A 144,179-nucleotide genomic window follows, 5' to 3' on the forward strand; every position below is an offset into this window, starting at 1 on the left:
TTGGGTATAAATAAAGCAAACATACATTTCCTCGGTCTGACTACGTAGTCACAGAATGCTTAACCATAAATCAACATGGGCCACTTTAATTTCGTTCCTTGCCTACATAATCAAAACATGAAGCTCTCTTTCTTTTAACACATAATTCTCCTCAATCATTACATAAATTGCCATATTTCTTTATAACAAAGTAAATGCCTGGGTTCAGCTATGATTTACAGATTGTGTAAATTATTAGCCATATGGTTGTTATATGCCATTCTGCTTATAAAATATGTATTTTAAGTAAATACATCTATGACTACAGGAGAGAGAGTTATTCATTACTATTTAGATGTTTTAAATATCTTCTCTATCATAAGGGCAAGCACTTCCAGCTGGGTTATATTATTTATCCCAAATACATTTTTTTGTTATGGTTTTATCATTACAAAAATGATGAAAGTGGATAAGGGTAGGTCTTCATAAGGATAGCTTCCTACCATCGCTATGGTTTACTATGAAAGAATCTAACTGGTTTTTTTTGTTGCCACTTCTCACTTTCAGTAAAGTGTCATTTGACTGAATTATTCATTTGTTATACTTCTTGGGTGCTAAGATGCCTTTGATTATTTGATGCACCACCAATAATCCTCCTCCTCCTCCTCATCATCATAATCTTTATTAATAATAATCTTCATGAGGGTTAAGAAGGGATTGACTTCAAAAGAGTAATGTTGATTGGTAATGAAATGGCAAATACATTCTTAAAGTGATGAGCTGGCACCAGAATTTTTCTGAGGGATAGAGATGTCTTGTTTGGTAAACTGCTTTGTTGAAGACTTTGAATTGTTGCTCAACAATCCAGTTTATATGGGTCTTAGAAGGCACCAAACCTTCAGGAGTGGACTCTGTGTGTGTGTGTGCGTGTGTGTGTGTGTGTGTGTGTGTGTTGGGGGTTGGGCATGGGGGCTGATGAAGCTCTAAAAAAAGAAAAAAAAAAAAAAAAAAAGAACTTGGAGCTTGGGGTGGGATAGTCCTGGGAACAGCAAAGAAGCAGGAAAAGATGAATATCAGATGGGAATAGGCCAAGGGCTCCTGGTTTGACTCCTTCATATGTCCCCAAAATCTTCAGCAAATTCTTCATGCTCTCAAAAATCCCAGTGGGAGGAATTCTTTTTGTGTGTGGAAATTGGCAGAGAGGCCAAAGAGAGTTTTATGGTCATCGATAGACATGGGGTACAACTGAATAGGGCCTAGAGATGCATTATATTATTTTATTATATTATTATATATAATATATATATTATTTTATTTTATTTTATTATTATATATATATAAAGGAAATAATCCATTCATTGCATGAATACACCAATCAGTTTGCTTAGCCATGCCCCTCTGAAGAGAGCTCAGGCTTGCCAGTATTTCTCCAGTATAATCAGTGCTGCAAAGGACACCTATACATGTCTTCTTGACCACACAGAGCTTCTCTAAAGAATGTACCTAGAAGGGCCAGTTTGGGTTCTTGGGTGATTTATGAGATATTCTCAAATTGCCCTCCAAAAGTAGCAGAATATGGTGTGTTCCAACACACAGTATAAATGTATGTTTTTGATTTTTAGTGTATGGAAGGTTTCCTTTACCCTCCTTTTTGTGAATAAATGACATTATCACTTTGATTGGGTATGGAATGCTACCTTATTGTTCTATGTATGCATTTATTTATTTTTATTTTTTTATTTTTTTGCTGATTACTGGTGAGATTGGGCAACCTTTAAAAAATGCATTGGTCATTAAATTTTCTCTTCTGTGTATTGCCTCAGTTGTTCTTTGGCAAGCACTATTAATCATCTCCTTCCTATCCATTTTCACTTCTTTACCAATAGACTCTGATTGAGATTTCAACATATCCAGTTAAGCTTATTTTTTTATTTTCCTGTGAGGCTGGAGATGGTCATGTTACCTAACTTTGGCCAATGAGAAGTAAATGAAAGTCAGTGAGCCTTCCAGACAAACTTTTTTAAAGATGTATCTTTTACATTTTGTCCCTGGAACTTCCCTTCTGTGTTTGTCTGGAACACAGGTTATGTCTGGAGAAGGGGAAGTAGCCTGTGATATGTGAGAAGTAAGTCTATTGAACAATAAAGGAGCTGAGTCCTTGACGATTTCTTCAGGTGGCTGTGCCCTCCCAGCTGACATCCTTCTTGACCTCTGGTTTTGTGAGGAAAGCCAGAGTATATTGGCTTAAACCTCTCTAAATTTCTACAGTAAGTAGCAGAATTCCATCTCATTAAAATAATTTTCCCTATTTTTAATTAGTTTTTTTCTCATTGATTTCCAAGAGTTTTTTTTTTTTTCTTTCATATATTCTAGATAAAAATCCATCATCAGTTATATCTGCCAAAAATACCTTCTCCCAAAGATAGTGATTTTGTTCTGGCTCTTTCTTTAACTTTATTGTGGGTTCTAGAAAAATCACTTTCCCTTTCTAGGTTATGGGGACATCTTCTGTAAAATGAAAACTTGAGAGTATCTAAGGATTTGCCTAGCCCTGATGATCTGAGCCCACGAATATGTGCCTAAGAGACACCTCTCTGTACAGCATGGCAGAGCAGTGTGGTCTGCCACAGTCCCACAGTCTTTCATCTTGATAAAGCATTTGTGTCCTGCCAGATAGATCACACAGTCCAGACTGATTACTTCAGAAAACTTTCTGGTTAGCTTTAGAATGATCTATTTTTTTTGAGCATGTATAGAAATACTTTTATATACTTAGAGTTGAAAATTTTCTTATGCTACCCATGGAAAAAATGGGAAAACAAAAAGAACTCAATATCATAATATGTCAGCATATCTCCTGTTAAATTAAATAAACATATGCTGTCAACAGAACTTGAAAATAGCATATTCCATTGATAAGTAATAAAAGAAAGTGGTGAGTAATTTTTTATGTATTTCAGCAATACTCATTAAGCTATTATAAAGGGGAAATTTATTGAAGTGATGGTTTGCTAACTGTCAAGTTTGGATTTTATTTAAAAACATATTGTCTGTGGAGAAATCTTGAGAGACAAATAAAACAACAACAACAAAATAGCAAAACACAGCAAGTAGATAGATCATATTGAATGTTCTTTCAAGATGGCCTATTTTCCATGATTATCATAAAGACAAAATGTTGATTTTTAAGCTGTGGAATACTTCCCCCTAAATTTCATTTTTTTTTTTTTCTATGTGCTTGCATAAAAGCTGAGGCAGAAAGGATCATGAAAGGATCTCACTGACGTGAGAATTTGGTCTGTCAAAGTGCTTTACACCACTCATTCCTCAGGACTGTGTTGTGGAAGGGGGAGGATCTTGCCAGGCTGTCTAGAGCTACAACTCTAAGGTTTATAATATTTATGTGAGAACCTACCACATAAATCTACTAACCTGATTCAAGCAAATGACATGTGTGACTAATGAAGTCTTGAATTCACTAAGGGAGGAAAAATGACAACAAGAAAACTAAGCTTGTTAATTATTTCTGTCCTTCCTTTACAACTCTGCCTATGAAAAATCTTCTAAGAAGCGCCTGCTTTATCTCATCCTTCATCCCTGGAGTCATTACTTTTCTTTTTTGTAAAACAGAGTTCCTCTGGACTCTAAAGTTTTTTGGAGCTTATATTGTTGCTAACTGAGCTGGAGGAGCAGCTCTTGATTTTCGAATGGTAAGACTTGGGCCTTCCTCTTTCCCTTGCCTCCCTGTGAAGTATAAAGGCCTCTTCCTTAGGAGACTGCAGACCCTGCCCCCTGCCTTCTCCCTAGTTGTGGCAATGCTGTACCTCAAGGCACTTACAAACTTGGCCCCGCCCCTCCAGTGCCACCCAGGAACCGCAGCAACACGACTGAGACACCTCTCAGCGTATCTTATCTCTCCACTGTGGCCACTTGAGTCTGGATTTCATACACTTACAATTCTCTCCTGCTGCTAGGAAAATGGCTTTTCTTATCTAGGCCTCACTTCTTTGTTTTGATGAGAGGCAGCAGTAGGTTGAAGAGACCTGATGTTTATTTGTGTCTCTGATAATGCAGTTAAATGCACATCCCCTTCTTCCATTGGGCTATCGGGGGAGTAGGTGGACTGAGAGCTGGAGCAACCTTCCTTCCCTTCAAGGTCTTAGGCCCTAGTGCTACTCTGGCCCTCAATCCAGGCTCCTTCCTCACTGATGAAAAGGACTGTCTCTGTACCCTTCTACCCACTGCATTCTTCCAGAAATCTTTCATCCTCTCCCCTTTCTTCCTGTTGTCTATCAAATATGCATGTATTTATCTGAACTACAGTTTTGGCCAGGGCTCAATGATTTCTTCTTCTTTGTGTGTTTTTGTCTAGTAAAGTAGTAATGATTTCCATACTGGTTCATAAGAGGTCTTTCAATGAGTTTTTAAAGATAATTTTCCTTTTTCTCTGGAAATGGTGCAACAGACAACACTGATGCCCTGCCCTATATTCTTGAACCACCTGAATTTACAAGGAGTGCTGGTGGATTGTTCTCAGTCCACTAGAAATTTTTTTTTGATATAAGTTCTAAGATGACATCTCACTTGATAAAAACCAAAGCAACACACAAAAAATTAAAAAAAAAAAGAAAAAAACCAAAATCATCAAAATAAAAAATAAGCTAGGGGCCAAGGAAAAATAAAACACAAAAATCAGAAAAAAATATGAAAAAAAAAAACAAAACTGTTTTGTCAACTTTGTTGGAATAATTTGTTGAGTAATTAATCCTTTCATTCCTTCTCCATAAATTAACAACTTATAGATGTCAGATTGGTTTCCACGTTATCCTGTTCACTTATGGAAAAAAACCCGAAAAACAAAAACCTTGAAGTGCCTCCTATTTGAACAAAACAAGACAAATGGAGTTTTTTGTCCACCTGGGAAGTATGTTATCTTCCCTTTGTCCATCATTCAGATTGTGCACCAAAAGAACATGTTTCCATCATAATATTTTTATTGTCAGTTTTTATATCTGGTAAGATGTTCAAATTCTTAGTTTTTATTGAAATGATCCTAAATATCCTTACCTGTTGATTTTTAAATATACATTTAGAATAGTTTTGCTTTCAGAACCATCACAACAAGCTATTACTGAGAACTAAGTTGAACCCATTGTATTAGAAAGAGTGATCACTTATAAAGTTTCATCTTTTCTTTCTGGTACATGTAGGTATTTGTCTTCATTTATTCAAGTGTCTTATAAAATATATTAGTCAGAGTTCTCCAGAGAAACAGAATCAATAGGATGTGTATATATGTAGAAAGAGATTTATTATAAGGAATTGGCTCACAAGATTATGGAGGCTAGCAAGTCCAAATCTGCAGTGTCAGCCAGCAGGAGGGTGAGGGAGGGGGCTATGGTGCAGATAAAGTCTGAAGGCAGTCTGTAGGAGAATTCTCTCTTACTGGGGAAGACCAGTCTTTTTGTCTTAGTCAAGATTTCTTTTGATAGGTTGAGGCCCACAGACATAATGAAGGACAATCTTCTTACTCAAAGTTCACCAATTTCAATGTTAATCTCACCCAAATACATCCTCTAAACTGACACATAAAATTAAGCACCACAGGAAAGTTTTTCTAGTTTTCTTCAAATCTTGTGCATGATTTTAAAATTCATTTCTTTGTTTTATATTTTTGTCTGCTATTATAAATTGGGATTCCTTTCTCACATTATGTTTTTAAATACAACATTCTGGCTTAAATAATGTATATAAAACTTGTAGCAGAATGCTTGGCACATGGGAAGTGCTTAATGAAACCTCCTGGTAAGTACATTTATTTTGCATTTGGCACCTAAATACCTCACGCACTAGTTTTAAAAATGTTCTTTTGTAAATCTTTTCTTTTACATTCATAAATATTACAATCTACAAATAATTTTACTTTTCACTCATCCTTTCAATAAACACATGATTTCCAAGTCTGTTGCTTTGGCTGGATGCTCAAAAGCAAATTTCAATAATATTAATTAGGGAAGCCATCTTAGTCTTATTCCCAAGAGTAAAAGAAATCTCACATTGTCAAAATTTTCTTTTCCCCCATATTATGCTTTTTAAGGACATATGCTTTTTAAGGACAGTTTTTCTTTTTGTTTATCTTTGCCTTTTTTACATTCATATCTTTCCTATTGTCAGGTAATCCTTAGTTGTCTATTTTTAGGAATCTGGCAATAAAAAGCTCCTTGGCAACTTTTGTAAATAGGTGAGGCTTTTTGATTGATGGCCTTTATTGTAGAGTGATTAGGATGAGAAATTTTCATGATGGGATCCTTGAATGTCAGAAATTAGGGCCTTTCAATTTATCCAGCCTTCTGTTCTTTTTGATCACTTTGTTTAGAAACATTGGCCAGCCTTCTAGGAGTTTTGTATAAAGGGTACATATGGAATTAACTATGCAAATTTTTGATTCTTCCCTCTTGCTGTCAGTTTCATGTCTTGTTCCCTCCATTATACTTAGTGTTTCTGTGTCTCAAATCTTTCTGAGATTCTGGAGGGTAGAATGACAGTTTCTCACTGTATCTTCCTAATTTAAGTATTTTCAGCTTTACATCCCTTTGCCTTGCTTCTTAGAGGCTGTTTCTCCATCTCCATGATTTCATTCTTCTAGAAATACTAATTTCTAGAAAAGCCTCTTTTGCATTTAAAAATTGCATTTAAAAATTGGTTTCATTTCAATATGGTCTCAGGAGGTAAGGCAATAAATCATATGGAACCAGAGCTATCATATTAATTGCTTTTTTTTAATTGAGCATTGTTAGTTGCCTATTTAAGAGAGAATTGTTTAAGATGTGACAACGTTCTTTTGTTCCTAATTTTCTAAAAGTTTTTAAAATTAGAAATGTCAACATCTTTTGGAAAATCTTTTGGAATATCCTTTTTTATTATTTTTCATACTAATGTGATATACCAAATCATTAGATTTCCTTCCTCATTTTCTTAAACTCTTCAGATCTAATTGAGTATTTGCTATGCTCTAGGTACTTCTTAGGGAATACAAAAATAAGTAGAAGACATCCAAGACTATCATAAAGCTCCTAATATAATTGAGAACCTGTTTAAACAACAAAGTTATAATGAAACAAGTGGAAAATAGATGTACAGGGAAAGTGGGATCACAAGAAGAAACAATTAATTAAAACTGAGAATAATATGGCTTTTACAGAGCTGTTGCCATTGGAGTTAGAATTGGGAGGTTGAAAATGCATTTTCCATGCTAGTAATAGAGAGCAATGATGGACTTGCAGTGGTGTTCTTGGTTAAAGGAACAGAAAACAAAAAACAGAAGTGTGAAAAAAAGTAGGATCCATGGAAAATAGCAAATAACCTTCTCTAGTTGTTTTCTAAGATGTAAGGAAGAGGAGATGTATTACAAAGTTGAATTGGAGTCAGACAATGAAAGCCTTGAAAGATTTTTGTCTTTATACCATGGGCACAGACATTTAGACTTGTCAAGTAGTTTAAAAAATAGTAACATGATCAAAACTCTCGTTTACAAAGATAAACCTGGGGAAGTGTAAAGGATGGGTTGACAAAGTGACAGATCAGAGGCAGGGGCCTGTTAAAAATCATTGCAAGAGTTCAGAAAGAGATCAAAAGAGTCCAAACTAAGGCATCAGATGTAGTAATTGGAGGAAAGGAATAGAAGAGTTACTTTGAATGTACAATTGATAGAAATCATAAACTGATTGGATATAAGGATTGAGAAAAATGTAGAAATGAGGAATACATCAAATTTTCTTCCACAGTAACTTGGAGAGGGCTGTAGAGTTATTCCCTGGGAAAGCAAACACAAGAAGTGAACAGAAGGTAATACAGGAAAGATAATAGGGTGCTTATGGCAAATATAATGTCAGGAAGTTCTACTGAAAGCTTCTGTGCTCACAGGAGGGGAAACCTTTCCTATTCTTTGAAATAGTCAAAAATTTCCCATGTGAAGTAGAGTTCTAGCTTCATTATATTGGTGCTCTGCCTAGGAGTTTCTAGAATTTGATGTAGAATAGCGGTGAGATTGACCGAGGCTATAGTGAGAAACCGTATCGTAGACACATGAATAATAAATGTGATCAGAAACAGTGGCTCTCCAGGAAAGACAGTGAAGCCTGAAGATAAGATCTGTGCACGAGCACGCGCACATACACACACACACACACACACGCACATGCACACATGTGTAGTGTGCATGTGTGGTAGGAAAACCCTCCCTGGCTTAACCTGGTCAGTAGAACAGAGAAACTCCTCAAGAAATATCAGGCTGCCCTGTTTAATCAATAGCTTGTTCTTCCTAGAGGCATTGGTGCCTGGTAAAATGACGGCAAGTGAGGCTCCTCTTGTGACTGGAATTTCTGTAGAAGTTAAGCTTTGCCCCTCTGATTCCTAAAAATTCTACTTCCTGAGGGCTGTAATGTGGCTCCTAGAGAAAATAAACAAGAGCAGGAATGCATTCTTTCCAGAAAGAATTTCTCTCTGTACCACTTTAAGTATCTGTTTTCACCAAATGATCCATTCACCCTATCTAGATTGAGCTAACATAACTGCAGCCATAATTTGCTAATTTCCCTTTATTGAATTCCTGACCAGAGTGACCATCCCCCTTTCCCTAAAAACCTTCAAGCCACATGTTGTTCTTTAGAAATATCAACTTTCCTTTCTTCTGCCTTCCTTCTACTACTCTTCTTGAAATTTTCAATCTCTAATTAGATTAATTAGTGAAGAATTTCCTTGATGTTAATTTTATAACCACACTGTAACTTTGTTAAAACATTTTTGTGCAATATAATTCCCTTTGGGTTCTACAGTGGCCTGGAGAAGACCTGGAATAAAGAGATTCTGAGTGAGGATAACAGAATTTTGCCAGTCAGTCCAAAGACTTATGGGTGAGAAGCTTCAGGAAATATTTGTGGTTACCCCTGTCATGTTAAGCAAAACCTGTGTTCTCCAGAGCTCTGTGATCTTTATGTGGTGACTATTAGGGCTGGACAGATGTTATACAGCCACTTGGTGTTGAAGCCAGGGTTTTGAATGAGGCTCATCCCTCACTTAAGTCCTTGACAGACTTTAGATTAAGGCTTAGAGTACTAGTGTCCTAGTTGGTATGGCACCATGAGAAAATAATATGCTAGTTGTGTGACAGATCACAGAGTTACTTTAATGATATCCAATTTAATTTTTACCAGAGAGTAGTTTATATACTGGGAGAATTAGTCACTGTAATCTTTTATAATCCTTCACTTTTGCATATTACTTTTCAGTTCATAAATCTTGGCACACAGCTGATCTCATTTAATCCTCCTATGACCCTAGGCTTTATTAACCTCACTTTGCAGATGTAGAGGCTCAGAACCATGGATATTAAAGCAATCTCCTCAGGTCTTTTTCTTCTCAAGTACTTCATCCATTCAGCCACAACTGCCATGTGATCAAGGACCTACAGAGTGGGTACAAGCCTCAAGTCTGGCTTCAAAAACAAAAACAAACAAAAACACCTCGTTATTAGACTGAGGAGCTCGTAGTGTTTCCTTAGAACTGGGCTGTATGTTCCTTGGTCATGATATACCTACATCGTGCATACACATTCTTTCCCTCCTTGCCTTAGTTAGAAACTACTCACCCCTCCAGGTACAGCTGGGTTGTTGGTACCTCTCAAAAGATTTCTCTGACTTTACTGATAACACCTCAATCTACACTCTCCAATTGTGATGGATTTCTTTTCTGTGTGGTTATATGTTTAATGTGTATATCCCTTTGGAAGCCCCTGTATATCCATTGAGCAAGGGAAATGTGTTTTTACTCACTGTTATGTCCCAGTGCCCAGCACTTTTGAGCCCATAGTAAGTGCTCAATATATACTTGTTGAATGGATGAATTAATAATTAAGTCTTACCTGAATAAGTTGACTTACTTGTGATAAAAGCACTAATTTTATAATCCAGAGCTAAAAATGTCTTTAAAGACATTTTCCCCTACCAAGCAAATTTTCTTATTGTGAAACAGACCATGAATCCAATTCCCCTGGTACTTACACTATTCCATGGAAGTAAATGGAGTTACATAAAATTAGTTAAGTCAAGTAGAGGAGTATTTAAGATGTTTCTGTTTGAGCACATAAAACCAGTTTCATCCAGAATGAATTAATGAATCTATCAAACATGTCAAGTTTTTTTTTTTTTTCTTCAAGAAGGTTAGCCAGAGAAAGAATCTCATACAAGGATCAAATTCATTTCCAAGTATACATTTCACCTCAAGTTAAGGGTAAATGTATCTCAGCTGGCCCAAAACATAAATGTCAACTTGTGAGGCATTTATATGACATGCATAAACTTCTCTCATGAGGATGCTAAATTATGACCTGACAACCTGATTTTTCAGTTTTGTCTTTGAGGCTAATGCTTTAACAGAAATGCACACATATATTGTTATTTACATTATCTGTCATAAAGTAGTTTGAGTGGTGAGACTGAATTTCTTATCGTGGTCCATTCTTTTGATAATGCTAACAGATCATTCAAAGAGAGTCAGTTCTAGTCCCACTCTGCAGACAGAATGAATGAAGCAGAGAACATTGATGAATTGGATGAGCTCAAAAAATATTTCTTGTGAAATGACTTTCTTGCATTGACCTGTGATAGGCTTTTCTGTGAAATTCTGTCCTCATGAAAAGGTGGATTTGCAGTGACAGATTCCTTGTGGGATCAGAGAAGAGCTATAGGACGCGGCACAGAGATTGCTGCATGTGAGCCCCATGGCTCTAGCATAGGCAGCCTCACAGGCAGGGGAGAACTAGAATTTAGGAGAGCTGGATTCCAGTTCTGGTTTGCAACAGATTTCTGCCTGAGCATTCGAAAATTACTTTACTACTCTCAGTCTCAGTTTTTACATCTGTAAAATGAGAAGAATAAATTCTGAGTGATTCCAAATGTGAATTTGTGGCTGGGTTGCGTCAGGATGATCTGGGACTCCAAAATGCAAGTTCCTGGATCTTATCCAAGACTTAACAAATCAGAACCTTTGGGAGAGGAGTCAGAACCTGGGAATCCATATTTTTAATAGCACCATAGATGATTCTTAGAAATTAATGAAATACAGATGGAATACTTTCAGCCACAATTATAAGCTTTGGCTCCCACATTCAGCAACCTAATCACAATCCATGTCCCCAGGGCAGCAACAGGGATGGCTGGAGGTATCTCTGGGTTTGATACAACACAACTCCTCATCAGGATGTACTGCCTGGATTTTCTAGGCAATGTATGATTTGAAGGATACTGAAATACACCATTATTAGTCTCTTCAAGGTTCATAAATTCCACAAAGTGGAGATGGGACATAATTCTGCCAATAAGAGTAACCCATAAAAAGCTTCTGAGGAGAGGGCCACCACAAGTAACTTGAACTTTAGGAGGTTATCTATTGCAGCAGGCTGGTGGACCAGTTGGAGGAAAGAGGAACTAGAGGCTGTTGCTACTGTCCAGGTTAACACCAGAACCAGGGCAGGGACCTACTACGTTAACTGAGCCAGGGTCTGTTAAACAAAAACCATTGCTATTAGAATGAATGTTCATGCTTCAGAGGCACCATTTGTTTTTCTACATATCTTTATATTCTTCTATACCACTGGGTTTCTCATTTATACATTTAAGAACATAGGTGCTCTCTTAATATACCTAGATGTGGTGTGTTCCTGTACATGTATTTAAACAGTTTTAGTTGTGTTTTGGGAAGAAGAATCCAGAACTGCTAGGAATTCTAATGGGGATTTAGGATTGGAAAAGTGATACTTCGAAGACTTGTATTTCTTCCATTTAAAGGACAGATTCATGGTTAAGGCATACTTTTCAACATACTATGTATAATTAGCTTTGTTTCCTCTGACAAGCTTTAAATATAGAACCAAGATAATGCTTTTTAGTTAATACCTTTAGGCACAGCATTTAAGAAATCAAAATAATTTTCAATTTAAAATCTTTAAAATTACAAAGCTTCAAGAAGCTAGAACTTTAAAAAGCCAATTAGTGTTTGGATATTTAGCTCAATGTGGCTTTTTTCTCTTTGTACCCCTAATTGATAGCTTCTAATTAAAAAAATAGATATATGGGCTGATGTTAATCTGCATATTTTTATCTCAATTTATTCTCCCAAAATCATGTTTTAAAAAATCTGTGAGTAGTGGAAATCTCTGTAAGATGGCTTTAGTCCAACATACTTGGTCACCAAGATGCTAGTTCAAGAACTGATGACAGTTGGTATTTATGATTATACTTTTTGCAGGCAATAGAATCCCAGCTATGGTTCCTTAAAGGTTTTCCAAAGGGTAGCCTTTTAGGGAGTATTGCTCACTCTGTTAGAATGTCAATCAGAGAAGCTTCTGCTTTACTCTTTGGTTCTGTGGCCATTTATTGAGATACCATTGTGAACTCACTTCTATACCCAGTGCTTTCAGACAAAGATCTATTAGCTGCTTGGAAACACAAAGCCAAGAGCAGGCTTCATTTGAAATTTCCTAGTTGAAACATGTGGTATATTAAAGTTCACCTTGCAGGTCGTGAGCATTTGGATCGCCAGCACTGTGACCTCGCTGTGTGGAAGAGAGCTGCTACAGGAAGCAAGCTGACAAATGAGCAGCATGGATCCCACATTCGCTGAAATCAAATAGGACCTTTTGCCTTTGTTGGATGCCTTAAAACATGAGAAATAAGCCAGCAGGATGCACACGTCTGAGTTACTCATCCATTTCACCCCACTCAAAGAGAACCAGTTCTCATCACTTTTATTCAACAAGAAAAATTTCACCACGAGGCAGCTCATTTTTTCAAGAGGAAGTAAAATCTTACATAACTTATGAGACTAAAAAGTAAAGTTTTTATGCATTTTAATGAAGGATTTCTCTTTAAAAACCTTTGCTTTTTGTCAGAAGATGTCCCAGTATAGGAGAAATAATATGGACCATGGCATCAAACAGACCTCAGTTTTAATCCCTAATCTACCACTTATTGCTTTTGACTTTGCACATTATTTATGTTCTGACCTTCAATTTCCTCATTTATGAAATAGAAATAATAATGGTACCTCACAGGGTTGTTCTGAAGATTAAATGAAGAAGCAACCATGCTTAGGTTGTGTAAGCCTGTGAGTACCCCTAACAGATCCCCAAATTCTCTCAGAAACAGGTGTGTGTGTGTGTGTGCATGCATGAACTTTTTGTAGTAGGGAAGTACGGGCTGGGCAGTTGAAGACCTGGTTTTATGCTGTCTCCACCTCTTTCTCTTCAGATGACTTTCAGCAGAATTTTTACATTCATCTCTTTTTCTCTGAGTCAGTTTCCTTATTAAAATGGACATAATACCTCCTACCCCAAGTGGATGCTATGGTGACTTGTTGAGATAATCTATGTAGAGTACCTGGAACATGACAGCTACTCTGAGAAGCTAGTTTCCTTCCTCTTTGAATAGAGAGAGAAAGGAAGACTAGAAGTTTAAATGTAGTATGTCTCTTGCTTGCAAAATTATTCCCTGATCATACCAATGATGATTATATTGAACACCTATTGATTATTTGGTGTGCATAGTTCAAAGCACTTAGATGTATTATCTCGTGTAATCCTCGCTGCATCCCTTTTTGAGAGATACTGTTATTATCCCCATTTGAGAGATAGAGAGGCCCAGAGATTAGGTTACCCACCTAAGATCAAACATGGCTCTCCTGGGTTCCAAAATCAATGTGTTCAATCATTTGCCTTTCTAATTCCCTAACATCATGAGTGCCTTTGGTTTTTGTTTTTTTTGTTTGTTTTTTTCATTTTTATCAATCTCTGGATTTAGATCAGGAGGAATACTAACTTATAAAATATAGACAGAGTTAACCTAAGTTGCCTTTAGACTTGCTCTAGTCAAGGAGGTATCATTTTTCAGCCCGAGTATTTGATTGTTGCTTATGTAAGTACATAATTGAGATGCACTTAGGAAAAAAAAAAGACAGAATTGCACCCTCATTTGCTTTGCAGCAAAGGTATATGGTGTGAAGAAGCCTTACCCTTAAATGATTAGACAGCTCGTGTGACTAATAAGAATATTGTCCCTTAAGAAGAGTAGAAGATCTTATGAATACAAGAGCACTCAATTAGAGTTTTAAATTAGAATGGAATTATGGGTTTGGGTTTTCTTCTTTCTTTCTTTCTTTCTCTTTAGGAAGAAAAAGAGAGAGATCTTAATATTTTAGGTGGTCTCATTTTGGTGAAAAGACAGTTTAGGAAGTGCTTAAATTTTTTTTTTTTAAAGATTTTATTTATTTATTTGAGAGAGAGAATGAGAGAGAGCACATGAGAGGGGGGAGGGTCAGAGGGAGAAGACTCCCCGCCAAGCAGGGACCCCGATGCGGGACCCGATCCAGGGACTCCAGGATCATGACCTGAGCCGAAGGCAGTCGCTTAACCAACTGAGCCACCCAGGTGCTCAGGAAGTGCTTAAATTTAAGAAGCTGCTCTGCATCTGGCTTAATTTTGGAACTAGTCCAATCCCTGAAGGACTAAGAGAAGATAAGTTTGTTTATACCTGGCTTTTTAAACAACTGCATTTTATAATTCAAAACAGGGATGAGCTGTTGATATGGATTATTGCACTCAGTAAAATGAAATTGTCAATATGCTTAGATATGCAAGGCATGTAATCAGGCATGTCAGGAAATAGCCCATTCAACCTCTGAAACAAAGGATTTGCCTTTGAGACCATGACGGTAGAAAAACAACCATGCTCTTTATTTAGAAAATAAACTGGAATATGGATAGTGGTCTTAACCTGGAACCAAGGGTACCCTTTGTCTCCAAACACTCTCTTTTATAGAGAAGAAACAATGTCATAAAGACATTTAGTGACATAAAGAACAATATGGATGGTACAGAGCAATGGGGCTATCTGTCAGTGCATTTGTTTTGAAGTTTTCTCCTTCTACCACTTGGAATTGGCAAGAAAACAACTACTTGGAGTCAGATCTTGTGAACAGTGATGCAAGTCTTAGCATATTTCAACAACAATTTAGTCTGAAGAGGACTTGAATAGCCATTTGTTCAACTTGGACCAGTTGTCTCCTTTTGGTAAGTTTCTTTTCCCATGACAGGGGTTATTTGTTGGCTCTATTCTATCATTTGACTTCAGATGCTTTCTGATAAGAACACTAGTAAAAACTAGCAGTTGGATTCTGCAATGTTCTGGGTATGGTTGCAAATACTTTAAGTTGTTTCAATCTAATGCTGTCAGTATTATGAGGGTAGGTACTGTTTCTCCATAGTATGGATGACTGAGGAGTTAAAGTGACTTTTGACCCCATAGCTGTTATGTGGTAGAAGAGGGATTGACCCACCTGTACTCTTGATCACACGTGTATTCACTCATTAAGAAAGGTGGAGCCTCGCAGACTCTGCCAGACTTCCTTGCAGTCAGAGGTTTTCTCTAGCTGAGGTTTTCTAAAGCTAGTCACGCCAGCATATATTTGGTTAGGCTTAAGTTTCCTAGGTTCCTAAAAATTCAGTTTGAAAAAATGTTAGGGGACTCACCCAATAGCCAATTCTCTACATGTACTTGTAAGAAATGGAGGACCAGGAAGGCAACAAACAAACAAATATACCACCACCACCAATTATAAAAACTTTGCCTAGATTGACTCAGAGAGTTAGCAGCAGAACTTAAATGCTCACTCCTTCCTGAGGTCTTTGAAACACTCTGCCTCCATATTCTTAGTGATATATTCACATCTTACTGGTTTCTAAGGACACATCACAGAATTTTCCAGATAAGGAAAGAGAAATCACATTTTTCAAAGGCTGGTTTTTTTTTTTTTTCTTTAAAAACTACATAGGGATTTAAAAAATCCTTGTTGAGAAAATAATTATAGATGAAAACACAAATAACTGGGATGCTATTTAGAGACATCTGAAACCATAGTAGGAGGCTGAAAGTAACAGAATAAACAAGTCACTAAATACAGGAGCTAAAAATGGTATTTAAAATCATACTGTTCAATGTTTTCTAAGAAATGACAAACAAAATGCTCAGGTAGTGCAATGATTAGGGGATAAATGTGATGGTTTTTAGTGACATAAACACAATTTTAATATTTATTTCAATGGTGTTAGTATATATATGCATATGTATATATCCAAGTATGTATATTCATATGTATGTATTTTTTGAGCTCTTATTGTGTGTCAGGTACTGTCCTGGGAAATATGAGTGAACAGAAAGGACACAGATTCCTGCCCTCAGGGAGCTGACATTGGACTGTAAGGATGGTCCATACAGCTTAGAGGCTGTTTTAAGTTTGAAATCGTCTGGTCCTAGAACACACTGGCTCTTCTCACTGTTACCTTTAACTGTAAAAGCCAGACTCTCTCTACAGACGTAAGTGGCTACAGCCCTTAGCTAGGAAGAGAGAAAAAGCCTTTCAGCATAGCCCAGGTTCTATCACAATAGATGGGCCTCATTAGCCATTCTTAGCTTCATAGATAATGCAGTCGTGGATGGCATCATTTGGTCTAGTGAAGAATTGCCCAAGAGATTGTGTTGACATCTGAGATTTATTTTAATCCTTTTTTGCAGATTTTATAATGAGCATTGTAACAAAGTACACCAAAGAATCATTACATGTCTTATAAAATCTTAATAATACGAAAATTAGAAATGTTTTTCATGCACATGTTCAATTTGTTCAGAATCCACAGATTTCACTTGGTTGATTAGCACATAGTGCCCTATGAGGGGACATTGCGTTTAAGAGATCACAATTCCTGAATTGCTATGCATATTTGTGTTATGAATATTGCTTATGTTTATAGGCTGTTACTGTCAAATTTGGACACAGTTAGGACAAAGGAGATATAGAATGTACATATACCTGTGCACAAATGGTTCTTTTATTCTCATGTATTCATTAATGTTTATTGATTGACTTTCTCAAGAATAGTATTAAATATTAAATATAAAGAAGGAAAAAAAAGGCCTTAAAAATGAAGAGGCTTTCCTGATAACACGAACCAAAAAAAATTTTTGAAAATATCCTAGAATCTCCCAAAATTCTTATTATGATTATGTCAAGACTTCATTATATTAATAGATACTGTTCTTATTGTACTTTTAGCCCCACCCTTCTCCATCCATTCCAGGGGGGTAATCAGGCTTTTGGCTGATGGGTTTCTCTTGTAAAATTTGCCTGGAAACCCTGTCCACCATCCACTATGATGCACCCCTTCAGATATTCAGGATTTTGTTTCCTAACATTAAGGTCACTAAACATTTATATTGAGGGGAAGTGAGAGAGGCAAGTGCCTTAGGAACATGCCAGGTATAATGGGAGCACAATGAATGAGAAGAAAAAGTGGTAGAACTGCACTGTCCAATATGGCAGCCCCGGCCACATGTGGCTATTAAACACTTGGAGTGTGGCTAGTCTGAATTGAGATGAATTATAAGCATTAAATAGACACTGGGTTTCACAACCTGCATGAAAAAAAGGAATGTAAAATATCTCATACATAATTTTTTATTGATTACCTGTATAACAGTAAGTATTTTGGATATATTGTATCAAATAAAATCGATTATTAAAATTAATTTTATTTGCTTCTTTTAACTTTTTCCAGAAAATTTTAAATTGCAGTTGTGGCTTTCATGTGGCTCAATTATATTCTGTTGGAAACGCTGCTATAGAAGATGAGATACGAAAAGGGATAGAAGGCCCGTTTTTTAATGCTTTGTAGACCATTGTAAGGATGTTTGCATTTGCTCTAAGTGAGAGGGAAGCCATTAAAGGGTTTGAGCAGAAAACGGGCATACTCTGCCATTTTTTAAAAATATTTTATTTATTTATTTGGCAGAGAGAGACGAAGCAAGAGAAGGAACACAAGCAGGGGGAATGGGAGAGGGAGAAGCAGGCTTCCCGCTGAGCAGGGAGCCTGATGCAGGGCTCCACCCCAGGACCCTGAGATCATGACCTGAGCCTAAGGCAGACGCTTAACGACTGAGCCACTCGGGCGCCCCACTCTGCCATTTTTATAACAGGATCACTCTGGCTACTCTTTTATAGGCTGTAGGAGAACAAGGGCGAAATCAAGGAGATCCCCTGAGTGGCATTATAATAATCCAGGAGAGATGTTCCTGGCTTGGGTAGCAGCATAAAAGGTGAAAAGTGGTCAGATACAGAGGATTTTCTGATATATTCAAAGTGGAATGTGAGAGAAACTGAGAATTAGTCCTCAGAGTGTTTGTCCTGAGAACCTGTTAGGATTCAGTTGTCATTCACTGAGATGGAGAAGATGGGAGAAAGTGGATTTGGACAGAAGCTCAAGCATTTAGTTTGGACATGTCAAGTTTGAGATGTGTGTGGGTATCCAAGTGGAAGATTAACGGGGCAGTTTGATATAAGAGTCAGGGAGAGGTCTTGGCAATAGATAAACTTTGGAGAATCTTCAATATAAAATTGTTATTGGTACCATGAGATTGGATGGTATTGCCAAGGGGTTGAGTAGAGATAAAGAAGAGAAGAGGCTGGAGGACTGAGCCTGAGGGCACTCAGAGGTCATGAACAGAATCATTGATACAACTGCTCTGCAGCGTACTCTCTAGAAGTCCCATCTGTGGTGCTCACTGGCGTAGTCTTATCCAGAAGGAGAGACACCATTATAAATTTTACAACTCCTGTTTATTTTGGGCCGGATAGCTATAGCAAGAAGTGTGTTAATCAGTGTGAGGAAGTCATATTTAAAGTGTATTCCTCCATATGCAGCTATGAGTTATCATTAAATAGACGAATTGCATTGCAATTAACTTCTAAGGATGTTCTAATTTTAATAAATAATTTGAAATTCCAGTGATCCCAAAACCATAGTATGCCATCAGTTATCTCAAAAGTTACCCTACTCTAATTTCTTAGTAAGATTTTTGATTTTATATCACTTTACTTTTTTTTAATGTTGCACAGTGCTCTGAGATTTGAATAAAATGATAGGGTCTTACAACTCTAAAATAGTGGGAATCACTGTGACATAGACTTTCTGAACACACATTATAAAGACATTTTCAGGAACTCTAGTTTTCTAGAACATTAACTTTATATATTTCCTCTTGCTGCTGCATTTTGAATCATCACTTCTGAGGTTTCTGAGTTTCTTTCTCACTTCGAACCTGATCAACATGTCTGTTTTTTAAAAGTGAAGATTCCACAAAGGGATAGGAAGTAGAAGCTAAGTAAAAACAGAACAATATTATCCTACTGCAGAATACCCAGAATGTAATGTGGAAAACTAGCTTCCTCTCCTAAACATAGAAGCTGTGTGTTTTTATTTTTCTCTATTCATCTAGCTAGAGAGTGGATAGAGTGTGGGGAGGCTAAGAATCTAGGCTCTGGAGCTATACTGCTTGAGTTCAAATCGGGTTCTTCTATTCAAAAGCCATGTGAATGTGGGCAAAATTTTAATCTTCTCTGCACTTTAGATTTCTCATATACACAATGGGAATAATATTAGTTCCTATATCATAGGGTTGTTGAAAAGATTAAATGAGTTAATATTTGTTAAACAGTAATAATGCCCAGCTAAGAACTCTATAAATGTCAACTATTTTTATCTATCATCTAACTATCTATCTATCATCTATCTATATCATGCTTCATACTCTAAAAGTGCTATCATCAAGAAGCCTTTGTTCGTACTTTGCACAAAGAAACCTATTTTTATTTATTTATTTATTTATTTTTAAAGATTTATTTATTTATTTGAGAGAGAGAGAGTGGGGGGAGGGCAGAAGAAGAGAGAGAATCCTGAAGCAGCCTCCCTACTGAATGGGGAGCCCGAGATCCCAGGCCTCTGAGGTCATGACCTGTGCTGAAATCAAGAGTCAGCAGCTTAACCAACTGAGCCACCCAGGTACCCCAAGAAACCTATTTAGACTGTAAGCCCCATCCTTCTAGAATTCCTGAAAATTTGATGTCCTTAAATCCCAGATTTTGTAGTTTTTCCTACTCCTTAGACTTCTCAGGCCGTTAGTCATACATCTATATGACTTTAATTCAAAGCCACCCTTTATCACAGTCCTTTTGATTTCTTTACGTCCCCAACTTCTGCTGCTCTTGTGCTGTGTACCACACTGTCCTTCCCTCTAGGGACTTCCATGACCTCTCGGTACCATGAAACACATAATTTGATAGCTCAAGATAGAGTAACCAAGATCACGTTCACTTTCCCTGCCTGAAACAACAGCAAAAAGATGGATAAAATATATAAAACAACACTTTGTGGGACACTGGACATGAGGCAATGAAGTTCAGTGGTCCCTGAGAGGAAACAATGTGAGTCCTATGATTACTCCAGCTTACTGTCAGGAGAGAGGTTCCAGTCCACAGCATAGGGAAGGAGGATCCAGGCAGAGCCTGGTGTACTCCCTGAGCTGAGGAGATAGATCTGAGAGTCTGGGGAAACCAAAGCAGATAGAGTTTGCAGGACAGAACTCTGAAAAGGAGAGAACTTCACAGAAAAAAATTCCAGAGAACTGTAGATGGTTCTCCTCTAGAATTTAACTGAATATTGATATGCACATGGATATAAGGAACTGTCCAAAGCTATGAAAAGAACCACCTGAAAGGATTAGACATAACAGTGCTCAGCAGTCAAGCACGGCTGGACTAGTGCTTGTTCCTATCAGCCATACTAGAAAACCTCAAGATTCATAGGTGACAGGTAGAGTACTTAGTGAGATCTTGCCTTAGCAGTGGGAAAAAATAGTCCTAGACTGAACGTTGCTCTGATCTCATATAAGCTCATATAAGAAATTTCTTTTTTCTTTTTTTTTTTTAAGATTTTTATTTATTTGAGAGAGAGAGAATGAGAGACAGCGTGAGAGAGAGGAGGGTCAGAGGGAGAAGCAGACTCCCTGCTGAGCAGGGAGCCCGATGTGGGACTCGATCACGGGACTCCAGGATCATGACCTGAGCCGAAGGCAGTCGCTTAACCAACTGAGCCACCCAGGTGCCCCGAGCATATAAGAAATTTCAAATGCAAGACATAAAGGCCCAAACTACTTCCAGATACCTTAATTGCATTCTGAAACAAAGCTCCAGAATATTTTTTAAAATACAGAATTATCTAGCACCAACAACATAACACACACAATATTTGGCATTCAATTAAAAAGTTAGTAATTATGAAAAAAGCAGGAATATTAATCAATCAATCAAAACCAACTCAGTACTGACATAGGTGGTAGAATTAGCAGATTAGAACATAAATAGAATTATTATATCTGTATTCCATATATGCAAAAAGTTAACACAAGAAGAGTATAAGAAAGAGCAAAATAAAACTTTTGCTGTTTGAAATCTATAATGTCTGAGATGAAAAATATACTGGATGGTATTAATGGCAGATTAGACATTGTAAAAGAAAGATGAATGAACTTGAAAGCATAACAATAAGAATAATTCAAATGAAACAAAGAAAGAAGAAGAAAAAAGAACATTTGTAAGCTATGTCGCAATTTCCAGTGGTTCAATGTATACATAATTGGAGTCTCTGAAGGAGTGAGGTGCAGAAAATACATTTGAAGAAATAATGATTGAAAAAATTTCCAAATTTGGTAAAAACTATAAGCCTACAAATCTAAGTTTGGTGAATCCCAATCACAAGATACGTGAAGAAAGCTACATTAAGGTATATAACAGTCAAATGGTTCAAAACCAGTGATAAAGAGAAAAATCTTATAAGTAAACAGAGGGGGAAAAATGACAAAAATGTACAGAGGAACAAAGGATTATAGAAGATTTATTATTGGAAAGAGTGAAAGCGAGAAGATTATAGAACAACATTTTTTAAAGTACTAAAAGAAAAAAACACTGTCAATTGAGAATTCAAGACAGAGTGAAAATATCTTTAAAAACAACATTGAAATAAAGATTTATATATATAAATGGTTGTGAAACCTCAATCACCAGCAGATCTGCAGTATAAACAACGTTAAAAGAAATCCTTAGAAAAGAAAGTTTTACCAGATGTAAATATGGATCTATGCAAAGAAATGGAAAGAACCAAAACCAGTAATTTCATAGGAAAAAATATCATAAAAGTTTCTTATTTAAATCTCTTTAAAGATAACTAATGCTTTAAACAGTAATAACAAAAGTGTAACGTCAGTTGTATAGCATATGTGAAACTAAAAATATGATAATAATAGCATAAAGGTCAGAAGGGAGAAATGGATGTTATTGTAAGGTTCTTATATAAGATGTGAAGTGGTATATAACACATGAAGGTAGACTGTGACAAGTTAAAATACATACTATAAACTCTAAAGTGACCACTAATTAATTAATTATTTATTTATTATTACACAGTTTTTAAAGTTATGTATGTATGTATGTATGTATGTAATCTCTACACCCAACATAGGGCTTGAACTTACTACCCCGAGACCGAGTCACATGCTCTTCTGACTGACCCAGCCAGGTGCCCTGCAACCACTAATTTAAAGTGATAAGTTATAGCTAGCAAGCCAACAAAAGGGATAAAACAGAATCATCAAGAAAAGTGTACTGTCTAATGTATATTTTGCTTTAAATAAAAATCATAGGATTTTATGTTAGACTTCTGGAGATGCATTCCTTTATGAACAAAAGAATTAATTTTGAAGAGAAAATGTAAAAGCACTTGGAAAAACTTGAACTTACGCTGGTCTCAGGGTATGTCAATCATCTTTGTACCGCAAGTAACCTGAAAACACGATACTTATCTCAACTGTTGTAGGAATTCGTTGGAATTTCAACAGGAAGTACAAGACTTGAATCAGGAAGCAACCCATTTCCTTCACTGCATATGGCAGATTGCAGACTTAAGTGTTGGGGCTCATTTCCAACATTCAGCGCCTACGTGAAAGCCCATTTATCCTGCAAGAAGTTGGCTTACAGAAGGAGGTTATACCTAAAGCAGAACTGGTCTTAATGCATAGCCTGTGTTCATTAAAATAAATATAAGTTTTATAAAAACGGTATAATCATAAAAACAAAAAAAGTAGATACTATCTACCTACAGATTTCAACCAGTTCTTAGAAGATAAAACACAGGTGGAAGAATATTACATGAGAAACAAAGTGTAAGAACATCATTAGAACATCAACACTGAGACTGCTGTGGTCAGGACAGGAAATGCACCTGCCTATGAGAAAACCAGGACCAGCAGATAACTGAGAAGTAGGTAAAAAATCAGAGGTATTAAAAATACGTCTCCTTATGGAATGGCTGATTGCCCTCTTTCCTACACCTGTGTAAAAAATACCTGACTGCTAAATGTTTATTCCCCAGTCAAAACAACAACAAATGATATACAGATTTTGGTTTTTGTTTATTTTCCTGTAGAAGTGGAAGGTATTATTCGAAGAAAATAATGTAAATAGTGTGAATGCCAATGACCTAGAGAAAAACACTTCACAATCTAGCGTCTAAGGGAGGGTGCCTCCACTGTAATGGTGAACCCAGACCTATTTATGCTAAATTAAAGCATCTGATAAATAAACTACACCCAAGCCTACAGAGTCCTCAGTAAGCCTTTCTCTTGCCTAGATTTTAAGTATAAAACAATAACAAAGGATCATCAGGCCTTTGAGGAAATAATCCACACAAATAGAAAAACTTATCAAAAGGGAAATAAGGGTGATTTAGGAACAGAGAACATAAAACAGTCTAATCAATATTTATAAAACTTGAAAGAAATTTTATACTTATAAAGTAAAACACACTACTTTTTATTTACTGTTTTAATATGCTATTAAAAAGGAGTCATTGGAAAACAAGAAGGTGCTCTTGGATTTTTAAAATATATTTGTCAAAACAGAAAAAAGTCAACACAAAAGTTGGAAGAAAATGTTTAAAAATGTGTGGCTGTCCAGTTTTCCCAGCACCATTTATTGAAGAGACTGTCTTTTTTCCATTGCATGTTTTTTCCTGCTTTGTCAAAGATTATTTGACCATGCAGTTGAGGGTCCATATCTGGGCTCTCTCTTCTGTTCCATTGGTCTATATGTCTGTTTTTGTTCCAGTACCATGCTGTCTTGGTGATCACAGCTTTGTAATATAGCTTGAAATCGGGCAACGTGATGCCCCCAGCTTTGTTTTTCTTTTTCAACATCTCCTTGGCGATTCGGGGTCTTTTCTGATTCCAAACAAATTTTAGGATTGTTTGTTCCAGCACTTTGAAAAATGTCATTGGAATTTTGATCGGGATGGCATTGAAGGTATAGATTGCTCTGGGTAGCATAGACATTTTAACAATGTTTATTCTTCTGATCCATGAGCATGGAATATTTTTCCATCTTTTTGTGTCTTCCTCAATTTCTTTCATGAGTGTTCTGTAGTTCCTAGAGTATAGAACCTTTACCTCTTTGGTTAGGTTTATTCTGAGGTATCTTACGGTTTTTGGTGCTATTGTAAATGGAATCGTTTCTCTAATTTCTCTTTCTACAGTTGCGTTGTTAGTGCATAAGAAGGAAGCTGATTTCTGTGCATTGATTTTGTATCCTGCCACATTACTGAATTGCTGTATGAGTTCTAGTAATTTGGGGGTGGGGTCTTTTGGGTTTTCCACATAAAGTATCATGTCGTCTGCGAAAAGAGAGAGTTTGACTTCACAAACAAAAATCCCAAAATGTAGAACATAGAGTCAGAAAATATGAGAAAAAGTGAGCCCTAAATTGAAGACTAGTTACATTGTTTCAGAAGAAGATAATGAAGAGAAAGGAATAGGAGAAACTGTCCATGTGTTTGGAGGTGTCCATCAACATCTGAAAAATGGGAAAATGGGCGAATCTCAACTATTTAGGAGCAATGTGAGCTTGGGCAAGTTGCTTGTTCTGTATATTTTACAAATGCTTTTGCATTTATTATAAGTGCCCTTTTAAATTCAAGGATGGTTATAAAATAGGACATAGTATAGTATAAAATATTATCATTGTTATAGTGATTAGTATTAATTTTTAAAACAGTAGGCCACTCATACAAATTCTCTTCTACCCATCATAAATGCAAGCAGATGGTCCTAAGGCTTATTGAAGGGAATGTGCTTTCTAATTTAAAAAAATATTCCATGAAAAGGGCACTCTACAAGTACATAAAATTATGAAGAGTTGATATATGGTTGAAATTCTCTTTTCTTGTCAATCATTCTCTTCTTTGGCTACTTCACCTCTGGGCTCAGTTAGAAACAAATGAGATGTACTGTATTACAAACTACTGAACTTAGGTAACTTTGATGAGCAGGCAATATAATTCATCTAAAATGATAAAATCATAAGTTCAGATAGATGATTTCATAATGTTGATCTCTGCATTTTGTTTTTTCCAACTTTAATAGAAGCGGATTGAAGGCAAGATCAAATAATTGCATCCAACTAGCTTTTCCCAGAAGCATATATTTTTCAGAGCTAGGAGAGATTTAGGGATCATATAATGTAATTCAACATCTTCATTTTTGAGATCAGGGTATTAATTAAGGCATTCATTGATGACATTTATTCTTAATGGCAGAGCTAACTCTTCTAAACACCTGCAAGGGTGTTCTTTCTGATATATTTTTTTTCTTAATTGTTGAGTGTCCTATATATTCTAAAAGGAAACAAAACATAAATTTATAACAAATGCAGGTATTTCAAGAGAAATACAGTCTCAGGGGGTGAACTGATGTGTACGTAAGGTGTCGAGCACCAGAAGAGCAATTAATGAAACTGAAATGTATTGTTTAGTTACTTAAATCAAGTGACTGAGGGGGCACCTGGGTGGCTCAGTCAGTTAAGTGTCTGCCTTTAGCTCAGGGCAAGATCACAGGGTCTGGAATGGAGCCCCTCATTGGGCTCCCTGCTCAGTGAAGAGTCTGCTTCTCACTCTCCCACTGACCCTCCCTCCCACTCCCACTCTCTCTCTCTCAAATGAATAAATCAAATCTTAAAAAAGAGTAAAATAAATAAATCAAGTGAGTGAGGAAGTATGTTCTTACATGATATCATGAAGCCATTCTCTTTGCTCATCTTGCTATAGCATCACCAAAGGATATTTCATTTTATTTCTTTCTACTTTTCTTGGTTTAATAATCCCTTTAAAGGAAAAAAATCTTGCTAAAATTGAAGTGAATACATTTAATGCAGCATAATCAGCTTCTAAATCTACTTAACTGGAGCCCCATCATGCATTTAGTACATTGAATGAATGGCACAAATGGGAAATGTATTATAATGAGGACCGGGTGAATTTTGTGAGACTAAACTTCACTTTCCTGAAATGTTCTTAAGCATCTGATTTTGTAGTCAAGTATAGCTCAATTTGCATACTTCTTTATTTGCATTTGACCTAGACACCTGCATTACTTTTTGGAGAATTCTACTTTTATGGTGCTTTTGAACACTTCACCGCCACCCCACTATGACAAAATGCATTCTGCTTGCTGTGGCTTGTTGAGGGGTGCCCAGCAGGATTATTTCTAACCTTTTACTTGTTTTCATTTAAGTTAGAACAAGTTGTTTACTATATTACAAGGGTATTTTGCTTTTCAGAGGTTTGCTTTCTTATCTAGTTTTTAAAAACTATATGCAGTTTTAGGGACATGGACATATCCTGAAAACAGAATGTAAATAATACCTATTGATATCATAATTGTTCATGTGGACATCAATGGCTCCCCACTTTTGCAGTACTAATACTAGATCACATTTTTCTGTCTTCACCGATCTGGAGGAAATAAACATCCAACACTCATATGTCCCAAATAGAACTTACTAACTTCCCACTTTACTTTTCTGCCAAACAATGCACTGCTTTAAATCCCTCTGTTGCTCCCCTTTCAGTCCAAGTTGAAAACCTGCCAGTTGCTCTTGATTCTTGTCTTTCTCACTCTCCTGTATCACATCAATCACAAAGTTTGTTTAAGTCTACCACCTTCAGATGTGTTGGGTCTAATGCCATTCCCAAAGCCATTGCCTTAATTAGACTCCCACCATCTCTTAGCCAGACCATTTTAACACCCGTACTCCTCTACTTCCTGAATCCAGTTTTCTTCCTTTCCTATGTAGCAACTTCTCCAAATTTAAAATTTAAATATCACATTGCCTTGCTCAGAATGCAAAATGCAAAATATCCCAATTGCCCATAGGGTAAAACTTAAACACCTTTCATGCCATACATCTCATCTGCAAAATCTGGCTCCTGATCATCCCTTCAGTACCCTACTTCCCAGTGACTCCTCCTCAGATTTAACTTGTTAGCCATATGGAATTTCTTCTTCTTGCACTGGGCTTTCATGTACTTCTGAACTCATGCATGTACTGTGCCTAGAATTCCCATTTCCTGACTGCATGGCTGGTGGGGTATGTCAAGAAGATTAATGGATTTCCAAGTACAGGCAGCAACACAGGGTCTTCATTGCAGTGTTCCCACCTGTTAGCCTTGGGACCTTGGCCACATTACTTAGTTTCCTCAAGTCTCAGTTTTCTCATCTGTAAAAAGGTAAGAGTAATACTATCTGCTTCATTGGATTCTTGTGAGGTTTATGTGTGCAAACAGTGAAGTATGGTGTTTGGCACATGGTGATCAATGAATGCCAGCTATTATCATTGCTAATAATTAGGAATAATTATGCCATTATCATCAAAGGAAACAAAGCTATTAAGGACATCATGTTGCATCTCATATGAACTGCCTAAAGCTATACTTGATAGCTATGGCAAGAAGGAAAAAAAAAAAAAGCTATGCCTTTTCTCTACTATGCTTTAAATAATCATCTAATTTGTAAGTCAAATCTGTGTGATTATAAATACCATAGTTCATTTTCTATGTATGTCCATGGACAGGACTGAGAAATTGCAGTCACCAAGAAAATATCGGCTGCTAGATATTGCATATTTGATTAATAAGTTGTAAACTTCTGAGACTCACTGTCTTCTTTTGCAGAAGGACAGTTTCTGCAAAGGTGGGTTTCACAGAGAGCATCTCCTGAGAGGTAGAAGGTGCAATCACAGCTTTAGTCTAGAAAACTCTGGTTCCACCTCTTCCTTTTGTACCCTGGCTAGTTTTTTCTGTTATTCTTACTTTGCTTCTGGGTTCAGACCTCAGAGCCTGCCTGGAGGGGAGTGGGGGTTGCCAAGAGGTGCCCCTGATTTTACAAGTTCCTTAAACCCTTCCTCCGGGGCTTGACCAAAGGGCTGCATGGCTTCATTCCACTCCTTCTCTCTCTAACAACCTGACAGCTCATGTTTTCACTTTCTTTGTAGTCAGAGATACCTCTGCTATTGAAGTGACCCTTTTGCCCCCCACTCCCAGAACAGCCATCAGCACCTTCTCTTCGCCAGGCCAGAGGGCATGTGAAGATCTCCATTCCACTATTGTTTGGAATAAGTAATTATTATAGTTCCTAGAAGTGGATGGTCAAAATGTAAGTCAAGCAGGAGGCTGCACTGGGCAACACCAAGGTTCCTCTGATCTAGGAACTTATGATTCTAGGTTTAGAGGTATTTTACTTTAAAATCTCCCATTCACAAAAAATAATAATGAAATTAAAATTAATGGCACATATAGTCTATCTCTTGTTTATAGCAGTGAGCAGGCTGTCTGACATAGTGAGAAGCAATAGTTAGACTCTAGTCCTTCGACATGGCCCCTGGAATCTTCCTGGTGCAGCCCAGTCCCCAGACTCTGCATCTTCTTTTCCCCAGAGTTGGCTGCTCTGTTGGAGACCCACCTCAAAAAACAATCATGATTTCAAGAAGGGAGCAAGATTAAGGAGCTCTCACCATATGCCCTAAAACAGTTCCTGAGAGTCCTGGGATCCTACTAAGATGCCTTAGTGGCCAGAAAACATTAGTGTGGAAGGAGGAAAGAAGGCTGACTCTTAGGCATGGAAGCTTCCATCAGAGCTCCACATTTATCATTCATTCATTTAACAAATGTTTGCTGAGCCCCTCCATGTGCCAGGACTGTGCTAAATGCTGGTGGTGCTGGAGGTGACAGGCATGGTCTCTACCCTTTTGGATGGGGGCTGGGGAGCACAGGTGGAGGGTGCTGGTAGGTGAAATAATTAGCAAGACAATTTTAGTAAGTGGCAATTCTGTGAGAATATTAATAAAGCACTTGTAAACAGTTATGGTGCTACACTGGGGAGGGGCAGTGTAGATCTGCTAGAAAGATCAAGAAGAGAGTTTTCCAGGTAGATAGTAGACCACTACCATTTGACCACTGTATTGGGCTAAGCCAGAAAGGAAACTTAGCATATTCAGGAACCATAGGAAAGGAAGTGTGTGTTGGATGGGAAGGTGGGATCGAGGTCATATGGACTTTGTAGATTACAATACAGAGTTTGAGTGTTATTCTAACATACTGAGTTTCAGGTCAAATTTCATACGGAAAAGGGGCTGTAGCAGAATGGGTCCAGTCAGGAGAGAGAAACCCTACAGTAGTTTGAACAGAAGAAGTTTAATATAAAGAGTTGTTAACTATGATCTAAGAGTAACTGTAAAATCTCAGAGGATCTGTTGCTGGGCCAGGTTCTACTGGATGTTCTTCCATCTCTCTGCCACACCTTCCAGCCAGCACCATAAGCCGCAGGAAGCCTCTTCCTCTTGGGCATCTGTCCGGCACCATTTACTAAGTAAGATTAACGTCATGCTCACTTAAAAGCCCTATTTAAAAGAATTTCACTATTTATCTCAGAGCATATATCAAAGGGCGCATTTGGAGTTGAGAGGTAATACACTGACAACTAACACAGAGGCTCAGTGGCTGAAAGTAAAATAAAATAAAAACCCTACATGGTGGTATCCAGTTAGCTTGCTAATATTCTTGCTAATATTCTGGGCTCTCAGTTCTGACATCTGTGCTTATCAGATTTGTTGCCCCCTGCTCTTGTATCTTGCTGTTATCCCTGGATTTCTGTATGGTTCCCTGGGTCTCAGTGCCTATTTTAACTTTCTTCCTAGTCCTGTTGGGATTAGGGTCATGTTCTGTTGTTTTTGCATTCTTCTCTTCACCTGAGCTCCAGCTCAACATCTGACATCTCACCCTCACCGATTGACTTCTGGGAGCTAGACCTCCTCCTGCTGCCAGCCTGGGTTCCTGAGAATCACTGCCCTGGCTTTTTCTGCATATTAAACCACTGCAGGAGGACCACCTTCTTAGTAGTGCCTGCCCCAGGGCGGTAGAAGCTACCATGTTCCAGAGGAAAGAACTTGGGCTTGGGCATTAGCCTTGATTGTTCCCTTGCAAAGTTATTGTGAGGAATACATGGAAAAACAATTTAAAATTCAAAACATAAAGTACTTAGCACAATGCCACCCATAGCAAGAACTCATGTTAGTTTCCTTCTGTCCTAAGGGGTAGCTCCCAATTCTGCTCTGAGCCTTTCCTAGCTCATGCCATCCTTTGGTAGTTACCCAGATCCTGGCCAGTGTTTCCAAAAATAAGCATAACAACTACAGCAATGGTTGTTGTTTATTGAGCCCTTATTATTTTCCAAGGGTTTATAAGCATTAACTCATTCCAACCTTAAAACAGTGTTTAAGGGAAATGCATCAACACCTTTGAATCAATGAAGAAATTGGATCTCAGAGAAGTTAAGTAACTCATCCAAGGTCACCTACCTAATAAGAGTAAAACTGGTACTCCAGGTCCTATGTTACCTATTCTGCTGTTTGTGCTCTTAGCTAGAGTGGCCTCCTAAGATATAATATCGAGAGGTGATTGGCAATCCTGTCTCTGAGGAAATACTCAGATCTCACATTGAGCATCTTTTGTGAAAGGCCCTAAATCCTGGTATTTCAAAATCTTATTTGTGGATAATGATACTTATCACTTTTAACACAATATCTAAAGAGTAATTAGTAGATGTTGTTAAAGAAATGTTTAAGAGGAGTGACTTAAGCATAATTACAAGCCATGCTTCTCATTGATCTTTAGCATCCTTTTTATTTGGCATTGACCCTACATTATTGACCAGCTTCGTGGCTGTTAATCCGGCTGGCTCAGGTTTTACCATTTCCAAATACATTTCTGCAAATTGGTGGTATAAGTTATTTTTATCATAATGCATCTATGCTTCCAACTCTCATTTTAACTGAGAATTTGAAAGGTTAAATTGATTCAACCTTCAATGACACTTTTTTCATACTTTTATGATAGCCATTAATACATGGTATCATGATTTATTGCATATGTGTCCTCCTAGGTTTCTCCATTTGAACTCTTCAGAGCAAGGATTATAATTTTTTCATTATCTCCAAATGAAATGGCTCTGGTAGGTGCCAAACATGATATATAACATCTACATGAGCTAAACATCAGTGGAATGTAAAAGTGTTTCATGTACTCTGGATAGACTGTTGATATTTCATTTTGAGGGAGACGCTTAAAAAACATGAGAAGCAATCTTGAGTTTTTAGGAGTTAAATACCTGATTTCACTTCTCTTTCCACCTGTTAGACACTCTACTAGTTCCGCAGCTATCATGGCGGTCTTTTCAATTACTTCAATTCTCATATCTCTGCTTCATGTTAGTCTCTGTATAGCCATAGCACAAGACAAGACTTCTGAAAGAGCTGTTCTTTCCTTTTAGGAGAGAAGAAGTGATATGAGGGGTCTCGTACACGTAGTGTGCATACTCATACTTGACACAGAACTCTGCAGGGGCGCCTGGGTGGCTCAGTTAGTTAAGCGACTGCCTTCGGCTCAGGTCATGATCCTGGAGTCCCTGGATCGAGTCCCGCATCGGGCTCCCTGCTCGGCGGGAAGTCTGCTTCTCCCTCTGACCCTCCCCCCTCTCGTGTGCTCTCTCTCTCTCATTCTCGCTCTCTCAAAGAAAGAAAGAAAGAAAGGAAGAAAGGAAGAAAGAAAGAAACTCTGCAGAGCAGTTATGGGGAAGGTATTAATACCCCAGCATTGCAAGTGAGGCAACTACAGCTCACAAAGATTGAGTACCTTTCCTAGGTCACGTGGCTGGTAAATAGAAGGTCCTGGATTTGAAACCAGGTTTTGACTAGCTCCAACTCTGTTGGTTTCAGCCAAAACACAACTCCTTCCACGGTTGGTAATCAATCATCCTTTCCCCCTCCCTTTCTCATCAGAAAAAAATGTTCCAGTAAACGTTTAATTGATACTACAAATATTGGGATCCTTTAAGTAACAGTACCATTTAATTGCATTTCATTTTATAGCTTTGTCATCAACCAATATTGAGCAGGTGGAGGACTGCTGTATTGGTGCTGGGAGCAACTCCTAATGTGCATCAGACTGAATAAAACTGGGTGACAGTATGGGAAGCAGATGCTGAATGGGACGAACATGGTAGACACATCTACATGTTCAAGGAAGATGATAAGAAAGAACTGGGTCGGGGCACCTGGGTGGCTCAGTCTGTTAAGCAACTGCTTTCAGCTTGGGTCATGATCTCAGGGTCCTGGGATAGAGCCCTGCATCGGGCTCCCTGCTCTGCAGGAAGCCTGCTTCTCCCTCCCCCACTCCCCCTGCTTGTGTTCCCTCTCTCGCTGTCTCTCTCTCTGTCAAATAAATAAATAAAATCTTAAAAAAAAAAAAAAAGAAAGAACTGGGTTAATCCCAAAAAAATTCACAGAGGAGCTAGTACTTAGCTCACATTTTAGAGAAAGATACATGGCTTCTCCTTCTTGTATAGTGGGGCTGTTGAAATGAAGCCCTGGAAACCAACTTTGCAGTAAATATAGTATAACATGAGAAGCCACATCCCTACAGTGACAGCAGAGAAGAGAATGTGAGAATTTTCCTGTAAATGTGATCACTTTGTCTTGTACTTGGGAGCTTGTGGTCTTCTGGGAAAAACCTGCTCATCTTTCTCCTTCCCTTTTTCTTTCTTTCACTGCCTTTCACCCCTTTCACTCCTTTCATTCCACCATTCTTTCTTGCTTACAAGTGCCTATGAGGGAAGCAGAATCGCAGAATATGCAATCTTTAGGGCCCTCAGAGATGCGAGGAGTCCAACCCATGATTCATCAGGTGAGGCGACTGAGGAACTTTGAGTTGCTGAAGATCACACGTTCAGTGTTGGGGCAATTAATTCACCATTCAATTTGTCCATTCCTCATGTATTTTTAAGTACCTATGACATACCAACAACTGCATTATGTATAAGGAATGAATGAATGAATGAATGAATGAAGTATTGAGCAAACCAGATTCAGTCTTGTCCTCCAGGAGTTTATACTTCAGTGGAAAGGAAAAGTGAAGATTTGAGCTCCTGGCCATCTCCTGCCCCCCACCCCCTACCTTGCTTACATTAACCAGGACTTGAAACCAGTCTCACATCATCTCTGGGTAGATGCCTCTGGACTTACATCTTCCCATAAAAGCTCAAAAGCTCAGAGACTTTCTACTTTCTTGGTTAAGATTTCAAAGTTGAGAGAGATAATAATGTTACTTCCCAGTGGGAAGGACTTACGGGGAAAGTATTTCTGTAGTAGCATGAATCTCCTGGTCCCCATCTGCCCTGCAGCACTTCACTGGAGATGTGTTCAGCAGGAGCAGCCCATCACTCCCCGAAAGAATCCTGAACCTCTTGGGCCAGCCCTGCTTTCTTCTTGTCTCATTGCTGGTGCCTATTTTTTAGATCTGTAAATGTGGCTGATTAAGCTATAGTGAGTCATTATTCCAATGGACCAGGGAGAATTTTTGTTGCTTCCTATTATGATCTCATATCACTGGCCCAACTTTATTAAAACTTATATTTTTAAATTTTTTTTTTTAGATTTTTATTTATTTTTTGAGAGAGAGAGAGAGACAGAGATAGTGAGAGAGAGAGCACAAGTGGGTAGGAGAGGGAGAAGCAGACTCCCCACAGAACAGGGAGCCTGATGCGAGACTCGATCCCAGGACCCTGGGATCATGACCTGAGCTGAAAGCAGACGCTTAACTGACTGAGCCACCCAGGCACCCAAAACTTATAAGATATTTAAAAAAAATATATATATATCAGTAATGCTATGTAAAAAGAGACATCAACTCATGGACAAATTTCTTCCGTGTTCATGCGGGTGTGTCAAAGATAAATGTGAAAAATGTCCTCTCCTCAAACTTAAAAAAAAAAAAAAGCATACATTTTATGATCTATCCTCAGAATTATAAATTCTTCAGAGGTTCTAAGATGAAAGCCTCTCCCCTCCATAAAAGGGAAGTCACAATTGGGTAAGGGAAGAAAGAGTGAATGGAACTAGAGAAATCTTGGCTCTCTAGTTCCAAAATGATCTTGAAGAAGTTAACACTATTTCGGCATCTTTTTATGTTGCCAATTCAAGAAAATGCAAACATGAATGGGGCTGATATGCTTTATACCTCCTTCGATTTACAGCAGTTTAAATTGTCCTAAGTGATGCCATCGTGTCTCGGGCTCTAAAAAGACAATCCAAACTGATGATAGTACCAAAATTATTTGGAATAAAGATTTACTTGAAACCACTGCCAACCAGCTTAAATAACATAGATATTACTTTTCTCTATTTTATTTTTCATGACTTGAACTGTTACAAGTGTACCCCATCCAGCTCCATAATTGCCGAGCAGATTGTAAAAGGGTGGTTTTAGATTGGCGCAGATGGTGCCACCTACAGCCAGTTCCTCAGTCCTTGTTTACTCTGCCAGTGGCCTTGGTCATGATCTTCTAATAGCTCATTTAGAAGAGAAGAGGGAACCATGGAGCCTTTCTGTTCACAGTTCACTCACATTCAGCAGCCAATGTTATATTGCCATGGATACAATAGTGCAAAGGGGTGGGCAACTCCTGATTATGCCAACCCCATTTCCAAATTATGACTCAGACTATATTGTGAAGAGTGGAAATATCCTGTATATGTGGCAAAAAATAAAGTACTAAAATGATCGCGGCAAATACCTGTGTATCAAATATTCAAGGCTGCAATCATTATTGACGTATAGCCTAGCTTAATACTATAGAAAAACCTGTTAAGATAATGTCAAAGCTGAATTCAACTGAAATGTGTAAAAGTGATTGTTATGTTTCTAGGCTATTGTTATACCCATATGTGCTATGAATGAGTTATCAGCTCTTCTGTCACTTTTCCTTTACCCTTTTATATAACATGTAAGTCTCAAACATTTCTTGGAGGGTCCATGGGGTACTCTGCTTGAAAGCCCTTTAAATATAATCAAGATATATTCAAATACTCTTTATCTTAATGATCATAATTGTTCTCCTCGTCCTCCTCCTCTACCTCCTTGTCTTCTTTCTCCTCCTCCCCTTCTTTCTCCTCCTCCTCTGCTGGAGACAATAAGAACATATTTTGGAAGAACCATGTGGAAACAGTAGCAAAAAACCACTATCTTTTGCAACCTCCTTTCCAAAAAAAAAAAAAAGTGTTTGACATTTTAGAGAAAAAACAAATAAATGTTTGAATGTTTAGATACTAAGTATAACCAGTGTCAGTCTCTATCAAATTGTAGGTTGTACCCTTTGCATGTGTACCATTTGCAATGTAGCAGACATTTTATACAACTGCTCAGATGATTCAAGCCTCTGTCTGATTTTTCCAGATAATTGGAGAAAATACACACATAGAATATGGCATAATTACTGGCTAATTATGGATGCTTTCACACATCATTTCGTCACAAGAGAACAATCCTGGCTTATATTTTCAACTATGAACTCTGTTAGATAGTTCTAAAATTATTGAGAAAAAGTGAGAGAGTGAGATTAAGACAGAGAGAGAGAGAGGAAAGAGGAGAGAAGCAGAAAGAAAGAGGGAGGGAGAAAAGAAGGAGAGAGAGGGAAAGGAAGAGAGACACCCAGGAACATGTTATAAAGAACAATAAAAAAAAATGCATTGCCATTTTTGATTCCCCTTTAAGAAATCACCAGAGGAACCACAGGGATTTGGCACAGTGTTTTAGTGATGTTATTATCAGGAATATACTCCTTATGAAAGCTTTGCTTGTGACAAATGAGCACCTAGGAAACTCATTAGCCACCTAGAATTTAGTCTCTCTTTGGAAGCTAACATAGGGGAGAAAACACAGAAGGATTTCAAAAAGAGGAAGACAGAGATAACTAAAGTTAAAATATTTTGAATATGTTAGATATTCTATGTAAGATGTAATAAGTTTGCAGTTAAGTCTTTAAGAATTGCTTGGTACAGAAAATCAAATAAATATCTAAAAATGATAATAAATGTGACACCTAGAATAAAAATCTTAGAGAAAACATCTTTATTAAAATCACCTTCAAGGATGTATTAAAATGATCATATATAATAGAGAAATCCTATGATACAGAGAAATTTAGATTCTTTTTTTAAATGACACAGTTCAAATCCTAAAGCAGTTCTGGCACTTGTGACTGACAAATCATTAAAGTTCATCAGAGAAATAAAATTAAGCCAAAATTTTGTCTATCAAACACAGTATCTTTGACATTTTAACATATGACCATGAAGCTGGCCAAGTTTGAATTTTTCTTTTCATATTTTTTTTTCTTGTTTTGCAGGATGTTTCTGGAACTTTCTCCAAGTTTTTTGTTTGTTTGTTTGTTTTTAATAGTAGTTATTTGGAGAAAAAGAAAATAAAAACTATTTTATGTTTAAAGCATAAAAATTGATCAACCTCAGATAATTTTTAAGATTGAAAGAGAAAAAAAGGAATAATGGTCTACATTCTCCTTAAAAAATTTTTTTTCCATGTGACATGCGTTTTATATATACCTTTTCTGCCCAAGGTAAAGTGAGAGAAATGACAATGACAACTTTAGGTCATGATAAGAAGGTCAATTGCTTGTCTAGACACTGTCTTTGATAACAATAAGCATTTTCAGATAGCCAGGGAAAGCATATCCCTTTCCAAAAGGTAACTGGATAGGTAATATGTTCTTATATTACCAATAATTGACCCTAGAATTAAAAGTAGACATTTTTTCCTCTTCCCTAACTGGCTTAGGCATCAAACCAGATATCAGCTGTTCTTTCATAAATGAAATTCAGGGAAAGGAGAATAATTCTGGCTTAAATCAAGGTGATGCATTGTTGTGGACCATATGAATATGCTCCATAGTCATTATCATGTTAAATAGTATGTGAATTTTTATAATGACCTCTTATAATCCATTATACGAATCTATATGGACTAAACAGGATTCACACTCAATTTTGTCTCCTGTTCCTTAACATCGTTTTTTCCTTCTTGGTTATTTATGATTTCTTATGGGATATGCTGTCATTTATTTGTTTCTACCCACACTTTTATAATCAAGAATTTATATGATAGATAGATAGATGATAGATGATAGATAGATAGATAGTTGATAGTTAGATAGAAAGAAAGATAGACAGATAGATGCTAAGCATTTCTCTCCTGTTCAGTTTCTCCTTATTGCAAAGGTAAGCCTTGCTGGTACTGAGAGTAGAATTTAGCCTGCAAAAGCATGCTGGAGCTAGCTGAATTTAAACTTCATCAGGTTACAATGAAAAAATATCATGACAAAAGAGTGTGTTTCATCTTGTCTTTTGATGAGCACAGCACAAAGTAGAAAATGTTCCCTTTTAACATTGACTGCCAAATTTCTAAACTGGCGCCCTAATTACACCCTTGCAACGTGAAGGCTTGTCCATTTGCACATCAGTGGAGAGCAAATACTGAAGCACTCTGAAGGGTTGGTGCTGTCAAATGAACTAGGAGAGTGGGGAAATGACTCTTTTCCTTTTAATGTCTTTTTTCCATTTTATTATGAAAATCTCCAAATATATACCAAAGTTTGAATTTTTCAGTGAGCACCTGAATACCTTCCACCTAGGTTCTACTATTAACATTTTACTACATTTTCTTTTTCACATGTCTATCCCTCTATGTATTCTTCTATCTGTACATCAATCCATCTTATTTTTGTGATGCATTTCAAAGTGAATTGCAGTACCGTTCCCTAAATACTCCAGCCTGCTATAATGGTTTTGATGAAGAAAATGAATGCATTTCTCTCGACCAACTTTGAAAGAGCAATTTTAGAGAGGCGAATAAAGGTAGAGGAAATTATTTTCCAGGAACAAAGATATGAAGAGAAATAAGTTTTGAGACACCACACAGGGTCATTTTATAGACCACTGTTCTAGTCCTGCTGGAATTTAAATCAATATGCCTTTTTTCTTCCCCTCTCAGTAGCAAGAGAGAATTGTTCACCATCAGATTGATGTGACACTCTCTAGAATCAGCAACACATTGGTATTAACTTGGTACCAGTCATGCTTAAAATATGAGAATTGCTAGTGGATTTTGTTTTTATACCACCAAGCAGATGTAGGACAATTTTGTTCATATATACCTTTGAAACCAAATAGTATAGGCAAAATGACCTGAGTTTAGAATGAGATAAAAGTTATCTTTTCATTAGATCACAGGTTTGCTAAAATGAAGAGCATTAAATATGGAACAAAGTAATTGAGACACTCACTCCTCTCTGCAAATTACTTTATTGCTCTTCAGTGTATAATGACGTAAGCCTAATTGGTAGAAGATAGTTGACTAAGGTACAAGCAATGTTGGGGTGTGAAAAAGGAGTGAAACAAGGAGTTTCACACGGCGGAAGATGCTAGAATCACCCACTGGACAAGAATTCTTGAAATGGAAACAAAGATAAATTATATAGAGCAGTTCTCAGTCTGCCATATGCATGGAATGAAAGATGATTTAACTCAAGGATGCTCCCTGTTTCAGTAATTCAGGGATTGATACCATGGGACAGGACAGCGCAGAATGTAAAATGATTATAATGTGCAGCTTGTGTGCCAAAAAAAGCAGACTCGAGCCTAGTGCCTGGGGGCAGAGGATGATTAGAGGTGGAAAACAACCATGGAAGCATCAGATTAGTGGATGGGGCTAGACCCAAGGCTGAGTTGAAGGAGAAAGACTTGAAAGTCCACCAGGTTTAAATAAAACAGGAGAGGATTTCAGAGGGTGGTAAAGGAGAGAAAACTGATGTGATAGTTCAAAGGAGGGAGGGGGAAATGCTGAGAAGAGGAGACAGAAAGACAGAGATAATCCATGTCTTTTCTAAGAAGCACTATGGGATGTGATCTCCACTAGCCTCCGGAGCTGGGGGCTCTCCTCCTTTTGTTTGCCCAGAAACTGCTACACATATTTATTGTTGAGTAGATCAGATCTCATATCCTCTGGACAATGTGTTCCTTAGTTCCTCTGTTCATATAGACCTGTGTCTTGAGCTATACCACATCCACCAGGGGACGCTCACACAGAGGGGCATCTGGAAAGAAGAGAAATGTCATATACAGAGAAATATGTAATGAGAGATCTGGACAAATGCCAGTCTTCTAATTTATAGAAAGAGTCAGTGATTCACCTAAGTTAACAGAGCAAGTTAATTGAAAGCACTGGACTTGGTCTTGACTTCTAGTCCAACACTGTTCAGGGGAAATGAGACAAGGACAGAAAGGGAATGAAGAGTGTTGGGAGGGTGGGTGGGGGGTGGGGAAGAAAGAGAGGAAGGAAGGGAAAGAGAGAAGAAAAAAAATTTTTAAAAGGTAAAACATTTCATAGTCCCCCAAAATATTTGTGTTCGTTCTTATAATTTTAAATATAAATTAAAGGGGTGCCTGGGTGGCTCAATTGGTCCATCTGCCTTCAGCTCAGGTTATGATCCTGGGGTTCTGGGATCGAGCCCCACATCCCCACATCCAGCTCCCTGCTCAACAGCCTGCTTCTCCCTCTCCCTCTGCCTGCTTGTGCTCTCTCTATCTCTCTTTCCCTCTCAGATAAATAAATAAAATCTTTAAAAAATACAAATTAAATAAAAATAAATATAAATAAATTAAAAACAATTTATTTTGAAATATATCTATATGCACTAAATATTCCTCCTTATGGACAAACTCTATTACATGCAAGGCACTCTAATTTTCTCAGGCTAACCAAATGACTTGATTTATAATTTCTGTAGATGTCCTTGATTTCACCAATATTCTCATTAAAAAGAAAAAAAAATACAAGATTTCAAAATGTCCATAAATCCTAATATTGTATCTTTATTCTCTTTATTCTCCCCCATCTAGTTTCAGTTTCAGACATTCCACCGTCCTCCAGACTAAGAGCCATGGCAGAGGATGAGCATGCTCATCTCACGGAGGTTGGAAGCTATCCATGGCAATTTGCAGAGAGTGGTACCAGACAAATATGTCCATTGCCTTCCTCCCTACTCTCTCTCCTACTCTCTCTCTTCTTCCCTATATCCATTTAATATAATATATATACATTTTAATAAGGAAAACATCAATCACCAGGGAACTAGCATTTAGGTAATTTTCTTCACAATTTTTGTTGGAGGGAAAAGAGACTGTCACATGAAATTTTCTGGAAGATTCCTCAGGGATCTGTAACATAATAGCTCTGCTTTGCCACTCAAAGACCATCCCCCCACCAGCCCCTGAGTCTCCCTCCTTTTTTACCCTCCCTTGATACCCATTGCAACTCCTTGCTCTCCGAGTGTTCTCTACTTTTTAGAAATGGTTTTAAATTTATTATATGAGAATGCATTTCTTCTCCTTTTTTTTTTTTTCCCAAACTGGAAGTCAATGGTAATCTATTTTATACTTCCCTTTGCTGGAACCAATCTATTGTCTACTTGATAATGGAAGAAATTTGAATTTTAGCAAAGACATAGTTTAGAATAGGTACAATCAATAAACAGTAAATATATAGCCCCTAGAGATTTTGAGAATAAAAAATATTTCCTACATTATTCATGTTAAAAGAAAAAAAAAAGTCTCCTTTTAATACCCAGAGAGAGATTAATGAGGTAACTTAGATTTAGAAGTTTTTTATTGGATCGTTGCACTCTTCATTTTCACATTACATATGAAACTTTCCTATCTATGTCAACAGGGGTTGCAGGATTGTGTAAAAGGTAGAGGGACCATAAGGTTAATTATGGGATGCATTTTTAGAAATAATAAATGATTGACAAATACAGATTTTTTTTCTTTGCATCTTCCCTAGTTTTCGTATAATTCATTCATCTATCTCTCCATCTATCAGTCCATCTATCAACTCATTTGGCTGATATATAAGATATCTGAAGCATGTGCTAGGGTTACAAAGAAGAATGAAACATTTCCTGCCCTGAGTGAGTTCAGTGTAATAAAATGCCCTGTCTCTCAATTTAGGGTTCACTCCCATAGGCTCATGTAGGACAGGCCCCCAAACCAGAAGGTAAACATGGCACCTTTCTGGGGCTTTATTTTCATTCTAAGGCTAAACTCTTGGGAAAATTAATGTATAGTTTAAACATTTTTGTGGATAAAAAAAAGTACAGATATTTTATGGAATGGAGACAAAATTTGTGTGGATTTCAAAATGTCTTAAGAATCAAGAAAGAACCTGAATGACATTCTATCACTCTGGAGAAGGTTGTGGGGAATGACATTGCCCTGGGCAGGTGAAGCCAACCTGGGAAGGGTCTTGAATGCTCTGCAGATGAAACTGGACTTGATCCCAGAGGCTCCAGGAAGTCACCGATAGTGAATCAACGCAGTGAAACTCCCAGAATGGTTTCACTCTTCTTTGTAAGCTGATAGCAGGCATTGTTTAAAGCTCGCTGAGGCAGCAAAATAAATTGGAAGACCTTCTTTCTGGTTCCATTAACCACTGACTACGTGAGTGAATTTGTGCAAGTGCCCTGGCCTGCCTGAGACTCTCTACCCTACTGGAGAGGGGGAAAACCATCTGCCCTTTTGACCCCATGAGGACATTTTGTGTCCCAAGGGGGACCGTGCCCATGAAAGCCCTGGATGAATAAATGGTGAAGCACCGAACAATACATAAGATGCTTATCAATGAGTCACTTCAACTGGGGAATAAAAGCAGTCAATAAATATTTTCATAATTTTTTATAAGTGAGTTTACAAATCCTGCTTTTTTTTTAAAACTCACTTAGCAGCCCTTAGTTGGAGGATTAAGGCTTCATGTCCCGTCAAGGTTGTTTTTCTGTGTTTTTACAGCATCTAAGCACAGCCTCCAGTGAAGTAATTCAGTAAGAGCTCAATAAACGCTTCAGGTATCTCTGTTCCTGTGGCCACGTGTCCTCTATCTATTCCTGTTTATCTCCCGCCCGAACAAGTACAACCCCCTTCTCTCCCTTTTTCTTTTATTTCTCAACTCCATATCCAAAAATGATACTTCGATCCTGCACAATATCCACTCTTTGGATTGGAGACTATTTCAATGTCTAGATGTTTCCACAGAGCCACTCATCTTGAGGGTTCCTGACTACTATTCTCTTAGTATTTTTTCATCCCATTCCCTTATCTCTCAACAGCCAAGTTGACCCAGGTTTCTTTCGTTTTATCATTGGTCATTCTTTTGTTCATACCCCAAGCATTCAATGTGTCCTTCCACTTCAGCATTAGACTCTGGGAAAATAATAGAGAAATTAAAACTTTTTGTCCTTGACTTAAATGACCTGCTGAAAGGGTGGGATAAACAAACCTGTAGGAGCTTATTTGTAAAGTGACTAGATTAAGGGTATGAACAAAGAGTTCTGGAAATTTGGAGCACGCACTGCGTAACTCTGCCTGGAAGCATCTGGGCAGGTTTCATAGAAGGGGTGGCATTAAAGAATAATTGTTTGTTTATTTATTCATCTAGTCATTTGTACTCCAAGTCGTTCCAAAAAAATGATTTCAGATGGATATCAAAATTACAGCAATCCATATAAAAGTAAGTGAGAAAATCAGGGTATTGAGAAAATGGAAGAAGAAAATAAAATGAAGGCGGGGTGAGATTGGTCCACTGCAGGAATGGAGTGAGGTCCTGACTCTTACCAGAGGTGGGTCACATATCTGAGCTCAAGCAAAGCAAAGAAACATCTGAAATGAATCGGAGTATGCTTAAGATAAACACAAACCAGCTCTCAGAAGACCTCAACCAGTCCTGGTTCTAAGGGACATCTCCTTGGTGCCCTCATAAAGAGAACACTTGGAAAACATGACAAACAATACTTTTGAACAACATCTCTCCAGTCCACAGAACTGCAAGTTTCTCAGGTTTATTGTCGCAAAAGCCCTTCATGGGAGCTGAAGGCATGAGGTCCAGGCCAAGTTCAATAAAAGCAATTCTATGTTGTCATGCATACAACGGAGAACAATGGATGCAATTTTGCCAGGTAGGGCTGGCATTTGGAACTGAAGAAACAAGATAAACAATAGCACAAAGTTGTGAGAGTACATGCAGTGGCTGTGGAGAACCTTGCAGAGCTTGGCAGGGCGGTGGCATAGGGTGTGTCAGGAGCTCTGTTGTCTATAGAATGATAATCCAAATTCCTTAGCATGACAAACAAGGTCCTTGATGAGCTGGTTGCCTGTCTACATTTCTTGCCACACCTCATCTCTACCCTGGAACCGTAAGATTCCATCTTTCTGAACTTGCATTTTTTTTATTTTCTAGATATTCCATGATCTTTCATGCCCACATACCTTTGTGCAGTCAGTTTCCTCAGCCTGGAACGCTGTAACCCACCACCCAGCTAATCCCATCGACCAAGTCGATTTCTGTTTCTCTGTCAAAGCTGACTTTTCCTGTCAGCTCTGCAAGGAACCTCTCAGGCTGAGTCTAACACTCCTCCTTTGGAATACATGATGCTTTTTGTCTCTCTCCTTTTGCCCCTATGCCCCTCATTCCCTTTGTAATTCTATGTGGATATCTTTGCTTCTTCTCTGGTCTGCAACAGAAGGTTAAGATTCTTTCTCATTCATTCTTGTTATTTTTAAAGGTTTATTTATTTATTTGAGAGAGAGAGAAGCGGGGAAGTGTAGAGAGAGAGTGTCCCAAGCAGACTCTGTACCAAGCATGGAGCCTGACGAGGGGCTCGATCCCATGACCCTGAGATCACGATCTGAATTGGACACTTAACCAACTGTGCCACCCAGGCGCCATATCATTTTTATTTCTCCGCCACCTGGCAGAGTGTCTTACCTAAGTAGGCATTTAACAAATATTTCTGGAAGGAAGGAAGGAAGGAAGGTGAATGGGTGATAGGCAGGAGATGATACTGGCGAGGTTGGCTGGGAAAATATTACAGAAGACCCTGTGTCCATGCTAATGATCATGGACTTGTTTTATAGGAAATGGAGAACCATTGAAGCTGCAAGTCAGGATAACTGGCAGCATTGTGTGGGTAGACTGGGGAACAGACAGACCAGTTTGTTGATGCTCATTGCAGTTGCCCTGGTATGAATTAGTTCAACCCAGAGCTGGCACAGGACAATGAGCACGAGGAACCACTGGAGGTTAAATTATTGAGACTTTTGATCAGTTTTTTTTTTTTTTTTTTTCTTCTGAATCTGCTTTAAAGACACTGCCTGACATATACTTCAGTATTTGGCCAAATTCTTTCCCACCCATTATTTATTTATTTATTTATTTATTTTTAAGATTTTATTTATTTGACAGAGAGAGACACAGCAAGAGAGGGAACACAAACGGGGGAGTGGGAGAGGGAGAAGCAGGCCTCCCGCGGAGCAGGAAGCCTGATGCGGGGCTCGATCCCAGGACCCTGGGATCATGACCTGAGCCGAAGGCAGACACTTAATGACTGAGCCACCCAGGCACCCCCAATCATTTATTATTTTTAAGTTGTGATACAACATACATAAAGGGCATGGATCTTAAATACACAACTCAATGAATGTTATATATTTACACAGCTGTAACTACTACTCTGATCATGAAAGAGTGCATTTCTAACACATCAGAGGACTCCTCATGTCCCCTCCTAGTCAATATCACTCCCCAAAGTTAGCTGGTATTCTGACTTTTATCACTATCAAGTAATTTTGCCTGTTCTTTAACTTTATGTAAATGAAAATGCAAGGTATTTACTCCTTTGTTGTCTGTCCTCCATGTTGTTGCATGTGATTATAGTTCATTTATTTTCATTGATGCATAATATTCCATTTTGTGAATACATAAAAAAATTTTAATCTATCCTGTTGATGGATATTTGGGTTGTTTCCAGTTTGGGACTATTATGAATGAAATTTCATTATTTTAATACCTTAAATTGTTCCATGAGACCTACTTTGGCTATAAAAGGCAGTTATATTGCAAAAAAGTCTTGGAGTCGAGCCTTGGCTCTCACAGTTATTAGCTTTATAACATTGGCAATTTACTTCACAACTCTGTCTCAATTTTATTTTCTGTAAAATTGGGCTAACTCTCTGAATTCACCTGGTTTTAAAAACCAAGCTGGGCCAGACTTAGTAAGGGGGATGGCTGTGTGCATGAGATATCAGGAGGTGAATCTGATTCACTCACTATTTTGTCTGCTGAGGCTGGCATGCATTAAACGCCCCCGATTATTGAATAAGTAAATGAAAGTTAATAATATTTGGCAAATTCACCTTTAATCTTCCCTGTCTAAACAAAAAGGCTCTCCTGTAGACTTTTGAGTCATACAGCAAGCCATTATAAGACTCATGGGTAAGTGATTAAAACATTCATAACACACAAACCTGTTTTAGAGGCTTCTACATTTATTTTAGCTGAAATTTGCAATGTGGCCGTTGCCCCCCATTTTTACTGTTTTTTTCGGTCATTGCTTCCTTAACGTGACATTCTGCAAATAGAGGAACTGTTGACAGGCTTTGTGCCCTGTGGAGCATGGCTCACCGCTGACTCATGATTGAGAGCAGATGTTCCTTCTCCGTTTCTTTGCCTTTAAGGACTTGTTCAATCTCCATTCGGCCAAATGCACTTAGCTCTTCTTATTCACTGGAAATACCTGTAATATTTACCTAACATAGGAGTTGATTTAATATCAGCCACTTCGTGATCATGTCCTTCAGAGATACACTGTTACTGTTATCTTTGCTTAGAAGCGTTTGGGTAGGGACTCTGTTATTGGTCATGTACACAGTGCCAAACAAATTATTGACTGAGTGAACAATTCAATCAACCTGTTGTTTTGGCTATATGGTACCAAAGTAATTGGTTTGGCTCCTGTCGAAATATTGACAGTTTTTTTGTTTGTTTGTCTTAGGAGGGAGCTCACTCTGAATGCAACTAATATTTATACATGTGTTAACTAAAGGAGGGAGATTTAGGATGACAAACAATGAAAATTTTTAAAATTTGGATACCCTTTCCTACATCTCTTAATTTGGGGCTCCAATCTGACTTCTAAGAAATACAGTCTAAGGAACTGTGAGGCTAATGAATGGTTAGAGGGACATTCCACTCTCTCTACTAAGCACTAGCCTCTTTTCTCCAGATTCCAGTGGGGCATCTCCCCTTTGGATATGCCGTAGGACATAAAAATTCAACCCATCCAAAAGAAGCTCTTGTTCATTTTTCCAAACTTGTTCCGTCCATTTTCCCCTTCTTGGTGACTGCCAAGTCAGTTATACAAACTTGAGAGTCCTCTCTCCGATACCTCCCCCAATTGTACCCCTGGGAGCCCTATTGAAATCAGTTCTTTGGCCCCAACCTCTTTACCCCTCTTATCTGCTCCCTTGTCTCTAGCTCCCTTTCCACTATAGTAACTCAGGCCCTCAGCAATATTCTCCTGGATTTTTGAAGTTTGGTTTCTCTACTTCCAACATCAACTCCCTCCTGCTCTTCCCATGTTTTTTTCTAAGTGGTTTTACTAAAAAATCACATTAAGTAATGCCACTTCCTCTTTAAAATCTGTCACTGTCTTTTTGATGCCTTCAGAGACAATTTAGAGACTCCTTTGCTGGCATGTAAGGTCTGTTTGCATGAGGTGGCCCTGGCTTGGTGTTTCAGGCTCAGCCCCACACCTCCCTGGTAGAGGTTTGTCACTCAAGTAATAACAAACTTCCTCAAGCATGTCATGCAGTTGCTGTTTGTGTGATTGTGTTTTATTTTTCCTTTTGATACTTACACAACTTATATATGAATGCATTGTCATCATACAAGATCCAAGCATCCTAAACTATACAAAGCACAATATACGAAATCTTATACCTCTCTACTGCACTGCCTTCACCACACCTCTGCATCTACACATACTCTCCTCTTTCTCTCTGAGGCTGTCCTTCCATATCTTCTTGAAGATTCCATCCCATCCTTCCATACTCAAGTAAACCACTGGCTGCTCTGAGAAGCCCCTCTCTAAAATAAGTGTGCCTCTCCAGACTTGCATTTTTGACCTGTACAATCCTGATTAGTAGCGTTTACACTTGTCCTGTAATTATTGATCCCCTTGTCTTTCTCCCCAGCTAGAAGGTAGCTCCTCAAAGGAAGGGAAAGTTGTTTTACTTGACTTTGTGCCCCAGACTCATGCTCAGTCAATGTTTGTTGAAAGAATGAATGAGCAAAATGTTTAACTTGTCATAGGGTGCTTTTGAAGTATGAGGCAGGAAATAGCCACAGAGAAAAGGACTTTTGAGTAATGGAAAACAACCTTCTCTGCACTGATAAGCTCAGAACACTTTCTTTCTAACTTGAAGTCATAGAGATATAAAAACCTTTTCCATAGCTGAAGTGCAGAACAGAAGACATTTATAGGGATTTAAAGGATGTCAGGCAGTAGTGGATATTCTGTGTGGATTAATGAACTAGCAATTCAGGAAAAGAATTAGAAACAACAACTTCTTGAATTATATGTATGATAGCTACTATGTAGCTTATATATCAAAGCTTAAACTCTGAGGCTTGCATATGGAGAGTCTGAGATCTCTCTACAATGAGAATATCATATGAAATGCCAGATGTAGTCAGGCTGACTTGGACTGGCCTGGGACACTGGGGATCAGACACATCAAGAAAGGAAGGCCTAGGGTGCCTGGGTGGCTCAGTTGGTTAAGCGACTGCCTTCGGCTCAGGTCATGATCCTGGAGTCCCGGGATCGAGTCCCACATCAGGCTCCCTGCTCAGCAGGGAGTCTGCTTCTCCCTCTGACCCTCCTCCCTCTCATGCTTTCTGTCTCTCATTCTTTCTCTCGCAAATAAATAAAATCTTAAAAAAAAAAAAAAAAAAAGAAAGGAAGGAAGGAAGGTCTAGGGGCAGCCCTGGAAAGCACCACAAGCATTTCTGCCTGTGGGTTTTCACAACAACCTTAAATCACTATGGTTAAACAGTGCGGTCAGGACATTCTCACTTGTGAATATTCTTCGTAAGCTGCTGAACCCATTTATGTTTAAGTTGGCTTAGTGATACGTGTACAGCTTATTCCATAGTGTGAAGCTATAATACTTTGGTTTTTCTGATAAAGTTTCAAGTTCATGAAATCCAAAATTATTACCAGAATGGAATCTGAAGCAAGTAGGTGTAAATCATATTGTCTTGCTCTGCTGGTAACCTGATTGGGTAAGGGCAACTGACTAGTCCCAACAAGGGCCCATGTCATGCCTCCATAGTGCATGGTGAAAAATGAAAACTTACAATAAAATGCTGTCTGTTTCTACATGTCGACATGTAAATGGTTTTTTATTTTCGAGATATATTATTTTTCCTAACTGACCTAAATAAGCCGATTATATATAATGTACTAGTATACTATAATGTCCTCGGTGGGGGGGCGGGGAGAGTGCAGACACAGGAAGTCCTGGGAAGAAGTGATCCATAGGCTGGGATAGATTGTTATGTGGATTGTATTAAAATTAGGGCCAGGGGGGCACCTGTGTGGCTCAGTCGATTAAGCGTCCGTCTCTTGATTTCAGCTCAGGTCATGATCTCAGGGTCCTGAGATCAAGCCCCATGTCTGGATCCATGCTGAACGTGGAACCTGCTTAATATTCTCTCTTTCTCCCTCTCCTTCTGCCCCTCCTCACTCTCCTATATGTGCACTCACTCTCTCTCTCTAAAAAAGAAAGAAAGAAAGAAAGAAAAAAGAAAGAAAGAAAGAAAGAAAAAGAAAAAGGATCTCCTCTTTATCTCCCTGTCAGTATTTTAGCTCAGAACTGCATTTTCTCTCACCTTCACTAATTTCTGCAGGTCACTCAGAATCACTGCCTCTTTATTTTCCTATCTTCTGTCTCTCCCATTCTCCGTTCATCCTTCACATCTTGTCCACAGTAATTCTGCAGAAATGCAATCAGGATCACATCACTCCCCACATTTAAATGTTTAAGTTGTCCCCAATCACTCTGTAGGTTAAAATCCAAACCACTAAGCTGGATGAAAACAAACAATAACTGTGCACCTCTAACTTCCCCAAACCCCCTTACAACACACATTACCACCTCCCGCCCCTCCTCACCCACTGTAACAGCACATTTCTTGTCCTGTACATCTCCCTCTGTCATGTTGCTTTTCCACCCATTCTCTGCCTGGTGAACTCTTCTTCTCCCTCTAAAATACAACTCCAGCACTTCCTCCTCTAAATAACTTTCATGTGGGTAACTCTTATCTTGACTGTCTCATGATCTTGTGCACATTCTCCCATCATAGCACTTACCAGACAGACAGCGTTGTGACCATCTGTTCACCCACCCATTTTTCCCATTAGGCAGAGATCTTACCATTTTTTCAGATGTGACACATTTCACAGATGACATTCAATAGTGCAACACATTTCCACCGGTATTCCCCACAACGTGGCTATAACTCCACCATTTTTTTCCCCCCTCTCCCAGTCAGGAAAGTGTATTATAATAGGAGTGAGAGTAACAGATGATAATGACCTTGGATCTGTCCGTGCACACATACATATGAATTTATTTATATTTCAAAAGTCATTTAGAGCTCTCATTCTGGAGTCAGACTGCCTAGGTTTAAAATCCTGGTTTCTTTCCTTATTGCCCAAAACCCAAAATGAATTATTTAACCTTAATAAGCCCCAGTTTCTTTCTCTGTTAGGCAAGAATTATAATAGTATGAAGGACTGGAGTAGATAAAAAAAGAAAAAAAGAAGTTTAAATGAACTAATTCACATATGGTAGTGGGTATGTGAGTGTTCCCAGTAAATTTTAGCTATTATTATTATTATTATTACTACCATTTGATAAGAGCTGATCGGTTGTTCCTCCAGCGGATCTTAGTAACTTTTATTTTCCTTGTCCAGAATCTGACTTCACGTGAGTGTTTTTGGGAAGAGACAGAAACAGTTCTCCCTGAGACTTCTCTGAACCTCAGTTACTCATGAAATTGGAAAAATTATGCCCACGACATTAGGCAATATAGAAAAATAGCACCCCTTGGGACATCAAATACATATCGTTCATACAGTAGGCACTCCACTGCTCCTTCCCTTCCCCTGGTCAAACCTGCCAGCCAGGGGTCAAGGAGAGGGCAGAGCTCTTCAGATTTCCCGAGGCAGAACTGTGTGTGGAGGCGATGATGAAATCAGCTTTGTTCAGTTTCACAAAGAGAAAACTAGGTCACCAGGAGAAGGTCCATCAACTTGAACACTGAAGAGAAAGAAACATGCCTGATGATTGGAAAGGAAATTCTTTAAGTGTGAATTGCTCCGAGTACAATATAAACCTTGTCAGTTATGGGATTCCAGCTGTTGTTTTATTGCCTTTAATTTCCCATTAGTGGTTCAATGTCTGGGAAAGGTATCCGGCCTCCAGGAGAGGAACTGAAGTCGGAACTGTTGTTCCTGTCTCTGCCAACATTTTGAATAGTGTTTAAATGAAACCATTCAAAAGATCATCTTATGCCTAACTCTTATAAGGACTAAAATAAGCTCTTTTAGTGCCCTCTTTCCCTCTCTAATCTCTCTTCCTCCATTTACCTCCTACCCTCACCACCAGGAGAAGAGAAGCTGAGATAATACGACAGAGTCATTACAAGGGAGGACCAGGCATGTAGGTGTTCCTTACCCCGGGGCAGGGCTTGGAGTGTTTGGGTAGTAGAGGGGAGGCTTGATCATCTGATTCTATCTGTTCTGCTCCACGGATTAAGTGCCTTGTAAGGGCCGTGCATGCTGCCAAAAAGGAGAGTGTTCCATTTGGGTTGTGCACCCTGATTCTACCACTTACCCTACAGATTACTGGGTATCTTGTTGGTGGAATTCAGTTATGTTTATTAATCATTATGAAGCCAACGGGGGTCTGGACTTCATCTTAGCTGTAGAGTGGAGAATGATGAAAACTAGCATTTAAACTGATGATAGATAGATGATAGATATTTTTGGACCCATAGTTAAACATTTTTAATTTATGTCATCACATAAATTCTCACAGTACCAAAGTGGGGCACATCACTACTTGCATTTGAGATCAGGATTCAAAGATTCTGAGAAGTGGAACACATATAAGCTGTAAGTGGAAGGGATAGAACTTGAACCCACATTTAATTAAGTCAATTTTTTTTTTAAATTGTACTTTTCTATCTATTCAACTTTTCTTTTAGAAAGAGGAAGGTAGAGTTTCTTTCCTTCTAAACCTAAGAATTTGTGCTGCTGAGGAATCTGAGGTAGTAACAGGAAGAGCTATACCCTGCTCCTGACCTTGATGGCGCTGGGTCCTCAAATCTGAATTTACCACTACTGAGTGTGTGTGTCCACAGGCAGTCATTTATGGAGCATTATAGGACTGAGCAAGGATTCCTTATTATTTATACCCTCCATCAAAGGCATTAAGATTTCTGTAGAAAGGATCCGAAGACTCTCTGTCTTCCTCATGTGCCTGATTTTCAACTCTTACTGTGGGGTTTCTGAGGGTCAAGTAATGAAATACAGGTACATTCCTCTGACGACAAGAACGTGAAGGTTACAAACATTTGGTTAGAATATTCAGCACTTATAAATGCTAACCTTGTAATAGTGGTGTTCTTCTTATTCCAAACCCTAGAGTCAGGATTTCCTGGTCCTGAGCACTAATATGAGCCATATTTTTTCTGTTTAACCACAGACACAATGGTCACCTTAAAAGGCCTGAGGGTTAAACCAATTGCCGTAGGTTGATACAATGTATACATAAAAACACACAATAGCAGTTAATACCTAAAAAGGCCAAATGAACTCCATGAACATTTTTGTTGGAATCTGTGGTTAAAAAGCAATCACTTAATCAGCTTCTGGTCATGGCTTATGGTTGAGAGAAGCAATCAGCAACTATTAGTTGGGGCATATTGTTTTCTATTAAGCAATGCACGAATATTGTTTGTCTTGTAGATACTACTCATCCCTACTTAACTCTACACATTTCAACTATTTCCAGTTAATGGATGGGTTATTGTGGTGTTTTGTCTTTAATCTTGCAATTTATACTAATGACGTTCCCATTATAAACTCATTCCCCAGCTGGCTTTAAAAAATAATATACAAACAGTTACATTTTTGGCAACATTTTCCCCATACCATTACATAGCAGATATCAAAAGTCAAAATACTGCAGTATTTTAGAGATTGCTGTCACGTATGGCTCCCATAGCAGAGTTGAGGCAGATGGTGGTACAGAAGGGGTGGGAGACCTCGCCTCCCATGTTCTCAAAAAGCAGAATGAAGCAGACATTATTCTGCCAAAGCCTTGCAATATTTGGCCCCAAATAAAGTTGGACCTTGTCCTTCTGTTTCTCCATCTTTTTCCCACCTTCTGTGTGGAAACCGTGTCTGTCTCAGTCACCATGCTGTTATGTACATTCTGCCAATACGGGCATGTGTGCATGGCCCAAATCATGGAATCCGGGCATGGGATGAACCACCATGGCATTCTTTCTCTGTAAGTCAGAGCAGAAGTCATTGACAGCACCTCAATATTATGGCTTAGGGATTTTTTCCAGGATGGAATCCTAAAATTCTACTTACCAATAATCTTTGCCAATTGATGATCTGAGAATTTTTTTTTTCTGTCTACATGATAGGTAATTACTGAGTGGTATAAAAATTAATTGATTCGTCTGAGTGGTTGGCTCCTATCATGCCAATCATGCTGAGAGGCGGAATTTTAGGGGCATGATAAAACTTCTATTATCAGCTCTAAACATTGATTTGCTTAAAATAGTCTCTGTCTTAATTATAGTCGTTGATACCTTCATACCTATAATCAAGGCGCAGCATTTCATGGAGGCAAACTTCATGGTGAGCCTTACAACAGAATATGAATAGAAACTTTGATTTATAATGTTTTAGTGACATTATCCTGGCAGCAAGAATTAGCCCGTGTTTTGCCTTTTGTTAATTTTATGGTTTTGCGTCTTTTCAAAAACTCAAAGCATATAACTTAAGGAAAGGGGTAGTTTGACATTTTCCACTTAATTCTGTCATTTTGGACAGCCAGTTTGGGTTAGATGTACAGGTTTCTTATTCCTTTGACTATAATTATGGAGTGATGGGGAAGTGAACAACAGCCATGCTTAACCTTCCCTTGGCAAAATTTTACAGTAGTTGAGAAGTACATAGCCTCATTGCTTTTCCTCATTGTGTCCCTTCTCTTCTACATTTTTCTCCTTTGCCCCTCAGTAATGCCACACTCATTATGTATTTCATCCCTACAGAAGTTTGTTCTTAAGATGCTGTCCACATCAAACTCAAGTTATACATTTTTCACTTGGTTTATTTTAAATCAAAGTCAATGTATCACCTCTCTTGGAAGAATTGCGTTTTGTTTCTTATCTCTAAATACTAAGAGAGAAGCTTTGAACGTTGATTTAGAATCGGCAAATGAAGAACTATAACCAATCTTAAACATGTCTGGTACATTCTTATAATTCACGTAATTCATTTGTTTTCATTCTTTTAAAAATATTTTTGAATGTATGCTCTGAGTGCTATAGCAGATGTTAGGGATCAAGAAGATACAGTTCTTTCTGAAAGTGATTTACCCTAACAATCTAGTAAATAAGGAAGTAAATTAAATAATGTAATGGAAGTACAGAATTATAATGCAATGGTACTGTCTTTATAGGACGTAGTGCAGATGAAAAAGAGAGGAATCTAGTGTATCTGATGAAACAAGTCAGACAAGACTTCATGAAGGGAGTTATATTTGAGCAAAGTGTTAAAGAAAGTATATGTGTGTGCCAGGGAAGCAGAGGGGAAAAAGCATTCAAGGCAAAAGTGTTGGAAGGATGAGGGGGAAAGGATGTTCTAGGGATGGAAAAGCCATGGCAGCATGAGGTAGTGTTACATACTCAGGGATCTGCAAGGAATTCACATCCTTGGAATATGAGGGGCGCAGAAAAAGCTTATGGCAACTGATGCAGCTGGAAAGAAGTTAGGGGCCATTTATGATGTGGGTATTGTTTGTTCTGGCTTTATTTATAGCCTTTGTGCAACCCTAGATATATCCTTTTGATGATGGCTGTTATGATGGGTATTTTTGTTTTATTGTAGTTCAGATATAATGACATTCCTGTTTTCCTAGTCTAGCATGGCAAGAAGCTTGAGCTCCTTGTGGGCAATGCATGGGAAACCATTGAAGGACTTTAGACAGAGATGGGATGTGACCAGAACTGCTTTATCACCAGCAAGGTGGATAACAGATTGGATAGAACAAGACTGGAGATGCAGAGCATTGACTATAATACTCGAAATATCCTGCCCAACAGAGGCTGAATAAAGTCAGTAACAAGAAGGCTATGTGAGATCTTGAGTAAATGGAATTAACTGGATTTGGTCATCAATTGAATGGGGGGCCTGAAGAAGCAGCCCAGGGGAAATTCCAGGTTTCTGGTGAGGATGGCTGGCATTTTAATGAGGCAAGAAACACAGCAGGAGGACCAAGTCTGTGAGAAAAGAGGAGCTAAGCTGAGGGCATGTTGAAGTAGGGGTCTGAGTGAGATATCTCAGGGAATTTCTTGGTAGACATTCGATTTCAAGGATCTGGTGCTCAGGAGATGGGCTGAGGCCAGAGACACAAACGTGGAAGTTACCAGCACCAATGTATGAAGTTATTGCACAGGAGTGGTTACCCAACAAGCATTTGAAGGGCCAATGAAAGGAGAAGAGGGTCATTGTCAGAACACTGTTGAAGGCAGACATTTAAGGAGGGAGAAGAGTTATCATCTGAAGAGACCGAGAAGGAATAGTTAGCGATATGGAAGGAGAACTAAAGTACAGAAAGGAAGAATTATAGAAGATTCAGAAGAGAGACTAGAAGCCATAAGATTGTTAAATCAGAGTTATAATGACACAGGGGGGAAATTATATGAAAAGAGAGTAAGAAAAGGCAGTGGGGGGAGGTGGGGGGGACAGCAAAAACAGACTTTCTTCTTTATTGGCTTTTTTCAACGAAAATGCAGGCCGGATGCATATGTTGAAGTGACCATGACAGGAAGGGGCTGCATGAGGAAGAATAGAGAGGCTGGAAGGAACACAATCATATTTGGATTGGAGACTTGATGTGTGTGAAAGAAAGTGTCAAAAGACTCAGTCAGCATCCAGGGCATGCTAAGGAGCTTGAACTTTATCTCAGAGGCAACATCAAAACACTTTAGGCAGGGCAGAGATAATTCCAGGGTTGTGTTTTAGAAAGAACATTCTGACAGCTGTGTAGAAAAAGATTGGATGCCAGCCAGCCTATGAAAGGAGATCAGTCAAGAGGTTGGTGAAACCCTGGCCAGAGAGAATGAGAAGCTTCAGGAGGGTATGCAAAGTGGGCACCAACCCCATGACTGCACTTAGCGATTTTGTTATCTGTCTTTGATAGAGTGTTCCTTTTCGGTGGATCCTGGTGTTCCTAAAATAGCCACCAGTGTGAGCAACCGACCACTTGTCTAAGATAGCTCAGAAGGTGGCTATCCACTGGGGCAACTTTGTATGATTATCCATAGCCTTCAACGGGACAACGTTTCTATTTTCCACTTCCCTATGGCCACAGCTCAAGTCTTGAAGAAGGATTGTGGTTTCAGAGGCAGAACTTTACTGGGCTCCACAGGAGCATCTATGTCTGAGCCCAGTGACTGTCACTCCCTAGAGGCCTGCAGCACAAGGCCTCTAGACCGCAAAGACAGGTTCTCTCTTTTCCCCATCCCTCATATCGGAGAATTACTAACAGGTATCCTGCACTCTCCTTCCTTCTCTAATCATGGGTTCAAACAGGTGCCCTGTATTTAAGGCAGTTGTTCTCAACCAAGGGTGGTTTCCTGCACCCAGGGGACATTTGACAGTGTCTGGAAACATTTTGGTTATCACAACCAGGAAGAGGGGGTTGGTTCAATACTGGCATTTGTGAGTAGAGGCCAAAGGTGCTAAATATCCTACAATACACAGGACAGACCCCCAACCTCCCAAAACAGAATTATCTGCCCCCAAAAGTCATTAGTGCTGGGATTGAGAGATTCTGCTTTAAAGGACTGAGGTATTCTTTTCTCAAGGATAATTTTGTTTTGTTTTGTTCTTTTCACCACGTATTATAAAAGTGTACTTTTCAGGTTATCTATTCCCAGACATGTATGCATCTCCTCTAAAGTGAATGGAACACTACATCAAAAACTAATGATGTACTTTGTGGTGACTAACATAACATAATAAAATAAAGTTAAATTAAAAAAATAATAAATTGGTTGGTTATGTCAAACCAAAATTCTAAAATAATTTTTACTCAGTTATTAAGTACTACTCTAATCTTTTTTTTAATGGTTCAAACCATGCCTATATATGCTAAAATCTCCACTATAGTTGCATCTTGGGCCATGAATAGATAAAACAAAAATGAAAACATGCAGGTTAGGTTATCTTATCAGATTTTGACCAAAAATATTTTCAAGTGCCCTGTAAACTTTCTGACCATGTACTCAAGCTCTGCTGAATCATAGAAGGTAAATATTCCCTGTTGGAATAGAATCTAAAAAGTAAATGTCCCAACCTTTATCTTTGTCCATTGAGATTTAAGCAACAGTTATGGGACACTATCTTCAAAAATAGCCATTATCCAACAGCTTCTCCCCAAAATATTATCTTCACTTCCTTTTATTTGCTGAGGAAAAGATTGTATGTTACAATCCTCTCTTCTAAGATATTTTGAGGAATAAACATAGTCTGGCAGAATGCAATAGATCTATGCCTTTATAAGGTAGGAGACAATTCACACATCTCACAATTAACTAAAAACATGCTAGGTTTATGTTAGAAAGGTGATCTGTCTTCTTCCAAAGCTTCACTTAATTTTTGCCTCATTGTGGCTTCCATTTTTTCCTTTTATTATTTACGATGTTAAAAACAAAATTCAAACAAAATACTGCACTTATCATCAACAAAACGTATGTCAACAAGTCAGATACTTAAGCATTCCATAATTCAAGCAAATGGTTAAAAAAAAAAAAAAAGGATTCTCTGAGTTAGGCATCTACACTGAAATAAGCCAACTCCTTGGAAATAGCATGGAGACCAATCAGTCACATGGGAAGCCTAGGGATGGATTCTGGGATGCAGTCAGCCTTGTCCTTCCACTTGGCAGGATGCTGATCAGAACTGCTTTTTAAAAATTGTATCTAAATGTGCTTTTAAATGTCATCTTGCAATTTCTAGAAGGGCACACTTGCACCATATTTTTCCTTTTGACTTTGAGTAGGATTACCAATGAGAAGGAAGTCCTAGAAAGTACTAAAATTCAATACTTCTAGGGTTATTTTTTTTAAATAAAGTAAAAATCCAATATGATTATATAGAAACCTGTTGCTGTTTTTGTTTTAATTTTTTTGTTTTATTTTATTTTTTTGAAGATTATTTATTTATTTGAGAGAAAAAGAGCAAGAGAGAGAGAGAGCATGAGCAGGGAGGAGGGGTAGAGGGAGAAGCAGACTCTCTGCTGAGTAGGGAGCCCGATGTAGGACTCAATCCCAGGACCCTGGGATCATGACCTGACCCGAAGGCAGACACCTTTTCTTTTTTTTTTTTATTCTTATGTTAATCCCCCGAAGGCAGACACTTAACGGACTGAGCCACCCAGGCGCCCTGTTAAGAACACACTCTTAATCTTTGTCTGGGTATAGGACTTCAAAACAAGGGGCCATTTAGGTAATCATTTGCGTTATTTAAGTACCCTCTTCTCTGCATTGTCTATAATCATGTATCTATCTGTCATTGCATTTATCAAGTTGAATGTGAATTATCTCTTATGTAACTATCCCCCCCATTAGAGTGTAGGACCTTGAACTAAGGACTTATATTACTATATTATTTTTATTTCCAACATCTAGTCCAACTATAAAAATGAATGAATGAATGGAGTTGGATAGATGAGTGGATGGAGATGGACCACTGAGAAGGTTCATGGAGAAGAGGTTAAAGGCATTATTAACTTGGACCCAGGGGCACCTGGAACATAGATTATTAATAGATTTCAGTATATAAATAAATAAATAGCTTCAGAGCAAACTATGCTTAGGGAATTCTGGGTTTATTTTATAGAAACTGGAGGACTCAGAGCCTGTACTTTGTCCATGTGCATTGTGAAATTTTGGGAAAGAATAGAATGTATATCATTTGACTATGTTTATTAGTTGCCTCTGGAGCACCTAGTATCTTTTCTGGAAGTGGCATTCAGTGGAACACATTTTGGAAAATGGCTAGCTTACAGCCAAGGGTCTTTGGTGCACCACCTTTAAAAGGAAATGAGAGGGGGACGCCTGCATGGCTCAGTTGGTTAAGCGTCTGCCTTCAGCTCAGGTCATGATCTCAGGGTCCTGCGATGGAGTCCCACATCGGGCTCCCTGCTCAGCAGGGAGTCTGCTTCTCCCTCTCCCTCTCCCTCAGTGTGTGCACTCTCTCTCTGACAAATAAATAAATAAAATCTTTAAAAAAAGGAAGTTAGAGAGCCATTTATGAGAAAAAAAGAAGAAAATAGAAACTTGGTAGGGAGATTTTGAAATCTTATCTTCAGAGTAAGTAATATGGATTTACGAAAAAGAAAGTTTTCTTAGAGAATGGGGAAATGGGTTGAACGCAATTTCATAGCAAGGAAAAAAAACTAAAAAAAAAACCAAACAAAAAAACGCATAAAGATTTAGAGTGCAGTTCCCAAGTTAACCCAGAGGCAAAATATCCAATTGTGCCTGCTTTCCCCATTTTAACTTCTTCACAGTTATATGTGAAGGTGGATTTAACTACTTTTGTGTTGCTTAACCAATGCCCTAAATAATATATAGACCCCCACAAACATTCCCACTGTGATATCAGCACTCAAGGCTCTTCGCCTTGCCTCTCTTTCTACTCCAGCCACAGGAGTCCTTGTTGACTTCCAACATACAGAATGCACTCATCTCAGGTCCTTGGGCCGTCTCTTCCCTGGGTCTGAAAAACTCTTCCTTAAATATCCCTCCTGACTTTACTCTCCTCAAGGATTCCTCCTCTACCTAAAATATCCTGCCACTGCTTCTCTTGATCTTCTTTATGTTTATTCACAGTGCTTACCACCACCTGGCATATTGCTTACTTGTGTATGGTTTTATTTTCCTTCACTGGAGCATAACCTTAAAAAGGCCCCGGGTCAGGAGTTAAAGAAATAATGGTAAATAAAGTAGAGATGATCCTTGCCCTCAAGGGACTGCCAGACTCAGATGAATTTAGGTGTCTCTCCTCTACTCCCACTGGAGAGTTCTTAGCACCTTTGACGACCTAAGAAACCCAAGGATGATGCAGTAATACTAAATTTTCTCCAAACTTGCCAAAAGTATGAGAAAAATCCTGGTCACAGGATTGTGAGCTTAATGAGATGATGTGTCTGCACCAGTTCTTTGTGAAAAGTAAAATGCGTAGAATCACATATTATTACTAGTGTTTAACCAGCACTTACTTTTCATTTAAGCTTATATTTCTGATCCAAATTAACAACACAAAAAAAGCACCCATCTTTCAAATGAATAAATTGCCCCTAGTCATACATTTAGTACATTCAGAAACACATTAGCAATTTCAGGCTCACCAATTTCTAGAATTCTAATGCTGGAAGGGACCTTAGAGATCACCTAGTGCAACCCCCTCATTTTCGTATTTAGGCTTACGGCACTAATTATTACAATCTATTGCAATGAACAGTGGTCGAGAGGCACTAACAGACCCAGAGGACTGTTCCATGTACTTGGCCTCTAATTGGTGGTTACAGCTCAATTTGGGCATAAGAGAAAGGATTTCTTTTTTCTCTTCTCCACCCCTCCCCCGTGCCTTTCTAATAACAGATAGCCTTGGTCTTTACTGAAGAGTGAGAGAGGAAGAAGTTCTATATTAGAAATTGTTTGGTTGAACTTGTCTTTCCTTGATGAAGTACATTTTGCTGTTTGAAGGACAATAATCTGGATTGAAAATTGTTCATTCCAATGTTCTGAACCATTCTGACGTCAATATTTGGATGTCAAAATTCAATGGGCTTCATGATCTAGTCAGACATCAAACAGAAAATAGTGCAATGATCCCACCAGAGAAAGATGAATGTATCCTTTTATTAAAATGCATTTCAAGACCTGGCACAGTGGTCTTCCTAAGGAACCACTTCAAAAGTCAACTTGTAGAACTACGTGTAGGTATTTGTTAGTGATGCTAAACACTTTAAGAAATCTTTATGCTGTTCTTATAAATCTACTAACAATTTAAAAATCCCCATTGCCATAATTTGCAAATGTGAGTAAAGAGTCATCTTGTTTTTCTTTTAATTTTTCAGGGGGTAGGGATAAGGAGAGAGCTTATCCCACTTCCAAACTTTTTTATTCTCGATCAAAGTATTTTCATTAATTAAATTCAAGGTGACTGAATTTTGCAGGTTTGACCTAAGTTTTTGTTATAATTAGTTAAAAAAAAGTTTCAGAATACATTGGCAAGAACAAGTTTAATAGACTGAACACGAAAAGAATAACAAAATAATACTTTTTAGTTGGATATAAACTATAGTGTATGTTGTAGTTAATATGTATTTATATATACTATACTCTTTTTTAAAGATTTTATTCACTTATTTGAGAGAGAGAGAGAGAGAGCTAGAGAGGAAAGCACTAGCAGGGGGGAGGGGCAGAGGGAGAGGGAGAAGCAGACTTCCCGCTGAGCAGGGAGCCCACCTTGGAGCTGGATCCCAGGACCTCGAGATCATGACCCGAGCTGAAGGCAGATGCTTAACCAACTGAGCCACCAGGTGTCCCATATTTATATATACTATACTCTTAAAACACTTTCAAAAATTGTACTATATTTAAACAGCTTTTTAATTCTATAATATCCAACATCTGGTTTAACTCACTCTTTTACATGTGTTCACTCATTACTTTGGGAGTGTGGACATAGGCTAGACTGTTTACCAAATGGATTTTCAGGCAAAGTTCCACTGGTAGAATCAAACAAGGATAACAACACTTATGCATCATACCAGCATATGACTAATAACTCCAAGCAATAAACTGCCTTAGATAGAGATCTGTGTTTAGTAATGAAAATGTAATCATAAAAGTGTAACTCACACTGGAGTTTCTGTCCTGCCAAGCCAAGTTACCATCAGCAAACATGTTAATGCTTGACAGCATATTTCAGCACCTTAATGTCAGAAAATAAGGAAATGCCAATTTTATTCAGAACTCAACAGATTCCACCTACTTAGGCATCTCCCAACTTGTGGGCTGAATGTAACTTTAAAATTCTGATTGCTCAATAACTGATAATCATCTTTTAGAGATTGTGTCTCTTATTCAAGAGGCAAGCAGTAATTTGTAGTAAAGGTGGTTTTTAAAATGAAATGTTTCTAATGTTTCGTAGTTCTTTAATACCTGTAACTTTTTTAACAAGGATATTTTATGACAGATTCATTCTTTTCTTTCTCATTCCCTGTGTTGTACCTTATCCCACAAGTCAAGACAAATGTTTCCTATCATCAAGACTATTTTATTTTTTTATGATTTTTCTTTAGTCATTCACTTCACAGACATGTATTGTTTCTTTCCTTGGGGAAGGTAACCCTGTGTTAGCAGCTAAGGATACAAAACTGAATGAAACAGTCCCTCCCCACTAGGGGCAGACAAGGTGGCAGGATAGGCATTCGTGGAAGTAAATACCTGCATTTTTATAAATAATGTAATTGAGTTATGAACAAGAATAGTGAAAACTCAGGGCATAAGTAAAGAGAAAGAGACATTAGCTTTAAATCTAGAGAAGAAATAGAAATTTTCCAGAAAACAAGACAGAAAAGTCTACTTTCGCTATAGAGAATAGCACAACTAAGGCACAGAGTGGCTTGGGAAGGGACATTCATGTCTACGAAATGGTGCAAAGTTGAGAGCACTTGGACTGGAGAGGCCAGTGAGGAATGATGCAGGGGGAAAAAGGTTGGGCAATATTTGACTGAGGTTTTATAGGCAATGTCAAAGCATATGGATTTTATCCCAATAAAGTGAAATGTTACATGGTATTAAAATACTAATTTAGACTTAAAAGAGAGTTTCCTGTTTTTTTCACCTGTCAGTTAGAATCAACATTCTGCTTGGCTTCACTTACATCACCTACATACCCCCAAGAACTGCTTTAACATCAGAATCGCACAGTTGTGGAGAACAGTCTGAGCCCAAGACTATCACACAGACTCATGAGGTTACTCTGAGTGGTAGCATCCAAGAGACCCTCACACAAAGCCCTGGCTTATTAGGCCCACAGAGGGATCAATGTCCAGAGCAAGCCTGAAGGATTGATTTTGGAACTTTAGGACAAAACCGTGAAGTATATCTCTTGGCTGTGGCCATGGTCCTACACATGGGTAGAGCAGGTAGATGGTTACATGTTGAAATTTCAGGCACATTAAAAGAAATAAGTGGCCCAAGGTATCTGACATCTACCATTAGATCCATCTCATCAGGGAAGGCGTTGTCCACTGAATTGACATTTAAAACACAAGCACATGCCCAAGAGTTATCCCCTGGGCAAATTAAGTGTCAATAGTTCTGGCTCCCTGAAGGACACCGTGTGTTCGTTGTCATCTCAATTTGAAGGAAATAGTGAGTAAATTGGAACCTGAAGGATTGTCTATTCCACCCTGGCCAAAATAAGAGCAGAGTGCAAAGTTAGAAGGAGGCGGAACAAGAGACCCTATGGGACTAGGGAGAGGTGTAGAAAGGCTTTTGTTTCTCCTGACGTAACTATTATATCACTATTCTGAAGGCTTAAAAGCCTGCTTCACCAAAAGTCATGGAAATTGGAGGGGAAAACAAGAACTGAGAAACAAACAAAAAGCATCTGTGACGAACTTACAGGTGTCTGTGTGCTACCAGCTCTTAGATTTGAGTTAAGCCCTCTTCCAGGACAGAGAGAAGCCTCAGCCCTCCCTAGATTCTGGCCATTTGGTTCAGGTGCCATCAGTCTTCTGACATTACCTTCGTTCTACTTGTCTCCCTGGAGTGGAAACATCTTTCTTTTATGAATCCAGTAATTTATCTCCCTGAATGTAGACTGACTGTGCACTTGCCTCTTCCCCCAAAGTCCTAGAGAATTCCAGGTTTCCAAACAGATCTGAGCAGCCCCTGGCATCTTTTACTATGTGCGCTTGTGTGTCTGGCACTGGTCATTAGCCTGAAAGCAGCCTGACCTTGACCTTAGTGGTGACCTCTTCTCCCCTTGAACTCTTCCGTGCAGTATCATGCCTCTCTTTGCTTACGATAGTCCTCCTCTTCTCCTATACCAAAGCCCCATGTGCCCTTCTTTCTACCTGGTAAGCTGCTGCTTTGTATTTGAAAACTGCCCCCTGTTTTACTTGCAGGTACAGAGTTTTAGGCACTGAGCTCATTAACTAATCAAGCATTTGGTCCCAATTATTCCCTCCATTAATTTCCCTGAAGTCTATGTGAATGAGCGGGATTGAGGAAGAAGGGGTATAGTAAGTAGTAGTATTCCAAAGCCCCATTATCACTGTGTATTAACATACATGAACTACGTGCTTAAATTGTAGTTATTGTAAATAGACAATATTTATTGGATCCTTCCTGTGTGTCAAGCATGTATATATATTTTACATTTAAAAATTTTAGCTCTGAACACAACAGCACAGCACCATAGAGCAAGTTAGAGGCCAGTTCTCCTCACATTCCAGGTAAACTGGGAGTTTAAAAAGTGTATTCACAATAAAACAAAAAGGTACATGAGATCTTATGAGCCAGAGAGTGAAACTTTTGAGCAATGTTATAAATAAGCATTTTTCTTTGGCATTTTTGTCTTAAAATAGCAAAGTTGGAATGTAAAGACAAATTTCTTAAGCCTCCTAGAAAGCTTAGGATCTAAAGAACGTGAAAGGAAGCATAGATCCAACCTGTGCTTTGACCCACTTTTCAAGATAATAAACCAGGGATTGTTCCTTAGCCCCCATCCCCCCCCCCCAGAATGCTGGGAGGGATTCTTCATTATATTTTCCACAATTCGTCAATATCCTATTTTCAATTCTCCCATGGAGAAGGAATTTCTGTCCAGTAGAAAAGAACATAAAAGAGCTCTCTGTATATAATATATTCTGCTAAATACCCAGGATTTCATAATAAAGCACTCAATTTAAACAGCCATTCTCCAGGCTCTGATCAGGATACTTCCTCCCAAAGCTCAACAGTCTCTTTCCTTTTTCACAGATTAAGTGCCAAATCTTAGACACAACAGCCTGTTTTCAGAAATTCAGAGTATTTCCTGAGTGACAGGACATCAAATCTGTAATACGTGATCTTGCCAAAGTAATGGTTTGGTTTATTCTCAGAACCCACATTATGTTTTAGATCACTACCAGCAAGCACATTACTAAAGATCTCTGAAGAGTTAAAAAAAATATATAATATTGCAGATAAATTTGGCATATTTTTCTTTGTATATATTTCACTGTGTTTAAGCAGAGTTACCATAGATCTAAGGCTTTTGCACTTTGCTAATTTTCTTTATTGGGGAGCAATTAAAATATTCTCATCACCTTAATGATATTCTTTTATTAGAGAGAAATTTTAAAGAATCTCAAATATCATAAAATGTCCAAGTATATAAATATTTGAGACTTCAGAAACTTATTACTCTATAAATACGTTATTATTCTGATAATATCTTTGCCTTATCTGAATGGTTTAAATGTAGACTCCACCCTAGCAATGATCATGGATAGTTATGTCTATAAATTCTGTATTCTCTTTTTGTTATTTACCCCCTTCCATTAATGCAACTTTTAATGCCTGGTGCCTACACCTTATGAAGTGCATCTTAGTGTATGTCTTAGGATGGATTGTTGTTAAAATGTAGGGACTAACAACTCCCAAATCACAGGGGCTTAAAATGACAGAGGTTTATTTCTCACTCATGCTTCACTTCCATCCTGAGGAGGCTCTTAGGGACCCAGCCTTCCCAGGACTGGACAATCTGACATATTAAAGATGGTGATGATAAAGGATAGAACATGGCAAATTACACACCGGTTCTTAAAGGTTTCCACCCAAAAGTGACACTTAATCACTTTTGCTCACATCCGAAAAGCCAAGAATAAGCCTGATCTCAAAGAAGTGGGGAGGTGTGCGCTTGGATGCAGGAGACCTGGATGTAACAGAGAAGAGTAATAAGAGCCTATCTGGTCCTTAAATGTCTAGTCAACTCTCCATTCCACATGCAAAATATGCTCAATCCCTTTCCATGTGAGACAACAAATTGCCATTCAGTCATGGTATCAAGCTCAAAGTGCTGGATCTCTGGGTGGACAGGCTGGAGCAGAAGTCTCCACCACAGGAGGTGATATGCAAGAGTCTGTATGTCCAGGCCAGTTCTGTTCCACACACACCCAGGACCCAACAGGGGAACAAAGACAAGATAACTACAAATGAACAGTTGCATTCAGACAGAAGAATGGGAAGATGCGCAGGAACCCTGGGCTGGCTGTAGCGATTCTAAGATTCTACCACTCAACTATCTTGATGACTCACTTTGCTTAGGCACTGGTTTCACTATCTGGGAGCAGCTTCCTGTCTTTTATTCTCTGTGGCCTCTGGTTCAGTCCTCCCTGCAGATTCTTCCTCTTCCATCATTTTTCTTCATATCTGAGGTGGGTATCCAAAGAATATTCTCTCCCTGATGACTGAGCAGCCTTCTTCAGCTCATGTCCTTCCTCCAGACAACCAGAAGTCCATGGGCCATTTTTTTAAATTCTTTATTTAAATTTAATTTAGTTAACATATAGTGTATGATTAGTTCCAGGAGTAGAGTTTAGTGATTCATCAGTTGCATATAACATTCACTTCTCATTACATCAAGTGCCTTCCTTAATGTCCATCATCCAATTACCCCATATACCCACCCACCTCCCCTCCAGCAACCCTCAGTTTGCTTCCTTGAGTTCAGCATCTCTTATGGTTTGCCTCCCTCTCTATTTTCCTCCTATTTTATTTTTCCTTTCCTTCCCCTATGTTCATCTGTTTTATTTCTTAAATTCCACATATGAGTGAAATCATATGGTATTTGTCTTTCTCTGACTTATTTCACTTAGTATAATACCCTCTATTTCCATCCACGTTGTTGCAAATGGCAAGATTTCATTCTTTTTGATGTCTGAGTAATATTCCATTGCATATGTATGTACACACACACACACACACACACACACACACACCCCACACAGGCCATTTAAAGTTTTAAATAGTCTGTCCCTTTCAATCCAGGTTGATGGTCCTTTTGACAGTACAACTTCCTTGAAAAACTAATTGGTTTTTTATCTATTTCTATGTGAGCTCTATTTTCTAATAGCCACACCTACAGATCTTTTGAGACATGATTCTCTTATGTGCTAATATGTCTTGGCTTTCTCATCCCCATGCCTTTCTCTATTTAATTGCAGCCACAGTGAGCCCAGCCAGCTTTGGTAGAAGAACCATAAACTTAGCGTCCTTTTTCTGAGTCATTTTGTTCAACTTAATGGATTTAACGAATACCACATTCTCAGTGAGACCTTTAATCTGAGACCCCTTAATTCTTTCAACTATTTTACTAATTGGCATGATGGCCACACCCCCAAGTTTCCCTTTGTGGAAATGATACACTTGATTGGTCTTTTGGTGCTCAGTTTTTTAGGGCTATTTTTTAAATGATGATTTGAGGCATTTGGTCAATATAATGGTTCCATTAGCAAAGATTTAAAAGTGATTTTCTGTTTATTTAGGCCTTAAATGACTCAAAAATAAAACTTGGAAAATTCACTTGATGTTGGATAAGCAACAAAATTATGCTTATTCATAAGGTATGGAACTGTCATCAAATCCCCACATTCAGAAAATTTCTAGTTAACCCTGAATCTTTAACAAAGAAAGTCCAGGGATTTAGATCAATATTCATGTTTTTAGATATAAAAATTACATACTTTTATAACATATCCATTTTTATTTCAGTTAAAAAACTAACTTTTCCCAACCCTGTATCTAACTGTTTTTAGCAGAGTGTAGGGGATTAAAGGCTTGCCCCTCCTCCCATGGAATGGGCAGATCTATGTCCCCTTCCCCGAATGTGGGCTGTCAGACTGACTGTTCAGTAAGATGTAGCAGAAATGACACTCTGTAACTTTGGCACTGGACCTTGAGAAATCTGTGGCTGCTGCTTTGCTCTTCCAAAACGCTGCTTCTTGAATGTGGCCCCCACGTAAGAAGTCTGTGGTGCAGTCACCAAAGATGTCCCTTTGTGCTGTGGGCCTTGCCTTTCAGCATGCATGCCCTTGTGGAGTTCCCTTTGCTGGAATCTGGACTGGCCCAGTGATTTGCTCTTGACCAATGGAAAGTGGCCAAAAAATACTGCTCTATAACTTTGAGGTACAGTCATAAAAAGCCTGGCGACATTTGGTCTGGGCCTCTTGAGACTCTCACTCTTGGAATGCTCCTTGTAAAAAATCAGCTGCCAGGATGTGAAAGAAGTTAAGGTCACACAGAGAGGGCACATGGGAGCACTCACTCCAGTGGACAGTCACAACTGAGCCTTTAGCAACAACAGCATCTACTGCTGGTCATGGGCCTAAGCTTTTTGAGCATCTAGCCTAGTCAAACATTAGGATAACTACCTCCATTGGATATTTGATGGCAACCCCATGAGATACCCCAATGCCATGAGAAAAAATAATAAATTATTGTCTCATTACACAGCAATGAAAACCTGGAACCAAGTTTAACTACTCTGAGAACTTCATGCAATGAGGAAACCCAAACTAGCCAAGTAGAGAGAAAGGGAGGCCATGTGCAGAAACACAAGGAAGCAGATAGGCAAGTGACATCTTCTGGGCTCTCCAGACTGGCTTAGCCTCCAGCCGAATGAAGATGACCCCAGCTGTTAACCACATGGAGCAGAGGAACTATGTCACTGAGGCCTAGCTTAGTTCCTGACACCCCAAATCATGAGAAAATAAATTGCTTTCAACCATAATGTTTAGGCGTAGTTTAATTGCACCACAAGATAACCAAAACATAAACTATTTAGAATTGGGTCTATATATTTGCAGCTAAATCCTTTTAAACCATGTTTTTAATATATACATAAATTAACAGGAATGATGGACAGAAGTCCAAGAGTACTTTAAAATATGTGTCTGCACGCACTGGGGAGAAATTAGATTATTTACATACTTACGACCAAAGTGTTGGGTGGGAACAGTGATGGGAATGGGTGGGGGAAGAGACTTGATTTATCTGTATTGGTGCAGGACATGGGCAAGAGGTTATGTAGAAGGATGCGGGACTTAGGTTGCTCAAGACTCCCAGCTATCTGCCCACAGCACACAGACACATGCATTTGTGGGCTGCTTCTTCCTTCCACCTTCTTCCCTTTGACACATTTCTTTCTTCACTTCTCCATCTCCCTATACACAGTATATCTTCACTTTTCACTGTGATGCCCAGCATCATGCCGATCGATCACTCTCACTCGAGTATTAGGAGAAAACCAAAGAGCACAACCAATGCATGAGCCTAGCTCTTGATCACAGTTTCCCCAGTTGCCCTTTTTCTTCCAGCTACTCTCCAGATTGACACTTTTCCTCCAGAGAGCAGGTGCTGCTGGGACCAAGACATCTGCTCACTCACCCACAGCCCCCTGCACTAGATCCCACTGACAGTTTGTATGTGCAGCAGGAAAAAAATGAGTTCATGATATTAGTTGCTCCCCCCAAATCATGCATCTGTCACTTCTTTTCACATTATCATCCTGGTTTGAAACCCACTCCTTTCCAGAAAGCCCCAACCTCAGAAGTTGCTTGGTTATTTATGAACAGTATATTCTGGGACCCCAAAATCCCGGTGGCAGTTTCATCTGAACAAGTGTTAAGTGAACAGTGTAACTGGAACAGATAGAACAACAGGCTCTGCAAACAAAAAACACAGCATCAGACTCTGCAACTATGGGAAGGTGACAGCATGGTGCCCAGAGGCGCTGCTGTATTTGCTGAGAGTCTTACACTCCCAGAGCGCTGACACCATCCCCTTCAGTCCCTCCTCCAGAGAGAGAGTGCTTTTCTAGCACACTTGCTTGTCCCCATCAGGCTCAGGTCAGCTCTGCGGAACGTGGCCCGAGATTTTTCACTTCTTCCATTAAAAAAAAAAAATCTAAAGTATGCAAATGCTTAGCCCAGAGGAAGAACTGGCACTTTCATCTTCCAGAACGTAAAGGAAGCAGTGGTGAGAACTGCTAGTCTGGATTTAATTCTAACCTACAAGGAAGGACATGTTGGGGGTGGAGGTGGCGGGCACTCCAAATAACAGGAAACTTAGAAGAAAGAAGTGACCTCATCTTGGAGTTGCTAATTATCAAATAAGAATATAATGAGTATATCAGATTCAAACCAGCCTTTGCAAAAGCAGATTTCAAAAGTTTCCAAGAGAATATTAATATACATATATATGTATGTATATATATATATATATATATATATACATACATATATATCTCAATTGGCTAGAGATTCAAAAGTAACGGGAGATGAAAATTCTTAAAGTAAGCAAGCCAGGAACAAAGGAACAGAAAAGGATACATTACGGCAACTGCAAATGTTTCCAAAGAGGAAGAAATCTGGGGGTGCCTGGAGTGGAGGGTGTTCTAGAAGGAAATTAATGTGGCTGCATGAGAAACTCTAGAGCCACTCACATTTGAAAACACTGCACATGAAAGATGGGAGGAAGAATGTGTGGGCCAAAACAAACAAATAAAACAACACTCAGCACGTCTGGTGGCAAGGAAGTTGATGTTTCAGTGTAAATTAGGGCTTGCAGAAACACTCCTAACAATTAAAATGCCTTTGAATGAATTTGGATAATGAGGGATAGGGAAGACCATTAAGAGGGATCATTAACAAATGACAGAAAACAAAATAACAGAATTAATAAACAGATGTGTTGCCTTAAGAATTCCTATCAGTGAAAAGGAATCCAAATGATAAAGAGCTAACAAATTGTATTTAAGTAAAACCAGCATCTGAACTAGATAAAAAGTATCTGACAGAACAGCTCCAAGCTGCTCCCTTCTTTGAGCCCAGGCAGAGAACAGCACAAGAACAGAAACATGGCCAATCAGAGGGAAGGTGGAGAAGAAGAGGTTTAGGGCTTCACTACCCCAATTGTGCTCTACAGACCAGCGGCATGGACCTGGCTTGGGATCTGGATGGGAAGACAGATTCACAGGCTCCACCTCTGACCTGTAGAAGCTGCACTTGAACCAGATTCCCTGGGATCCACATACACCTTAATGGTTGAAAAGCTCTGTTCTAGAAAGATGTAGATGGGCAAATCATTTCATTTTCAACACATGTCAATTCTGTATACTAAAGCATTCTAAGTTTTGAGACTAATATCAGCAGAGCTGGAGAAGCAATTATTCAAGAGATGGTCGATGCACACACTGAAGGGCTGTAGGAACCTCTAGGATGGGCAGAAGCCCCCTAAAAACAAAGCAAGCAGGGGTGCCTGGGTGGCTCAGATGGTTGAGCGTCTGCCTTCGGCTCAGGTCATGATCCCAGGGTTCTGGGATCGAGTCCCGCATCGGGCTCCCTGCTCCTTGGGAGCCTGCTTCTCCCTCTGCCTCTGCCTCTCTCTCTCTCTCTCTGACTCTCATGAATAAATAAATAAAAAACATTAAAAAAAACAAAACAAAGCAAGCAAACTAAACTATTTTAAAGCAAAATCTGGGGTGGGATAGCAGAGAGAGCGAACCATGTACTTTCTGTTTGCTTTTTGTCTCGTTTTTGTTTTTCTCATAAGGGGCAGGACAACATAAATGTTAAGAACAAAGGCTCTTGGGGCACCTGGGTGCCTCAGTCGGTTAAACGTCTGCCTTGGCTCAGGTCATGATCCCAGGATCTTGGGATCAAGCCCTGCATCGGGTTCCTTGCTCAGCAAGGAGTCTGCTTCTCCCTCTCCCTCTGCCCCTTCTCTCACTCTCTCTCTCTTTCAAATAAATAAATAAAATCTTAAAAAAAAAAAAAGAACAAAGGCTCTGGTGCTGGGTTACTGGGTTCAGAACCTAGTTGTGCCATTACTGTGTGACTTTAACCACTTGCTTAACTTCTCTGTGTCTCAGTTTCCTCATCTGTGAAATGGGGGAAATGACAGTGCCTATTTCATAGGTGCAAGGGAGAATGACATGACCTGCCTAAAGTCAAGCATTTCTAAATGTAGTGTAGAGTTTAGTTTGGGTTCTGGAACAGGAAAAGAACATTGGTGGAAAAACTGGTGAATTCCAAATAAAGTCTGTAGTTTAGTTAATAGTGATGCCCCAGTGTTATTGTCTTAACTTTGATAAATGCACATGGTTATGTAAGATTTCACGATGGGGGTACCTGGGTGAAGGGTGTATGAAACTCATTATACTATATTTGCACCTTTTCAATAAATCTAAAAGTATTCCAAAATAAAGAGCATTAAAAAAAAAAAAAAACACTTCTGTAAGATAATGCCTAACATGAAATAAACAGTAATGTGAGCTATTACAATTGTTATAAAATTTTGTTTATTTATAGTCATATGTAGAAATCTAAGGATTCTAATCTAGGCATACTAATCCTGATCCAGCAGTATTTCTTGATTGAAGATTTAGAAGATGTAAGTTCCCGGTTTTGAGATAGCACAAAGCTGTGAGGGAGACAGTGTATTTAAAGCTTGTATCCACTAGGTTCTTTACAGGAAAAGACTCCAACTGTAGCTTTGGTGCAGCTTACAAAATCAAAGGAGACGCAGAATAATGGGTCTTGGGAAGGGTGGGGTCAGAGAAACTCTGGGGATCAAAGTGGCAGGAAAGAATGGATAGTCTGAGTGGCATGCAGCTCAAGGATGTATAGCCAACACTTGGAGGAGCCCTCCAAGACTCATGTTCCAAGGAACAAGAACAATTCATTAGTCCAGCCTGGGTGATGTGTTCCCTCTGGAGTTCGGCACATCAACAGAGAAGGGGGAGGAGGGCTGTAATGAAAGGAAGGGGCAGAGACACTGGCAAAAGGAACAGAAATCCAATGCGGTCGTAAACACAGTCTTGAGAAGACCTTAATAAACTAGGGAAGGATTCTAACGATATAAAGTCTGGCTTAAAGGTTAAGTTTGTTTTATAATGAAAAAAAAAAGTTAAGCTAAGAAGTTCTAACTATCTGAAAGCGTCGGATGAACCAACCTATCATGTCATTGCCCAAATAACACAGTATGAGGAGGGTGGAGTGTACATCCGGGGATAAAGTTTCTCCCGATGGCAGCACTAATTAGAAGGCCTTTGTGCCCTAGTTTTGGTTCTTTATTTTAGTGAGATTTTCCAGTCTGGAATAAATAAGGTAGTGTTCCTGGAAGTCCTGTACCTGTGTTCATTGGTCTCCAAAGTGGGGTCTATGCATCCCAGGGAGGAGCAAAATAACATGTTTGGATGAAAGTAAAATATTTCAGCTGCTATGAATATGTACATTTCATATAGAGAAGTAAATTTATTAAACTTAAGTGATATTCGTTCTGTAGGTTGCATTGCTACTGGAGTGCTCCCCGGGATCAGAGGTTAGGGGGTCGTGTGTCACATACCATGCATAACACATGGGGTTAGAGCACGAGTTTTACCCTGCTGCCCACTGTCTCATGGTCTTTTGGTGGGCTGTGACGTGCTTCAATTTAAATGGGCCCAGTTAGATGGGTTCTGGAAGTAATGTGAAGAGGTTCTCTCAAAAAGGCACCAGATCAGGGGCGCCTGGGTGGCTTGGTTGGTTAAGCATCTGGCTCTTGATTTCAGCTCAGCTCATGATCTCAGAGTCCTGGGATTGAGCCCTACGTTGGGCTCCTCACTCAGCCAGGAGTCTGCTGGAGATTTTTTCTCACCCTCTCTCTCTCTGCTCCTTCCCCTCACCATCTCTTTCAAATAAATAAATAAATCTTAAAAAAAAAAAAAAAAAAAAGGAGACACCAGATCAGAAGTAGCACTTACGGTAGAACAAAGAAACCAAAATGGAAGAACATGTACTTGTGTTCCTAGCCCAAGCTCCTCATTAGCTACATTGAAAGATAAAAGCAATAATGATCCAAATAAATCTGCAAGAAGCTGGCCAACAAATTCAAAATGGTCAAGAAGAATCTGAACACTGGATTTATATCTATAACACTGAATGATAAATTTAGCTTGCCCTAAATCAGCAGTTCTTAACATGGTGCAACTCTGCCCCCCGAGAGAAGGGTTGGAATGTCTGTCAAAAATTTTTTGTCAAAATGGGAGATGCTACTGGCTTCTAATAGTTAGAGACCAGGGATGCTGCTTTAAAACCTCCTATGTACAGGACAGCTCCCTACAACAGAATTTTCTGGCCCAAAATGTCCATAGAGCCAAAGGTGAGAAACCCTGGTTAAATGTGTCTTGTTTAAGATATTAGCAAATAATAGAAGTACATCTATAATATCTATAAAGTAACATATATAATATGTCTGTACATATAAAGTAACATGTATGTTATGTCTATGTATAAAGTAACATATATATGGCAGTATGTGCTCAAAATAGGGGACTGTAAATAAAAAAAGATTTAGATACCATCAGAATAGCACATAATGGATACTTGCTACAGGTTATTGTTTGCCTTTATTTAAAGAGTGGTTAAGATTTTGAAACCATGTCACAGAAATTATTGAAGGATCTGTGATTGCGGGAATCGAAACAGAAGATAAAGGACTTATGCTAGCTGTTTTCAAAAATCTAAGAGTATTTTGCAGAAGAAAGATTTGTCTTAGCAGCATTTTTCCAGAGGGCAGAACCAAGATCAATGGAATCAAACACCAAAATATAAAAAAACAACAACAACACTATTTTGATAAAATAGACGGAAGAATTTTTTTTAAAAGACAATTTTAGTGGTTATGCAGTGAAATGAGCTGCCATACTAGAGGAAATTCTCACTTGGGATGGGACATTGGCCAAGATGAGCTATGTGAGCCTCAGCTCAGCAATTCTGCAATTTTGTTCTTAAAATAAGTGAACAGCTTTTCAAGCAATTTATGTTGTACTCCAATGGGCCACCTAGGTGTATAAAGCAGAGGTTGCAAATTTGAGGTCCTCAGAAGTGTGTTTTCCAAAATGGTGTTTAAAAACATTTTAAAATTAATACCCAACATTTTGAAAGCAAGAGACTTCCCATAAACAATCCCGGTTTCAGTTTTCTCTTGCAATACAAGAAGATAGGGTAATTCTAGGTCCGTGTCCCTACATGGCAATAATAAGCTGGGATTGTCCACTTTGCTCATTTCTGTGACCTGTCTTGGCCCCAGAGAGTTTGAGTCTCAGAGCTGGGTAGTGGTTGATAAAGTTAACCCCAGTGCCACATACCCTGGCTGCAAATCCTTCGGCCATCATTTCTTAGTGGTGTAACTTTGGGTAAATTACTTCATGTTCTTTTGCCTTAATTTTCTCATGTCTGATATGATAATAGTGATACCCACCTCGTAAAAGTATATAGAAATGAACTGAAATTACTACAAGCAAAGTCCTTGAAAGAGTCCCTGGCACATAGCAAGTGCTCAGTGAATGTCTGTGATTGTTATTTGAGTTTGTGGCTCCTGGTAGAAAGGCTGTCTGCATGTCATTCTTGTACAATTCTCAATGGAGTGTTTGAGTCAACATTGTTTCCTTGATCTGACATTACCATCTAAGTGCACGACATGCAAGGAACACAAGATGTTTCCAACCAGGCTTGGAAAAAATAGTCCTGGCCATTTTTAAATGTCAGATCTTATGATGGGTTAAAATAACATAAAAATGTGGTTGGGGGGGTGGGGGGTTGAGAAAGGACAGTTTGCTCTAATACGACTTTGATAATTTCATGTCAGAAGCTCACAGTGGAAACATGAATCTACAAAACAACATCGGGGGAACCATAAGTACCATCACTATAGCTTAGCACAATCATCCTGGAGACTAGCAGAAGGAAACCCAAAAAAGAAATTTAGAGTGGATGGAAAGGATAATACTTTTTTAAAATGTGTCTTAGAGCACTGAAGAATAACTTCAGTTCCCAGGGACCACTAAAGCACCATTTCATCACCTAGAATATTCCAATTAGCTGATCTACAATGAAACACGAGTTAGGATTCCGTTGTCGTCTTGCCTAACTGAAATGAAAGGTTTATTTTGTATTACTTGTTTTCTGTAGTTTTATAGAAAAATTGAAAAATGAGTAGCATTCATTAGAAAATATATTGGATTTAGAAAATTTTAACCAGTGAACAAAAACTGGCTTTGATATCGGTTATATAACCTCTTATTTTTGGATTGGGCTGAACAGAGATGGCATATATACCTTTCAACATTGGTTGCTATTCAGAGCAAAACCACAAAGCCCAGAAATTGCAGGTTCGTTCACTCTCCAGTGCTTAACAATCTCCCAAGGAAGACAGATGCATTCTCCAAGATAGTGGTTTCATCAAAGAACAGCCGATAATGACAGATAAAGAGCTTCCTGGTAGCTTTTTCAAGGGTTTACTGAATACTAATAGGACACAGTTTTGTCGGAGAAGAAGCCTTTGTGGTCAATGATTGCCTTGAGTCATTAAAGCTGACCACCACTGGTTTTGCCCCACAGGATCTGCTTTACCAAACCATGGAAAAAATAATAATAATCAGATATATTTTTTAATCGCAAACAAGAAGCTGAAATGTGAAGTATGTACATGTTTATGCGATAATGACAAAGATTTGTGTGTATGTTAAGTGATTTCTGTTTCATTACTATAGTCATTTATTGTTCATGTAGAAGACAGAATGAAATGACCCTGAATCAAATCCTGGTAAAGGGAGTCTGAATCCCCACCTGGGTTTATGTAAGTGTATTTTAATGGGACATCTTGTTCACATACCTCCTGAACTACACAATTAAGCTCTCCATGTTGTATGGAAAGAAATGTTAATATATGTTAACATATACCTTAATATAGTCTGCTTTATATTTTTCTCTCATTATTTATAACACATGGGTCTTGCCTCCCCAATTATAATACCTATTCCATGAGATCACAGATCCTTCTAATACTTCTTCTCTTCCTCTATGTTGATGCTAACAGAATTGGGTACATACCATAGGTTCAAAACACACGTTGATTGATTGAATGGCAAAGATGGTGGATGCAGGGAGTGATTGGAAGAAAGATCACAAGGTTTCAAGAGAAGCAAAGGATTAAATGGTGACTTACTTAGAAAGTGACTTGATTGAAGGGAAAAATAAAACTCTGAGAAAGTGACTTGTCCCAACACTGTTGAGTCAGGAGCTTCAAAACAGTAATGGATAGTTTTGAATGGTGGAGAGATATGTTTAACTATACCAAAAGAGATACAGTCTTCGAACCATATTCAAGTTCTTTAAGACGCTATGGATTAAGATAATGGACTAAGAACCAGATTCAGAACATTTGAACATTTGAAAAAGAACACTTATAGACACATTTCCTCCTTACTTTGCACTGTGTTTAATCACCATCCTTGTTGGCTTATTTAGAAAGATGTATAAAACAGTAATGACAGTGGTGTATAGTTGCCTTATTTACTATCATTAGTCACAGAAGATATGCTCACTATTCTTCTGGAACTTACATTCTTAGCCCCATTTACTTGTGGTATCAATGAAATGCATTGTCTAGAAGTTGGCATCCCATAAAGATTTCAACCTGATATCTTAACGTGTTGTCAGTCAAGTGTCTGCATTGAGGTCATGAACAGCCAAGTAGTGAAAATGATGCCCTCAGCCCTTTTTCTGAAGTTGTCAAAGGGAGAGTGAGTGTCACACTCACTGTTTCATAACTTTTACAAAAAGCCATGATAGCTTTTTTTAAGATTTTATTTTTTATTTATTTATTTGAGAGAGGGGGAGAAAAAGCACAGAGGGAGAGTGGGAGGGAGAAGCAGAATCCCTGCTGAGCAGAGAACCTGATGTGGGGCTGGATCCCAGGACCCTGAGATCATGACCTAAGCCGAAGGCAGACATTTAGCCCACTGAGCCACCCAGGCACCCCGCCATGGTGACTTTTATGTAAATACCAGCATCTTTGATATGTGAGATTCATCTGCACATGAGTGGAAATGCCATCTTTCCTGCAATGGGCAAGTGATGGACTCAAATTGTATCAGGACATACTCAGGTCCACCTGTGTTTGGGTAGCTATTATAAAATCTATGCACCATTGAGGTCCTTCCTTAGAGAATTTGAATTCATGGAAGCAACCACCTTGTGAATCGCCGCTTCAATACATTTCTATAGGGCATGTCATCAGCTATGCATCCTCTACTTTTGCATTTATTTCAGAAGAGAAGGGATAGTGACTAATATTTGAACAATTCTTAGGGGCAAACTTTGTATAGGGCTTCAGTATCATTTTATCATTTTCCTCATTTATACAAGAGGAAAACGAAACTTATACAGAGAGGTTAAGAAACTTGCTTAAGCTACACACAGCTAGTGAATGTGAGAGTTAGAATTTGAATTCAAATCTATCTTAAAGCAGAACCCAAGATGTTTATCCTTCTTCATCTCCCACTAAAAATGTAGATTTTCAGGGTGTCTGGGTGGCTCAGTTGGTTAAGCATCTGCCTTTGGCTAAGGTCATGATCTCAGGGTCCTAGGATCGAGCCCCAAGTTGGGGTCCCTGCTCAATGGGGAGTCTGCTTCTCCCTCTCCCTTTGCCCCTCCCCCTGTTCCTGCTCTCTCTCTCTCTCAAATAAATAAATAAAATCTTAAAAACTAAAACTAAAAATATAGATTTTCAACTTCTGCAATTCTATCACTTTAATTGCATCTGCTTTTTTTTTTTTAAGATTTTATTTATTTAATTGACAGGGAGAGAGAGAGAGAGACAGCATGAGAGGGAACACAAGCAGGGGGAGTGGGAGAGGAAGAAGCAGGCTGCTGGCTGAGCAGAGAGCCCGATGTGGGGCTCGATCCCAGGACCCTGGGATCATGACCTGAGCTGAAGGCAGTCGCTTAACCAACTGAGCCACCCAGGCGCCCCTGCATCTGCTTTTTATATTGATAAAACTAACATTTATTGTGTATAGACCTCATTCCATAGGTTCATGTGCTAAGTGCTTGAAATGTATTCTTTTTTCATTCTCATAACAACCCTGCAAAGTAGGTATGATTATAATAATTCCTATTCTATAAATGTGGGAAACTGAGACATAAGAATGCTATCTAAATTGCTCAAGGTCTTATGACTAAGAAATGGGAAAACAAGACTTGACCCCAGGCAATGCGTCTTCAGAGTCTGTCCTTGTAGTAACTATCTTGAACTGATATGCTCCATATGCCTTACCGTCTTGAACATAGCAGACTTAGCTTCAACCTTGAAGTGTGCCATTTACTATATTGATATGTAATAACTAATAGGAACTCAAAATACAGCTTCTCTGGGTGCCTTACTTCAAAATAGTTTATGTACTAGCTGAATTGGACTGGATAAATAACACTTTACTTTTCCATGAGTTTTATGTTTTTAGACTCCATTTTTCCTATATTTTAACATTGTATCTCTGAAAAAACAATTTTTATCTGTTCTATTAAAAACACAAGTGATCTTCAATAAAATATATGTGATGTTTGCCTATCAAACTCTGTTTTTTGTTCAATATGAATTAATTACAGATAGTGTATGGGTCAAAGTGGGTTACAATATATTCAAGATTTCACATTGTTTTAGATGGAGGACTCAAAGTAACAACTTAGTGTTGCTTTGAGTTTTAAAATAAAATAAATGGGCATCTTGCTTGCCTTTGAAGATCCTTTTGCTAATCTCAGATTGCCATCTGAAATTTTAATAAGTGATTTAAAATGTGCTTACACAAAGAACCTTGTCCAAGTTGTCTGTTTCTGCCAAATTAAACTATTAAACTAAGTAACCTAATTAAAATCCTTTTAGCTTTTAATCAATATTTTATTTACATTCATATTTCCTGGGAAGCCTGATTAGTTTTCTGGATGTGATAGTTATTTCTGTCCCATTTATCAAAGGCTGTTTTTTAAAGAAGAAAAGTCTCTCCCCCATGGCCATGGAGCCAGGAGGAAGCCGATGAGGATAACTTTGATGCATGCCCCTCCTCCCTCTACTAGCCCTAGGTGCATAGGGAAGGTGGGCAAAGCACCCACAACTTTGGGGAGAGGCTGTGGTTGCTGTATGGGAGACAGGGAATGGTGCCACTGATCTTCACCCTTCCCTTGCCGAGACCCTGGAAACATATATGACAGTGATCACAGGAAGTCAAGACCACACTGTGCTGTCCAAACCAAAAAGTAGGTTTCCCTATTTTTTTATTCTCAAGAATTAAATAGATTCTAAGATTTGTGAAAATAAGGTCCTTTTTCATTCCCCTGCCACCCTTCTCTATGCCTATTTCCACTGGAAAAGTGTTCCCCATTTCCCAGAAGCAACCACTTCTAGCTCTTTTTAGAAATTTGTGTACCAATATCTTTAAAAAGCATACTTAAAACTCCTAGATTTTTTAAAAAAATTTTAGACATACCTATTAATTTCCTACTGTAAAGGATAATGATTTGGCTCTCTGTAATCCACACCCCCCACCTCATGCCTACCCGGATGTATCTAAGTGTTCTAACCATATGCCTCATTCTCCCAATAGAATTACAGCACAATTTTGGTTATATAAGTATTTAACAGTGTCATGTTCATGACCTTCTAAGCACTATCTCGACTAAATCATGTAGTACATTATAACAACTTTTCCTTTCTTGTAAAACTCTTTGTTTTTCTTGAGGTTGACTATCTTATTTTTTTTTTTTTGTTTACTTAGGTTTCTGTGTGCTTATCTACTTTAGGTTCAAATTCTCTCCTAATTGATAACATCTCCCTCAAAATATATCAAACATATTACATTGTACAAATTTTGTCTTCTTGGAGACATCACTTGCAGAGCCTTCTAACCTGCTCTAATCCAAGCTGGTTGATCTTTGTGGGTAGTGGTACATAGCTGCCTTTCTGAGATCACTCTTCACCATCCGGGAGAGTCGTTTTTCTTTAAGGTGTTGGATCCCTGCTTTCCTGCATTTCAATCAGAAACTTTGTTGGATTTCTCTCTGTCTTGCACATTCTCCTATAGCTTCTTAGGAATGAGTAGATGGGAAGTAAGTTGTCTGACATCTAACATGTCTGAAAAAAGTCTCCCTTCAAATCTTGTAGTTAATTAAGAGTTTCTTTGAGTGTGGAATTTTAGGTTGATGTGGTAGATAGTATTTTACAAAAAAAACATGTAAAATAATACCTCCCATTCCACAAGCTCTTAGAATGTGACTTTGATGCTCCTCAGAGGGGTGGGGTCACTATTCCCTGCCCTTGACTCTGGACAGACTTATAACTATGGTGGTAGTGACACCAAGTGACCTCCAAGCTGGGACATACAGGTTATATGGAGGTTACTCGTTTTTTTTTTTGTTTTGTTTTGTTTTTCTTTGGTATACTTGGCCCTTGTAACCCAGAAAGCACACTATGAGGATGCACAAACCACTCTGTGGAGATGCCCATATGGAGAAGAATCCATAGTAATTTATCAGTTTCCCACTCAGGCTAAGATTCTCACAACCATATGAAGTGACTTTTAATTATTTTCTGCCCCAATAGCCTGGGTGGATGCAATATACTCCTCCTTGGAAATTTTAGCACATTCTCCAGTGGTTGAGAAGTAAGATCTGAAGATGAGGGTCAGGGTCAGAAGTCCCACAGGTTATTTTAAGACTCTAAGCAACAGTCATACTTTAGTGGCTTCCTCACTCTGAAGAGTGGCACCTCATATCTACTTAGGACAGCACAACCTCATGTCTACTCAGAGATTCCTGACTTACATTCCAAGTCTAAGCTACCATATTGGTGTGCCTCTTCTAGAGAATTGACTGTATGCAGGAAGAACTTAAAAAGAACCTGGGGGTCTACTTTCCTGGCTCCTCATGCCCTTCCTGATCTAATTCCCTCCTCTCCACAGTGCCAACCAGGAGCATGCCTGAGAACTGTCAGGCTGGGCCAAGAGAAAGACCAAGAAATTTCCCTGTCTTCTCTGAACTGCTCATGAAGGTGAAGCACGGCAAGTTTACATCTGACTGTGTTAGTCTTGTTTTCAAGTTTCCCTGTCCCACCAGCTGCTGTCCCTGATCAGTTGTGTGTTGGTGTTGAGGTGGGTGTTCACCCGCTTTACATCATGTCATGATGTGTGATGTGTTTTAGAATCAAAATGTATTTTAGGGATTATTTAATCCAAAAACAATATTTTAAGAGATAAAGTCCAGACATATTACATGACCCGCTCCAAATCATATAGCTAGTCAGTGACAAATCTAGAAATCTGATTTGGGATTCCTGAATTATATTCCAAGTCTAAACTACCTTGTTGATCTTTATGCCATGAAAATGCAGGGTTTGAACAAACAGCTGCTTTAAAGTTTATCTATAAATGACGTTTAAAATTATGTGATATACTCAAATTTCTTTCACTTTTTCAGAGTATAAGAAATTTTTTCTGGTAGCAATTGCCTACAATACATTCTATGATAATTTTGGCTGAGTTCTTTCTTTGTTAATTTCTGTGTCCTTGGTTGTCAAGAATTCAGTTAACTTTTTACTGTTTCTATGTTCAGGGCAATTTTACAACATACACTTTGTAAATTCTTTTTGTTTTCCCTACAGTAATTTTCAGTGTCCTCATTACTTACAGACTAGAGGGAAAGAAAATAGCCACACTTCACAGCCGTCCTCAAAGACCATCCCTTGGGACAACCCCCACTGTAAATTACAATGTTCTTTGTATTTGGTATATAACTTTAAAGGCAGACCTTCTGAGAATAAATTGCAAGGGGGTCTTCTCTGGTTAGCTCCTCTTAGAAACATTCTTAGAACTGTTCCTGAGCAATATCTTTCTTTGGTAGTCCCCAAGATTGTGGGAAATCATTAGATAACAGCCACTTCCTTTATACTACTCTCATCTAAGCAAGGCTGGCCACATACATTTATTTCTCTTGTTCTGACTCAAAATTACCTTTAAAACTTCCTTAAAACAAACCATCCACTGTATTGACAGGAAAAATGGAATGCACAAAGCTAACCAAAGTGTTTTATAGTCTTCATATAGTATCAGGATCAAAATTAAACTACTGTATTCATAACCAAACTCTTTTGTTTGCTTGTATTTTGCACACATAAGGCACTGCAAAGAATGGCATGTGTGCTGTTTCTCTCATTTCCTGAACCAGGGAAGATATTAAAAATCAATCACACACACACACACACACAAAAATCAATCACAGAACCCCATTGTGAAGACTCAGAATCTTTCTTAACACAGATTCTAGGTAACCACTAACAATCATATATATGAATTTAAAACCCATTCAGCTAATCTATATTTTAGCTATTCTATGTATCTTGAAAATAGCAGACACATGAAATTCCCAACATAAACTAGAAGCTGATTAATATAACATATTATTATTTTCCCCCTCCCCCTTTTTTTTGCCAATTGAAAGCACGGTTTTAGTTTACAAAGACTTCCCAGAAATTCCTCTTCCTTAGCATAAAAAAGACTTTCAGAACCTTAAGTCTCCTGGTGATAAAATAGAAGAATGAACTGAATTCAGTTTCTTAGTTTTAAAAATATGTGTGTCTCTTCTGAGTCCAAGAACATTAGCGAAGAAAACACATTTTAATAGTGACAGAAAATTAACATTTAAATCAGCTAAGACACTACCCCCAAAAGAAATGTCTCTAAAATTATTATGTCTATGCAAATAATAAGAGAAATATTTTCAAGTTGCATAATTATATTTACAAACAGCATTTAAATAGAATTAATGCATAATCCGTATTTCTATCATTAGTAAAATGTGAGACTTTTTGATGGAATCAGTGCCATCATGTAACTTGATTCTGAATGTGACTTAATCACTCAAACAGCATCTAGCTTAGACAAACCAACCAACCAAACAACAAACAAAAAGCATACAAAACAACAAACAAACACAACTGAAAACAAATTTTGGACTGAATAGAGCCAATGAAAGGAAAACTTTTGAGGATTGGGAGTCAGGAAATATGGACATTTTCCTGAGAATTATGGTTCTAATTTTCCCTCACCCCAGTTAGGCCCTTCTCTTCTCTTACTTGATCAGCACTAAAGGGAATGCATTTCAGTTGGAAGGAAATGGAGAACATGATCCATTGAAGTCTACAAATCTCAATTTGTAGAGAATCTATCATGTTGAGGAAAGGTGGAGATTAGGTTGACCTTCCCCAGCAGTTTCTTAGACAGGGAAAAAAAAATTAAAATAACTCAGAATAGGCCACCTCAGAGTCACTACTGTACAATACCCCAGGAATCCAACACTAATAGAAACTCAAAAGGAGAAAAAGTGAGCTGATTAAACCTCAAAGCCCTCAGGAACAAATTAGCTTTAGAAAGCTCCTAGCTGAGGCGCCTGGGTGGCTCAGTCGTTAGGCGTCTGCCTTCGGCTCAGGTCATGGTCCCAGGGTCCTGGGATCGAGCCCCGCATCAGGCTCCCTGCTCCGCGGGAAGCCTGCTTCTCCCTCTGCCACCCCCCTGGCTTGTGTTCCCTTTCTCGCTGTGTCTCTCTCTGTCAAATAAATAAAATCTCTAAAAAAAAAGAAAGAAAACTCCTAGCTGGCTCTGTTTGTGACGGGCTGGGTATCACCCTTGGTTCAGTAACAATCATCTCAGCCTGAAAGATAAATTAAACTATGTAAAATTAATGAGGATAAGCTTTCTCCTAGAGATACAGGTTAGGTGTACCTCACTTATGAGATGATCATATTCCTGATGTTTTAAAAAATATTTTTTACTAATTTTACAGTAAATATTGGCACTATCTCACTCAGAGAGAAACACATAAGACACATGACAATTATATTTAGTTATGAATAGTTTTTATGATGCAAATTTTAGCTAATTTTTTTCTCTTAGGGCTAGTAGGTCTTTAATTATTAATGATAGAAATGCAAGGTGCAACAATTTTTAGGGCTGTTACCAATGTTTCAGTTCTCCTGATGGGATGATACATCCCTTCTGAAGAGTAACTTTGTTTGGCCACTGTAATGTAATGCAGAAAGTAAGTAGGAATATGGTGTTCATTTCCAAGCAGAAGCCTTGGTGAAATAGGGTGCATTCCGCCATGTTCCTTTCTCCATGCCACAGGGACATGATGGATGTGGAGGTTCTGTCACCTTGAGTCCCTGAGTGAGAGTGGCATGGGGCAGAGCCACTGCCAGTCTGAGACTGATAGAGCAAGACTGAGAAATACACTTTTGTTACTGTAAGTCACTCAGGTTCAGGAACTGTTTGTTACTGCAACATCATGTAGCTCATTCTGACAGATACGAAGGCTTTCTCCAGAATTTGGGCAGGAGCTGATTGAATGATGAAAAACCAACAATGGCAACTTAGCCAGAGAGAATATTGGATTGAAAATCACTTAACTTTAACATAACCTCTTTTCAGTACTCTACGACAAGCAAGTGCAAATCTCTCTAGTGGCTGAAACTCTTCCCTAGCATTTTGTGGACCCTCCCAAGTCTTAGCATTGAACAGATTGATCTGGGGTCTGGTGGGGAAGACAATCAAATCCAGTCATTCAATGTGAAAGACTGAACGGAAGGAGGGGTCAAGTTTCCTGGAATACATGTTAGAAGGAAACAAACAGTTCTATAAAGTGAATTGTAAGGATTTCTAAATCAGTTCTGAGGTTTGAAAAATTCAGTAAGTTTGTATTTCTGTATACTGAGAATCTGTTATAAAGTAAAACTATAAGACCAACAAGGAATCAAATTTCATGAACAAAGGAATCACCCCTGGACAGACAATATAATTATAAGGTCATGTTATGTGAATTCTTCACAAAGTCACCTCTGTTAAATTTCCTGGATACTTGTCAACCTAACCTTAGTAGCCTCAAATATGGACGAACACCACTAAAATGACACCTTTGTGTTAAAGCTCTGCTTTAACTACTTGCAATATTCTTATAATTACTCTTATAGTCATTAAAATTCCTGCGTTCTTTGGTTTTGTATCTTATCTCAATAGTAATTAAGATGATCTGTCATGTGCTTAAGAAACTGTGGATCCATTTTATACAGATCCTACTTATCATATTTGAAATATCCGTCATTCCTAGTCATGCTTTCCTTTTATTTTTTTTGCTCTTAAATTTGGCTTTAGTCTTTGAAGGAACTGTTTTCAAAATATATATTTATACTCTTGCTTGGTTCTAAAAACATTTATAGAGACATTTTCTACTTTCCCACAGTCTAGAAAACAGTCAAAATCAAGAAGTTGATTAAGTGGATATAATTCAGAGGTTATAGAGTTATATTTCTTAAATCAAGTAAATGATACTCGATTATTCTGTGTGTTATTGATGCCTCTGTTGCAAGTATGTGTGTATTAAATACAAATATGAAAACCTAGGCAAAGACACCTTGAAATACATTACTTAATTATTCATAGTTTTGATTTCCAACAGCTTAGAAATTCTACACACTCTCACCATGAAGAACTCATGGCTCTCTTCTCTTGGCCCCTACAGAGATTTCTTCATAATTCTATCGATTATCCCATTGCATCCTACGTCCATGTGTGTGTTCCCACTACATTTTGAGCTTCTTAAAGCCAGTGACAATATTTAGTTTTCTTTGTTTTTTAAGTGCCTGGTCTGAATGTGGCTCAGGGGAGGTATTTAATAACCGATTCCTGAATGACAGAATGAATGCATGAATGAATATTACATCTCCCCAACTATATTTTAAGTTTCTTAAGATTAAGAATGGTATGTTACACTTCACTGAATGTTTTCCTTGAATATTATTTAATATTATCAAAAACGGCTCTTAGCATGAGAGAATAAGGAAAAGAAAGTCACATCCAGAGTTTTTGTTAGGTTGTACTTAGAGTCTTAGGAATCTTAGGAATCTTAGGTCTCCTTTTTTTTAAATCAATGGCTAGGGCAATATGATAGAATAATACTTTGTAGAAACCAAGGGTTTCTTTAGCAGAGTATCTGGAAGGAAATCAATTTGGCTTCTGAGTCAGGTTAATGAACAATGACCATAAAGTTCTTTGAGACTTCTCCACTCAAGAGGTGAATCGGTATTCCTTTCCCTAGAACCTGGGTGGGTTTATAATGGTTTCAACCACTAGGGAGTACAGCAAAAGTGGCATTATGTAACTTCCCAGCCTAGGCCAGGAAAGGCCATGTAGCTGAAGAGGGCTACGTTGTACAGTGCCTAGTGATGGGCTTTCCTGAGCTAGTACAGGGTGGGCCCAGCACATCAAGCTCCATCTGCACTGCTGTGATCCTTGAAAATAGAAGCTTTCTGAGACCTTCATGAATTATTCTGATTCACAGCATCTTGACCCTTCTCTGAATTTTTAGAATTTATTATCTGTGCCATTCATTTGACATTTAACCACATCTTTGTCTTACACATGTTTCATATTTATATCTCATTCTTCTTTTCTATTTTAAAAATTATTTTGTAACTGTTTGATATTTATAGGTCTTATTTTTCAATCTAGAGCATAAGTTATGTGAGAGGAGATTTTTGTAATTGTGCTTCTCAGCACTTCCTCCACATCTTGCCCCTTTTCAGTAGATGCCTGCTAAATAGTTTTTCAATGTGCAAGTCGTGTTTAAACATTTCCCCCACTTTCTTGTGCTAAATAAATTCAGCTTCATATTTTTATTTACATTCATAGCTGGCAAATAATCAGCCTAGGTGGCTATTTTGCTTGTAAGGTTGCTATTATTCCATATGGCATCTGTCAGTTTTATTTACAGTTATTTTAAATTACAGATTTCGGATACAATAATAATTAACAAGGGAAAAGTTTGAGAAAAGAAATATTTGGTAAAATTCTGTATTAAAGTAAATTCTCCAGGAAATCAATTTATAATGTAGCTTACTTTCTTCTAATATAAGTGGATCAGACTGCAAAATGGTGACAGAGCTGAAAATTTAAAGAATAATCCACCATTTAATTGTTTACAAGCACAAATGCCCAAACAGATTACAAAATATGCTTCAAACAACTGCTAAATGGTTCTTTGGTTCATTTTTGTGTCTAAAAAAGGGAATATGAATATTGTATGTTCAAATTATGCAAGTGACATTCATTGTAGAGCCTAGTATTAATTACTAACTGAATCAATGAGAAGAACAAAAAGCAATTGTTTGATTCAAAATACAAGGTTGGAGAAATTTATCTGTGTGTATATATGTTTATTTTCTGTTACTCTAATATCCTGCATCAAGAGATAAACCAGTATTCAGCAAAATGAGCCAGTTTATGGGAAATCAGCATAATTCAGCATCCTTGCCCCAATTGGAGTAATTCAGATAGAAATAAATTACAATGGTGCTCAGGCTTCTGGGCACATGCCAAAAAGTGTTCATTAGCTGTCCCCAGAGGGAATCAGGACACTGAGAATGACTGTATCTGGATGGGGGTAAATAGCCACAGCATTACCACAAATAATGTAGATTGGTAAGAGTAGTCATATTTTCAAGACTAAGAAAATTTAAAAAAAGGTTTATTTAACTAGTATATTAATGCTCTAAACACTGAGTAAATAACTTTTCCCTCTAATGGCTGCATTTACACCTGTGTGTTATTGTTTCTCAAAAAGAAAAAGTGAAACACCAGTTTTCCAGAGTGGCTGCACCAGCTTGCATTCCCACCAACAGTGTAGGAGGGTTCCCCTTTCTCTGCATCCCCGCCAACATCTGTCATTTCCTGACTTGTTAATTTTAGCCATTCTGACTGGTGTGAGGTGGTATCTCATTGAGGTTTTGATTTGGATTTCCCTGATGCCGAGCGATATTGAGCACTTTTTCATGTGTCTGTTGGCCATTTGGATGTCTTCTTTGGAAAAATGTCTGTTCATGTCTTCTGCCCATTTCTTGATTGGATTCTTTGTTCTTTGGGTGTTGAGTTTGATGAGTTCTTTGGAGGGTATGTGCTCTGGTAAGCGCTGTGAATTGTGCAAGACTGTTGAATCTCAGATCTGTACCTCTGAAACAAATAATGCAACATATGTTAAGAAAAAAAGAAGAAGAAGAAGATAGCAGGAGGGGAAGAATGAAGGGGGGGAAATCGGAGGGGTAGACGAACCATGAGAGACGATGGACTCTGAAAAACAAACAGGGTTCTAGAGGGGAGGGGGGTGGGAGGATGGGTTAGCCTGGTGGTGGGTATTGAGGAGGGCACATTCTACATGGAGCACTGGGTGTTATGCACAAACAATGAATCATGGAACACTTCATCTAAAACTAATGATGTAATGTATGGGGATTAACATAAGAATAAAAAAAAAAGAAGAAGAAAAAAAAAAAAAGAAAAAGTGAAACACCAGAAATGTATCTAAGAAGTAGGTTGAAAATAAGCAGCAGAGTGAGTAAATTCTAATGCTACGGAATATTTTCTCAGTGCTATAGCTGATCTTGAAAATGTTAATAAAATGTAAGAAAGGTAATGAAATATGCATACATTTTTAAAAAGACTCCTATGAAAGAGGAAAGGTTTATAGGACCTGTAAATATTTGGAACCCATATTCTGATCTCAAACAGTGAGCTTGGTAGGTGGAAAATTATCAGAAAGAGGTGATTAGCCTTATCAAATATACCCATGCCCCAAAGTATGGCAGACAAGTTGGATTGACAGCTTTATCAACTGGAACAATGGCTATCATGGTGGTAACCAGAGAGATTGATGACTTACTGACGGAGGATGCTCTTGAGTGCCTGGGATTTTATGAAGGATCATTGCACCACTAAAAGGCAAAATGGTTTATGTGTGGTTGGTGGTGGGAGTTCTTAGTACTTGAGAATGAATTTGAATTTTATAACAGGCTAGAAGCAAGTTGAAATGTAATTGGTTCCAGGGAAATAAACAAATGCAACATTTCTTAGATAAGTCAATTGTGGACTGAGACCTACACCCACCGTATTGATTGTATGTATGTGCATTGTATAATTTGATAGGAAGTTTCTATAAAGGCATGCCTGAAAGTTTTGATAATAATTATCTCTGAGAGGTGGCATGGGGTCTAGGGTTGGGTAGGACTCACTGTTTATTGGCAAAATTTCTGTAGTGCTCAATTTTGTCAAACCAAGTACATGTGTTAGCTCTAAATAAAAAATTAAGAATGAAGACCTCAATATATTATATGTTTATGTATTATATAATACTCTTGTTTATATATCACATTACATAAATGTATACATGTCAGTATTTTAATATTTAAAATAGCTAATCTTTTTTAAAGGTTTGCATTAAAGTACCACACTATAAATCTGAAATCTATACTAATTGTTGATTTTTTAACGTCTGTCTTGAGAAGGAAACTTTATTAAATGAAGGACATGTTATATGTTTAATAATGTCAAATAGTCTGCTGTTTAATAGGATTGGAGATAGATTAGGAAGAAATATATTCATTTTAAATGGTTTTAAATTTCTCTATCTCTGCCTACCCAATATAATACTCTGAGAAAAAAAAAAAAAAGCTTCCTTTTGTTTCCAGATCTTACCTTTACTCTCTTTTTAGAATTCAACAGGCACAGAAAAAGTTATATTTCCATGGACACTACTGAATGTGAAATCCTTTTTCAGTCAAAAGGGACTAATCATTATTCTTCTTTTGAACAGAGGTAGATGAACTGTCTATGCTTTCTGAAATTGGAACTAGAATATATAGAAATTTAAATACAACTTTCATTTACACATGTACCACTTCTCAACTAGCTCCTTTTCTGCTGGAGCATGCCTACTATGTAACATCTAAATATTTACTGAAGATGGCTTAATGAAAGAATTTCTCAAAGTTGATTTTCAAAATATTTCATATACTGCACAAAACAAACCACAGTAAAAAGAAAAAAAATAACAAATATTTTACATGGATTTTTAAAAGTTTTCTCTAAGGGTAAGGACATCTGCAATATTCAAGTTCTTAATTGGGTTGAAATAACCATTCTTTAGCACCTAAATTTGATGAAAAAGAAGAGATTATGCCTCAAAAATAACTTTGCCCATTGAAACTAATCTTTTTGTTTGAGAGAGAGAGACAGAGAGAGAGAAGGAAAACCATTGGTGAGGATGATATGTTATGCCACTTACCCACCGACCACATGTGGATGTAAATCAGTCAAAGTAAAAAATTGACCACCACTGTGTATTCAACTTGATGTGTCAATGTTAAGTGGCCTAGCAAAAGGTCCCATAGCAAAATTTATCCCAATTTGCTATCCCATCAATAGCAAATTGATAAATTTGATCAACTCATAAGCTAAGAGATTGGTTGATTAAATCTTCTTTCTTTACCCCAGCTTTGTAGGCATCAGTTTTGATTCTCACCTTCTTGCTCAGGGAGAGAAACATGACTAGACACATATTAAAAAGTAGTCAGTGCAATGCTGAAGATGTCTGTTTCTTGATCTGAGTGGATGGTAACTTGAGTGTATTCACCTCCTGAAAATTCATTGTGCTTTATACTTATGATATGTGCAGGTTTTATGAGTGTGTTATACTGAGATTTAAAAAAAAAGTTTTTTAAAAAGGTCAGTATCCTCTAAGATGTGTTGATGTGATTTTTATCCAGAGACGATAAAATTGATCACAAAGACATTTTGATGCCTCTTTTATCATAGTTTTTCTGATTCGTGCCCAAAGCATAGACTTTTCCCAACCAAAAGATTTGTTATTGAATAAAATTGTGCTCTCATCTTTGTAGTTTTACCATTCCTCTACATAGCCTCTTGAAAGGAATTTCTTCAGCTTTGTCTCATTAATACATGAGGTAGTCATGGTGAATCCTTGGATTGTGGCTTGGTTCATGAGACTTGGCCTCATTCTTAAAAAAGGGTTATTTTCTGGTTAAGCATGGAGGAGAGGGAAATACAAGGAAATCTCAACCACAAGTACACTAACATTTTCCACAGATTTAAAATAGTGCCTTAGGTAGAATATTTGGTTTATGAGTTCTGAAATGTTCAAAACAAATTTGTGGTGAATAAGAACTTTCTTTAGGATCCATCTATTGTTGTTGTTTTTTTCAAAAAATTCTGATACTCATGAGAAAGTATTTCCCCAAATTCTATGGTTCCTGAGCCTCCTTCTCCAGGAATTTGTGCATACTTATGGGAATCTTTCATCTAAGATATATAAATTCTTCACTTAAAAAAAATGACTAAGTACTGTGTCTTCATATTGTTTCAAAGGACACTAATGAATAGTCTAATGTTTTGCTAAACAAAAGGATGAATGAAAGCAATGGTATGCATGACAATGTTAAGTTTATCCATCATTGCCATCATCATCATCATCATTATCACAATGGTTATGTTTATTGATTTCCCTGCCAAACAGGATTCTAGGTGTTTTGTCTGTATCCACTAATTCATTAGTATTAACAACCCTGTAAGTGATCACTGCTATTATATTCATTTCACAGATTGAAAAAAAGAAGCAACAAACTTGAGACACTTGAGGTAATGATGACCAAAAAATTAAGGATAAAATAATTTCCTGGGGGAAGAAGGAAGGATTGGGGCAAGGACATAAGGGACTTCACAGATCATATTCTTTCATTTCTTGCACTAGATAAGAAGAAGGTATAGGTACAGATGTCGTACCACCCTCATACCTTTTGACTTCTTTATAAATATTATTTTGTATCTACCCAATGTTCTTTAAAAACAAAACCTAAGGCACAGAGAGGCTCAGAATACTGGTTTCAGTATTCCCCTATACAATAACCTCTCAAATGGGTGTATTTTGGTATGTCTACAATTTAAAAGTGTACAGATTTAGTTACCTTAATGTAGAATGGGTAAGGTGTTATAAACATGGTGTTTTTACAATATGATCCCAACACCAAAACACGACAGTAATCTTAGTGTAGTGGAAGCTGGGAATCAGAAAGAACACATCTAGTCTTTGTGAAACTGAAGTTAGGAACCAAAGGAGAAGAATTTGGTTGGACTGAGAAAGGCAAAACAAACACACAAAAGTTTTCAGGGAGCCAGGTTTAGGGATTCTAGATGCAGAAAAGGTTAGATGGGTGGATAAAGGGAAGATGAAGGGAAATACCCAAGATGAAATATTTTAACTGACTTTGAGTCCATCTCTGCTTTATTAGAACATTTCACGGACTAACAGGAGACTAAAAATAGATGACCTTCAAGTAACTTTTTGACTGGCCTCTGCCTCCCTCACCTTGAAGACAACAAATTTAGTTCTTAAATGAATAAGACATGAAAATCTCTCCTTCCTAATTGGAATAACTAATATTAAGCTGAACACATATGAATAACACTGCAAATAATTCAAAAGTACATTAATCAATAAAAGGAAAATTAAATTACAATCTGGTGACCTATTTAGTACATGATTCAAAAGAATTATAAGTAAGTATCAAAATTGTACATAAATTTGCATGTTATTAACTATTTTGGAAAATGGGACATACTCATTATCGAACCTCAGCAAGTGTCCCATTTGGGAACAGTTGAATTAAATGCAAACCCTTGGCCTCTAGGCTGGAGATAAGTAGAGAGAGCCTGGAAGTAAATAAACTGCTCTGGTCAGATTCAGCAGGATACCAGAAAAACAAAAACAAAAACAAAATTAAAAATAAAAAAGCTCCTGAGGCTGTCAAGTAAGTTATCCTGTCATTGCAGCTGTGACTAATATTCTGACTACAGCATGAGTTTGGGTCAAAATAAACTCATTCCAAACCCCCTAGTTACCTCTTTCTTACCCTCTAATCTCTGTTCAGAATATTTCATAACTTTTTTTTTAATTGAAACTTTTTATAGTTTTGGTGAGGAGAAGGTCTTTTTTTAACATTTAATCAGATGCCATGAAAAGTGTTTAAAGTACTGGGGAAAATTATATAGGATCGTTCAGAACTTAACAGACATTTTTCAACTGATTTGATTGGATAAACTATTTTTGTTGACTGAAACAGTTTCTGGTAAGTCAGAACAGTAAAGAAAAGTCTGTTGAAATAAGGCAAACATAAATTCAACTGATTCTTACCTAACTTAAGAGTGAACAACAGCAACAGAAACAATGATGTGCTGCTCACTATATAGAGTCCACCTGTGAAATTTTATATTGAATGCCTCTTTAATTTTTTTTTTAATTGACAAAGTCCGGTTTATCAAGTTGTTTTTTCATAGCACACAGTTCTGATGTTGTATTTAAAAACTCATCACCACAATCCACACACATACACAAAAATCCATGTTATTTTTCTTCCCCTGGAAGCATTATAGTTTTGGGTTTTACATTTAGCTCTTTGATCTGTTTTGTGTTAATTTTTGTATAGAGTGTAAGGTATGGATCAAAGTTAATTTATTTCCATATGGATATCTGGTTATTTTAATGCTACTGGACCATCCATGGTCCACTATACTGTTTTTGTATCTTTGTAGAGAATCAGTTATCTATATATGTGTGGATCTCATTCTAGACTCTTTGTTCAATTCACTGACGTATTTTTCTATTTTTTATGTTAATACCACATTGTTTTGACTACTGTAGCTTTGTAAGATATCTTGCAATCAGTATTGTTAATCCTTTCACGTTGTTCTTCATTTTCAAAGGTAGCCTGACTGCGGATGTGAGGGCGATCTGGCTGCGACATCTGTCACCCCATTGATCGCCAGGGTTGATTCGGCTGATCTGGCTGGCTAGGCGGGTGTCCCCTTCCTCCCTCACCGCTCCATGTGCGTCCCTCCCGAAGCTGCGCGCTCGGTCGAAGAGGACGACCTTCCCCGATAGAGGAGGACCGTTCTTCGGTCAAGGGTATACGAGTAGCTGCGCTCCCCTGCTAGAACCTCCAAACAAGCTCTCAAGGTCCAAAGGTAGTCTGACTGTACTTTCGTAGGAATTTTAGCAGCAGTTTTAAAATTTATATAGAATAGTCTTTTGGAATTCTGATTTGAATTGTACTGAATTGGTATAGGTCAGTTTAGAGAGAATTGACATTGTTGAGTTTTCCAAGTCACGAACACAGTATATCTCTTCATTTTTAGGGTCTCCCTTAATTGCTTTCAGAAATGTTTTGTAGTTTCGAGTGTCTCTTTAATTTTAATGAATGTTCAATACTTCAATTGGATTATGAGAATAGTAATATATAAACTGTAGTCTATGGTTCTGGAATCAAAATTGTCTAATTAAACTGCATCAGTACTGATCTGAAATATCCATTCTGATCACCCACATAAAAAATGAATTAATATATTTAAAGAAGTTTGTGATCAGAGTAAATATTTAAGTGTAATACATATACAAAGGTGGCAACACTAAACTGGGAATTAAGAGGTATTAATTTCAGGATTGTTTTGGCCACTTTAACAGAGACTAAATGAAGGTGGCATAAACAAAATAGATTTATTTGTCTCAGATAAATTCTGAGTTGGTAGGTGATGCAGAGAGGTTCAGCATCTCTGCTTTATAAAGCCAACAGGACCTCAGGTTTCTTCTGAAGTGTTTCTTGTCCATCTCCTAGTGTGTGGTCCTCACAAGAATGGCCAAAATTGACTCACTCTGACCACATCTTCTATACCCATCACACATCCGCATTAAACAGAGGAAAGAGGGAAGGAATAAGCATCTTTCTTTAAAAAACAGGGCCTAGAAGTTTCACACATCAATTCTACTCATCCATTGGCCCGAACTCAGTCACATGGCAATATAAGCTACAAGGAAGTCTGGGAAATGTAGTCTTTGGGAGAACAGCCACATACCAAGCTAGGAGTACTTACCTCTTTTCCTAAGAGGAAGAAAAAAAGATTGGATATCAAGGGGAAATTATCAGTCTTATCAAATAGGGCAGCTAAGCCTAAAAAAGGACCTTGGTTTCTTCGTCTGGGAAATTAATTCTGTTATCTGATGATACTATCATTTTTCTATGACCTAACATCAGCCTTAGCTTATTCTTTGGAAGTCATTCTCACTACCCTATGCACCCTCTACAATACAGTTGTTTTATTGATATATTTGGAGGAGCCCCATCCAGTCCCTAGTACCCTCCACAATTTAGCTTTCATAGCTCCTGAAATTTCCACTTTTTCTTTAGAGAAAAAAAAATGTATATTTTGAGTCAGATTAACCCAAATTTGAAACCTACTAGTTGAGTGCCCTTAAGCAAATGCTTTAGTATCTTTGAACCTACATTTTCTTCTTTATGAAATGGGGTAGTATTATCTTCTTCTTTGAGATTTAGGGATAATATATGTAAATTCCCCTTGAGTACAGGTATTATAGTATCTTCAGATAGTTCTTATTTAAATACTGAAATATGTATAATTAAATTAAGGTAACATCCGTGAAACAGACTTAGGTAGTGCCAACTTCATCAAAAGACACCGAGTTTTATGAAAACAGCAATTTCACTTAGTTTTCACCTCCTAAGGCTTTAGATTTATTTTATTTGATTCTTTCAGGAATATAAGCTGCTTTCAAATTTTCAAACTCCCTTTTAACATCTTACACTTTCTGCATCTCTGTTTTTGAGGAATGTTAGTCTATACTGTTCTTATAATGTCTTTGTTGGCTTCATATCAGCTTACTACTGGGAACAGAATGTGTGTGTGTGTGTGCATGTGTGTATGCATGTGTATACATGTATGTGTAATGGCATTCACTAGTAAAGTACACCACCATCTTAATTCAAAAGTGTGCTGGAAATTTGCTTTTCTACCAATAGATATTGAGAACTACTCGCTTTATTCTTTTTCAAAAAAATTTTTTGAAGTAGTCTCCACTTGATGGGTGCCTGGAATTCTGAGCAAAGCCCTATTAGAGATCGCAAATCCAGTAAACAAAGGCAGCAGTGACACCTTGTTAAAAGCAGCAAATACAAAATACCCTCAGGGGAGAATGTGTCTGATGTGTTCTAGGAGCAGAAATAAAGAACGGTGTGGCTGGATCATAATGAAAGAGGGAGAGAATCGTCCCAGAGGAGGTTGATGAGGGATGTGGGGCTAATCATGCAGGACCTTGTAAACCATGGCAAAGTGTTCACCTTTTATTTCAAATAAGATGGTAAATCTTTATGGGCTTCTAAGAATGGCAATGCTATGATTTGTGACAGCGGAATGCGTCCTTAGATCTTGACCAAATTTTTTAACAAAATAATTTAATAATAGTTCAATAGTTTGACTTTTGCCCTTCAAATTCTACAAAGCAATATAAAATTATCTATACTATACAGCATTCAGTAGTACCAATGAGTTACTTAATTTGCTTATTTATTGAGTTGTACCTATTAAATAACTCAACAAGCATTTTTAGAACAAGTTGTTTCTTACTACCTGTTGAAATTATTGAAAGTATACATGCACGCACACACTTACTGGTTTTTCTGATTTCTTTAGATGTTCTTAAACATTTAATAAGCCAGTTGTGCACTAGTTTTGTAGAAACTGGTATTAATAGCTCCATCATCAAAAGTCTATATTGATAACCTTAAAACATTCTTATGGATTCCTCCCAGATTTGGACTAAAATATCAATATAAAAAATAGATATTCATTTTATGTTACAAGCTTGGAAAATATTGAGCAAACACATTTTAAAAGGTCTATATTCAGATGGAATAAACAACTTCCTATGTGTTATGAATGGTGAGGCCACAGAAGTATTTGGCTCCCTAAAATAATTTTAATTCAGAGCAGTCAGAGAGGCAGAATGCACCTTAAAGTTTATTTGTGAGAAGAGAGCACTGGTTACCTAAGTTATTGAAATATCTTCTTCTCATAGAGCACAAGACTCTGAGACAATAGGAAAGTTATGTTTTAAAGAGAGAGACTTTTGAAAAATAAGATTCCAGGGTGTGTGGGTAAGGGGAGAGGCAAGGCATGTAGGGACCCTGCCTACCTCATAGTTTTGCCAAATCTGGGCTAAACTTTGACAGTGCTTAGGAGTCATTTCATTTTTTAGCTACCCGGTACCTTTATGGATTCAACTGCCTTAATGAAGTGCAATTATTTCCTAACAATGTTTTCAGTATTGCAAAACATCTTTATATACATTTCATGGCTATCCATCAGCAACACACTACTTGTTTCAAAATTAAAACCATATTTTTTTGTGAGTTACAGTGGGTGACGCCTCAAACTAATTTTGAAGATTCAGTGAAAGTAATCAAGATCATAGCAAACTTTCCCATCTGTTTTGTAAATCAAAACTGTATTTAGAGATCATAGTAAGAATAGTTATGTCTATTTAGAGATATTACTAAGTATTTGGGCTTGGAAACCCAAAGTTATTAGAGTAAAACAAATTTTATGATCTTTTGTTGTTGTTGGGTATTGTCTCTTCTTTATTTTCAAATTAGATTCTAAGATGATATGAAAAATATTAGCGTCTTTAAAAAAAAAGATTTTATTTATCTGAGAGAAAGAGAGAGAGTGGAGGAGCTGAGGGAGAGAGACAAGCAGATTTCTGCACTGAGCCCAGAGCCAGACCTGGGGCTCTATCTCACGATCCTGAGTTGAAATCAAGAGTGGACACTAAAGTGAACTTATTAAAAGTGATTAATTTGAGTTGAATTCTAAAGGTGAAGTGTGATGGGATAACTTTGTTTTCTTTTCTCCTCATTCAATAGCACATTTAAGGACAGGACTGAAATTGGAACCAACAAATATTTATTTGATTTGTAGACTCCATATAGTTAAATTCATGACTAATAAGACAAAATAGCATCAAAGACTATAATTTTGCTTCCAATTTCAAGTACTGTAAGTATACTCATTTAATAGGAAAAATCTGGACTTTTTCTATGTATTATGGTACAAAAGATTATTTATGAATTATCTCTATTTTTAGCACTTCAAAGAATACTAACCACGAGCAATGAATGAACATGCTTAACTATATGAAGGTGACTTTCCTTCTCGTTTCTCTTTTCTAGACACAGAGCATCATAAGGTCAAGTAGCAGATGGTTTGAGATTTCCATCACAGACATATTATATAGCAACTGTAGGTGAAAATTGTATTAGTTTTCTATGGCTGCGTCAAAAATTACCTCCAAAAGTCAGCTTAAAACAAGATACATTTGTTACATCACACAGTTTCTAAGGGTCGGGAAACTGGGTACAACTTAATGCAGTGGTTCTGGCTGGGGATCTCTCCTAGGATTGCAGTGAAGTCAGTCAGGGCTACCATCATATGAAGGGTTGACTAAGTCTGGGGCACCCACTTTCAAGAAAATTAACTCACATGGCAGTTGTCTGGAGGCCTCTGTTTCTTGTCTCATGGACTTCTCCATAAGGTGGCTGGAGTGTATGCAAGATATTCTGACTGGCTTCCCTCCACTCTCTGAGAGAGCAAGGCAGAAGGCACAGTTCAGAATCATCACCTCATCACTTCTGCCATGTTGTATTGGTTACCTAGACTGACCCTGACACAACATGGAAGAAATAACATGAATATTAGGAGGCAGGGATCATTGGATATCATCCTAAAGGCTGGACACTACAAAACTGAAAGATAAATTCAATGTGTGGGATTAATTTGGAATACATTTCCTTTTCCTCCTCCTCCTCCTTCTTTTTCATTAAGAAACACAGAAATTGTGGGGTGCCTGGGTGGCTCAGTCAGATAAGTGTTCGACTCTTGATTTCAGCTCAGGTCATGATCTCAGGGTCCTGGGATTGAGCCCCACATTGGGTTCCGTGCTCAGTGGGAGTCTGCTTGAGAATTCTCTCCCTCTCCTTCTACCCCTCCTCCTGCTCGTGCTCTCTCTCTCTCTCTCAAATAAATAAATAAAACTTAAAAAAAGAGAAAAGAAACACAGACATTGCAATCAATGTCAGTCATATATTAGCCACGAACATAAGGATACATATGCACTGATGCCCAATACACAGAAATAGACTAATAGTCAAACAGACCTGTTCACCTGCAATTTAGCATATGAAATGTTCTCACATACAAAACAGTTTTTAAAAACTTGATTTGGAGCCTAAAAAGAATATACATTTAAGCAAATATCACTTACTATTTTATTTAAAAAATATCAAGCTGGCAAACTTTATTAAATTAATAGTGACTTATCTCTTAACGGGACCAGTTTCTGTTTGCTTGGTTAGCTCAACAGTTTCTGAATACTATAAAATATTTGAAAATTTATTTTAAGAAAATAACGATTCCCCATCATTTGAACAAGTCTTTTCTTCTAATTTGCATATGAGTAGGCTCATACTAGGTGATGAATAAATAAATGATCAAATGAAATCCTTAGTATAGAAACTTCCATATATGTGTGCTTTTGAACAGTGCATAACAAAATGGTCTTTTTAAGTATTTTTCCAAAGTGTGATTCATGAATCACCAGTATTAGAATCACTAACAAAGCTTATAACAAATGTGTATCCTTGGGACATATCCAAGTCTACTGAATCAGAATCTCAGGGACTGGGTTTAGAATCCACATTTTAGCAAGTACTTAGGTGGTCCTTATGCATAATAAAGTAGTCAAGCTGTTGATTTTTGCAATATACTTTCCAGATTTAGCAAAACCTTATTCCCCATATTTGTTCTAGCCGGGCCCTTTGAGGACAAGATTTCTTTGCTTGGGCTTGGGCTCCATTTCGCTATGTAACTAGAACATGGAATCATACTTTAGAGAAGGTTATGTTCCCCTCCTGGGCAGAATCCCAGGGCTGGGTCCCATTTGAAGTCCATATAGGCTGCCTTGGTGGAAGGAGAAGAATGTGAAAGCTTGGACTCTGGTGTAGACCTAACAAGTCAATGCTCAGTACCATGTGCTCTTTTTAAATGCTCTTAAATTTTAAATGTTCTCCATTTTTCTTTAGTGAACATAATAAAGTGGAAATAATATTTCTATTAGTGGAAATAATAAAGTGCCTTTGAATAAACAGTTTCCTCTGCTTCAGAAAGTTGTGTGTTTATCTCAGTGTGACCAATCAATGAATTCCAAAAGGTTTATAATTTTTTGACTTCTATGGGGCAATCAAAGGCTAAATTCCAAAGGATTTGGAAATGTCAACTTGTAATACAAACTGGGTTGGCCCCAGGGCATGGGTTCAGAACCATAACTCACCATGTTTACAAATTATATCACTTGGTCTAGGGTGCTAACTGTAAACTCACCGATAATTATAGTACAGAATGAATTACAGTCAACCTCTTTCCTTTTTTTCCCCTCTTTGGTGTCTGAACTGTCATAGCATGGATTCTTCATCAGCCCTCAAATCACACACAGGGCTCCCCTAGAAGCTAGTCTTGAGATCAATAGGCAGTCAGGCTTTCAGATAAAATATGAAATTCCTATAGACCTTTTTAAAAGGGAGAACAAATTATTTCACTAAATGAATCCCCTATGTTATTCCAAGCAGATGTACACACATCTGCAGTCTTTAATAGAAAGGATAAAAATATAACATTCTGTTAGGTAACTTACACATTTGAAAAGCCACTCTTTTCTTCAAGGTATTTGTTTTCCCTTTGTTGTTCGTTCTCGGTTCTCTCCCTTTGTGCTAAAGATACGCTTTGTGCATGCCTCTGAGGACAGAATGCTGATACTTTGGTTTTTCTCAGTCTCCTCTTTCCCATCTTTCTCCACCCCCACTGCTTCTGTTCCATCTGTCCCTCCTCCATCCCTAATAATTTGGTTGCCAAAGCTGTGGTATCTTTTTAATTTGGTCTAAACAAGATATGCTTACTTAAAGACCCTGCAAACAAGAGGAAGATGAGTAGCGTGTGGGTCTTCCAAGCTGGCTGCCTCCCATCCTCCCAGGATGCACAGTCTAGGGAATTGCCTAAATCCTGAGCTGCCAAACATTGCCATCGAATCTGTGGTTAAAGGCATAATAATTTGGGGTACTTCAACATAGTAAAGGAACACCCCCTTATCCACTACTTGCCTGAAAGCCTAGGATAGGGGGTGGATTTATTTTTTAGATCATTGTATTGTCTCTAGATTATATTAAGATAGATACAGATACAGTTATAGGTATCTTCATTTTGGAAGTGTTAATAAAAGTATCAGGGATTAAGGAACAAAGAGGAATAGGGATAAAGCAGATGAAACATACTTTATTTTAATAAATATGTTAAGTGCATGTGAGGAAGTACTACAGCTTGTATGTACGTGGCCACCTGTGGAAACTGTGCTTTTCTGCCAACACATTGTTGAGAACGGTAAGCCACCATTTTCCCAGGTAGCTGCCATTGATCTATATGTGATATTGTGGGCAAGGTCCTGTTAGAGATCCAGTAATGTAAGAGGACAATAGGATAGGAGACAAGAAAAGATGAAAGTTTGGAGAAAAATGTTATGTATTTTAAAATAGAAGTAATGACACTGTTGAAAAGTTCTTGGAAACCCATGTTTTGGAAATCTTTTACATAATAATCAATATTGAGAAAGTGGGGAAACAAGATATTATAAGGAAACAAATTTTACCTTTTTCCTATTCCAAAATGCTGTGAACTAGCTCACCAATTGACAAAGCCGGGCAGAACCATCTAGGAATAGCCAATAGAGAGGGCAGCTATCCCCAGAATCTAGCAGGTCAGATTTCCCAGAGTCCCTATTCTCTCCATCCAGCTGCCACAGGAACTAAAAGCTTTGAAAGGGACACGGGGATACAGCCAGATGGGCACAGAACACCTCCTTCCAGATGTTTCTTTGGGTCTTAAATTTATAGTCAATCCCTAAGCACCCAACATTTGCCAAGGCCCAGAACTGAGCTCTGTTCTCTCGCTTCTATGCATGCATTTTATAATCTATTTTCTTCTTCAGGTCTAACCTAGTGTTTATTATAACTTAATATAATGTATACAAATGGTGATTTTTTTTCTGTCCCAAAACACTTTCCACAAGTATAGTAACTGTCCTATCCTGTCATCAGTGTAATAACAGGAGCTTCATCATATTTTAGTATGTCACTTATTTATGTGATGGATAATGCTGACATGCATTTTAAAAATAATTTATCTCAAGATTACCCACTGGTGAATTTTATTTCTCAGGTTGAAACTATTTCTTAATTGATTATAAGGTTGGTTTTTGGGCGCCTGGGTGGCTCAGTCGGTTAAGCGACTGCCTTCGGCTCAGGTCGTGATCCTGGAGTCCCGGGATCGAGTCCCGCATCGGGCTCCCTGCTCAGTGGAGAGTCTGCTTCTCCCTCTGACCCTCCTCCCTCTCATGCTCTCTGTCTCTCATTCTCTCTCTCGCAAATAAATAAAATCTTAAAAAAAAAAAAAAAATTGATTATAAGGTTGGTTTTTTAAAATACCACAAATCTCCCTGAATTCAATATTACTCTATTACTTTGACTTCCCTTTTTTTTTAATCTATAGAAATAAAAAACAAGATAACAATGTTCTATCAGAACATTATATGAATATTGATATTTCTCAAAAGTATGCTTTTATTCTTCAGGCCTTCTGTAATGAAAATATGGAAAGAGCTTCTGGTTTCTTTGAAAAAAAATCAATGAAAATATCAAGACAAGGCATAATGTCAAGTAAGTCCAATAATCAGATCACAGCTAATGGCTAAAAAAATCATGAGGTGGCAAAAATGAAGTTTTATGTCTGTTCAGGTTAATAAACAAAGGACTGAGTGATCTTCAGCCAAAGTGAAAATAATCTAGAATTTATTGTACACTCCATCAGGCTTTCTGAAAGGTCATCTAATTAACAGTTTGTGTTAACTCTACTTTTCACCTTGACCCCAAAACACCAAAAATATGCTGCAGCCTATTTTACTTGAAATTCATAGTGATTGTGGATACGAATAAACAGAAGGCTAGAAAACAAGAAGGGAGAACTTCTACCTTTACTGGGGGGCATCAGAAGAGATAAGGACATTGAGAAGACAGCTGGATACTGAGATAAGGTCAAGATGGAAGCTGCCAAGTGATCCATACACCTGATACAAAATCAAATTAGTTCTAAAATTCCTAAATAGGAATAATCTGAGACCCAGAGTTGGTGGAACTGTTTTCAGGACAAAGAGAGTCTTAAGTCTTGATTTTATTAAATCACCTTATATTATATTAAATCACCTATTTGCAGAGTTGGCTGCTTAAACAAATTAGAGAAAATGCTTATATTAGAGAATATAGATATCTCCTAATGAAATACATTTCCTGTTCTGTTTTTCATGATGGTCCAATTCCATCACCATTGATTACTCTCTGAAATGCTGAGTTGCTGCAAATAGTTAAGGGGCTGGGGAGTACAGAAGAGGCGAGATACATAAAAGGTTGATGAAAAGTCAATGAAATATTTAATAAGCAGCTACGACTTTAATGTAATTTGTGTTGGAGGAAGGGGAAGAGATACAAAGTTGCATTTATTTTTTCATTAAATAAGCATTTACTGAGTACCCAGTATGCACCATGCATTGTGTTAGCAGATAGAAAGATCAAATGATAAAATGCAATTCCAGCCCTAGAGAAGCTTTTACTTTTATAATTCTTCCCTAATTTCCATATCAAAGAGACAAGTAGGCAGAGTATAAAATTCTCCATATTCACTTATTATTGTCTGAAATCTTACTATAAGTTCCTCATCCGCTGCCCCAACACAAGAATTCCTTCCAAGCATGCGCCCTTTTGTCTAAAGCTGAAGCAGGAAATGTGCGTCCTCATATTCACAAAGGCTACCTGCTCACCCCTTTAAGCCTTTTTATCAAGGTCTTCTTCCAAGATTTGTATCTATCTTTATCATCAAGGCGGGGATGGGGTAAAATGGAGATGGAAATCAGGAGCACTATCAGTTCTTCCCTTCAGAATCTCCTCCCTATAGATTGCTGTCACCTGGCCTTTCTGCCCTGTTTCTCATTTGGTTGGTTGGTTGGTTATTTGGTTTTATTGACCAAGGATGAACCTATATCTACACATTATAGTCACCCAAAGTCTGGAGTTTACCCTAAGTTTCACTCTTGGTGGTGTACATTCTATGGGTTTGGACACATATGTAGTGACATATATCTGACATATATCCATCATTATATCATACAGAGTATTTTTACCGGCTAAAAATCCTATGTGCTCTGTCTTTTCATCTCTCCCTGCTCCCAACCCCTGGCAACCACTGATATTATTTTCTTCTTAGTTTTGCCTTTTCCAGAATGTCATATAATTGGAATTGTGCAGTATGTAGGCTTTTAGAGGTTGGCTCCTTTCACTTAGTAATATGCACCTAAATTTCTTCCATGCCATTTCGTATCCTGATAGCCTATTTCTTTTTAGCACTGAGTAATATTTGATTGTCTGGATGTAACATAGTTTATTTATCCATTCACCTACCGAAGAACATCTTGGTTGCTTCCAAGTTCTGGCAATTATGCATAAAGCTGGTTAGAAACATTCTTGTGCAGGTTTTGTGTGGACATAAATTTTCAACTCCTTTGGGTAAATACCAAGGAGTGTGATTGCTAGATCATATGGTAAGAGTATGTTTCGTTTTGTAAGAAACTGCCACATTGTCTTCCAAAATGGCTATACCATTTTGCATTCCCACCAGCAATGAACGAGAATTCCAATTGCTTCACATCCTTGCCAGCATTTAGTGTTGTCAGTATTCTGGATATGGGCCATGCTCACTGGTATGCAGTTACATTTCATTGTTTTAATTACCCCAATTTTTATGTGGACATACCCATCCACTGTTTTCTGCAGTGGCCTCGTAGAAGAGAAGATGTTCTGAGCCAGAGTCTATCTTCTAAACATTTAGAAAAAGGAATCGCTATCATTCTTCATATTCCAGCACACACAATGCTCCACCTAGGCAACAGTTTTGCTGAAAGCCGCTTGAAGTTCCATAGGAGGGAGGGGCTAATGCCAGCAGTCAAATGCAAGTTGCTAATGCCCCAGATGGAAAGCAGAAAAGTATGTGCCTTATTGGACATAACAGCAGAAGTGTTGATTTCAGGGTCTAAACATAGCTAATTGATCCAGCACTTATTTAATAAATAATCATTCTATTTTCTCTTATTCATCCCCTCCCTCACTCCTCATAAACTTGTACCATGGAGATAATGGCTCATAATATAAACACAAGGTATCATGAGTGCCTAGGACAATAAAAGTGCCTGGTAAATTGTAAAGTAGTACCAAAATGTTAACATGATTATTAAAGTCACAAATGGGATAGGGAGAAGAATTTTTACACTAATAGAGGGGAGACATAACCACTTCAGAACCATAACAAGACGAACTCAGATATATCGATATTCCTTTCTAAATAATAGAATATGGGGTTGGAGACAAAACATAATTCAAGTTAAAAAATAAAAATAAATAAGGGGTGCCTGGGTGGCTCAGGTTAAGCGTCTGACTCTTGATATCAGCTCAGGTGTTGATCTTAGGGTTGTGAGTTCAATTCCCGCTTTGGGCTCCACACCCAATAAATAAAAATGAAAAACAAGTTTTGTGTGCCATCATTATCAAGGTCTAGGTTGCCAGAGATCTGCCCTCCAGTTGGTAATTCTGAGTCATTCCTTAAACTTCGCCACAAAAAAACACCTTACAATTCTGTCTGGGCTAGTATCCACCCCTTACGTTGAGGGATTTTAAACCAAATTACAATTAAGATTCACCTGAAAAAGTATTAACTCCTCTACCTTTTCACAGTAAGTTACTCTGAACATGAATAGAGAGTTTGACTGAAAATCTTAACTGAGAGATGAGGGCATAGAAGGACCACACTGGGGTCAGTGCAGCATCCTTCCATGAAGGAAGACCAACGTGAATACTAGAAAGGTGTGGTCCTTGCTCTTGGCCTGTTTTCCTCAGATCAGTTGCCAGGCAAACATGTGTAGGGACAGTATGTGTTGGCTTACGTAGGGTTGTACACAGGGATGTCTGTGGCCTTACAAAATCAGGGGAAACAGCATGGCTTAAAAGACCCAGAAGGGCATGGAAGATAGGACAATTGTGTACAAAAAGAACATTCCCTTAAGAGTAAGTCTACAAAAACTGGACACATGATATTTTACATTTTTACTTTATTTTCTTGTGAATATGAGTGGGGCATGAATGTTTGAGGAAATTGGAAATTTTGGTCAATGAATGTCAGCATTTATATTATTTCTTGGGTGCCTTAAACTTTTTTTTCCCCTCAAATTTAGAGAATTCCATGTGTCAAATATTTTGTCAAGTTTCTTAATTTTTTTTTTTTTTCCGGTTGGAATTTTTGCAGCTGGCAAGTGTTTCTGCAAACTCTCTGTGGTAAGAACAGCCAACTGCCCTGGAAATCTCCCTTTCCTAATGAGACGTTGTTGGAAGACATGTCTGTCCTACCAAAGGTTACATGTCCATGTCTTACCCCTTGCATTTAAATAAGGCTAAGTGACTGAATTCTGGCCAATGAAATAAGGACAGAATTGATGATCAACTCTTACGAGTCTGGCTGTGTCAAAGAAAACAATGTACACCATCCTCTGCACTCTTTCTTCATTCCAGTGGAATGTTGCCTCCCAGGAAAACCTCTGGAACCCTATGTTGAAGGTTTGGCCAGCCTAGATTCCTCTTTCCCTGATTCCAGCTGTGGACTGGATTTTCTGTAAGTGAAGAAATAGATCTCTATTTAAAATCATTTGAGGACTGCATAGAGTATGACTTTGTGTCTTTTCTTATATAATCAGGTATCCTTTTGGTTCTTAATGGAAGCCACTTCTCTTTCTTTTCTGTTCTGAGATGATGGGTGGGGTGGGATTCTTCACTGTGTCGGTGTTCTCTCCCCACACATTCAAATAAAATCTTATGGATCCAAAGAGCCAACATATTGCCTCTATGTCTGCTAAGAGGTCTGTAAATAGCATCCAGTCAATTGTATGTGACTGGCCTCAGATTCTTTTACAGAGACACATACCTGATAGCATTTGCAAAGACAATCCTAATGAACTTGGCAATCATTGCTGAGGCCCCCAATTCATCAACGGAGAGTCAGGACTCCAAGAAGATCCTGACTACAGTGGTTGTTGTTTAAAGGTCATTCACAGAGCACCTGGGTGGCTCAGTCGTTAAGCGTCTGCCTTCGGCTCAGGTCATGATCCCAGGTTCCTGGGATCGAGTCCCACATCGGGCTCCCTCTTCGGCGGTGCGCCTGCTTCTCCCTCTCCCACTCCCCCTGCTTGTGTTCCCTCTCTCGCTGTGTCTCTCTCTGTCAAATAAATAAATAAAATCTTTAAAAAAAAATAAAGGTCATTCACAGTTAGCAGTAACCATTATGCAATTTTAATGGGATTCTTAAACTCACAAATGAAGCCAGGTGTTTTTGGGGTTTTTTGTTTTGTTTTGTTTGTTTTTGATTATGCCTTTTTTTTTTTTTTTCCATCTAAGCTTTCAAGAAATGACAGAGCAAGGGCAAAAGCGGCTTATACTTGTTATCCGAATATCCTAAAAGCTACAGGACACAAGTAACAGCAGAGAAAATTGTGGCTGAAAAGTAAAGGATTTACTCCAATAAGTATCTATAGCAAAAAGAAACACAAGTAACAAACACTCCTGCCAGCCTGTTTTCCGATCATGAATCCTGAGATGTATTTAACAGAAGATATCTAAATAATTAACTTCGTAGTGAGCCAATGACAGTGTTCAGTCATATAGAACAAACTTAAACTAAGGGACAGAGAAAAGATTCAAATCAAGAAGAAATTGCAAAAGCCACTGCTGTGGTTCTATTTTTGCAGGATAATTAAACCGATTTAAGGAAATGATGGGATTAAAAGACAGAAATTGAGAGGTCATTTAATCCACCAGTTTTTTCAAAAGCCAATCCTCTGATTTGTGCTGGTCTGAGATAATGTTTTCACAGTTAATGGCCCAATGAAATAAATTAGGAAAATGAATGAGCTCTTTAACAAAGCATTCAACATAAATTATTACTCTTTATTTTACAATTAACGTGCTTCCTAATTTTTATGTGGGAATGTTTTTCCTTAAAGGAATTTTAGTCATAATATTTTTATTGATGGTTTTGTTTATAGTATCTTTGACCAAAATGTAATGTAATCCTTTGTTCCTTCATTTTTTTTTTTTTTTGGAAATTATCCTGGTTTTTGAAATTCTAGAAGGCATTCATTGAATTCATTCCCTGCATTCAAGAGGGACTCATTTAAATTTGAAAACATGGAATCCTACATCATTTTTTTTTTCAGAAATGGAGGAAATTTTATAACATCCCTGGATAATACTTGTCTACGCTAAAGACATTACACCATTAGAAATGCTTTTTTACCTCTGAAATCAATCTCTCAAAGGAGGGTTACATTACAGAACTTGTTTTTCTCCTGCCCAATATCATAGAAATTGAATGTTGAATACAAGATACTTAAAAACATCTATTTGAACTGTTTCCTTTGACATAGAGATGCAGATGGAGGCAGCTTACAGCAGAGACTTGATCTGTTTTATATGATGGGGTAACTGCTCCGACATCATTTTACATCTTGTCCAAACTCTTTCCCATGTACCATATGGGCTCCTTCCTTAAACAGCAGATCCCACTTGCCAGCAAAACCTTTTCAAATTTTGGCAAGCTTTGGTTCACTGTGAGTTTTGCCTAGACCATGCCTCCATTATAAAAATAACAATGCTTAATATAAATTGCATGCCATCTGAATATTAATTGTTTACTCCTACACATATCCTGTGTAGAAAAAGCCTTCATATGGGGAAATGCTTGCCAACAGGGGGATCATGATGCCAATGGAGTGTGCTATGATTGCGTTGGTTGGGCTTACTTACTTCAAGTTGTAGAGAAAGGAGAGCCAAATACTAAAAATAATTTTTTCTTAAAATAGTTTACATTTTGGAAAAAAGCAATTTCTATTTACAACAACTGATACACACATTGGAGCAAGATACGGAGGAAAATAACTGTACAATTTTTTAACAAGCCAAGCTCTTCCACATTCCATATTATGGTAGAATTCCAATATTTTATAGGAGATCAGGTTTTCTAAAACACGATCCAACTCAGATCCATGTCACTGAAGATAGGCTTTTTTTACCCAAGATTTCTAGAATCCACCTTCCTTACAGTTGCACATGTAAATATAGAACCATTATAGGGATGTTAACCTAACACAGTTGATGTTTACAAATTAGAGAGTTGGGTATATGAAGTGGGAGAGATAAAAGTGGTACAGAAAATAAAATGCGAAATTGATTCTGCAATGTTGGCCTCATGGCTTCATCTCTCAGAGACCAGAAAGAAAGCAACACTTCTCTCCTTGGTTGCTCAGCCATGAGGGTAGCTAGGGGACCTGGGGAGAAGAACAGGAATATCCAGTATGGGTGTCAATCTTGTGCTTTGCCTACTTTGAACATTGGAGGATATACTTCTAATAGATTGGCATTTGACACTTCGGATGTTTATAAAATTTGCCTCAGTGGAATATCCTATTAGCGTGGAGCGAGTATTTTGTAAATGAAAACCTATATGATGCTGTAGTTTGCTTGTATACATGTATACAAATGCAGAAAAATATGTGTGGGTATTTGTTCCTGTAACTCATCTGTATAACTATATATTTAACTTTGTTCTTTTTTACTACCTTATTATACACACACATAGGTGTGTTCAGGATCATTTATAACCCTGGCCTATTCACTCCTGCTCCAGTAATTTTAATTTTCTTGCAACAAAGGCTAGCTGTGCTCACCCCATCTTATCTCCAGAGTAATGTGCCTCTTCCCGTGCACACTCATTGCCACAAACAATGCTTCCTAATGTATGAAACTTAACTCATTCCTTCCTGTCAAGTTCAAAACTTCTAGTCCTGCCTTTACTGCTTACCTTTCCAACTCAATCCCTTATCAGAGGAATTGAGATTTTTCTTTTCTCCTCAATGATTACCCCCATTCTTCCGCTCACACCCTACTGTTATGTTTTTAAGGAGATAAGACTTAGCATAATCCTCTTCAGTTCCATCCATGTTGATGCAAATTGTGGGTATTCATCCTTTCTAATGGTCGAGTAATATTCCATTGTATATATGGACCCCATCTTTATCCATTCATCTGTTGAAGGGCATCTCAGCCCCTTCCGTAGTTTGGCTCTTTTGGACATTGCTATTATGAACATTGTGGTACATGTGCCCCTTCTTTTCACTACATCTGTATCCTTGGGGTAAATACCTAATAGTGCAATTCCTGAGTCATAGGGTGGATTTACTGGAGGGGATTATGCTAAGTGAAATAAGTCAAGCAGAAGAAAACGATTATCATATGGTTTCAATCATATGGGGAACATAAGGAATAGCATGGAGGGCCGTGGGGAAGGGAGGGAAAACCGAAGGGGAGGAAATCAGAGAGGGACACAAACCATGAGAGATTCTGGACTCCAGGAAACAAACTGAGGGTTTCAGAAGGGAGGGGGGTGGGGGAATGGAGTAGCTGGGTGATGGGTATTAAGGAGGGCACATGTTGTGATGAGCACTGGGTATTATATGCAACTAATGAATTACTGAACACTACATCAAAAACTAATGATGTACTATATGTTGGCTAACTGAACATAAAAAAAAAAGATAAGACTTATCTTTTTCTTTTTTATCCTTTTAAACATTTATATGAAACAAAAATATGCAATTATGACAAATAAGTATGTGTGTATTATTATTCTCAACAGAATTTTGTTCACAGTTGGATATTTAATTGATACGCATTTCTCTATAAAATCTTAACTAAGATTTAAGTGGGAGCTGTATGCAAGTAAAATTGCATGGAAAGTAAAATAATGATTCAAAGCTTTGCCACTGTGATTTTTGTTTTGGAACGCAAAATGCCTGGTCTCAGCTGACTTATTTGCTTAGCAAGGTAAAGATATTGGATGGTTTTTGTTCTGTTTTGTTTTGCTTAGCAGATAGTCTTTTTGTGGATAAATACATTTTGACATAATGCGGGGAGGGTTAGCATTGTTTCGATCCCCAGTTTAATCTCTGCTTTCTCTCTGAATGGCCCAGCAGCAATGCTTAATAAATAACTAATTCTAAGAAGTTTAAAAGAAATGCTTTCCATAAAGAAATTCATTATATTTAAGGGCAAAACCACACCACTTGCCAAAATTAACTTATAAAGAAGAAAATATTATTCAGATACACATACCATCTCAACATGTAGACATCAGCATCTGTTAAAATATTTTCATGTTTCTGTTTAAAATTGACTGTTTGGAAGTCATGATTTCATGAAGGTGACATCACCAGGCTATCCAGTGAACTGAGGCAAGGAATGGTGGTCATGGTGTGCACATTCTCTGGCATTTGTACCCACATCTTAAGAAGTGGACCATCGTGCATATCGGTCAATGGGCTTAGGGAGTTCCATTGCTATTCTGAAATGTTTCAAGCAAAAAGAAGAGCACGTGCATTCATGGTTTATCATACAGTCCCTGGCTGTACTCAAGGATGAAAATGGTTGACTACCAGGTGTAATATGGTAGGCTCCTTGAAAACTCTGCCAGTTTCTCTTCTCTTTGCTTCTTACTTACCTACTCTACTGAAAAAGATACCAGCAAAGCACCAGTGATGTGGTAAGACAGCATGGTATGAACTCCATGAACTCCAGAGCTAGATTACACTGGTTAGGGCTTTTTACCCTCTTTTTTGTGCTAGGGAACCCTTTGGGACTCTGGTGAAACTAATGAAGATCTACTTAGAATCAATTGCTATTTTTTAAACAACTTCAATGAGATGTAACTGAAATGAATAAACTATTTTCAATGTGCAATATGATGTCTTATATATGTAAACATCCATGAAACCATCACCACAATCAAGATAAAAACATTTGATAACTCCCAAAAGATCTTTCATGCCCTTTACAATAGAGTCCCCCCTCCACCCCATCCCTAGGCAGCCAATGATCTTCTGTCACTAGATTATTTTACATTTTCTATAATTTTATATAAGTAGAATTACATAGTATATGTTCTTTTTGTCATTTATAAATGTCAATTAGATCAAGGTGGTTGATAATGTTGTTCAAATCTTTTTCACCTTTGCTGATAAAAAATCAGCAAAATAATTTTTTCAGCATGCTGTTAATTGCTAAGAGAGAATTGTGAATCTTTCTGCTATATTTGTAAACTTCTCTATTTCTCCCTTTAATTTTGTCCATTTTTGCCTCATGTATTTTTAGGCTTGGGTATCAGGCACGTACAGTTATAGTTATGATTTCTCTTTTATCACTGTGAAAAAAAAAAGTCCTCTGTATCTGAAGGAGTACTCTGTGTTGAAGTATATTCATCTGATGTGACAATGGGTGGCTCTAACTTTTCAATGTTAAAGGTTTTCATGGTATATCTTTTTCCATCTATTCACTTTCAACCTATCTTTGTTTTATATTTAAAGTGTGTTTTTGATAGGAAAATTCTGAAAGGATCTTACTTTATTAATTACTCTATTGATTTCTGCCTTCTTATGAAAGTGTTTTAAATAATTAACATTTAATATAATTATTGATACTGTTTGATTTAGGTCTACCATTTTATTGTTTTCTATTTCTCTCATCTGGTCCTCAGTTCCTTCTTTTCTTCCTTTCTTTGGATTATCTGAATATTTTTTAGCATTCTACCTTAATTTAAATTTCCTTTTTGAAAAAAAAAAATCCCTTTCTGGCTAGAATCCTCACCCCCTTTTTTTGTGGTTGCTCTAGGAATTAAAATATACATACCTAACCTAGTAAGTTTACATGTAGTTGATATTGTACTATGTCATGTAAGTAAGGACGTTTATGTTATATTTGTCTTATATATTACTTGTTTATATATACTTATAAAATGTGTATATTACAAATATATTATATATATATATACACACACATATATTACCCTACCTAACAATTTTATATTTATAATCATACATATTTTAAAGAGCTTAAAGGATAATATATCTATTATATTTAATCATGTACTTGCCATTTATGTTATTATTTCTTTATTCCCAAGAAACACATTTTTCTCTGATACTTCTCTTGAGCTTGAAGAATTTTCTTTAGCATATTTGTACAGCAGGTCTAAAATCTTAGTTTGCCTACATCTGAAAATGATGTCATTTCTGAAGGATATTTTCATGATATATAAAACTCTGATTTGACTTTTTTTTCTTTTTCCTTTCAGCACTTTAAAGATGTTCCATTGTCCTTCTATTAATTTAAATTCCATTAGCCAACATGTCGTATGTCATTAGTTTTTGATGTAGTTTTCAACAATTCGTTAGTTGTGTATAATACACAGTGATCATTACTTAATGCCCATCACCCAGTCACCCCATCCCCCCACCCACCTCCCTTTCTGCAACCCTCATTTTGGTTCCTGGAGTTAAGAGTCTCTCATGGTTTGTGTCCCTCTCTGATTTCTTCCCATTCAGTTTTTCCTCCCTTCCCCTATGATCCTCTGTGCTATTTCTTATATTCCACATATGAGTGAAACCATATGATATAGTCTTTCTCTGATTGACTTATTTCACTTAGCATCATACCCCCCAGTTCCATCCACATTGATATAAATGGTAGTATTCATCCTTTCTGATGGCTGAGTAATATTCCCTTACATTAATGAAAAACATATTCTTTATCCATTCATCTGATGAAGGACATCTCAGCTCCTTCTATAATTTGGCTATTGTGGACATTGCTGCTATGAATATTGTGCTACAGGTACCCCTGTACCTTCTCAATACATCTATATCTTTGGGGTAAATACCCAGTGGTGCAATTGCTGAGTCATAGGGTAGCTCTATTTTTAACTTCTTGAGGAACCTCCATACTGTTTTCCAGAGTGGCTGTACCAGCTTGCATTCCCACCAAGAGTATAAGAGGGCTCCCTTTTCTCCACATCCTCGCCAACATTTGTTGTTTCCTGTCTTGTTAATTTTAGCCATTCTAACTGGTGTAAAGTGGTATCTCATTGTGGTTTTGATTTGGATTTCCCTGGTGACAAGTGATGTGGAGCATTTTTCATGTGTCTGTTGGTCATTTGAATGTCTTCTTTGGGGAAGTGTCTGTTCATGTCTTCCACCCATTTCTTGACTGGGTTATTTGTTTTTTGGGTGTTGAGTTTGATAAGTTCTTTATAGATCTTGGATACCAGCCCTTTATCTGAAATGTCATTTGCAAATCTCTTCTCCCATTCCTTAGGTTGCCTCTTAGTTTTGTTGACTGTTTCTTTTGCTGTGCAGAAGCTCTTTATCTTGATGAAGTCCCCATAGTTCATTTTTGCTTTTGTTTCCCTTGCCTTCAGAGACGTGTCTTTTAAGAACTTATTGAAGCCGAGGTCAAAGAGATTACTGCCTGTGTTCTCCTCTAAGATTTTGATGGATTCCTGTCTCACATTTATGTCTTTCATCCATTTTGAGTTTATCTTTGTGTATGCTGTAAGAGAATGGTCCAGTTTCATTCTTCTACATGTGGCTGTCTGATTTTCCCAGCACCATTTATTGAAGAGACTGTCTTTTTTTCCATTGGATATTCTTTACTGATTTGTTGAAGATTAGTTGACCATAGAGTTGAGGGTCCATATCTGGGCTCTCTATTCTGTTCCATTGATCTATGTGTTGGTTTTTGTGCCAGAACCGTGCTGTCTTGATGATCACAGCTTTGTAATATAGCTTGAAGTCAGGAATTGTTATGCCCCAGCCTTGGTTTTCTTTTTCAACATTACCCCGGCTTTTTGAGGTCTTTTCTGGTTCCACACAAATTTGGGGATTGTTTGTTCCAGCTCTGTGAAAAATGTCGATGGTATTTTGGTAAGTATTGCATTCAATGTGTAGATTGCTCTGGGCAGCATAGACATTTTAAAAATGTTTATTCCTCCAATCCATGAGCATGGGATGTTTTTCCATCTCTTTGTGTCTTTCTCAATTTCTTTCATAAGTGTTCTGTAGTTTTTAGATCCTTTACCTCTTTGGTTCATCTTCTGACCTCCACACTGGCTGATGAGAAATCCAATACCATTCAAATCATTGCTACCCTGTATGTAATGTCTTTTTCTCTAGATATGTTCCAGATATGTTTCTTTGTCTTTGGTTTAACAACATTTGATCACAATGTGTTTAGGAACAGTTTTCAAAGAGTTTACTTTGCTTGAGATTAGCCGAATTTTTAAAAATTTATAAACTAATGCCTTTCACCAAATTTGGGAAGTTTTTAACCATGATTTAATACTTTATTCTGCTCCAAACTTTTTTTCTTTAATTCTGGCTTTACTCTTACTTTCCTTTACTTCAGTGATGTATATATTGGAATTTCTTTTATATAATCTCATAGATTGCCAAACCTGGTTTTTGTTCTTTGTTTTTTTCATGCTATTTCTTTCTCTCTTCTTCAGATTGAATAATTGCATCAGTCCATCTTCAAGTGGACAGATTCTTTCCTTGTGTTCTCTATTCTGCTAATCATAACACTCAATGACTTTTTCATTTCAGGTGTTATATTTTTCAAAAAATTTCATTTGGTTCTTTTTTTATATTTTCTATTTCTCTGCTAAAAACTCCTAGTTTTTCATTCTTTCCAAGTATATTTTCTTTGCTCTATGAGACATATTATAATGGTTGTTTAAAGTTCTTGTGTGATGATTCCTACACTGGGTCATCTTAGGGCTCGTATCTGTTGATTATTTTGTTCCTTGAAAATTGGTTGCATTTTCCCGTTCTCTCATGTTGAGTAATATCAGACAGTATCTTGGACATGTATGTTATATTGTTTAGCCTCTGGATCCTCTAGAGAACGTTGAGGTTTATGTTTTAGCAGAAAATCAACTAGCTCTAGTTCTGACTGAAAACTCTGTCTCATCTTCTGTGGGCTGTGTTCAAATTTCAGTTCGGTTTTCAAAATCTTTGCTATGTTTCCAATTTGCCGCATGTATATATTGAGCAAAGAATAACCAAAGAATTTTATGGATTTAGACACAGTAAAAATAGATCGCTTCTTCTGGATCTTTTCTCTCCAGGATTTGCTCCCATACTGTCCAGCCCACAAGCACCTCTTATGCTGGTTCTTCCAGCCAGAAAAGAAGGTATCTCTTGGAGCTTAGCTGCCAGCATCACCAAGACTGTACTACATAAAGAGTGGGGTCTTCCCTCAGGCAAAGTCACATGCAGGAAACAAAAAATGTGAAACTCATGGTGTACCTAAGATTTGACTCCCCTCAATAACCTGCCTGCATAATATTTTTGTTTGTTTTCTATCCAGAGTTTTTAGTTGTAATCAATGGGATAGATGGGCTGAAGTGAACCACCATGCTGAAACTAAAACTCCAGGCTTTTTTTTGTTTTCAGACTTAAATGGTTATATTTATTATCCATTTTGGCATTAAAGAGATTTTCCTAGGTCTCTAGTAAGGAGAAATTATCATTAGAATCCCATTGTACATCATTTGTAGTTTTGTTGTATAATTAGGCTTCAATTAATTATATGATAATGTGCTTACAATTTTCATTTTTGAACATTATTGCCAATGTTGCCTTTTGCTGTTTCCTTAAAATGAAGTCCCAAACTTAAAAAAAAAAAATCATCCAACACTGCATAAGATCCCAGAATAAGATTTTTAGGTACTTAATACAAATATATAGTTATAAAGAAAGTCAGTGGCGTGATATCCCCCTCTGATTATGTGCAGTGTCTTCATTCCCCCCTTGAGTTATGGCATTTTAGAATGTTACAATCAGAAGAGTCCTTCCAAGTCACTCCATTTCTTTTAATTATTTTATGAATTAAGTGCTGGAGAGAATAAAAATGTAGTGGTATCTTCGAGAGCATGGAGCTGATTAATGAGAGACTCAGGCTTTTACCCATACACCCTGACCAATTCCATTGGTTTAGTCTGCTTCCATTTCTCAACATATGATAGTAATTACTTCATTCAATCAGCAAATAATGTTCTGAGGTATGTATCATTATTAGGTCGATTTTCCAGATGAGGAAACTGGTAAGAGGTTAAAGATATTATGTATCCTCCCTATGGTTGCAAAACAAGTAAATTGATCAATGTGACTCCAAAGCTTATAGCCCTAACTCTATGAATGTATGTCTCATGATCTGGCATATATTTTTTTATTTTTGTAAATTAATTTATATGAAATGTAATAAAAATGTCACATTTAGTTTTATATACATTAAATCTATTTTATTTAAAGGAATAACATTGAATGTAATACAATCCATCCTGAAAAGTCTGGACTGTGATATTTACATAGGCACCCAATAAATATTTATTGAAGCAATGAGTGATACCATCACCTTGATCATCATCATCTTCACTGACATTTATGAAACATTTATTATGTGTCATGTGCTTTGCTCAGTTCTTCATATGCATTTTCTTTTTTTAATTCTCCAAACAAGCCTTCTGTTTTGTATAACAGATGTGGAAATTGAGGCACAAAGAAATGTAGTAACTTTCCCAAGTTCATAAAATCAGTCTGGGGCAAAGACCCAGACAGCTCTGCAAACATTGCTTTTAACCAATATAAAAAGAAGAGCATATGTCAGTACTTTTTCAGGGAGGAAATGTCCCTAAATATTGATTTCATTTAGTAACACATCATTAGGCACCATTTGACATTTGTTATCACTTCATTATTTATTTTTGCAATTTCAACACTCCCCACCCCCTGCCATCTTAGCTACTGTTCCAAAAATGGGATCAATATGTAAAAATTCAATTCTACTTTCTGGGGCTCCTCACTTAATCATGAATATTTTACTCTTTCTTAAAAATTTTAAGTGAAAACAGAACTATTTAGAAAATAGATTAAATAAACATATAACAGGATTTTTTTTTTAATTTAAAAAAAATTTTTTTTATTCTTATGTTAATCCCCATACATCATTAGTTTTAGATGTAGTGTTCCATGATTCATTGTTTGTGCATAACACCCAGTGCTCCATGCAGAATGTGCCCTCCTCAATACCCATCACCAGGCTAACCCATCCTCCCACCCCCCTCCCCTCTAGAACCCTCAGTTTGTTTTCCAGAGTCCATCGTCTCTCATGGTTCGTCTACTCCTCCGATTTCCCCCCCTTCATTCTTCCCCTCCTGCTACCTTCTTCTTCTTCTTCTTTTTTTTTTTCTTAACATATATTGGATTATTTGTTTCAGAGGTACAGATCTGAGATTCAACAGTCTTGCACAATTCACAGCGCTTACTAGAGCACATACCCTCCCCAGTGTCTATCACCCAGTCACCCCATCCTCTCACCCCACCCCCCACTCCAGCAACCCTCAGTTTGTTTCCTGAGATTAAGAATTCCTCCTATCAGTGAGGTCATATGATACATGTCTTTCTCTGTTTGACTTATTTCGCTCAACATAATACCCTCCAGTTCCATCCACGTTGTTGCAAATGGCAAGATCTCATTCCTTTTGATGGCTGCATAATATTCCATTGTATATATATACCACATCTTCTTTATCCATTCATCTGTCGATGGACATCTTGGCTCTTTCCACAGTTTGGCTATTGTGGACATTGCTGCTATAAACATCGGGGTGCATGTACCTTTTCGGATCCCTACTTTTGTATCTTTGGGGTAAATACCCAGTAATGCAATTGCTGGATCATATGGTAGCTCTATTTTCAGCTTTTTGAGGAACCTCCATACTGTTTTCCAGAGTGGCTGCACCAGCTTGCATTCCCACCAACAGCATATAACAGGTATCTTTAAAGACAGTTGGCAAAAACTTTTCAAGGACCAAAGTAGAGTATAATTTTGTGCCTTTACCAGTAGAATTCCTCATTTCCTGTTCCAGTATACCCCAAGTCCCTTCCTGATGATCAGAATAAAGTTACACATAGTCAGAATTGTTTTTCAATAGCTGGGTTCTCTGAATTTTAGAAATAACTCACCTATACCTTTTGAATTGGGCTTCCCAGTTATTGCATTCTAAGAAAATCGTGTTCCTTCTTTAAACAGATCAAAGAAGTACTCTTTATGGGTAGGAGAACCATGCCTTCTTTCTCCTTATATTCATTGTATGTCTTACCCTCAAACTGTTCAACGAAGCCTTCCTGAATGAATGAATGAATGAATGAGGAAAGCCCCAGCAGGGTTATCACAAGCATTGATAAATGTGCAACTAAAATAAAAAGAACTAGAAAGCTACATATAATATCTGACTTCCATTTCCTCACGATTCTACAGTTATTTTTTACTAAAGAGAAGACCCTCCAACTTTTTTCTCTCTAGTCCTTAGCTGTATTCTATACCCTTAATATCTTTGAACCTGGCTAGATGACAAAATGCTAACACTGCACCTTTGTTTTTTTTCTCTAAGTATCTCTTCCTGTCGACTTTCCATTGTCAAATATTTCTTTGAAATAATTTTCTTGAAGAATCACTTTTCCTAACCAGAACAAAAATATTCTAAATAAAAGTTAAACATGGGTATTGAAGAGATGTTTAGTTCAATGTCATGATATCTAGTGCAAATGTAGGGAAAGCAACATCTTGATGAGAAAGCTTAAGCACGAAATATTTTTCTGTAATATCAATTCCAGAAACAAGAATTTTTTGGCAAGTGAAAATGCAGATTTATTTATCATGATGTCTGTGGCTGTAAAAACTTAGTAGAATAACATGTGAATGAATATCTTGCTTGAAATAAAAGATTATTTCTGGGGTGCCTGGGTAGCTCAGTTGGTTAAGTGTCCAACTCTTGATTTTGGCTCAGGTCATGATTGCAGGGTCACAGGATCCAGCCCCTCATTGGGCTCCATGCTGGGTATGGGGCCTGCTTAAGATTCTTTCTCTCCCTCTCCCTTTGCCCCTTCCCCACTTGCTCTCTAAATAAATAAAAGATTATTTCATTAGCACCAAATGAAAGTGTGTGTTTGTGTGGGGGGCTGGTTTGGAAAAGGTTTTGGGTTCTGAAAGCTTCCATGTTCATTACACCAGAATAAAATGCAAGTTGTCTGCTAATTTACAAGACATGTCCAGGGTTTGGATTCTGTGCTACTCTCCCGGGAACTACTTCACTAACATATGTGTGAGTTAGAGATGGAAAGCTTTTTCAGTGAACCCCTCCAGGTTCACTGAAACAATTTTGACTCAGCTCTACATTTCCTTCTTAAACTTCTGTCAGGTTTGGAGGTGCTCACACATGAAAGGGACAAATTCCTCAGAAGGTTGTGACCCCCTGTGGCAGGCTTTGTGAGACAATAAAAAGATTAAGACCCCAGCTGTGCCCATGTCAACTAGTGAACCTCAAAAGTAGGGTCATTGACTAGAGAGAAAGTCTTAATTTTGTATAGGTTAAAAAAAAAAGTAGGGAGCATAAGGCAGTGAATAGGGAGATGGTAAAATCTGGAATAAGAAATAGGTTTACAGGTATGGGGGAGGCTGGAAAAGGTGCCTTGTTGGCTTCTTAAACAGAAAAAGGAGAAAGCAATAACTAGCAGAAGATTCTTAATGATCTGAATACGGTCACAGATGCCTGAGGCTGGGCCTATTTCAGGCCAGTAATGAGCTTTTGGGCTTGTGGAATCATTTATTTGGCTCTGCAGCCTGGAGCCCAAGGGCGCTGTTCATTAGGAAGCAGGAATTTTACCTAAGGGTTGTTTGTGTTGGTCTTTCTTGCCAGAATGAATTGTTCATTAGCATCTGAGAGAAAACCACTTCCCTCTATAGATAAATGATTAAAAAAAAAACCAACTTGTTGATTGGGGTTGGGTGAGCAAAGGGAAAGGGTGTTCAATAGATTGCTAAAACCCTTTGATGGTAGTTGAGGGGCAAATAAATCTGTGCAACATAAATCAATCCCAAATCACTGCAAGACTAACCTGATCTTAATTGTTAAAATGGTAAATTAGCTTGGCCCTATGTCTGGTCCAGTTTTTTGGGTTGACTTAATGATATAATTGGATAAACCCAGTGGTAATCTACTTGTTAAGGGAAGTTAGCAACTATTAGTCCCATTGGATAAGTCATTGCACCAAACTGACCATCAACCACTCTGGGGATGGTCTTCCACTATGGAAACACACCTAGAGGTGAGGACCAAAGTGGAGGGTCTGGGACTTGAAATTCCAAAGATTAGGTGGATACACCCAGCTAATGTAGGGACTTTGATCTTGTCTTGTATGATGTTCCAGTATAAAGGTTTCTTGCTTTTTCTAGGGCACTCGGGTTTAATAGCATTTTAGGAACGATGGTTTTCTTTCTTTATGGAAACTTTGTAAGTAATGGTATGGAAATGAAAACATGTTTCTTTGTTTCTTTTTACTGAACTTCTCCAGAAAGGAATTTGGAGAGTTGAAAATACATGTAGCCTAGAGACTATAATAAGATAATTTTAAAAAATAAAATGAAACAAAATAAAATAACCAAAAATAAGTTTTCTTTCCAGATGGAGATTTTCATAGCCTGGAACAAAGTACACAGAAAGGTTTATATAACTGATTAGGGACAGGAAAGCTCAAAAACAAATCCTGAGTTACATGAAGTTTGCTGCCAGTGACACAGGCGATTCTAATTTGACTAATACTCTCTGGGGGCGCCTGGGTGGCTCAGTTGGTTAGGCGACTGCCTTCGGCTCAGGTCATGATCCCAGGGTCCTGGGATCGAGTCCCGCATCGGGCTCCCTGCTCGGCGGGGAGTCTGCTTCTCCCTCTGACCCTAACCCCTCTCATATGCTCTCTCTCATTCTCTCTCTCAAATAAATAAATAAAAATCTTAAAAAAATTTTTTTTGACTAATACTCTCATAAAGGGTAGAAGCAATTGGCTGCTGCAAAATCAGAAAACCAACTTTGTCCTGGAGGTTCCTTTTAATTGAGGTTAACTACTAGGTTGCCTTAATTACTGTGCTTTTCCCCAGTACTCCTAGCAAATATACCATTGGCTCTGACTCTGGCAATATCCATTGAAAGGTTGTAAAATTACCAATGACTGAAAAAGGGAGCAACACATTCAGACAGTGCCTTAAAGATTGGATTCGTTCTTGCGAAGGCCCACTGCTAATGATGTCCCGGCAAACTGCACTGTAGTAATTTAAGCAGAACACATCTTTTGCACAATATATCTCGGCATGGAGGCCTACAGATGCTTTCACAGCCCAACATGGCAAATTCATAACTGTTTATAGGTGCCCTTTGTTTCTTGCTGCTGATTATTTTTTGTCCCTTCCCTTTTTTATTAAAACAAAACAAAACAAAAACTCTTCTACCGCCAAATCTGCTGGGACTGAGAATCCCAATCCTTTAAACTATTTGTGATCCTAACAGTGTTTAGCATTACTGAGCAATCAGGAATGCCAACATGGAAATTCATTGCACCCACCAGCTGCATGAACATATTTTTTCTGGAGCGTCTTCTGCTCCTGGTTTTGATGTTAATGTATTTCCAGAGCCTTCCTTCAAGTGGAAAGTCCCTTATTTCTCTCTGCCCGAGGTCCATATGAATCTTTTCAATGAACAATATAGCTATTATAACTCTTGGAAAGTGTGAAATTTTGTGGATGTAACAGTAAAATTGTGTGTGTGTGTGTGTGTGTGTATGTCAATTTAGCTATCCTCTGCCTGTTTTACTTGGCTTAAAATGAATTAAACTACTAGTGCCAAGTTTAGCAATTGGAATTGACCACCTACAGAATCAGATTAAAGGAATGAGAAAATAATAGGCATTTTCTCCGAAGCAAATGTTTACCATTTACTCCACAACTTCCAATGTCTTACAATTAAATAAAATAATGAGCTATGAATCAGCAAAATTTGCTTTATTATGTAACCTGGTAACTATTTCCGATAACATATTTCCTAAACTTTGTCACTCCTTCCTGATACTGGCAATTTATAACTTTCATTTGGGACTTTCATTATAAGAGACAATATTTAGATCATTTGAAAGTGTTAGGCTGGAGATTCAAATTGATTTCTTCTCACCAGGGGCATTTTCTTGGAATGCTAATTTCTGGACTACTTCATGTAGTCTCTGGATAACTGGCATTTATCAATTTCACACCATGTTTTCAAAAACTGAAAATTTAGTTGTGAATTAATAAGGAATATCCATAAGAAATACACCAGTGAACTAACCATGACTCTTCATCCATGTGCATCATTTTAACCCTTACCAAGGTAAGGGGATGGAAGGATGAAGAAACTTTTATACATTTTCTTTTAATTTAGTAAACATGGTAAAGTACCAAAAAATAAAGAGTAGTATTAAAATTCTCAAGTACCCAGAAACCAGGGTTTAAAAATCATAAAATATTGCCATTATTGCTTACGATATATGTATTTTTATAGGAAATTTAAGGAAATATAACATTAAAGAAAATAAATGACACCATTAAGCCTCTTCCCCAAACCTTTGACTTTTTCGTTACCCCAAAACTACCACACTAGCATGTTCCCAGTTGAATAGCATGTGTGTGCATGTCTATAGAATTATGTGTTTGTTTTATGTAAATATCATGCTGTGTTCAACAGTCTTCACCTTTTTTTTTTTTTTCACTAAACATGCTGCCTTTGAGATCTGTATATGGGAACTTATAGTTCTAATTTGTTCATTTTAACCACTGTGTAGTATTCTCTTATATTCCACAATACATGTATAGATTTTCTTACTGATAGATCCTTAAGTTGTTTCCATTTATATAGTCATTATAAGCAAGTCTTCAAGGGACATGCTTGACAAGTCTCCTGATGCACATTTGTAAGGATTTCCCTGTGATATATATCTAGAAATGCAGCTGTAGGCCTAGACCAAAGACATTTTTAACTTGCTAGGTATTAACAAATTGTTCTCCAAAGTTGGAGTAACAACTTACTTTTGAGAAAGCAGTGACTGGTGCTGTATATATTCGTCAACTTTGAACATTTCTATTGTATAAAGTATTTTGCCCAGCTAGTAATTATGAAGTGAAAATCCAAAAAATATGAACTAATTTGTATTTTCTGGTACCTTTTGAGAGTATGCCACTTTTCACCAACTGTTTGCCTGTGAACTGCCTTCTCTGTGAATTGCTTATAGAAGTCCTTCGTCCATTTTCCTACATGCTTGCTTGTACATGGTTCTTACAGGTACATAGGATTATATTCAAATTTGGGTACGATTCCTTTCTTTTACTCATTGTAAAAGTTTTCTTTCAGTTTTTTGCTTGTTCAACTTTATTCACTGTGCCTTTATGATAAAGATGTTTACATTTTAATGTAGTCCTAATTATCTATTTTTTATCTATTATCTAATCATCTTTGCTTCTTGGAATGAAATACTTCTCCAAGGATCCCTGCTTTCATTAACAGATAATGAATGGTATTTAAAAGCCAAAATCAGGTTGTCTGGAGTGCTTGTTATGACTGGAGTGTTGCTGCTCTAGGGCAGGGCTATACTATATGTGTACACGTACACACAGTGTACCCATCCATATATACACACATATATATACACATATATATACTTAGACATGTAAACATTTATATTTATCTCCATGAATTGAAAACCATACAATCAAAACAATACTTCCAGTTCCAGTCTGGCAGCACAGGTTCATCCCAGTTTTCTCCCTTTCTGTATTTGTAACTCCTTTCTCCAACAGTGAGAAACCTACCTCCTATTATTCTTAATATGTTTACTTCTTGAACCAGTCCCCTTGTTGTGACCAGTCTCATACCAGTGTTGTTAAACTGTTGATGGAGCAGAAACCCTCCTCACTCTTCCCAAACTCTGACATCTTGTGCCAGGCCACCCCCACTGCCATTGTATGAGTATAATTTCTTTACCCTCATGGGGCTCCAGCCCCCAGTGCTGGACATACCATTGGACATATCATTGTTTCCAGGTTCTGAAACTCCACTCAAAACCATCCATTAGTATGAATACCCCTTTTAGCCTGTTTGGGCTCATGACCCCATCCTGTGATGCCCCTCCAAATGGAGGGGAGGTTCTCGTCACTTGCTTGAGGCCAACACTCCATGCTAGGCTGCTCACACATGTAGACATCCTCTCAATCCACCTGGGCTCTACTTCCCCTGCTCTGACACCCCCCTCACCACACTTGAGCTCTGACACCTTGCTGAGGTCTCCACATAGATTGCCAAATCATCTCTTAATCCCCAGTGCATGTGGACACTCTCCTAACACTGTTTGTTCTCTGATACCTCATACCAGGTCACCTCCTGTGTAGATGTCTCTCCTTATCCTACCTTTGCGAGGCAACATCTTCTATGAATGTTTTAAACTCATCACTCTCTTTGGGCTCCAAATCACACTGTAGGTCATTGCAGCTGACTTAACTCCAGCACAGACACCTACCTTGCTCTATATCATCCAATGTCTTTAAGCTCATATTTTTCACCAAAGGAAGGGGAAAGTACTAAAAAGAAGAGGAAGATGACACTTAAATTTTTAACCTACATAGTTAGCAAACTCTAAAGTTAATTTATATTTCTATGCTTCTCCCAAATAAATCAAGAGCCCTAGGAAATTTTTTCTCCAAATTCCTCTTTCCTCCTTCATTTATTATTAGCTTATATTTTGGTTCCACTTTTTTGTTTTGTTTTGTTTTTTGTTCCACCTTATTAAATCTCATGATAATCGCTGTTTTTTTTTTTTGTTTTTGAGGTTTCTTTTGGTTATTATTATTATGATTTATTTTATTTTTTTAAGATTTTATTTATTTATTTGACAGAGAGAGACACAGTAAGAGAGGGAACACAAGCAGGGGGAGTGGGAGAGGGAGAAGCAGGCTTCCCGCGGAGCAGGGAGCCCGATGCGGGGCTCCATCCCAGGACCCTGGGATCATGACCTGAGCCGAAGGCAGACGCTTAATGACTAAGCCACCCAGGTGCCCCTATTATTATGATTTTTATAATCAATACTAATTGAGTTTACGTGGTTATTTTTTTTTTACTCATTTTTTTATATCCTCTTTCTTCTGAGCTTAATTTTCTTATTGAGTTTTAGGGGTTTTTTTTATTTATTTGTCAGAGAGAGAGAGAGAACAAGTGGGGGGAGAGGCAGAGGGAGAGGGAGAAGCAGGCTCAATCTTAGGACCCCGGGATCATGACCTGAGCTGAAGGCAGACGCTCAACAACTGAGCCACCCAGGCACCTCAACCTTTTTTGGATTTTAAAATCTTATTTTCTTTTATCTTGAATGATACTCTCTCTGCATATAGATTTCTGGGTTGACCCTTGCATTGCCCCAGAATTTTCAACATACTATTCTACTGCTTTTTAGCATTCTCTGCTTCTATGAGAAGACTGCCAAATTGCCAAATTATAGTTTCTTTGTAATTATTTGTCTTTTCTTGTTAGATGCTTTTAAGTTTCTTTTCTTCATTTTGCTTTTCTATCATTTCACTATTATATTTTGAGTTGTAGTTTTGTTTTGGCTCATTTGGCTTGAGATTTACATCTTTCTCCCTCGACACATTTTGTGCGTTCTTCATATCCAGGCCTACACATCTCCTCCTGCCTTTTATCTTGAGTTATAGCCAGAATAATTTTCTCACGTCTGGTTTTCAATTCATAATGCTTTTTTTCAGCTGTGTCTAGTGTACTGTTTAATCAATCCCTTAAGTTTTTCTTTCAATGACTATATTTTAATTTTCAAAATGCTTATTTGGTTATTTAAAAAAAAATCTCCTGCCCTTTGTATATGTGGTTCTTTTCTTTATGTATCATTTATATTTCTCCATTTATTGCTTTTAACCTTTTAAATATAAATTATTTTTAAATCTTTCTCATATTCTTCTATGGATTGAATTTATCAAAATTCAAATTTCCCTTTCATGTCTTCTGTCTCATATGTCAGTTCTCTTATTGATTGCTTCCTGTGTCTCCCAAATTCTTGCAGGAACCCCAGTCTCCTCTTCCTGTGTGCTTTAGGCCTGGGGTCTACACCAGATTCAGAATCAGATCATTAAGGCCTCTACCTGGTATTGCTCTCACCACAAATGTTTCAGCTTTAGCTTCTGTTTTTGACTCTGATATTTTTAGTTAGTTCCCTGTGTCTAGCATCTGGACAGTTTCCTTTCTGATTAACATGGCTTTAATTTTTAAAAGGTTATGGCTTAGAATAATTTCTATTCTTGGAAGCAAGAGGTGAGAGGTGGAGGGGTTGGAAAGTAGATTTGAGGCAGTTTCTACTTTAGCTTAACCTGTCCTATTAATCTAAAATCATAGCACTGTAATATTGAAAATTAAGAAGAGAATAAAAATAGGAAAATACAGTAATATCTCAGATTATACTCATTCATTAAAAATTTAAGAGCTGAAATTATCTTTTTCATATGTTTGAAGTATAATTACTAGAAAAAACAGGACATGGACTTTTTTTTTAAAATACATGGTATATCTTTAAAGGTTTTTTGTTGTTGTTCTTCATTGTGATGCATTTTTCTGTTAATTATAAATGACATGCTGGTAAAGGACTTGTGAGTGAGACCTGTCTTTAGCATTTCTGGCTTTCATTTTCATAATTACCTCCTTTTTCAGTGGAAACTTTGTTTCCCTTTCTTGGTTCAAGAGTCCCTTTCCTTTTGCCTTTCAGTGGTAGGGCTCTATGATTTTCTTCATGGTTTTAGTAAACGACTGGTGGGTTAATGCAATGATTTTTTTTCCCCCCCTAGGGATATGTACAGCTTGGATGAAACAGAGGAAGACAGGATAGAAGAATGTATCTGTCATGGTAGAATTTTTCAACCTAGCAAAGTAATAGGGCATTTGTGGACTCAGGCTAACCTTAATAACTTCCCTAAAATCGTGTTATACACATGATTGCCTCTGACCAAAGACCAGCTCTACCACTAATACAAATCAAATTTAGTACACGTGTTTCTGAACATGTTACTCGTGCAGTTTGAGAATATCATTAAAATGTATAATAAGTGTATTTAAATAATCATTTTGGAATTTCTCATATTTCAACTCATTCCATCTGCTTTAATTTGTGAGCTTTTTATCATAAACTTAAAATATAGTAAAAAGATAACTAGGGTTACCTATATAACTAGGGTTATAATAACTTCACTGTACATCTTCTAAGTAATCAAGCATGTGGGGGTGCCTGGGTGGCTCAGTTAAGTATATGCCTTTGGCTCAGTCATGATCCTGGGGTCCTGGGATGGAGCTCTGCTTGAGGCTCCCTGCTCAGCGGGAGCCTACTTCTTCCACTCCCCCTGCTTGTGCTCTTCGCCCTCTCTGTCAAATAAATAAATAAAATCTCTAAGAAATCAAGCATGTAATAAGGATACATAAATACTGAGTCATATGATGCAATCGTATGCCAGAGATTCTACCAGAGGTTCTTAAATATTTTTCTTCCTTTCTTTCTGTCTTTCTGCCTTTCTTTTAATTTTATTTTTAATCTCCATTCTCAACATGGGGCTGGAACTCACAGCCCCAAGATCAAGAGTTGTACGCTCTACCCACTGAGTCATCAGGTTCCCCCTACTGTTGAGTTTCTTCCTTTTTTTTTTTTTTATGATAGGGCTCTTTTTACTACCATTTCCTTTTTTTTCCCCTAATATTATTTTTATTTATTATGTGTCAGGCACTGAGCTGAGGGCTATATAAATATTAACTCATTTATTTTTCTTTATTTCATTTTTTTTAAGTATGATAAGGGTACTCTTTAATCCTCATCAGTTATTTCATCCATTCCCCCTCCCCCCCCAACATACCTCCCCTCTGGTAATCATCAGTTTGTTTCTTACTACTTTAAGAAATTAACAAGAGATCTCAATAATTTTCCCAGAAAAAAAATTTGCATAAAAAGTGGAGGTACAGTGACTCTACATTCCAAATCTGAGCTGAGGTCATAATTTAAGATTCTAGAACATCCACTTGTTTGTAGCATAGAGGTAAAGCTGATCCTGAAGCATCCCAGAAATGGAGCTGTTAAGTTTTATTTTAAGGTGATGTTATCCTTTTCTTTCCAATCTTTCCATGTTTTCTGAAATCAGATGTGTAAGATCAGTGATAGCAATTTAAATTCTGGGCCCCTGAGCAAAACAAAGAAACAAAATAGCCAATTACTTCTTTATGCAAACCACAAAATTGTTTATTTATATTGGAGAGACACTCTTTTCTTCCCTGGCTTCCTCACCCTCACGTCCCTCACATATATTCCTTTATTTTTTAATTTTTATTGTTATGTTAATCACTATACATTACATCATTAGTTTTTGATGTAGTGTTCCATGATTCATTGTTTGTGCATAACACCCAGTGCTCCATGCATAACGTGCCCTCTTTAATACCTATCACGAGGCTAACCCATCCTCCCACCCCCCTCCCTTCTAGAACCCTCAGTTTCTTTTTCAGAGTCCATCATCTCTCATGGTTCGTCTCCCCCTCTGATCCCCCCCCCTTCATTCTTCCCCTCCTGCTATTTTCTTCTTTTTTTTTTTTCCTTAACATATATTGCATTATTTGTTTCAGAGGTACAGATCTGTGATTCAACAGTCTTGCACAATTCACAGCGGTCACCATAGCACATACCCTCCCCAGTGTCTATCACCCAGCCACCCCATCCCTCCCACCCCACACCCCACTCCAGCAACCTTCAGTTTCTTTCCTGAGATTAAGAATTCGTCATATCAGTGAAGTCATATGATACATGTCTTTCTCTGATTGACTTATTTCACTCAGCATAACCCTCCAGTTCCATCCATGTCATTGCAAATGGCAAGATCTCATTCCTTTTGATGGCTGCATAATATTCCATTGTGTGTATATATATATATATATATATATATATATATATATATATATATATACCACATCTTCTTTATCCATTCATCTGTTGATGGACATCTTGGCTCTTTCCACACTTTGGCTATTGTGGACATCGCTGCTATAAACATCAGGGTGCACGTACCCCTTCAGATCCCTACATTTGTACCTTTGTGGTAAATACCCAGTAGTGCAATTGCTAGATCATATGGTAGCTCTATTTTCAGCTTTTTGAGGAACCTCCATACTGTTTTCCAGAGTGGTTGCACCAGCTTGCATTCCCACCAACAGTGTAAGAAAGTTCCCCTTTCTCCGCATCCCCGCCAATATCTGTCATTTCCTGACTTGTTAATTTTAGCCATTCTGACTGGTGTGAGGTGGTATCTCATTGAGGTTTTGATTTCGATTTCCCTGATGCTGAGTGATGTTGAGCACTTTTTCATGTGTCTGTTGGCCGTTTGGATGTCTTCTTTGGAAAAATGTCTGTTCGTGTCTTCTGCCCATTTCTTGATTGGATTATTTGTTCTTTGGGTGTTGAGTTTGAAAAGTTCTTTATAGATTTTGGATACTAGCCCTTTATCTGGTATGTCATTTGCAAATATCTTCTCCCATTCTGTCAGTTGTCTTTTGGTTTTGTTGACTGTTTCTTTTGCTGTGCAAAAGCTTTTTTTCTTGATGAAGTCCCAATAGTTCATTTTTGCCCTTGCTTCCCTTGCCTTTGGCGATGTTTCTAGGAAGAAGTTGCTGCGGCTGAGGTCGAAGCGTCACATATATTCTTTTGCTACCCCTTTGCATCACTTGACATTTTTCCCAAGGGTTACATCCAACATTCTATAAGATTTTTTTCTAAATCCCTTTTGCACTATTAGGCTCCTGAAATTTTAGAGTGAAATAGACCTCAGTGACATAAATTCCTCTGTGAAATAAAATTTAAATCTATTTCTGGTTACTATTTTGTGATCCTCAACTTAAATATATCTGTTTCCTTCATTTTGTGTCCTTCTCACAAAAAAACCCTATTTGACATGTATTTATTTTTCAAAGTTAATGGGGTGAGGTATGTATTAGATTTGTTTTTTAAAAATAAAGAGTATTTGGGAAGAGTTTCTTGAAAGCTTTTAAGATAATGAAGATTGCTTATGGGTGTTGAGACTCACTGTTTTTCATATGTATATATTCCTATTGAACCAACTCTTCTGGAACATTGCTTGTTGTGAATTAATGTCATTTTGCACTCTACTAACGCTTTTAGAATAGTATGGCATTTTATAAAATCAGAATAACTCACCTCTATGTAGTAGATAATTTATTTTACCCATTAAAATGTGTCTATTAGCTTAAAAGTGATGTTCACTGTAATTTAAACAAATCACTTGGCTCTTTACAGTGACATTTATTAAAGCCTATATCAGAAATGAAAAAAACACAAAATCTGAAGTTTCTAAGCAAAACATTATTTTACTTAACAAATAATAGAACATTAACATTATTATTCATGAGTCTTATTCTTGAAAAATGTTCTTATCAAAAAACATACTAGACTTCATGAGTTTCAACTAGGATGGAAAAAGCTCTACTTTTCATATAAATATCTTGATGCTCATTAGAAATGATTTTCTAAATTGAAGGATTGTGTTGTAGTTAATGAAGCTTGTATTCAACACTGTATCATTAAGAAAAGGCGAATTTTCTCACATGAAATTTCCTAGGTTGTTAAAAGAGGTAGCATTGATCATACTGCTGTGGACATATGCTGAGAAGTGGAGCCTGGCTTCACTTATGGCCACTGAATAAAGTGGAGGATTTGTATAAACTATGTTAGTGCAGAACCCAGAAGGCTGTGAATACTTCCTTTTGGGGGATCTCAATACATGGAGATTGAGCTCAATCTTTGAATGAGCTATAGTTAGTCAGTTCTTTTATATACATAAAATATACCTTTTTAAAAAAGGATTTTATTTATTTATTTGACAGAGAGAGAGACAGCGAGAGAGGGAACACAAGTAGGGGGAGTGGGAGAGGGAGAAGCAGGCTCCCCGCTGAGCAGGGAGCCTGATGTGGGGCTCGATCCCAGGACCCTGGGATCATGACCTGAGCCAAAGGCAGATGCTTAACGACTGAGCCACCCAAGTACCCCATAAAATATACCTTAATTCTGCCATAGAGCACTTTAGGTTTTATATTTTCTATGATGTTTGTGTGTATATATGTGTATGCACACATGCTCTCTTGTATGATCATGTTTTGCACTCAGGGCTAATCTCTGCTGAAGAATGGAAGTCCTCGCTTCTGCTGCAGTAAAGCTCATGGGCTCCGTAAGTGGACTCCTGGGTCCTGGAAGCAGTCCTCCTGCTTACTTTATCTGGGATCTTGGACAAATATCTTAAATTCTTTAGGTCTCCATTTCCTCAAATGTAACAAAGGATAGGGTGACCAAAAACCCATTAGGGGACAGGAAGTTTCCCTAGGAGCAGATCTTTAAATACTAAGACCAGAAAAGTCCAAGGCAAACTGCGATGAATTGGTCACCCTAACAAAGGTTGACCTAAAAGTACATACCACCAGTGGTGTGCTGGAAGCAGCTCCTACTAGCTGTGACAGCCAATTTTTACAATAAGGAATTCTGTGGGCCAGTTATTATATATTCAGAAATTTTGTGAGCTGTTGGTAGCTGGAACCATCCGTTGTTGGGAGTGTTTCCACCATTGTAATTAGCAAATGCTACTAATAAGGGCATTTTTCCCCCAGTTACCTAGCATACCATTGCCTAAGAAACAACAAGGTTGATGACATTTCTAATTTAAATAATCCATGTAAAATGCTTAGTGAAGTACATGATACAAAGTAAGTGCTAATTCAGTGCCACTGATTAGTTATTCATTATTATCATTATTAATTTGCATTGGCAATCAATAAATACATGTTAACTGAGCTGAAATCTGCCAGAAGTCACTTCCTATGAATTATTTCACTGGATTTTTTTCGATGTATCCCGAAGGTAGACTAAGTATATCTTCTAGGTCTTTAAACTGGTGGTGTTCTCCATCTTCCCTTCTTATAAATTCCTTCTTTGTGAGCCTAGAAAGATCTACTGTTCTTTTCCCAGATTCACCATGACCAGTCTTCAAACACTGCGTGGCTAGCTGGAACAGTGACTCTAACACCAGGAGTGCATGAAGAATTATGCATTGGTGCTGTGCACAAAGCATGGTAAATTTGATAATGCTAATTAGGTCTTCAGAGAGGACATAAAGAAGGTGGCTCCCTGGGTTGTGACTGAGACCACCACTACATGGTTTGTCCTTGTCCACTGCCCAAATCTTTCTGGTATTTCTCTGATCTCCAATAGTGCTAGAAATTCCTATTTTTAGTCTTTGAGTTATAGAGAGTTAAGGCATCTCTTTAAATGCAAATCTGTTACTGGGGAAAGGCAACACTTTAGGTCATCAGTGGAGTGCAAAGTAGTTTATCAAGTTAGCTCTAGCAAGTATCTATGCTTTAAGAAAATGACCCAGGAAGGTGGTGAAAGGAAAGTTCTGAAGTTTGAGAAGTTACAGACAAGGGCAGGTGGGGTGGGGAAAGGCTGTAGACATATAGTAGGCAGCACTGGAAAGTGTTGTTTCCTTGGATGGAGGGATAAATTTTAAAGGGGGAGGGAAGAGTTAGTGCAAGAAAGAAGATGAAGGGAAATGAAGGCAAATATGTCTCCTATTCTTGATTCTTGAGAACTAAGAGAGATTATCCCCACAACCCTCTGAAATTTCAAATTTTAGAAAGAATCTTCAGTCGAGAGAGGTAAAATAGTATCAAACCCACAACAGTTTTGTTGGGGTCAGTGTAGATCTTCAAGCATAAAAACACACACCTTAAGAGTAAATATGTCTAAGCAATTCCATCTCTGGTTCATTAGGAAGTCTAAGGTATAGAAATTGGAGACTCTTTGCCTGGATGGACGAAAGATGAAAACATCCTAATGCCAATGTATTAGATCATCATTTGAGGGCTTTGTCCTCTCTCTGGCTCTGTCTGGCTAAAGCCAACAAGTATTCCCTCCCCAGGAAGAACAGATCAATCTCTTAGGATGGGGATGTTAATTTGTGCTGAAGAGCCCTACTGGTCTCCCAGCAAGACATTTCAAGGAAAAGTGTGGGAGCCCCTTAGTTCCTTCTCAGTGTTGGGGGATTTCCAGCTGATCTCTCTGATTGCTCTCATAGAGTTAATGTAACATCATAAAAGGGGAGTTTCTGTAGCAGCTTACTTGCAGTGAAATGTTGCCTGTGGTTAAGCAGCATTCCCTGATGTGAATGCCAGTTTCAGTGTTCTGTACAGAGAGAAAAGCAAGAGATGACTGAGGAGCACAGAGGGATTTCTGTACAAACCTAGGTCTTCAAAAGTGCTAGAGTAGAAAGAGGGAACACTGGAAACAACATTCCCAAAACACGGACATGAATTAGACACCTAGCCCTTGTTTTTTGTTTTTTGGGTTTATTTTTAAAGATTCAATCTGAATTGAACCAGATGTTCTTTCCTATATGTCTCTCTCTCTTTCTCAAATGGTCCCATGGCTTTTAAAACTATTGACTGAAAGCTTTTTCCTTTCTCCAGTCAATTCACTTCAGAAAGCATCTATGCCTGTATGCCCAGCAGTGTGCTCCATCCACACCACATAAGGAACAGAAAGAGACACAAACTTTGTGTGCTTCAGGAACTTAAATTAGAGGCAAGTATTCATGGTACATTTTTTTTTAACTGAATAGTTAAATAATGTTACAGAGTCATAGGTGACTTCAGGAAAGAAAGAGCCCCTTGGGGGTAAAGAACTGAAGCAGATGTTCTGGTGTTTGTGGGAATGTTGCTGACCATAAAATACAAGATAATGAAAGTAGAAGCACACAATTTCAGCAAGGGAAACATCATCAAAAGCAGATTTGGAATAAACAGCATGTTGTGTTTGTGGGGGTGTTCATTCCTTCACACAACAGGTATATTCTGAGCCCCTCTCATGTGCCCAGCACTGTTTCGGGAAGCTGGGGATTCATCCTTGAAAAGAAGTCATTGTTCTCAGAGGAATCAATATCCTAGTGGAACCAATAAGCAAGTGAATGGTTAAGTAAAATAGTTTTAATTAGAGATTAGTAAGATTAAGAGAATATTAAAGGAGAAAGTGCTCTTGGAGTAAGGATGGCCAGGGAAGGCCTCTCTGAGAAGGTGGCAATTTTATTGTGACCTGAAGGGTGAAAAGGAACAAGGCATGTGAAGTACAGAGAAGAGCTTCCCAGACAGAGGGATCAAGTAAATGCCTAACAACAGGTACATTTTGGCAGATTAAAGTCAACCCTGATTGCATATTAGAATCATGTGGAACTCTTAAAAAAATATCCGTAATTGGGCCTCACCTCCAGAGAACTTGATTTAATAGGTTTGGGGTGGTGCCCAGACATGGATATATAGGTGATTCAAATGTCAGCCAAGGCTGAGAACAGGTAGATTAGAGAGCCGTGGTTCTTAAACTTGAGTGTGCATCAGAATCACCTGGGAGGCTGTTGAATCCAGATAGCTGAGCCCCACCTTCAGAGTTTCTGATTCAATTTGTTGGTTGTGGGTCACAAGAATGTGCATTTCCAACCTGTTTCCAGTAGATGATGATGATGATGATGATGATGGTCTAGGAACCTAACTTGAAAACCACTGGGTCTTGAGAACAAAAGTAGAAGCTGGCATTGAATGAGGAGAGTGATATGAAGAAAGGTAGGAGAAGGAAGTTGGAACTTCTATCTTGGAAAGGAAGAAATGCACAACAGAGCTACAAACACAGAAGTGATGAGGGCAAATGTGAAACCGGGAAGGCTGTTACAGATGACCAAGAAGAGTTGCAGAGCAGGGGTCCAGACCACAAATGGTAGGACAGATGAGAAACCTGGAGGACTATGCTGGGTGAACAGAAGACATGGCAAGCTGATGATCCAGAAGACTGTCCTGTGTGACCAGAGTAAGACATGGGTGAGGTGGGACAGATATACAGAGAAGAGGGACAGAAATAAAAATGACCAAGGAAAGAGGAGCAACGAGGAGGACTATCCTGAGTTTTGAGAGAGTGGCCAGGTGTAGAGTCATCAGTGTATAGATGGTATTTCAGCCATGAGCCCTGAGCCAGATCTTGGAGGAAAAAAAATAGGTAGAGAAGTGAAGTTACAAGGAAAGACTTGTGTTGGGGATAATGAGAATAAAGTTGACTAGGTAGAGGGAAATCAGATGAAAGCCCTTGAAACCATTATAGGTCTGCTCATTCATTCAGTGAGTGGGCAGATAAGGAAAGTCAATGAAGAGAGTCAGGTGTGAGGACCTGGAACAAACATGTTCTGCCTAAATAGGTGATTGCAGCCATTCAGAATTATGAGTCGTCTTTCTGCCCTACTGTAGGCACCAATGTATGTAGCCCCTGGAGATGGGCTTCAATTTGTTGTTACACATCAGATGTGTCAAATCTGTGCACACTAAATCTATTGTGTTTGTGGGCTACTTTGTAACCTCTGGACTGATTAGTATCTATGATGTCTTGGGTCTCTAAATCTTTATCATGTGTGTAAAGGAATAGATTTCATCTGGAAGTGTCAGTGTTTAAAACAATGGAGAAAGGGGTTAGAGCTTACACTTGTGAGTTGACTTATGTGAGCATAATGGGAACCAACAGCAGCTACTACGAGGCTGCCTTAATCAAAATATAGAACTGTTCTTGGCATGAGCAAGGTAATTGTTCAGATCACACTTATGGGGCCACACTCAGTTTGAGGCATTTAATATAAAACATAATAGGGATGTACTAGAGGGCAGTCAGAGAAAAATGACCAGAAAGGTGAGGTTCTTCTATTCTCTCATCTAAAAAAGAATGATTGAATGACTTGGGGATAGTTTGCTTGAGGGAGTAACTACTCAGTCAGTGCAACTGGCTTCAAATTTTAAAGAATGTCTTTAAGAAGAGGAATGTAATTTATTCCACCTAGCACAAATGGTTGGAAGCTTTGTGATATAATTTTCCCCTAATTAATAAACATCTTTCCATAGAACCATCTGAGATGGGATAGACTGGCCCAGGTGATAGTGAACATTCCATTCTTAGAAGTGACCATGACCAAAGTACATGACCCCTGGGGAGAAATAGTATTGCAGGGATTCAAATATGCAAATATTGAATGCAAATGCATTCATTATGCATTTTTGGTAGATGACCATTTATAGGCTGGAAGTCTATATTTTCATTATTTTACATCTTCTTGCAAATGAGCAAACATTGGGAGAACTTTTGTGAGGTGAAACAAATTACATGCCCAAGTGTCCTGTGGGTCTGATTTGTGACCATCACTTCCCTGGAGAACTCAGAAAACCACAAGGCACAAGTGACTGTGACTTTGGGTCCTGTTCAGTCTGAACATAGTCCCAGATTCTGTAACACATTTGCAACATCAAAGAATAGGAAGCAGGAGAGATAATCATATATAATATTGAATACCCAAGTTCAAATCCTTTTTCTATTTCTAATATGAGCATTTATTAAGCCCCTACTAGGCACTAATTTTTATACTAAACCTTTCCTATATTATCTTATTTTGGCTTTTTAACAACCTCATGGAGTTGCTACACTTTGAACATCCACTTAACCCTTGAGGAAAGTTAAGACCCCAAATCAGAGCCAGGAAATGAACTTTGAACAAGTCATTTAGTCCCTGTGAAAAGAGTTTTGCAAAATACAATTTTAACTTGGAAGTTTGTTGTGAGGCTCATCATAAAATAAGCATCTTCACGGGAACTTCTTGGTAAATTGCTAAATGCAGATAGCACTATAAAAACATATGTGAATCCATGAAATAGGCCCTCAATGTACTTCTCTGTAGTTACCTGGGGAGAGAAGTAGAAGAATGTGTCTTGCATTGATGGACTTTTTGAGTTGAGAGAGATTTAAAATCTTTTATAGTTCTTTGCTAAGTAAATAATGAAAAGAAGGATTAAAAAGGTAAACTGCAGTGCAGGCAGATTTCAGTATTTAAAAATCAAGCCTATAATGGGATAAGCAATTGTCTCTATGTGAGACCTCATAATTTAAATCCTAAAAGTGTAAAAACAAAAAAAAACAAATAACATTCACATTTGAAAGCTACAGTCAACCAAATGACCTCTCATCTTTAAGATGTGTTTTTTTTTTTAAGTATAAAAATACAGGTGATACCTTATTTCTTCCAACAAGAGTGGTTATATGCTAGGGTTAACTCATAAATTCATGTTAATTAAAATCAACCAACTACTGAGTTAGTGTTTCACTGAAATAAAGTCATGCTTCCTTTTCTAGATACACATATCCGTTCACCAAGCTTCTTAGAAAATGAGCTCCCATTTTATTTTATTTTATTTTAAAGATTTTATTTATTTATTTGAGAGAGAGAGAATGAGAGAGAGCACATGAGAGTGGGGAGGGTCAGAGGGAGAAGCAGACTCCCTGCCGAGCAGGGAGCCCAATGCGGGACTCGATCCCGGGACTCCAGGATCATGACCTGACCCGAAGGCAGTCGCTTAACCAACTGAGCCACCCAGGCGCCCCATGAGCTCCCATTTTATTATATTCACACATAAACCAGAGCAGTTATTCAAAGAAGTATTTGAGAGTCCACATATCTAGCTGATAATGGTAAATAAAGTTGGTGGGGTTTTCTTCATATTCCTGTTATATTTTGGAAGATAGATTCACGATTAGAAATGGTTTATTTATATATTACTGACACATTTTAGGATACTCAAAGTGGCCTGATGCATTTATTAAACACTTTCTAATAAGATATGCAGCCTATTCCTTTTGCTGCACCTTTATTTATAATTCCCTCCATGTTAAATTTTTGTCTCCTTTCTAGCCTATCTATGGGTTAGATTCAGCCCTACTCCTTCCATGAAGCCTGGATCAAATATTGGAGTTTGATTCCTTTCCTGCTTTTACAATAATTACTGTCTATACTACACACTGAGACACTGACTGTAAAAGAGTGGAACTCAATTGCTTTTCCCTTTGGCATTTAGTGAAGAAAAACCTTAAAAGGATGTGTGAAATGTAAAACGGGAAAGTTTTCGGAAATCTTTCTGTTAGAATCCATTAGGTCTGACTTAGGAACCTCTGTGACCTGACATGCTGAAACTCACATCAGAACTCCTAAGACTCCCAGAGCATAAGTGGAAAACCACTAGGGAAGAAACTGCAAAACCCAATTTCTACAAGGGGAAGGCAGGTACTATCAAGGACAGAAATGGACTGGTGGCTGTATAGAGGGCTTAATCTAAGGGACTGCTACATCTCACTCTGGTCTACTGATATCAGATGGGGCTAAAAGCTCAGTCTGTTCACATCTATAATCCTCAAGAGAAGCTAGACTGCCAGATTGCCTTAAATGTAAATCTTTCAACTTCTGAATATTGGCAATAAATTTATATATTTGTAAAACAATGGGCTGGCCAAAAAAAAAAAAAAAAAGCAGATCTGCTGGCCAAATCTGGCCTACAGACTGCCTCATGATGATCCTGTGTCCTTGAGTGTGGACCCTGGGAAGGAAAAGGTTGTGCATGTTATATTTATTATTTTATCTTCCATGTCAAGCACAATACCCAGTTCAGAGCAGGTTTAATTTGCTTAATAAAAGAATAACATTTGCTTAATAAAAGAATAAATGATGAACCGATAGATCAAATAGATCCCTATCATAATGTCTTCATAGCTGTGTTTTTTTTTTTGTTTCCTGAATTAAATAAAGACAATGTGATATAATAGAAAGAGTCCCTATGCAGGGACACCTGGCTGGCTCAATCAGGGGAGCATGCGACTCTTAATCCCAGGGTTTAAGTTTGAGCCCCATGTTGGGTTTAAAGATGACTTAATAATAAAATCTTAAAAAAAAAAAAAAAGGAGGGTGCCTGGGTGGCTCAGTTGGTTAAGCGACTGCCTTCGGGTCAGGTCATGATCCTGGAGTCCCGGGATCGAGTCCCGCATCAGGCTCCCTGCTCGGCAGGGAGTCTGCTTCTCCCTCTGACCCTCCTCCCTCTCATGCTCTCTGTCTCTCATTCTCTCTGTCTCAAATAAATAAATAAAATCTTAAAAAAAAAAAAAAAGGAGCACCTGTCTAGAAGAGGGAATATGGATTGTAGGTCAAAGTTTGCCTACTACCCTGTATGGGGTCTTAAGCAATTCACTTTACTTAATAGAGTCTTAGTTTCCTCACCTATAAAATGCTGAGATTTGATTATAGTGTTGGTTTTTTAAGCAATGTTTCAAGGAGCCTTTAGGATTTGGGGGAAATAATTCATGGGGATTCTAAAGGGATGAGATGGGTCCCTAATGTAGAGGAAGTCTTTAGGCTTTAGGGATTCAGAATAAGATTACACAACTTTTTGGTAAATCATGGCAGAGTAAACATACTTATGTGTCTGCTTCTTCCCAAAACTCTAAAGTGACAAGAAAGAGTTTTTTTTTAAGGAATGAAAACATAAAGAGCAAGAGAATGAAAAACAGTATAAGAGCAAAAAGAAATTAGACACTAGGGAATTTAGCAGACTCAAGAATGCTTAATTCCAAGGCAACCTGCTATTTTTACATGAAACCCTGTAGGACTATTTGACTCTTTAGATTGTCTATGTACCACCTTTAAAATATATTTTTAAAGGATACATTTGAACAAAAAGTTCTAGTGCTAAAAAAAATATTGTAAGCCCCTTGACTGGTTAAAAGCCCTGCTGGTGTTACAGTTCTCCGATTAGATCTTGTACAGTAGGCTGTATTGTGCAGAGTTGTGTGTATTGTACATTCCCCCTAGTCCTAACACAACATGCTTAATGGGCACACAGCAGCAAATCCATAAATTCTTCCTGTCAGGACCACATTTTTTCTGGCATCTTGATTCACAAAAGTCACAAGTGGAGTCTGTGGGAAGAAACAGCACCCTCTCTGGTGATGAGTCCCATGAAACTCCATGTTCATCAAGTCCTCTGTCAAGTCTTCCATTTATAAATGTTGGTAAGGATTGGAGACCCAAGTTATTTGTTATAGTAATTCATTAATTGACATTTCAGAGCCAAGACAACAAGTGTGGCCAAAGAATTATTTCTGATTAGATCAGCAATAGCAAGACTGAAGCAATCTCATTTTAGAAAATATCTAAATGGGGCTCACTCATCAATGTGTCTCAGATTCTTTCACAGTTTCAAATCTAATGGGCAGTACTGGGTTTCCTTGAGATAGCATTTCAGTGAAACACTTTTTAATTCATTTTACACAGCTCTTATTAGATTTGTAAGAAGATACACATTGTATAAGCACTCCATGGTCACTTGAGAGGAGAGTAGTTATGTGACTCATTTAACAGGCAATTACCTGTTTAAAAAAGAGACAAATATCCTGTGTCTGACAGAGGCTATGCCTATATGACATAAACCAAATGTTTGAGACTGTTAAAAAGTCCTACACTGAGATCACCTCTGAGCTCCTTTATAAAATTCACTGATCTTAGACTAGTTAAAAAATAGACACTTGATGGAACTGTTTTGTATCTTACATCTTGATGGTGATGATGGTTACACAAATCTACACATGTGATCAAAATGCATAAAATTAAACACACACACAAGTGCATGTCAAACTAGTGAAATCTAAATAAAGTGGATGGATTGAATCAACATCAATATCCTGGTTGTGATATTATACTATAGATTTTTAAAGATGTTACCATTGGGGGAAACTGGGTGAAGGGTAGTATACAGTATCTACATATTATTTTTTGCAACTGCATGTAAATTTACTATTATCTCAAAATAAAAACTTAAAAAAAAAAAGCAGTTGCTACTTGCATTTACTGATTTGGTAAATATTGCCAACTCAGCCTGATGGCTTAGTATCATCACTGTGGTTACATGTACCATGAGATAAGCCTGTGGCTCTGACCAATGGGCAAGTGGGCTTCACACAGAAGAGCACTTTCCAAAAGGCTTATGTACTTCAAGAACATCATTGCTGATGGCAGAATTGGGGTTAAGATGTAATTCTATTTTCTCCCACCTCTTATGCAAGGCTTGGAATTAAGGATCAAAGGAGTTGGAATGTCACCCTGCATTTATTTCCTAGGAGTGCACTATGATGCAATATACAGTGGTTTTATTCAGCTCTGGCAAATGTTGATGGAGATATTGGACAGAGGGGCCATTTGACTCTTCTGAGAGCATTCTTGTGGTAGATTGCATTAATGATTTTATTCATGCCCTTTGCCAGATAATTTTGTAGACCTCCCTCTGTGAATAGAGCTTTGTTCTTACCCCTTGTTTCTGGGTTTGGCCTTGTGGCTTGCTTTTGGCAATGAGTTGTTAGCAGACATAAGCAAGGAGAGGCTTGGAAGGCACTTGTGTGGTTGAGCTGGCTCTCTTGTACTTAGACCATTACAAGGGCAAGAACATGCCCACACTAGCCCACTGATCCTAGGAGGAGAATGAGAAATGGAGCAGAGCTGCCCAGTTAAACTTTTCTAGCCAAGCCCAGCCTGAAGCAGAGTCCCTGGTTGACCTGCAGATTCCTGCATAAGCCCAGGCCAAAACAGCTGCCCATGGATACATGAGTTCTAATAATGATTGTTATTTGAAGCCATGGATTATATGTAGCAGTAGCTGGTAGCCACCAGAATTGTGTTGAATGATCTTTGGGTTTCAGATAGGTGGCTGGTATCTGGAAGATGGGATAGGCAGGCAGTGGAGAGGGGGAGATGTTAATACTCCAGACTTGTAGGAATTAGAATACAAAGTGGCAATCTGGTTACAGAAAATAGATGATGTCAATTATTAAACGGGAGGGAATAAGGTTTGAGGTCATGAATTAACCTGATGCTGAGTCACCTAAACTGTTGAATGAAATTCATTTGACTAAAGACCAGGTGAGGCTGAGCCAGCACAAGGGGATTAAGCGGCCTTAGCCATAAGGTCTGGGAAGGAAGGAATAAAGCAGGTGGTTTTAGCTTTCATCTGGAGCAGGAGGCCCCAATTTTTTTCCTGTAAAGCACCATATAGCAAATATATTTGGCTTTATGGACCATACAATCTCTGTCACTATTCAGTGTGTGTGTTATAGCACAAGTTCAGCCATAGGCAACATGTAAACAAATGAATGTGACTGTGTTCTAATAAAACTTTATTTACAAAAATAGGCAGTGGCTGGAATTGGCCCTCAGGCTATAGTTCGCCTACCTCTGATCTTATAATTGTATCTTATCAGTAAATAAAATATTTAAAATTAATTACTTGTGAAAAATTTAAGATAAAGATGGCAACTATGTGGTATGTGTGTCCAAAAATTTCCCCTTGAGCCAACAGTAGACATCACTCATCTGTCCTGGGACCCTTTGCTCCAGCTTGGAAATGTCCTTTGAAGTCTTCATACCACAGCAATAGATGCAGTCACTATCAATCTATCATTGCTTGTAAGCTACATAAAGGGAAAAAATAGTAGGAAATACATTCCAACCTTAATTGAAATGTTTTTTTTTTTTTTTTAGCAGCCATAGAAAAATAGCACAACTTTAAAGAGTAATTATGAATGTAAGGGCAACTCTTCTGACAATAAATTGGAGGTAACTGTAAGTAGAATAGTAAATAATAATAATAATAATAATAGTAATAGTAATAATAAAATGAGTTTGTAGGAATTGTTTAATGTTATATTATGTGAACACACTTGCTTTCAACCTGAACATATTTGCTTTTGGAATCGTGAGGCTTGGGTTGGGGGGGAGATGATAGGGAACATGAAGACCCACACTAAGATGCCTCTGGTTCAGGTAACACCTGGAGTCCAGATCTGTAAAAAAAAGAGCCAATACTGGGGCAGGGGACATACAATCAGGTAAGTTCCTTGGCAGGATGACCCATGTATTTAGCTGGACCATGTGCTGTGGACAACAAGACATGATAGTAAGACAAATTGGATAAGAATCCTGGTATCTTATTCCCTAACCTCAGTGGACAGGAATATAGTCTTTGCCACAGAGGCTGTGATGGTTGTAGGTAGAAGAAGGTCTGAGGGAGAATGGAAAGCACTGGAAG

This window comes from Neomonachus schauinslandi, chromosome 3, assembly GCF_002201575.2.
Source record: "Neomonachus schauinslandi chromosome 3, ASM220157v2, whole genome shotgun sequence".
Classification (NCBI taxonomy): domain Eukaryota; kingdom Metazoa; phylum Chordata; class Mammalia; order Carnivora; family Phocidae; genus Neomonachus; species Neomonachus schauinslandi.